Genomic DNA, 109596 nt, shown 5'->3' on the forward strand with positions numbered 1-109596 from the left:
ACCCTGAGACTGCTACGTGAAGATGCTTACGCTAACCTACAGTAGGCTAACCTACTGTAGGATAAACCAAATGGAGCAAAGATGAGCCATCCCAACTGAGACCCCCTAGACCAACCAGACATGTAGACCTGGCCTAGACCATCCAGCTCCAGTTTCCCAGCTGACCCATAGAATCAGGAGCTACATTAGGTAATTGTTGTCTTAAGCCACTAAATTTGAAGTAGTTTGTTATGCAGCAAGAGGTAACAGATACATACAACGTAGAAACTTGTTTTCTTTCTGTTATAAATGAAAGATATGAAGCCCAGGGGTGGCATAGCACTCCACTGTGTCAAGGACTAAAGCTTCTTCCATTTTCAGTCCAAGGCTTGCACATGATGATCCAAGATGATTGCCCAAGCTCCAGCTGGTGCAGCATAATTTCTACCGAGGAGGAAGCAGGGCAGGGGGAGTGGTGGAAGAAAAGTATGCTCCTTCTCTTTGCAAACACTGCCCAGAAGTTACACATAGCATTTATTCTTACATCTCATTGACCAGAACTTAGTCACTTTGCGGGAGCCAGATGCTAGAGAGATTAGAAGTGTAGTCTTATTTCTGGGACCTATTAGCTCAGCTAAAAATCTGAGTTTTTTTTTTTAATTTTTTTTTTATGGTACGCGGGCCTCTCACTGTTGTGGCCTCTCCCATCGTGGAGCACAGGCTCCGGATGCGCAGGCTCAGCGGCCATGGCTCATGGGCCCAGCCGCTCTGCAGCATGTGGGATCTTCCCGGACCGGGGCACGAACGTGTGTCCCCTGCATCGGCAGGCAAACTCTCAACCACTGCACCACCAGGGAAGCCCTAAATCTGAGGTTTTTTTACTGGAGAAGAAGGGAAACAAAATCTGGGGGGAAATGAACAGCTTCTGCGTAACCTCACTGTGCTGTGAACTACCGCAGCACTCATCTTTGAATCTCCCGCACTTAACAGTATTCAGTAACATGCAGAATGTGCTGAGGGAACGAAGGGCGGTCTATTCCCCAGACCACTGAAGGGGCACTCACAAGTTTAGAAATTGCACCCCACCTCCAGGAGATGGTTGGTATCACCCTACTATGAGTGATAAGATAACAAAGAGGCTTCAGAATGTAGTAAGAAAATCATGATACCTAAAGTCAGAAATCCTGTCTCTGTTAACTTAGTTCATGGGTGACTCTGGGCACAGGGCTTAACCTAAGTATCCTTGTCTTTAAAGTGAAAATAGGGAGTTCCCTGGTTGCCTAGTGGTTAGGATTCCGGGCTTTCACTGCCATGGCCCGGTTTCAATCCCTGGTCAGGGAACTGAGATACTGCAAGCCTCAAAGTGCGGCCAAAAAAAAAAAAAAGTGAAAATAAAAATTTCCACCATAGTGGAAACTTATTGCTTAATGGGTACAGAATTTTTATTTGGGGTGATGCAAAGTTTTGGAAATAGATAGTGATGATGATTGCACAACACTGAATGGAATTACTGCCCCTGAAATGCACACTTTAAAATGGTTCCGAAAATTTCCTACCTTGCAAGCTTACAATATTTCTGTGTGTGCCTCATGTGAGTTCATGGAAGAACATGACAAGGGAAACTATTAGAGGGGAAAAGTAAAAACCAATCGCAAAAGGGTGTTATGGAATGGAGCAAGGGGTTGAATGGCAGTGGTTGGAAGACAGTAATTACATTTTCCAGGAATCTTTGAGTCTTGTAACCAGAACTCTCTGTGGTCTCCTGGCAACATGTGGACTGCATAGAGAAATGCCTGACATGCAGAATTAGTGATGCAGTGGTTCTCTGGTGGCCTTCTGTGCAGAACTGATAGTGCGTATGTTTGCAAACTCTCAAAAACTTTATAAATTGAGCTTAGTGAGACAGAGTTCACTAATATGGTCAGAACTGGTCATTTAACTTCAATTCAACCAACACTAAAGGAGCACCTATGTGCAGTCATTATGGCTGTTGATAAATATTAAGGCTCTTGTCTCAGAACATGAGGTCAAATTTTATTTCCCCACTGCCTTAGCTTTGGCAAATGAAAGAAGAGCAGAAGTAAAGTGTGTCATGTTGGGCAAAAGTATTCCCCTTCCCTTTTCCTGCCTCAGTGATTGCAGAAGCACAGGACAAGATGAAGCCTCCATCACCTGTGTCTATGAGTGATTACAATGAACCATACTTGCTGCCCTGCACTAGACATGTAGCGTGAGGGAGGAATACTCTTTTTTGTTATGCCACTGAGATTTGGCATTATTTGTTACTGCAGCAGTACCTAGCCTAATTTGACCAATGCTATGTGTCTCTCCCTGGGCTAAGTGAGGATTTTAACACAGAGCTTAAACTCTAGAGTTAGGGAGCCAGTTTCAGTCCCAGTTGGTACTTTCTCATTGTGTGATCTTGAACAAATCAGTGACTCCTCTGTGCCTATTTCCCACATTTAGAAAACGGGGATAATAATGGAAACCACCTTATATGGTTTTTATGGGGATTATATTACGTGAGCTACATAGCCCAGCACATAGGAAGTCCTCAAAAGCGCTGGATGATGATGATGTTGATGATGACCTCATTTAATTCTCAAAAGAACTCTATGTAAGATTTGTTGCGTCAAGCCATTGAGATGTCAGCACTGCTACTGCAGCATAACCTGGCCCTAGACACACAAGTAATAAGAGAGAGTTTTGAGATTAGAATCCAGCCTTGACCCATCAACCCACCTTTGGGGGCACACTTCTATGTCCCTGGAAGCCGTCCAGCTCTGCTGTGCAGTCTCTTCTCATTCTGTCCTCATCTGTTCTCTAGAGGACTTATTCACTTACTCAACTTCCCCAGGGACTAAATCCATGTAAAAGAGCCCCTTGGGGCAGAGACTCAGAGCTACAGCCAGTCCTAGTCCTTCAGAGACTATCCTGCACTCCTGCCTAAAAGGCAGACGAAGAATCAACCCCTAAGACATAGGATCCATTGGATTCCCTTCTGCACCAGACTCATCTCTTACTCTGCCAAAGCCAAATGATTTATTTACACCACTGAAAAAAATAATAAAAGTAATTGGTGAGCAAGGTAAAAATATCCCAAAGGATATAAAGAGGTGTCTCTCTCCCACCCTTCTCTCTAGACTCCCAGTTCCCCTCCCCAGAGGCAACCTTGGTGACCAGCTTCCTCAAAGTGGTTTTGCAATGGTTCCTTGTTTCTTTCTCTGGCTACCCCATCATGGGGAATGCACTTCTGAGGCTAACCTCCTTCCTGCCCTATAGCTGCGCCCACTGTTCTCTCCCACCAGCAATGCCCTCCTTCTGGCCCCCTAATCCTGCATATCCTGATGTCTGTTCAAGCCACCTTCTCCAGGAAGAAATTTTTTTTAGCAATTCCAGCTGTTATCTCTTCTTCCTGACATTACTATTTCTGTCACTTATTTGAACATTTTTCTGTATCTAGTTTATCAGATGCTAGTTTCTAATTGCTTGGTGTGGGTCACCCTCACTTCCTCAATCAGCCTGAAGGTTGATTTCCGTCCACATGGCTTCCACTACTGCCTACATCCTGATGACTCTCATACCCACTATCCTGAGCATCAGACATATTTGCAGCTGAAGTTGGGCAACTTCCCAGTTGTCCCCTGGGAATGTCCAAACCATCTTTTTGCCCTTAACTTACTCTGCTTCCCACATCTCCTCTCTCATCAACATCTATTTAGTCATCCAAACTTGAAACTTCAGTCACCTAAACTCCCAGCCCTCCCCTGTAGCCCCCTTCCAGGAAGATAATGTGTACGGGAAGGTGGGAGAAAGTGCATCATAAGTCCTGTCAACTGTATATCAAAAATGGCTCTCGGGCTTCCCTGGTGGCGCAGTGGTTGGGAGTCTGCCTGCCGATGCAGGGGACGCGGGTTCGTGCCCCGGTCCAGGAGGATCCCACATGCCGCGGAGCGGCTGCGCCCGTGGGCCATGGCCGCTGGGCCTGCGCGTTCGGAGCCTGTGCTCCGCAGCGGGAGGGGCCGCAGTGGTGAGAGGCCCGCGTACCGCAAAAACAAACAAACAAACAAAAAAATGGAAAATAAACGGCTCTCAAATCAATCCCTTTCTATACACTTCCACTATCTCTGCCTTCTTGTTTCATCTCATACTGTAAACAGGTATCTTTTTGTCACAGTATATTTAGTGCCACTTTTTCTGTATTTTTGTGCTTTTTTTGGTGATTCTGTTTAAAATGGCCCCCAAAGTGCTGTCTAGTTTCCTAAGTGCCAGAAGGCTGTCATGTGCCTTACAGAGAAAATCCCTGTGTTAGATAAGCTCCATTCACGTTGATAGAGTACTGTTGGCCATGAGTGCAATGTTAATGAATCAACAATATACATGAAATAAGATGTCTTTAAACAGAAATATACATAAACAAGGTTGATCCATTGATGACAATATTGTGACCAGAGGCTAGCAGGAACCTAACCCTTTATTTCTACTAAGAGCAATGATTCCATATTCAGTAATTCAATGTTCATGGTGACTTTATACAACATAACTACTACAAATAATGCGAATCAACTATATTATTTGTTTGTTATCAGGCTCACAACAAGAATGAAAACTCAGTGAGGGCAGAAACTTTGCCTATGATGGAATAATGCATGGCACATAGTAATTTCTCAATAAACATTTGTTGAATTAATTAATGAATGAGTTAGGAGACACCTTGTCCAGATCTTAGATGATGGGAAAAATTGCATCTGTTTTTGTTGTTGTTGTTATCCTGAGATTTTAAATTTTTATTTATTTTATAAATTTATTTATTTTTGGCTGCACTGGGTCTTCATTGCTGTGCCCGGGCTTTCTCTAGTTGCGGCGAGCAGGGGCTGCTCTTCATTGTGGTGCACAGGCTTCTCATTGCAGTGGCTTCTCTTGTTGTGGAGCACAGGCTCTAGGTGCATGGGCTTCAGTAGTTGTGGCACATGGGCTCAGCAGTTGTGGCTCACAGGCTCCAGCATGCAGACTCAGCAGTTGTGGCATGTGGGCTTAGTTGCTCTGCGGCACGTGGGATATTCCCAGACCAGGGCCTGAACCCGTGTCCCCTGCAATGGCAGGCAGACTCCCAACCACTGCACCACCAGGGAAGCCTTATTTTTATTTTTTTAAATTAATTTTTATTGGAGTATAGTTGCTTTACAGTGTTGTGTTTGCATCCTTATTTTCATTATTCTCAAAATGAAATTGAACAGTTCCTTCAGTCGAATATAGGCAACAAATCAAGGGAGAAATAGCAGTATCTGTGATGGTCACAATAGAAATCACTGGTATTTTCAAATCACAGTACAGTTGTGTAGATAACTTGAAATATAGTTTTACACTCATCAATACATCGAATTAGAGTAGGTATTTTGCTTACAAGCAGATATCATTATTTTTTTAAATTGAGGTACAGTTGATGTATAATTTATATAATTTTCAGGTGTACAACGTAGTGATTCACAATTTTTAAAGACTATATTCCACTTACAATATTATAAAATATTGGATATATTCTCTGTGTTGTACTATATATCCTTGTAGTGTATTTATTTTATACATAGTAGTTTGTACCTCTTAATCCCCTACCTCTATCCTGCCCCTCCCCTCTTCCCTCTCTCCACTGGTATCTACTAGGTTGTTCTTTATATCTGAAAGTCTGTTTCTTTTTTGTTATATTCACTAGTTTCTTTTAATTTTTAGATTCCACATATAAATGATATTATACAGTATTTGTCTTTCTCTGTTTGACTTATTTCACTTACTATCCCTTCAAGTCCATCCATATAGTTGCAAATGGCAAATTTTCATGGCTGAGTAGTATTCCAGTGTGTGTGTGTGTGTGTGTGTGTGTGTGTGTGTGTGTGTGTGTGTGTGTATTACATTTTCTTTATCCATTCATCTATTGATGAACACTTAGGTTGATTCCATACCTTGGAAATTGTAAATAGTGCTGCTACAATCATTGCGGTGTATGTATCTTTTTGAATTAATGCTTTTATTTTTTTCTGATAAATACCCAGGAGTGAAATTGCTGGGTCACATGGTAGTTCTATTTTTAGTTTTTTGAGAAAATTCCATAATGTTTGCCTTAGTGGCTGTACCAATTTACATTCCCACCTACAGTGTACAAAGTGTTCTCTTTTCTCCACATCCTCACCTTTGTTATTTGTGATATTTTTGATATAGCCATTCTGACAGGTGATATCTCATTGTGGTTTTAATTTGCATTTCTCTGATGATTGGTGATCTTTTCGTGTGCCTGTTGTCTTCTTTGGAAAAATGTCTATTCAGGTCTCCTGCCCATTTTTTATTTGGGTTGTTTTTGTTGAGTTGCATGAGCTATTTATATATTTTGGATATAATGCTTACCAGTCATATCATTTGCAAATGTTTTCTCTCATTCAGTAGGTTGTCTTTTTGTTTTGTTGAAAACAAATTTTGTTTTGTTGATGGTTTCCTTTGCTGTGCAGAAGCTTTTAAGTTTAATTAGGTCCCATTTGTTTATTTTTGCATTTGTTTCCTTTGCTTTAGGAGACAGATCCAAAAAAATAATTGCTATGATTTATGTAAAAGAATATTCCACCTATATTTTTTCTAGGAGCTTTCCAGTCTTATATTTAGGTCTTTAATCCATTTTGAGTTTATTTTTGTGTATGGTGTTAGAGAATGTTCAAATTGCATTCTTTTACCTGTAGCTGTCTAGTTTTCCCAGCACTGCTTATCAAAGAGACTGTCTTTTCTCCATTGTATATTTTTGCCTCTTTTGTTGTAGATTAATTGACCATAAGTTTATGGCTTTATTTCTGGGATTTCTATCCTGTTCCGCTGATCTATGTGTCTGTTTTTGTACTAGTACCATAGTGTTTTGATTACTGTAGCTTTGTAGTATAGCCTGAAATCAGAGCACATGATTCCTCCAGCCCTGTTCTTCTTTCTCAAGATTGCTTTGGCTATTCGGGGTCTTTAGTGTTTCCATACAAATTTTAGAATTATTTGCTCTAGTTCTGTGAAAAATGCCCTTGGCATTTTGATGGGGATTTTATTGAATCTGTAGACTGTCTTGGGTAGTATGGTCATTTTAACAATATTAATTCTTCCAACCCATGAGCCTGGTGTATCTTTCCATCTGTTTGTGGTGTTGTCTTCAATGTCTTAAAGCTTTCTGAGTACAGGTCTTTTACCTCCTTAGGTAGGTTTATTCCTAGGTATTTTATTCTTTTTTCTGTAATTGTAAATGGGATTGTTTCCTTAATTTCTCTTTTTGATAGTTCATTGTTAGTGTACAGAAATGCAACAGATTTCTGTATATTAATTTTGCATCCTGCATCTTTACCAAATTCAGTAATGAGCTCTAGTAGTTTTTTGATGGTGTCTTTAGGATTTTCTATATATAGTATCATATCACCTGCAAACAGTAACAGTTTTACTTCTTCCTTTCTAATTTAGATTCCTTTTTATTTTTTTCCTTGTCTGATTGCTGTGGCTAGGACTTCCAATGCTATATTAAATAAAAGTGGTGAGAGTGGACATCCTTGTCTTGTTCCTGATCTTAGAGGAAATGCTTTCAACTTTTCACTGTTGAGTATGATGTTAGCTTTGCCCTTGTCATATATGACCATTTTTATGTTGAGATGTGTTCCCTCCATGCCTACTTTCTGAAGAGTTTTTGATGGATGTTGAATTTTGTCAAAAGCTTTTTCTGAATCTATTATCATATGGTTTTTATTCTTTAATTTGTTAATGTGGTGTATCACATTGAATGACTTGCAGATATTGAAAAATTCTTGCATTTCTGTCATAAAGCCCCTTGATCATCATGTCTGATCCTTTTGATGTATTGTCAGATTCAGTTTGCTAATATTTTGTTGAGTACTTTTGCATCTATGCATATCAGTGATATTGGGCCTGTAATTTTGTATGTATGTGTGATATCTTTTTCTGGTTTCGTTATCAGGGTAATGCTGGTCTCATAGAATGAGTTCAGAAGTGTTTCCTCTGCAATTTCTTGGAATAGTTTGAGAAGGAGAGGTGTTAACTCTTCTTTAAATGTTTGGTAGAATTCACTTGTGAAGCCACATGGTCCTGGACCTTTGTTTGTTGGGAGCTTTTTAATTACAAATTCAATCTCATTACTGGTAATTGGTCTGTTCATATTTTTTGTTTCTTCCTAGGTTAGTATGGGGAGATTGTATGTTTCTAGGAATTTGTCCATTTCTCCTTGGTTGTCAATTTTATTGGCACATAGTTGTTCATAGTAGTCTCTTATGATCATTTGTATTTCTGTGGTGTTGGTTGTAACATCTTTTTCATTTCTAATTTTATTGATTTAGTCTCTCTCTCTCTTTTTCTCTTGATGAGTCTGGGTAAATGCTTATCAATTTTGTGCATCTTGTCAAAGAACCAACTGTTAGTTTCATTGATCTTTTCTATTGTTTTTAAGTCTCTATTTCATTTATTTCTGCTCTGATCTTTATGATTTCTTTCCTTCTACTAACTTTGGGTTTTCTTCTTTTTCTAGTTCCTTTATGTGTAAGTGTAGGTTGTTTATTTTAGATTTTTTTTTGTTTCCTGAGAGAGGCTTGTATCACTATAAACTTCCCTCCTAGAACAGCTTTTGCTGCATCCCATAGATTTCGGATTGCTGTGTTTTTATTTTCATTTGTCTCCAGGTATTTTTTTTTTTTTTTTTTTTTTTTTTTTTTTTTGTGGTACACGGGCCTCTCACTGTTGTGGCCTCTCCCATTGCAGAGCACAGGCTCCGGACGCGCAGGCTCAGCAGCCATGGCTCATGGGCCCAGCCGCTCCGTGGCATGTGGGATCTTCCCGGACCGGGGCACGAACACGTGTCCCCCGCATTGGCAGGTGGACTCTCAACCACTGCGCCACCAGGGAGGCCCTCCAGGTAGTTTCTGATTCCCTCTTTGATTTCTTCAGTGATCCATTGGTTATTTAGCAGCATGTTGTTTAGCCTCCACGTGGAGGCTCCATGCTACTAAGCAATCAAATACAAACAGATATCATTATTTTAATGTGTTGACAAACACTTGTGCAACATACATTTTAATCATTGTATTTGAGAATAATTGATTTTCTTTGAAATCCTGTGGTTTTTTATTTTCTGCATTTAAAATATCGAACATTAAAACATTCTGAGAAGAGATCCATAGGCCTCCCTAGACTATCAACTAGGGCCATGGCCAAAAGGAGTTTAAGAACCTTGGTCTAGCTTCAGGTCAAGACCACATTCAGGTAAGAAGTTCAGGGTCATGAAGCTACTTAGACAGTAGAACTGGTGTCCTCACCCAAATCTGCCCGCAGCCACAGAGGGGCCTATTCATTCTGATGGCATCTCCACAAAGACACTCCTCTGCATCCCTCAGACATCTGGAGGAACACTGACAGAAAACTTCCAATGGATTCCATAAAGCATATCAAGCGATGACCACATGCAGAGACTTCAAGCAGGTGCTGGAGGGCACGGCTTTTCCAAGGGTGGCTGGAAAACTGTTACTGGCTAAAGATGAGAAAAATATAGAAATTGAGAGTAAAAGTTTAGAAACCTTTATAGCAATTTGAATCTAACAATACAATAACTAAGGTCCATATTTTATATATCTGTTGTTTAAAATTTCATTTTGTTTTACAAAATCACCCACCTGCAATAGATTGGATAGTTACAGAAACAAAAACTAAACAAAAAAGTGCTGGTCTTTCCTCCATGCATTTTGAGAATCACCATTGTGGAGGAGATACAGTGAAGAGACATGGATACGACTGGGCAAATCCTCTGAAGAACATGAATAAAATGCTGGACACAGAAGCACATCAGACCAGCAGAACTAGGGAAGGCAGAAGGTACCCGCTAGCTACATGTGGTTGCTGAGCCCTTGAAATATGGCTACTAGGGCTGAGGAACTGAATTTTAAATTTTATTTAACTTTAATTAATTTAAATTTAAATAGCCACATGTGACTATTGGCTACCATATTGGACCATGCAGTGACTTTTACTACAACAAAAACAGAGAAGGAAAATATAGATGTCAAGAAATCTTCAGACAGGCTGTCATGGCATATACTGTTAATGAGAGTAGTCAGAATAGAGTGAAGATGGAAATGAGTCCTTCTGCTTTTAACCCAGAAATGAATGCTTCAGCCTACTCGTGTCCAGTGGGCCTCTTGGAAAGAGACCTGGGAGCCAAGGAGCTTAGGGTTCTCAGCTGATTTTGACGGATTACCTTAGACAGGTCACTGCCAGGGGATGGACAGAACTAATGTCCACTGAGCATTAGCCAAGTATCAGGCATGGGATGTTAAACTTCTTTACAGATTACCACGTTTGCAAACCTGTGAAGCAGCGTTTTTATTCCTATGTTACAGATGAGGAAAAGGAAAATTAGAGAGGTAAGCAGTTTGCACCTCTGAGAATCCGTTTCCTCCCCAAGGAGATAGGACTAGTAGTTCTCATGCTGTCTGCGCTCCAAAAAAGGTGAAGAGGACCAGGTGAAGATTAAGAGGATCCTGAAATGTTGACAAGGCAACGGTGCCAAGTGTGCTCAGGGGAGGGAGATGATATTTTCTTTCCTTTTTTTTGGCCACGCTGCATGGCATGTGGCATCTTACTTCCCCAACCAGGGATCAAACCTGTGTCCCGTGCAGTGGAAGTGCAGAATCTTAACCTCTGGACCACTGAGGAAGTCCCAAGGTGATATTTTCTGAGGATACAGACTGGGCACAGTGTTCTGAGATGGTTCTGCCCTCTCTATTGGAAATACTTTCAATTTTCCATTTAAGAAATGCCTGAAGCCAGGCCTATTTCAATCATGTAAAAACCAATATCAGTCTTTCCAATTCTAGTCAACATTAAAAATGCAAATGTTTGCTATTTAAATATAGCCTTTGGCCACCAGTGTTCAGGACATAAGGTAAACCACAGCAGGCTGGCTGCCATCTCCCACTGAGGGTTCGTCAGGAAGAAAGCAGAGAAGGCGCTGGAAAGTCCATGTCATACCAGGCTGATGGAACCACTTTCAGCCTCATGAAGGTCTGGGTCCTCAGAGGTTGTCCAGTTTCAGTCACTGAATCAGACATCCATTCACTGGGGGCTGGGATGCTCTTGGTTTCTTTGTCCTTGTCTTCCCAGTACCTAGTCCAATGCTTGCTTCATAGTAAGAGCTCAAGGGATATTTGCTGACTAGATGAATTAATTCACTTATCATCTTTTTTTTGGATATCCTATCATGGCCCAGGCATTGTACTAGGCCTATAAAATGATACAGAACCAAGCCATTTGGGGAAACCAATCTCAAGTAATTTACCATCTAAGGATGGTAAGATATGCAAATAAATAATAAGATAGTATCAAATTAACCTTACCATAAGTATTAATTCTGGTGGTCTGTCAAAAACAGGTGTTTGAAAATGTGCCAGATGAAGAATGCTTGTGTGGTTGGACATGAGGATTCTGGGTGGTCTGGGAGATAGAGTAGCTGGGCAGTGAGATCAGCAATGGGGGAGTCCTGGAGGAGCTGCCAAGAATGATTCCTGGGCTGGGCTCCTGTCCTTGGTGGTCTCCTCCACTCAGACTGTATGCTCCCTGAGGGGAGGACTGTAGCTTCTTCAGTTCTGCACCCCAATACTTCACATGGGGCCTGACACATAGTAGGAAACAACATATGCTGAATAAATGAATGAATGAATAAATGAATGTTAGGAACCCATAAGGAATCATAAGAAGAAGCATTTATTGAGAGTTTAGTATGTATCAAACATTTTATATATATATATATACACATACACATATATACACACATACACATATATACACACATACACGTATATACACACACATATATCATTGACAAAGCCTATGAACAATTCCCAAGAAATAAAAATAGAATCTGGGTAATAAAGTCTAACTTTTTTTCCTTTTCCTTTGTGATTAGTCTAGTTTCACCTGCTCATAGGGTATCGTGTGCAGAGAGAGGCCTTACACCCAGCACTTCAGTTCCTAGTACAAAATGACTGCCCCAGCACTTCCGCTCAGCAGGCTGTGTGCAGAAGTGCTGCCCACAACACCACAATTCAGAGATGCTGCACCCAGCACTCCAGTCTGGAGCCATAAGCGGCACAGCTATGCCTGATCCATGAGAACTGCGCCCTCCTCCCTGCCGACAAGAACCCCATAAGGCAGCCCCATTGACAGCCTGTTGGGGAGAGCATGTACTCTAAAGTATGAGACCGCACCTCTCCATTCTTTGATCAAAGAATAAAACTTTCCTTTGCTTCTGAACCAAACTCAGTCTTGTTCTAATGGTTTGAAAAACACTGGGTGGAGGACCCTTGTTGGGGCCCAACTTGAAAGGGTCAATCACAAATTTTGGAAACCATGAAGGGACAGATCATGGCCTTTTTGCCTGCACCTATCCACTAGGCTCCAGGCTAGTCCCAGCTCCAGCAGGAGGATGACGGAGGCTTTGGGAGGTTCAGGTGAGGATGACTGACTCTGGTATTTAAGTTCACTCTGGGGTAGAACAATGGAAGCCTTCAGGCGAATTCAGAGCAACTCTGCCCAACAACCTGATACCCAGGTGTGGTGCACACACAACATAGCCCCCAGAATAATCTCGACCGCACCCCCTTGAGCGGATCATACTGCAACATCTTTGGGAATTGGAGACTGAAACTCACTCAAGCCTGCCCATTGTCTCTGGCTGGTCTACCCACAGTGCCCAGTGGAGGTGGGGGGATGGAGGGGACAGTGGGGTCTTGTGGGTGGGAAGAAGCACGGAAGTCTTGCCCACTGTCTCACCAGTAGTGCTGTCCTCTTGGCCCTCTACAAGGCAGTAATGGCCACACCAGGGCTTTTTGCCCTCCTTGCCAGCCACATTCTCCATAATCACTTTTAGTTTGGTAAAGGAAAGTGGCCAGCCCTGTGAGCCAAGAGGAGAGACCAGGAAAAGGCCCAGGTAATGAGGACCACCTGACAAAACAGGATGAGGACTCTCCATCAGAGTTCAGGAAAAGGCACCAGGAGGCCCGAGTGGGAAAGGCTCCAAAGGTGGGTAACCTCTTTCGGTCAGTGCTCTTTTCTCTGAAGTGGGCTGGGGAGCCTTGTGAGCCACTCATAAGACCAGGAACCCCATTATCAGGAAACCCTGTGAGCTGCTGACAATAATAGGAAACACCACCACCCCGTCTGTCCTCCCCCTCTGCTTCTGAGGGGAACATTGGGTAATTCTTTATTGACTAAGGGTTCATGGGCTCTCCTCCCTGTAACAGCACAGAATATCAGCTGCTCCAGAGATCTGGTGATTACTCTGTGGGAATCCCTCATACTTTTCACTTTCACCTGGCAGGAAGTCCAAAAACTCTTCCTTTTCAGCCAAAAGGTGGAAGGAGACAACCCCTACCTCAGACAGCTGTGCCAGTGCCTGATGGACCAAGTTGGTCAGGAACTAGTATGGCTAAGTTACCGTGACGTGGAGGCAGCCCCTGTACCCTCCTGCGGGGTATCCTGACGAGGAGGGTCTAACTGTCTCAAGCCCGGGCTGTTACAAATTCAAGGGGGACGCCCAGCTCTACCAGAGTTCTTGCCATTTGATGCCTCTTAATGGCGCTGGTTCCAAATTTCTCAAACCAGAAATCAAATCTGTGACATTTGTGTGCCTACAAATTCCTCCAACAGCCCCCTTGGTAGTTGGAAGCAAATCCAAAACAGAACATCTAAGGTATGGGGAAACCAAAGGTCCACCCTACCAAAGGATAGCCGGTTAGGGTGCATCATACAGAACTGGAAGATTTGGGGGTATCACTGCCAACCCCGAAACATTTAATCTCCCAATATAATACAGTCTGGCCCCAATACCAGCTAGGAGACAGGAATCGCTGGTCTGTCGATGGGTCCCTACATTACAACACCACTCTACAATTGGACCTGCTCTGCCAGTGACAAAAGGAAAGGGATGAAATTCCCTATGCCTAGTTTTTTATGGTCTTACATCCAAACAAAGGCCTTTACAAGGGATGTGGGCTCTCCTCCATTGAGGTAATACTCGTCCTTCACCCTCCCTCTGAGGACCTTCTTGATCTCCTCCTCCCCTCTTTCTACTGCTCTCTCCCTACCCCCTTCCTTCGTATGTCCCAATTTGGGCCAAAGGCCTGAGGAGCCCGCTGCATACCAGCCCCCCTTCCCGGAACCCAGTCCCGCAACTACAGGAAGTGGATCTAATTATTAGCCAGGGTCCAACAACCTGCCAGGAAAAGTACTCCCTTTGCGGCAGGAGGGCTCATCCAGGTATACGACCCATTTACCACTTCTGATCTGTGTAACTGGAAAAGTCATAGTACGAGGCTGAGGGAAGATCCAGAGGGGTTCCTGAATATGATTAGGGGAATCTTTCAGACCTAAGACCCCACCTGGACTGACAGCCATAGCCTCCTCGATGTATTCCTAATGGCAGAAAAGCCCATGGTCTTTTCAAAAGCATGAGATGAAGCAGACAAAGAACGGAAACAGTGCTGGTCATGCTATTTTCAAACTGAGAAACCAAGTGGTGCCCCATAATGAACCCAACTGGGACCCCTGAGACAATGGAGAATGGGGTAGGAGACAGAGGCTGAGCCACTATAAAAATATGATCCCAAAGGGAATCCAGGCAGCAGGAAAGAAACCTGTCAATTGGAATAAGATAAAGGAAATCAGTCAGGAGCCAATGGAAAACCCTTCAGCGTTCCTAGAGCACCTCAGGGAATGCCTCTGAATCTATACTACCACTGACCCCGAGTCACTGGAAGGAAATGCAATCCTGAGGTTGTACTGAATTTCCCAAAGTGCCCCCGATACTAGGCATAAACTTCAGAAACTGAAAATAGAACCAGGTATCCTTTCCTCTTACCTGATCATGGCTGCCTACTGGGTAATTACTGAGATATAGAGGAGGAAAAGTCAGAGGATAAAAAGACCTGGAGGCAAGCCCACTTACTGGCTGTCATGCTCCAATGTCAACCAGTTGGCACAGGAATCTGGACCAACCGCCCACAGAGACGCTTGACTCCGTTGAGTGACCTCCCGGCCCCCATCGAGGGATAACACGCCAAGGAAACTAGAACCCAATCAGTGCACCATATGTGAACAAGAGGGACCCTGGAAGAGAGAATGCCCTCACCGCCCTGAAGGGGGACAGAGAAGGCAGATCCCGGCCACTACCCTTGAAGGCAGATGGTCCAAAGAGACGAAGAATAATGGGGCCAGAGGGCTCCAAAGCTGGTACTTCAATTGACTCCTGAAGGGCCCCGGGTGACATTGGACATAGGGGAAAAGCCTGCCAAATTCTTAGTTGATACTGGTGCCACTTACTCGATTCTGAAAGCCAGATAAGACAAACTCAGTCACAAGAGTTGTAAAATTATGGGGGTATCAGGGAAGGTCCAAGAACGGGCATTCATAAAGCCATTAGAATGTAAATTGGATGAACACATACTCACCCATTCTTTCCTGTATGTCCCTGAATGCCCTATACTTCTGCAGGAAAAGATATTAAATAAATTGGGGGCTACTATCCACCTAATGGGAGACAAGCTGGAGATTGGCATTCCCTTAGACAGGGGGCACAAGATGATAATGTTTATGGCTGAGGACAAACCTCCCTGACCAGAGCAAGTTGACCTTCCTGGAGTAAATCCCCAGGTCTGGGCCCAGGGATGGGTAGGACAAGCTGTAGGAACCAGTCCCATGATAGTCTATCTAAAACCCAGACATACATGGACCAATAGAAAATAGTACCCTCTCTGTCGGGAGGCCTTCTTGGGCATTGCCCCTGTTACACAGGGCCTTATTAGACCATGCAGATCAGCCTGTAATACCCCCATTCTCTCCACAAAGAAACCCAATGGGGAATACCAGATGGTAGAGGACCTTGGGGCAGTCAGTCAGTGAAGGCACTGAGGATATACATCCAGTAGTCCCTAAATCCCTACACTCTGCTGGCCACATTGCCATCCACCAGGACCTCTTATTCTGTATTAGATTTAAAAGATGGCTTCTTCTGTAGTCCATTAGCCCCAGAGTCTAAATAAATATTTGCTTTTGAGTGGCAGGACCCAAAGACAACAAAAAACAGCAATACTGTTAGAGAATCCTGCCCCAAGGTTTCAAAAATTCCCCCAGCATCTTTGGGGAAACTTTAGCTAAAGACCGAAAAGATCTGCATCTGGAATCGGGAATCCTCCTCCAGTACCCAGACAACATTCTGATCGCCAGTCCTACTAAGGAAGCCTCTGACAAAAATACCATAACCATTCTGAACCACCTAGTTGATAAAGGATATGTTATCCAAGAAAAAGTCTCAAATATCACAAACCAGGGTGACTTACCTCGTCTTCATTCTCACAGAAGGTCAGAGAATCCCACCCCAGGAAAAGAAAGAAGCCATTTGCAGCCTTGTCCCTCATAAAACTAGAAGACAGCTTAGGGGTTTCCTGGTGATGGCTGGGTTTTGCTGCACCTGGATCCCTAACTCTGATCTAATAGATAGGCCTCTATATGAAAAGTGGAAAGGAAAGGATGATGATCTTTTTGAATGGAATTCAGAATGTGAAGGGACCTTTCAAGAATTTAAAAAGCAATTACTTCAGGCCCCTGTCCTGGTCCTCCCAGATTTAGTTAAACCCTCTGACCTTTACATTCAAGAGAGAAGGGGAATCACCCTTAGGGTATTAGCTAGAAAACTGGGGCCCCTTACTCAGGTGGTTGCTTATTTCTCTAAATAATTAAATTAACCAGTAAAGGATGGCCTCCTTGCCTATGGGTGGTAGCAGCTACAATCTTCCTTTAATTGAAAAGTAACATTTGGCCATTCACTATATGGACTCCATACCAGGTTCAGGCTTTAGTAAGTTCTAAGAGAACAGAATGGCTAAACCCCCTAAGGTCTATTCAAGTTCAGGCTGTGCTTTTAGACAACCCAGTGGCTACCATAAAATCCTGTCACACACTAAATCCTGCCACCCTGCTACCTACAGAAACGGGGTCCCTGGAGCTTGGGTGTATAAAAACCATAGACATAATCTATTCTAGTTGCCCCGACTTAGGAAGTGAGCCTCTGCCAAAGGCAAAAGAGAATTGTTCTCAGAAGGAAGCAGTTTTATGAGAGAGGGAAAGAGCCTGACAGGGTATGCAGTGACTTCCAAGACCTAAGTCATAGAGGCACAAAGCCTGCCCCCAGGGATTTCAGCCCAAAAGGAAGAGCTGATTGCCCTCACCTGAGCCTTAGAGCTCGGGGCAGGGAAGATCCCAAATGTTTACACAAATTCCCGGTATGCATATGCCATCTTACACACACGCACACACACACACACACACACACACACACACACACACACACACACGGGGATATCTGGAAGGAAAGAGGTCTGCTTCCTGCAGAGAACAAACAGGTGAAACATGGCTTAAGAATACTGAAGCTCTTAGAAGCTGTACAGCTTCCAAAAAAGGTGGTAGTGATTCATGGTTGGGGGTCACCAAAAGGGGGATGCAGAGGTAATAAAGGGAAACAAGGTGGATGCAACTGCCTAAAGAGCAGCCCTAGAACCCAATAACTTGGCAGCTACCCCTCATACCTCAAAGGCCAGATCCATCCAATTATCCCCCAATCTACACTAAGGAAGAATTAGACAAAGCCTGAAAATGAGGCTTCAATAGAGATCTAGGAGGCCACGGGGGGCTAGTTAATGAACATGGGCAATACTTCTTTCCCCAAACTGTAGCTTGTCAAGTCATCAAGGAGGCTCAACAAGGAACTCACTGCAGGAGGGAAGCCCTGTATAAAAGGACTCCCCAGAGACCCCTAGATAAGGCCCATTCAGACTAGAAGGACATATCCTGGAGAAGATTGGCAGATTGATTTCAGTGGCATACTGAGAGTACTGGGCAATTTCAGGTCATCTCCTGGTGCTAGTAGACACATTTTCTGAGTGAATAGAAGCATTCTCCACCAGAACTGAAATGGCAGCTGAGAGAAATAATCTTGAGGTTTGGCCTCCCAGGATCCTTACAAAGCAATAATGGTCCAGCATACGTGCTTCACGTTATGAAGGGGATAACGAGTGCCCTGGGCATAAAATGGACCTTGCACTCAGCCTGGAGACCCCAATCATCAGGGAAAGTAGAAAGATCCAATCAGACTTCAAATGGACCTTAGCCAAGCTATGTCAGGAAACCCAAGAAAATCCGATTGTTTCCATTGCCCTGCTCCCCATGTGGTTAGCCCCAAAGGATAAGTTAAAGTTAAGTACCTTTGAACTCAGGTGTGGTAGATCCATTCCCCAAGCCCGAGAGAAAGGACACCTTAACTCTCTGGAAATGGAACAACTCAGTATGCCCTTCAGGTAAGAGAAACCATGAAAGCTCTCACAGAATATGGTAACCAGGTGCCTGCACCCACTTACCCAGCCCTCCACCCCCTCCAACCAGGAGACTGGGTGAACCTAAAACCTGGAAAACCTGCAGCCCGAGGGATCAGGTCACTCCTAAGTGGAACGGGCCCCACTTGGTGGCCCTAACCACCCATCCTGCCCTGAAGTTGCAGGGGATCAATCTGTGGACACATCACACTCAAGTGAAGAGGACCCCAAGCCCCAGCCTCTGGAGAGAAAACCTGGGGCAAAGGGTCCCCTTGACAACTCGTGTGAGCCTCTCTCTTACCTGCAGTTTATCTTCCAAAAAACAACCAAAAGTGTGACTGGGGCTATTCAGGCCCTGGCAGTGATCCTTGATATCAGGGTACACTTCTACCTACAGGCAAAAGACCTTCATTTTTAGGAAAAATTTGACATGTGACCATTATTCTCTTGCTAATACTTGGGCCGCGTAAAAACTGTCTGGTGTCCTTTGTCTCCAAAGGGTTAGACAAATGGTGGTCACTCAGGGATACGATGAGTTAGGGCTATGTCCTGGTGACAATCAAACATAACTAAAGGCAGCTGGGGAGAAGTTCTGCTCCTCTACCTGGGGTTACGACGACACCCAAATCAGCAGGAAGCAGTTGCAAAAGACAGACCCTTGCCCCTCAGTTCCCCTCAAGAATGAGGAGCAGGGCCTTCCCTGGTGGCGCAGTGGTTGGGAGTTCGCCTGCTGATGCAGGGGACACGGGTTTGTGCCCCGGTCTGGGAAGATCCCGCATGCCGCAGAGCGGCTGGGCCCGTGAGCCGTGGCCGCTGGGCCTGTGCGTCCGGAGCCAGTGCTCTGCAACGGGAGAGGCCACAAGAGTGAGAGGCCCGCGTACCGCAAAAAAAAAAAAAAAGAATGAGGAGCAGGACAAACAAGAGAAGAGGGATTTGTCAACAGCAAAGCCCATTAACAATTCTCAGGAAATAAAGATAGAATCTGGGTGATAGAATTAAGTCTGACCTTTTTCTTTTCCTTTGTGCTTGGTCTAGTGTCACTTGCTCATAGGGTGTCACAGGCAGAAGCCTTGGTCTGGCACTTCAGGCCGGGGTTCCTAGAGCAAGATGGTTGCACCCGACACCTCAATTCAAGATGGCGGTGGCGGACTGTGTGCAGAGATGCTGTGTTAGGCGCTGTGATCTGGCACGTGAGCAGGATGGCTCCACCTACCCCATGAGAGCTCTGCCCCCTCCCCATGGGAGATCCCGATAAAGCAGCCCTGCTCACAGCCTGTCCGGAAGAGTGTGTGCTCTAGAGCTCATACCTCTCCTTCTTTGATCAGAGAACAAAGCCTTCCTTTGCTTCTGAACTGAACTCTTGTTCTATAGGGGGGAGCAACACCGGGCAGAAGGACCCTTGTTGGAGACCAACTCAAAAGGGTTGGTAACGTATCTTTTAATTAATTATTAACAGTCAGGGTGCAGCCAGGAGACAGAAACCACATCAGTTACTTGGAAAGAATGAATTCAATATAAAGGATTGTTAACTAGGAATAACATTGTTAACTAGATAACTGAAAGGGTAAATTGAGAACTATAAGGTGTAATGGAGACAGCGACTGCAGAAAGCAGCTATCACCCTAGGTATGAGGGAGTGCAGGGGAAAATGTTAGAATTATTAAAATTTAGAGGCTCAGTGGAAGGAAGCTGTGAGCTGAAATTCAGACCACTGAGGACGGAGCACTGCTGGGCTGGTGCTGATGTCTCTGATTGGATGTGATGAAGCTAATTCTGTGTTGAAAAACTGCAAAATGGCTTCAGCTACTGCTATGGGGAGGCCTTGCTGCTGCCAGGGTAAAATAGCATGGCCGGGGTGATGGTCATAGCCACCCGACAAACTCCTCTCCATCCTTCAAGACCCAGTTCAGATATCACTTCCCCTTAGAAGCCTTCCTGATCTCTTTCTTCAGATAGGAAACCCACAGGAAGCAAACAGTAAGGAGAAAGTCCTGTCTTCCCTCACCAGCCCTCTCTAGCACCCCTAATGTCAGAAATTAAGTAGAAGTCAGCTGGCCAGACAAAAACACAATTTGCAGTGACTCAAATGACAAAAGTGACAAAGAAGAGTACAGAAGGGTTTTGGAGCTGAGACACCATGGTGTCATAACTGGTACAGGAGTCTGCCCATCAATGCTGTGATGCAGGAACTGCTATTATTCCCATTATACAGATGAGGAACCGAGGGTCTAGAGAAGTCAAGGGCACTTGCCTAATAAGTCGATGTGGCAGCGCCCTGATTTGAAGCCAGGTCCATCTGTTCTAATGGCAACACTATACCAAGTTTCCTTCACATTTTTATGTGAAGAAAATGTGAGAAAACAGAACAGTTTTGAAGTCCCAGCGTTGTTGAGTGGGCAGCTGGGGGATGAGGTGGGGTGGAGGATTCAGGCAAGAGCAAGGAAGCAGGTGTGAGGCAGTCCTGACAAATGTCTCCCAAGGAGCTACTTTAATGTCTCACTTTACGGTCCTTTAAGAAAGTTGAGATCTTTATTCTTTGATCAAAACTTAGCCACCCAACAAACTCCTTTCCATCCTTCAAGACCCATCTCAGATGTCACCTCCTCTGAGAAGCCTTCCTGATCTCTACAAAGCCAGCCATGCCCCCCAAGGTACTCCTGTAGGACTTGGTGCAGACACCTAGGTGGAGTTTACATGTCTATATGCCACTAGATTGTGGGCTCCTGAGGGCAGGCCCAGGTCTATATAGGCTCTGCCTGGCTCATGGTGGGCACCCAAAGTCTAGTGATACTAATAAAGGCTTTTTTCTTCCAGAAGCTTGTTTCTGTGGGAGCACTGGCAACTTCAGGACCATATTTTTGACTCATTTTCTGCCTTTCAGTAGTTCTCGGTCTAGTGGTGAAGACATGTTGAAAAAACACCGAAAAACAAAATCCCCCAAGTTTAACTCTTCACCTCCCACCTTTTTCAACCTATTCTTCTCACTTCAGTAGGATGCAATTGTAACCTTCTGAAGCCCCTGCTAAAACCTTCCAAAGGCTTCCATTGCTCTTAGGATGAAGACTAACTCCTGAACGTTGTTGCTTAATCCCCTGACCTCTGTCCTGCACCCCTCAACAGCCTTGCACTTCACCACTCCCCTTCTTCCTCCTTCCCCTCCACCCTCCCAGTTCCTGAACCTCTTCACTTTCCCAAACCCACCAAGCTCTTTGCATCCTGTTCTTTGCAGTGGGGATTCCTCTACCCAGAACCGTTTCCTCTGGCTCCCCCTTTTTTTTTTTTTTAAGAGAACTGGTTTTAATTTAGAAGAGTGTCTTCAACTATCCACTAATATATATATATATATATATATATATATATATTTTTTTTTTTTTTACAAAGTAACTTTCTCTACCTTATTTCTTTTTTTTTACAACTTTATTGGAGTATAATTGCTTTACAATGGTGTGTTAGTTTCTGCTTTATAACAAAGTGAATCAGTTATACATATACATATGTCCCCATATCTCTTCCCTTTTGTGTCTCCCTCCCACCCTCCCTATCCCACCTCTCTAGGTAGTCACAAAGCACCGAGTTGATGTCCCTGTGCTATGTGGCTGCTTCCCACTAGGTATCTATTTCACATTTGGTACTGTATATATGTCCACTCCACTCTCTCACTTTGTCACAGCTTACCCTTCCCCCTCCCCGTATCCTCAAGTCCATTCTCTAGTAGGTCTGAGTCTCTCTGACTTATCTTTTATGTCTGGGATGCTGAGTCACTTCCTCCAAGAGGTTATTGGCAGGGTAACCTGATGCTCCTGGGGCAAACTGTTCCTGACCACGCCCCTCACCTACTGAATTGCAATGGCCTTCGCTTACCCAAGAGGGCAGCTCCCTGCACGAGGCAGGTGCTCTGTAAAATCAATTTGAATGAATGAATTAAAAACTTAAAAGCAACAAAAAACTAACAGCAGTCTCTCCAAGCTGTTTTGGAAGTCACAGCTGCCTAAGACATGGTGAAATAACTTTCCCGTCTAGGGACCTTGTGAAAAGGGGTGCTCTGGAATGGGGTAGGGGGCTCTGACTGGGAGTCAGAAGATAGGGTTGGAGCCTCGGTGATCTGGACCACAGTTGCGGCTATGTTAGTGTCTTCATCTGTAGAATAAGTATTGTAGGGGAGGAAAAAGCCTTTTCCTCTTCTCCTAGGTTCTGCAGCTGGGGCCTGGAAACTGAAGAAAGACAGATTAACAAGAAAAAAAAAAAAAGCACAGTTTATGAATGAGTGCAGCAGGCATACATGTGGGAGAAATGCAGTGATGAGTGCCTCAAATGGGCTTATATAGCATCTTAATGAAAAACAATAAATTTGTAGAGCAGTGATAAGACAAGGAAAGACTGGGTAGGAAAATACATGGGAAACTAATAGAAGATAAGGATTATTTTAGTAAGCTGTGTTATGGAGAGTCCTCGCGGCGCCACCTCTGGGCTGATAAGAGTGTAGAATTGTCTCCCGCAATTAAGAGTCTAAGAGTTGTCCTCCTGGGTCCTCATCTTCCTAGTACAGGAGAAGGAGACACCTCTGCAAATGGAAATTTATGTTCTGCTTTTAGGCAAATAGGGGGTGAGGGTGGTGAGCTCTTTTTGTGTCTACTGTGTCTCAATTGTCTTCAGCTCAAAATAATCCTTCTGCCAAAGTGGCATATTTTGAGGTGGCATATTTTCGATCCCCTACAGTCTAAAAATGCCTGTCCTTCCTGACATACAGGGCTGTGATGTGATGGCACATATGGAAACTGTGCAAACTGTAAAGTACTGTATGGATATCATGCATAAATAGTTCCATGATCATTATCTCCAGGAAACTGTCCAGGCGGCCGGCTTGCCAGCTTTGTTCACTGCCGTCCAAACCCAGACCTTAAGCTTTCCATCTCCTTCTCCCTAAGGGCCAGGCCAGTCTTTTTACAGAGAAGACGCATCAAAGGCCCAACGGAGGATTTTTATAGTTCAATGTTGCACAAACTTCCTTCTTGAGAGATAAGGAGTCTGGAGAAAAGGTGGGAAGCTAATCTAAACTTCCTGATCTCCAGCCCCTCCCCCTACCATTCCTGACTCCTTTAAGATGAAGCCTATACGCTGCTCCTGACTTTTGTTTATATCATTCATGATCCCCCTGCCCACGGTTTTCCTCTGCGGGACTTTCCTACTGCTCTCTGTGGAAGCCAGAGAGACACATCTAATAAAAAGGACCCAATGCATCCCCATAACCCCAGGTCCCCAGAGCCATAAATCAAAGGATAGAGCTCTTTGAACATTATCCAGCTGCAGGAATGGGACATTCCAAAGAAGAATTAAAACCACCCTGAAACTGACTCCTTAACAAGGCAAAGACATCATGGAATAAATATTAATGCACCCACTCTATGTCAAGTATTTAACATGTTTTGTAACACTCAAACTTTACATCAACTATCCCCATTTTATAGATGAATAAATTGTGTTCAGAAAGCTTTTAGTTAGATGGATGGACGGATAGATAGACAGACAAATGGTTGGGCAGATGGATGGAGAGGCTTCTTGCCACAGACAAGAGAAAGTACTTGTATCTTCCCCAAAAGACAGAGCTGCCAAGTCACATTTGGTTTCATATCAAAGCTCATCACAGGAAAAGGCTACGCGTGTCACTAGACCAGTGCAAGACAAGGCCATGTGATGGCAAAGCTGTTCCCTGAACCCAAGATTATAGGGAGGATCTTTCAATTTTTAGTTGCAGCTTTGGAGTCAGAAGAATCTGAGTAGTGGCTCCACCATTTACTTCCTGTGTGACCACGGACAAGTTACTGAACACCTCTGTGCTCAGTTTCTTCATTTGTAAACTGGAGGACTACCCAGCCTAATAGTGCTGTGAGGTTTACATTATATTGCTCGAATAGAGATATTTGTTAAATATTTTAAACAAATATTTGTGTTAAATATAAGTCAGTTTTCTCCTCTCTGTCATGTAGGCAACGTGAAAACCACTGCAGAGATGAGCTGAGAGTGGTTAGAAACTCCCCTGTGGGGGGAAGACTCCAGATACAGCTGAGTCGCTCCAGAGCGTGTAGAGCTGTATGCCTCTGGGATTGAGAAAAGACTCTTTTCTGTTCAGGTAGCCAAAGAGAAAATGAGTTTCCCCTTGTCATGAGGAAATTGAAGGTGATTCTGACTCTGAGTGACCTCTGAACTATGGCTTAATTTCAGTGGCATCTGAGAAACTCAGGTCCAGGCTTCCCAGGGCTCTGTTCTTTCAACTGAGAGAGGAACAGGTAGAGAGAAGCGGAGACGGGGACAGAAAGGGATAAGGGCTGAAGACCTAAAGCAGCCAGGAGGCTCATTTTCTTTTCCTGACTTACCCTAAAGAAGGGTATGGAAGGAAAATATATTCCTTACATTGTGTCAGGATGGGAGTGTGAGAGTGTGTGAGTGTGTGTGTGTGTGTGTGTGTGTGTGTGATTGTGAGGATGGGTGTATGTGGAGAGGGGAGTCTGGGAGGGAAGTGGGTGTGGCTGCTTGTGAGAGGCTGTATGTGTGCTTGTGGGGAGTGTAGAAGGTGGGTGTGGATGTGTGGGAGGCGTGTGGGGAGAAGAGTGGGTATAGGGGTGTGCAGATGTGGGTAGGTATATGGGGATGGGGGAGAGCGTGGGGAGGAGAGTGGGCCTGAGTCATCACACTGAGGGGATAAGCCCAGCAGATGCATAAAATCACACAGGTCTAAGCATTGTTAACAAGATCTTCTTCCCTGGACATTTGTCAATAAGTTTATTTTCCAATCATTCACTCATTTATTTTCCCATTGTCAACACTGATGTACAGGGAGAAAAAGAAAAATATTGAAATCCCTGAAAGACTTACAGTCTTGGAGAAGGCAAGACACAGATGAGTTCAGCAACAATAGTGAACCCAATGCCGAGTGCCAGGCACTGTTCTGAGCACTTTGTGTGTACCATCTGGTTGCCTGCTCACAACGACCCTACATGATATGTCCTATAGTGACTTCCATCTCACAGAGACTTGTAACTGGTCCAAGGTCACACAGCTTGTGAGTGGGGCTGGAATTCTCATGCATGCAGTCTGGCTCCTGAAAATGTGCTCTTAAGTGTCACATCGTCTATACCATCTGTTCCCAGCTGACCTACAGGGCTAGGCTACGTCCCTTGTAAAGGACTGGCTGCCAGGGAGCAATCAGCCCCTGAGAGTCTTGGTGCTCTAGCATGTGTGAATGCTTCACCCGTTGCCCTAGGTCCGCTGCTGTCTGGGCCCAGTCACTTGCCCCCTTCCTCTCCTTACAGCTCTTACCCTTTTCTACTTCTCACCCCAAGATTAGGCAGAGAGAGGTATAGAGAGGAGACCAGTGTAAATTTAAGGGCTCATCTGCCCTCTGCCCATCTGCTTACCCAGCAGATCTGGTATATTTTTCACCCCAAAATCCTCTGTCCTGCTGATCCTGGGAGGCTGTGCCCATTACAGCCACCTCGATTCTAAGCCACCTCCACCATCAGGGTTAGACTCTGGGGTAGGTCTGGCCAAAGTCTACTAGCCTGAGAGACAAGGAATTTCCTGGGGAATAACTAAACCCCAGGGAACCAAATGGAGGCCGTTGCAGGGTCAGCCCTGCTGTCTCTCCTCAACTTTGCCCCAGCCTGTCGGCCACCGCCCCTGCCCCTCCCCCCATGCCCTTGTGCCTGGGTCCTGGGGAAAGAGGCTGGCGAGGACAAACTGCAAGAGCAGATTCATTCAAGCCCCCCCAAGCCATCGGTGGTCAGAGCATGGTGACCCTTAATAACAGGTGACAAAAGCAAGATGAAGAACTCCTCCTGGGGTTGTTCTTTAAATCACCGCAGGGCTTAGGTGTGCTGAGGGGATCAGCAGAGGCTGGGGGACACAGTGACAGCTGCAAAAACGCCAGTGCCGGAGGTGGCAGGGCCAGCGGTGTGTGTGGCAAGAGGACAGCATGCAGATGTCGTCTGGCGACAGACTGGGCCCATTGCTCACACACGAGTCACTATCTGGGAGCGCTCAGAGACAGAGACATTTTGGTAGGGGGAGCAGTTTGAAAGGGAACGGGGTCACACACTAGTGAACGCTGGGGTGAGAGTATGCTTACTGTATGTTATCATTTCTGGCAGTTAAAAGCCCTCATTTATAAATGCTCCAAAAGCCTGTGTTCCTGCCTGAGGGCGGGTGGAGGTTTTAGCAGTACAGTACAAATGTTGGCCATCATCTCTTCTAAAAGGAACAATTCGTGCTCGCTTCGGCAGCACATAGACTAAAATTGGAACGATACAGGGAAGATTAGCACAGCCCTGTGCAAGGATGACACGCAAATTCGTGAAGCGTTCCATATTTTTATATATGTATATGTATAGCTGATTCACTTTGTTATACAACAGAAACTAACACACCATTGTAAAGCAATTATACTCCAATAAAGATGTTAAAATAAAATAAAATAAAATAAAATAAAAGGAACACTTCAACAGAGAGCCCCAGCTGAAAGAGCCAAGGGACATTCCTCAACTGTGTTTGTCCCACCCCTGGTGTCCAGTACAGCCGGGAGGTCATCTGAGCCAACTCAGGCCAGCCAGCAACCTACGACCTATGGTCTAGCCCCAAAACGGAGCCAGGCCGATCATATTCCCACCTCAGGAATCTGAACCAAGAATGCTGAGATGCGCAGGCAGTTAGCAGAGGGGCTGGGGCCCACGGGAATGCGTTGGAAGGTCCCACCCGGCGGAGTTGGAGCCGCCGTGGTGGGGGGAGAGGCCAGGAGGAGGCAGGCAGAGACCTGGGTAGGAGAAGGTGTGCAGCGAGAAGTGAGAAGACGGTGAGAAAGGCAGCGACAGAGGTGGACACCACGACCCACAGAATCCCCAGGGCCCCTCAGTCGCAGCTCCAGCCCTGACTCCCTTTCTCCTGAGGGGCTCTCTGTTCCATGGAACCAGGAATCCCGAGTATCTGATGGCCAGGGTGACCTCCCTGCAGGAGGCTGGGGGCGTCTGGGTTGAAGGAGACCTGATGTTCAGTCCACAGTGGCTTTGCAGATTACAGCCAGAACACTGAAGGATGGTGTGAGCAAGGAGCAGAGTGGACGTGATGATCAGCTGCCTCCCGACCACATCTGAGGTGAAGCAAGAGGAAGTTGACTTTGGAAGCCTTCACACAACTACATCGTGCCTCAGGCAGGCAGGGAAAACGGTGGAGTGGTTATTTCCAGGGATCCGGCAGCTAGACTGCCTCAAATCTCAGCTGCTTTTTCTGTGAGAACCTGGTCGTAAATGTACTCTTCTAAGTCTCAGTTTCCACATCTGTAAAATGGGCATGGAACAGAACCTCCTCCCTCAGGTTGTTGGGGGTCTCATGGGGTTTGCCTGGAAAGCAACATGCTTGGTCTCTCCTTTAGATGCTATAATTATGTGCGTAAACTCCTCCACGAAGGGCAAGAGGTAGATTAGAGGCTGAGGACTCTTTTTCCCTGTAGAATTTTCTACCTGCAGTGACCAGCGTGGGCTTGTCCGATGACAGGAGCACACACCCCTTCTCTTTGTCCCCCCTCAGGGCCTCTGTGGGGAGAGAGGCTTTCAGAGTCACTCTGGCGGCAGACAGGCCTTACTTAGCCAGGCTTATTAATAGGAGCCGTGTCCATTTCTGTCTTAAAATAGCCATAGAAAGTTACTTAATATGAGCTTCCAGGTGGGTGGTCAAATTGCTTTTATTGTCTTCCTCTCAGGAGAGTTCAAGAACAGCCATCTGCCAGGCATAGGGGCCTCCTGGCTCCAATGAGAGGGGCCTGCCCAAGGGAGGGGCACTGGACTTGGAGGGCAAGAACCTTGGCCTAGAACAAGGCCCCACCACCTGCATAGCTCAGGCTCTAAATACTGAAGTTCTAAATACTTTAAGAGGGTCTCTGCCTAGAACAAGGGCCTTGCAACAAAAAGTCCCTTCCGTGACCTCAAATTCCACACCCCGCCACCTGCACCATTACTTGCCCTCTTTGAATTTCTTACTCATCCCACTTCCAAACCCTATTTAGCCATTACACCCTCAGGAACCCTCCATCCACTGTGGACACACACTCCCTTTATCCCCGGATCCTCGTTAGAAGGCTCTCATCATCTTTTGTTTTAACAGAAGTCTTCACTCTCTATGTAGCCCTTCAGGAGAAAGTTGCTCACCCTCTCAGGTCCATATCCTACACCTCTGAAGTAGAAGTGGTGGCTGGATTTTCCTGGCTTCCCTCTGTCACTTCCACAACCGTTGCTTGTCCAGACTCACAGCTTTCTTTGAGCCTCATGCCATCCAACATCTCTCCTCCCCAATACTGAAAACTGTCCAATGCTCATTCACTGAATCATTCATGGCCTGGCTTTCAGTATTCCTCTCCTGCTCAAGTCCTGTGTCACCCTAAGAGATTTCAGTGCCCAGGCAGACAACTGACTGGACTGTTACTTCCTTGATCTCTTTAACTCCAAGGGACCTCACCTCTACTCTGCTTCAGCCACCACTCCCAGACCCCACCCTTGATCTTGTCGTGACCCAGGACTGTGTCATCTGGATTCTAGTAACCTCCTTCATGGTTGCATTGTCCCACTCTTCTGGCTATCTCAAGCCTTCATACCCATGATACCTGCACTCTGACCTCCAAGAGACCCCAGCTCTTTGTTCCTTTCCATTTCCTCCAGTCTATCAGTCCCCCCAGCTGGAAGTCCAGACTTGGTAGGTGATCATGTGAACTGCACTCACACCAGTACCACCAGTTTCCTTGCATGCTAACCAGCTATGCCTTCCTGCCCCAACAAATTCCAGTTATTTTCTTCCAGCCTCCATGGAGACCGTTCAAGTCCTGCTCTTCAACCTGTGCCTGGGACTTCCCCTGCTGATTCCTCTGTTACAACCTCTCCTCTCTGCTTCAACACTCTCACTCCTCCGATATTTTCCTCTTGCCCTATAAATCTGTCCAGTCTATTGCATCTGACAAGAACTCTCCTAAGTTCTTTCTATCAACCTCCAATTTGAGCTCCCCCTGCAATAATCTATTCACGTGTCCCCTCTTTCTCTTACACATTCCCCAACCCACTGCACTCTGGCTTCTGTCCTAACCATGCCATGGAAACTGCTTTCCCTAAAGTCATTGTTCTAGGTACTATTACTGTGTAATAAAGTACAAATTACCCCAAAACGTAGTGGCATAAAACAACCATTTTATTATGCTTGTGCATTTTGAGGGTCTGGAAGTCAGATCGGTCACAAAGTATCGCTTGTCTCTGCTCCATGATGATGACCAGAGAGACCTAGACGCGCCTCTCTATGTGGTTTGGCTTCCTCACAGCATGGTGGCCTCAGGGTAGTCTGGCTTCTTACATGGCATGACCTAGTGTTCCAGGAAATGAGGTGGAAGAAGCATTGCTTTTTATGATTCAGAAATTGTGACTTTTATAGCCTCAGAAGTCCCATAGCACCACTTCCACCATGATCACTAATCAAAGTGGTCACAAGCCCTCCCAGAATCAAAGGGAGATAGTATAGACCCCATCTCTCAATGGGACAGAGGCAAGGTCATATTGTAGAAGAGCATATGGGATGGGAAATATTGTTACAGTCATCTCTGAACGATACAATCTGCAACAGTCTTCAATGATCTTCCAATGACCGATTCCAAAGGATGTTAATATCTTGATCGCTACTGTATTTGTTATTGCCGATCATTCCCTGCTTTGTGAAACTGTCTACATCCATCCATCTGGGTTACCACAGTCTTCCTATTCTAGACAGACCTCTGTCTATATCTTCCCCTTCATGAGAATGTTCCCTAAGCGTCTATTCTCAGCCCACAGCTTATCTCACTCTTTGGCTTCTCTCCCATGGCTTCGGTTACCATCTACATTCCATTAACTCCCAAATCTATCCCACACAGACCTTTTAAGCATTGGACTATATACCCATCAGCCTGGTTGATGTGTTCATAAATACCTCAATTTCAGCGTCTCCAAAGTTGAACTCACCATCTTCCACTTTAAACCGTCTCCTCCTCTGGTATTCTTTCTCTCTCTTAGGAATACCCAGTTGTCCAAACTTTGACTCTTCCTTTTCCCTCACCTTTCACATCTAATTACTTACCAAGTCATGCTCTTTTTGTCTCTTAAATCATTCTACAAATTTTGTTATCATTTTACAGATGAAAAGATTGAGAATCAGAGAGGTTGTTATTTCCCAAGGTTAAACAGCTAGCATCTATTTCGTCTTTCATGTGTTAATCAAACACTTATTGAGTACAACTAAGCTCTAGGAAGTGGAATAAAAAAAAGTTATGACATGGTCCCTGGTCATTTTCATGGAAGAGATTGGCAAGTAAGCAGTAGATTACTATAATGTGTGATAAATGCTGTGATTATGGGAAGCATTGGGTACAACAGGGGCAATGAGTCCAACTGGGGGTGGGAGAAGTGAAGGTGGGGGCTGTATTAGTCATCTATTGCTATGTAACAAATTATACCAAACTTTAGCTGCTTAAAACAGCAAACAGGTATTAGATCACCATTTCTGTGGGTCAGAAATCTGGGTACTGCTTAGTTGGTACCTCTGGCTAAGGTCTCACAAGGCTGCAGTCAAGGTGTCATCTGGGACTGCAGTCATCTCAATGCTTGACTTGGGGAGGATTCATTCTGAATCAATACCCCACTCACCTGGCTGTTGGCAGGCCTCAGGTCCTCAATGGCTCTTGGCCAAACGCATCAGTTTCTTGCTATGTGGGCCTCTCCCTAGGACTACTCACAACAAGGCACCTGACTTCCTTGAGCAAGTGTTATGAGAGAAAAAGAGTGAGAATAAGGCAAGAGGAGAGGGAGCCCAAGATGGAAGCCATGGTCTTTTTGTAACCTAGTCTTATAAGTGATATCCCATCACTTATGTCATATTCTATTTCTTAGAAGTGAATCACTGGGTGTAGCCCACACTCAAGGGAAGGGATTGCACAGGGCATGAAGACCAGGATGAGGCACTCGCTGGGGAACATCTCAGAGACGGTCTATCATAAGGGTCAGGGATATCTGAACTAGACTCAGAAGGAGTTAGATAGGTGAAGAGCTATGTAAGACCATTCTAGGCAGAGAATGCTATATGTGAAATAACTTGGAAGTGAGGGAGGGAGAGCTCCTGGAGTTGGAGGAATTACATGTTCAGGAAGGTTGGAGTGGAGGCTGCCATCCATATGGAGATTAGAATGCAAGCTGATGTTGATGACCAATTCTGTCATCCAATGGATCACCTGTGCCTCCCAACTTAGTGTCAAATCCTTGCTTAATATGCTGTTGTCCACTCTATGATTTAACCAAGTTTTAAATAGTTAATCAACATTGGATATTTCACATACACAACAAAGCTTCATTATATAAAAAGATAAAGAAATTGAACTTGAAATCTCTTTTTTCTTTACAAAACCTCAAAGATGCTCAGAATGATATTCCAGTAGAACACATTTATAAATCATTACAAATGTGAAAAGCATGACTAGTATTTTCAGTTATCAGTGGGTAAAGATGACTTAACACTCTGGAATGTATTTAATTTTTAAATAAAATTTTACATTGAAGTATAACACACAGAAAAGCCCACAAAGTACAATTCAATGAATTTTCACAAAGTAAATATCACCCAGATTGAAAAAAAAAAAAAAAAATCACTCTCCCCTCCAAATCTCCATTGTGCTACCTCATAGTCGCTCACTCCTTTCCAAAGATACCCACTACCCTCATTTTTCTCATCAGAGCAGTTTTTCCTGTGTTTGAACTTTATTAAATGGAATAATATATTCTGTACTCTGTTCTTGGTGCTCATTATTCATTTTTGTGAAATTCATTCATGTTGTTTAAATGTAGCAGGGACTGGTTCATCCTCACTGCTGTATAGTATTACATTGCAGTGCTAAAACACAGTTTATTTCTCCATTCTGCACTGGATATAAATTTAGACTGTTTCTAGTTTGGGGAAATTAAGAATAGTAGTGTTATAACCATTCATGATTATGCCCCATGTTGTACATATGTACACATTTTTATTTGGTCTATGCCTAGGAGTGGAATTACTGGGTCATTAGTAGATTCAGACAGTTTCCCAACGTGGTTTTTACCAATTTACACTCCAGGAGCAATGTTCCCAAGGTGGTTTTTACCAACTTACACTCCAGGAGCAATGTTTATGTGTTCCATTTGCTCCATATCCTTGCCAACACTTTGTTTATTGATATTAATGTTTTTACTATAAGTTATTCTGAAGTGTGTACAGTGAGACCTTATTGAGGACTAATTTACATGTCTCTAATAACTACTGATATTGAGCATTTTTTCATATGGTTGACCTTTGAATGTCTTCTATCATGAAGTGTTTGCTTAAACTTTTGCTCATTTCTCTATTGGATTTTTTTTCATATTGCTTTGCAGACATTCTTTATATATTGTACTAATTTCCTTGGAGAGCCATAACAAAGTACCATCAACTGGGTGGCTTAAACAACAGAAATGTGTTGTCTCACAATTCTGGAGGCTAGAAGTCTGAGATCAAGGTGTTGGCAGAGTTGGCTCCTGCTGAGGGCTAGGAGAAAAAGTCTGTTTCACAATTTTCTCCTAGCTTCTGGTGGTTTGCTGGCCACCTTTGTTATTCCTTGGCTTGAACATCTCTGATTTCATCTTCACATGGTATTCTCCCACTGTACGTGTCTCCATATCCAAATTTCCCCTTTTATAAGGACACCAGTCATATTGGAGTAGGGACTCACCCTACTCCAATATGACCTCATCTTAACTAATTACATCTGCAATGACCCTATTTCCAAACAAAGTCACATTCTAGGGTGCTAGGGCTTAAGACTTCAACATATGAATTTGAGGGAGAGGGACACAATTCAACTGATAACGTTTTTTGAACATTAGTTTCCTAGTCTGTGGTTTGCTGTCACTCTCTCAATAGTATTGCAGTAGATTAAAGGTGACTATAAATTCTTTTTCACTCTCCCATTGAGAATTGGTGTTTATTACTCCCTCCCTCTGAATCTAGGCTTGCCCTGTGACTGCTTAATCAATAAGACATGTTGAAAGCAATGCTGCATCAGTTCTGGTCCTGGCTTTTGAGAGCTTGGGCAGCTTCTACTTCTTCCTTCTCTGGAAGACTTGCTCTTGAGACACCAGTCTGTTAGAAGTCCGAGCCATATGGAGAGGCCGTGTGGAGGTACTCCTAAGTCAGCAGCCCTAGCAGAGCTCCCAATCGATAAGCACCATTGATTAACCAGTCATGTAAAAGAGCCATCTTGGACGTTCCATCTCAGATGAGCTTTAGATGACGCAACCCCAGCCAGCATCTGCCCAGCTAAGCCAGCCGACCCTCACCTTCATAAGAGGGAAAAAAATGACTGCTGTTTGTGTCAATAAGTTTTTTTTTTTGACTGCATCATGAGGCATGTGGGATCTTAGTTCCCCCCCCAGGGGAACTAACCCGTGCCCCCTGCAGTGGAAGCGTGGAGTCCTAACCACTGGACCGCCAGGGAATTCCCATTGTGTCAATAAGTTTTGATGAACAAAAGTTCTTAATTTTAATGCATTCCAAGTTTATCAATACTTTTCTTTAGGTTTAGTGCCTTGTTTAAGACCTATTGGCCTCCTTCTAGGACATGAGTCTTCTCTATGTTATATTCTGGAAGCTTATTGATTATCTTTCACACGTTAATCTACATTAGCTAAATGATTTTTGTGTATGATATAATGTAGTGGGGACATATTCCTTTTGAATTTAATGACAATAGTAACTTTTTTGAATTTAAAATTAAGCGTGGTATAAAACACCAACATAGTAGTAATTTAACCTCACAAGTAAGCAAGAGAAAACTTGACATCTCCATAATTATTTTACCCATCTGCTAACCTATCACTCCCCAAATAGGTCTGAAGACAATGGAGGATTAGTTACTTATTCATTCATAAAACATTTATTGAGAGATTTACATTTATGTGTGCCAGATTCTGAACTAGATGCTGAAAATAGGCCTCTCTTCATGTAATTACAATCTTGTGGGAGAATGGGCAATAACACGTAATTTAGATTATGCTGAGTGTTACGAGAAAAGCAGAGATGCTACTGGAGACCAGGAACTCCTAACTTAGTCCAGGGGGAGGTTGGGGTACATCAGAGAGATTCCTCACAGAAGTGATGCTTGAGACTCATGGGATGAATATTAATTATCTAGACAAAGAATTGGAGGGATGAAAATTCCAGGCAGAAAAAAACACAGCATGTGCAGAGAACTCCAGGTAGGGAATAATCCAGCATGTTAGAGATACTAAAGGAGTCTCATGTGGCTAGAGAAGTGAGGGTGAGGTGGACACAAAATGAAGCTGGAGAGGTAGGAAGGGGCTAGACTTGTAAGCCTTCTTAAAGGAATCCAGGTTTTATCCCAGGAGCAATGGGTTGCCTTTCAGAGGGTTTAAGCAGGGGAGGGGCATGATCACATTTGTGTTTTTTGAAGATCACTAAGGCTGCCTTGTAATACAAGGTAGATGTTAGGCTGCAGGCCTGCAAGGTAGCTGTTAGTCCACAGACCTGCAAACCTTGTAAGAGTCCAGCTGCGAGGCTGAAGAAAGGGCCTGGAGACAACGACAGAGACATTAAGTATATATTGGATAGTGAATCTTACAAGTCCAAAGCGAAGTCCTGGAGTGACACCTCACCATGTACAGCAGACAGTGGCAGGACCCAGTAGCAGTCTTCTAGAGGGGAGAGGGTGGAATCTACCAGTTATAGGGGGTATTGACGTCAGGTTGGCTCATCAATTACCAGGGAAACCAGCAGCTGGAGTGGAGGTCAAGCGCCATAGGCCGTTACTGATTAAGCCCTATGATTAAGAGGATTGAATAGTCGTGTGAGTAGGGTGTAGGTGAAGCAGGGACTGGACAGCAGGGGATGTACAGAGAGCAAGACAACAGCCATCTTGAGGGCCCTGACCATACAGTAGAACATGAGCAGTGTCTGACACAGGCTTCAAAATGCCACAGTGGTCCCAAGGATGGAGAAATCCCATTGTTGGGGCAACAGGAAGGCCTTTATGGAGAAGGTACAGTTGCATGGCAGAATTATTTGGACATGAGAAGACAGTGTGTGTGTGTGTGTGTGTGTGTGCGCGTGTGCGCGTGTGCATGTGCATGTGCGTGTTGGGAGGCAGAGGAGAAAGAGTCCAGGTATAGGCAGTGGCCTGCACTCAGTCATAAGCTAGATAAGTGTGGGACATGTTTGGAGAATGGTTAAGGGTCCAGTCTGGCTGGAGGATAATGGGGGATAAACCTGGAGGGATAGGTAGCGGGTATGAAGGGCCCCAGAAGGCGTACATGGATACCTATATGCACAGCCATTCCTCATAACGTGTGGATTCTGTGTTTGCACATTCACTTACTTTGCTAAAATTTATCTGTAACCCCAAATCAATACTTGCAGCAAGTTTGTAGTCATTTGTGGATATGTGCAAAATTTTTACCAAAATTTTGAGTCAACTTGTGTGCACCTTCCCAGCTGAGGTTGCAAGGTGACCCTCTGCTTTCGTATTTCAGCCTCTTGCTGTAAACAAACGTCCTTTTTGTGGTCTATTTGGTGGCACTCTTTTGCATGTTCACACTTTTTGCAGGTGATTTCACTGTTTAAGGCAGCCCCAAAGCATACTGCTGAACTGCTACCAGGGCTCCTAAGCACAAGAAGGCTGTTTTTTGGAGAAAATACGTGTGTTGGATAACCTTTGTTCAGGTGTGAGTTATGGCACGGTTGGCCATTAGTTCAATGTTTATGAATCAATGATACATATTAAAAATATAATGTATGTATATATATTTTTTTTCTTTAAACAAAAACATAAAACAAAGCTATGTATTGATCAGTTGATGAAAATGTGCCAAAAGGCTTATAGGAACCTAATCCTGTATTTTCCCTGGGAGCAATGGTTCAATATTAGCAATTTCAGTGTTTGCTGCCGCTTTATAAAACTTCCTGGAATAATGAGCATTGACTGTACCTATGCACACAGTTGCCCCCTGGGAGCCAGTTATTAAACACTACCAACACACCATTGACTGGTGTGTCCTTCCTTGAAGCAGGATCTGAGTAACCCATCTCCACATTGGCTGTAATTTCTAGGCCCCCAGTTAGAGAAGATTCAGTCTTTGGAGTCACCAAGACCTGTGTTTGAACCCACCTCCCCAGTTTACTAGCTGTGTGCCCACAGGCAAGTGACACTGTGCCTCCCCATCCTTGAAAGGAGCATAAGAGCCATTTCACAGTTTTTATTGTCCCAATGAGATCATGTATGTAAGATCCTCAACCCAGTGCCTGGCACATACATGGCAGACGGTGAATACCTGTTAATCCTCCTACACTCTACCCCAAATTCCAGGAAAAGGTGGAGGCAAGGAGGCACTGCGCTCTCCGTCTGCTGCTCAGTTCCTTGATTATGCAGCTCCAGGCTCCAGAAGTGTGATGCAGTCATTCTAAATTGGATTATCAGACTCACTCTGTCTGAAAGGCCCAGGCTGAGTCTTGCAGTGGAGATGCCCAAACCTGAGATTCTAGAAGACCAGCTGTCTGCAAAGGGTTCTCTCTTCTCAGGACCGCCCAAGGGTCCACTTTCCAGTCTAATTCTTGTTGCTTTCCTGTCATGACAGGAAAAATAGGCAATGCTCTAGCCCATGTCTCGGCGTCCATGGATTCTGGTTTTGTGAGGGGCTAGGGGGTGGGTGTATTTGCTTAGTCTGTTTTTCATCCTGTTTCTCAATACACTCATCTGGGATTCAGAAGCCCCGGCTGCCCCAATTCAGACCTTGTTTTCTCTGACTCAGCTTTACCCTCAAGACACAGCTTCACCTCTGAGTCATCAGGCTGAGCTTTCGAGGACAGCAGTCTGGCACTCCCACTCCATCCTCCCAGGAAAGGTGCTCTGTCTCCACACCCCAGTGCCAGCCCCATGCCTAACTTGGCTCACAATGCCTGGAAACCAAGAAACACAATCTTAATGAGATCAGAGGATGCAGAGAGAAAAGGCTTCAGGATCAGGAATCAGGCTGCCTAGCTTTCAGTTCCAGCTCTAGCAATTACCTTGTGCAACCTTGAGCTAGTGAGGGAAACCTCCTGAACAGGGGTGTCCTCTTCCATAAAATGGAAATAGTAATCCATGCTGGGTCCATCCTGTAGGGGCAATGGGAGGCCCAAATGAAATAGTGTGAAGTACCCAAAACTCAAGGGCACAAACCCCTGCTCCATGGGCTGGATCTGTTCCATAAACTAATTTCATTTGGCTTGAACAATATTGACTTATATATCAAGTGCTTCGCATTTTAAAAATGAGTTGTCAACAAATTGGGAAACTTCACTTGGAGATCTGGATTTACAGCTTCTCTTGAAAACTGGGTCGATCTGGTCATATTAACTTGTTGCCCTGAATGGCGAAAATTGGCGAGAGCTGGGTAGCAGCAGCCCCTTCACTTGGGCAGGAGCCTGGAGCTGCCCTCAAGTGCACCACAGTCCCCACCGCTCCCTATTATTCCCAATACTGAGGCCAAAACTCTGCGCCATTTATTGTGGCTCTAGGGCCATTGATTTGCTTCTAGTGGTGCCCTAGAGGAAGTAACTCATTATAACAACCATGTTTCCATCAAAATGGGAAAAGGAAAGTCTCCGAAGTGTCCCTTGCCCCAAATTATCTCCCCTCTTCACAGTTTCAGTGTTAAAAATGAAATCCCTTTGGTTAGGTTTTACCTGGCACCAATGGACCCTCTGAAAGGTGCGCATAGTGGGTCAGAGCTGGGGTCTGGAGTCCTGCAGGTTCCATGCATTCTACCCCTCCCATGCCTGTTTGTCCCCATCCGTAAAATGGGGCGGTACCAGCTCTTTGCTCCTAAGTTTATTGTGCACTTTATCGTGCACGGTATGGCACGCAGTGAGCAGGTCGTTCAAGGTTAGTGACTGAAATGCAAATATTGTGAACTGATAAAAGGCGTCGTGGGAGATGAAAGTGTGAAGTGACTTAGTGGGGCTAAAGCAATGGTGGGAAGCAAAAAAGCAAAAGGAAAAGGAAACGACTTAGGAGAGAGGAAAAGGTCGGTTACATCCGTCCCTACCCTGCATCCACCTCCGCAATGAAAAAATCCCCGGGGCGATGTACATCCCCTCACTGCACTCGGACTCCGTTACCCAGACTGGGTTCTAGTCCTGGCTTGGGCAAATCATTACCTTGTGTGATGATGTCTTCCCATCCGTAAGAGGATAGAAATGCCTCAACAGTTAGTTACTGTTGTAGTAAGGATGAACTAAAGTAAATGCATATGAAGGCACTTTGGAAATCTGAAAAGCGCTCTACACAGGTTAGGAGTTTGCTTTCTTCAAAAAGTTTTTCCTCCAAACTCCATCCAAAAGCTTTTTGAGTTTATCAAGTCTAAGACCCTCCCCTCGGTTTCGCAATGCCGCCCCTTCCTACACACCAAAGCCCGCGCCGCGTCAGGAGTCTTTTTTTCCCCTGACGAAGGCGGGGACTCGGGTGGTGTTGGCAGCCGGCGACGCCGGGCGCAGCTTCGGCCGCCCGCGCCTGGCCAGTCCCGCAGCGGCCGCGGTGGGTGTGCCCGGCTGGGTGTGCGCCCCGGGCTCAGGCCGAGCCCGCCGGCGAGAGGGCGCCCGAGGCGGTGCGCGCCCCGGACGACGAGGGTGCGCTAGCTTGGTGGAGCGCGCCCGGGACGGGGACTGTGCTCCCGGAGGCTGCGTGCGCCCTGAAGTCCGAGGCACAGCCGGTTCCCCCCGCCGGCCTCCCGCGGCTCGCCGAGGTAAGGCGCTCCGCCACCCTGGCCCTTCCCGCACCGGCCCGGCGCGACCCGGGTCTTGGCCCCGGCGCTCGGCCCCTTTCCTCTGCCTCCGCCACCCGCCTCGCCCGCTCCCCGCGCCGCATCCCCGGCTCCCCTAAAGCAGAGGCTGCGGCAGCCTGGGCCGACTTGGCGCCCCCTGCCCCCCACCGGGGTCCGAACCCGCGCGGGGAGGGGGCTGCCCAAGGGCGGGCGCCACTCGCCTTCCGCCCCACCCGCTCCCCGCGCCCTAGTGCCGGGGACGGAGGATATTGGGGAGCGGGGAGGCCGCGTTGTCCTTGCGGCTCGGATGGTGCAGCCCCCGCCCAGCGCCTCCGAGCCCAGAGCCTACGAGCCCGGCGCTGCGGTCCGGGATGCAGCTTGCGGGACTGGGGCACCCTGCCGCCGGCTCCCAGGACTACCAGGAATCGAGCTCCTAGTCTCCCTTCTTCCGCAAAAGCCGGCCCCCGATTCCTACTCGGGTACCCCTCGGCCCCTGGCTGAACTTTCCAGCGCTCCTGTTGGACCACGACCTTGGGTGGAGGCAAGGGGGCCTCTAGGGGGGCCGGATGTGCTGGCGGCCGCCCCCGCCGAGGGCGCTTTTGCTGAGCACGCAGGCCACTGGTGAGATTCCCTCCCTGTCATCTCTCCCTTAAGGTCAAACTTTTGACCCCAAGTACTTTGTCCCTGCAGAGTGGCCAGTTACTTAGCATGGGATTTGGAAAGTCGAGCCCCATGGTCCCTACACCAGGTCTGCATTTGCACTTGCCCTGAGCATCTGCCAGGACTGCAGGAACCAGTGGTTTTGGTTCCCAGGCGCCCTAGGGTTTGGGCTTGGAAGGCCGGGAGGAGGTATTTTCCAGGAGAAGGAGATGGAGGCTCCTCCTCCTTTCTGAGGATGACCCCGCGAAGCCTGGGCAAAGTCCTATTGACCAAGTAGGGTCAGGGGAGGACCAGATGCAGCCGGTGACCCGGTTGAGGCTTGGGGAGAAAGCATCCTGAACACGATTCCCAAGGACTTGCCTGGGTAAACCAAATGTGGGTTCCCTTAGAGCCTTTCAAAACAGGACACAGGAGAACACAGAGCTACATTTGGAATAAAGGCAGAGTTCACTCTGATATTGCCTTTTCAAGTCCAACCCTCCTGCGCATGTCCAAACCTCCTCCTCACTGGACCGTAATGTGAGTTGAGTTATGGGGAATGTTAATGGGCAGTGAGAATGGGGAATGGCTCAGGGTCCACACCAGACTTTCATTCAATCAACAAATACTTGCTCTGCGCCAGGCACCAGGCGAGGGAGTGGGATACAGATATGAACAAAACTGGCACTGTCTGGCCTCGTGGAGCTTGCAGTCTAGTGGCCAAGAGTGACTTGAATCAACTCACTCAAATAAATATAGAATTACAAACAGTGCTGAATTGCTTGAAAGGAAAGGATAAGGCGCTATGAGAATCTGTGATACATACAGTAGTCGCTTAGTCGGAAGGCTGATAAGAAGTAACTAGTTCAATGGGGCAGAAAGAGTCTTCTTGGCAGAAGGAACGGCATGTGAGAGGGCCCTGAGGCAAGTAGCAGAGTCCTTTGGAGGGACTGAAAGACTGTTTACCAAGTGATGACCAGGGGCCCAAATGGGCATGTGCCTTACTTCTGCATCCCATCACCTGGGCCAATCAGTACCTTCCTTTCTCATCCATAATCACGGGCAGTTGGAGTGCCCCTGGCTGGGAGAGAAGAAGGAGAGACTAACATGCCGGTGCGGGACTCACCCGCCCCATGCACGCACTTACTACTGGCACCTTTGCAGACAGCCCACGCCCACTCAGGGCGCCAAGAGGCAGCAGTTCTTTCCTCCAGTTGTTCCCTGTTGCCCACTGTGTTCATGACTGACCAAGGCTTTTGCCAGAAATCAGAAAGATTCATGCTGGGCGTGGTGGTTTACCCTAGGCTTTTAAAACTAGAATGAACTCATTGCCTACAACGGAATATTTTTTAGGGCGGCTTGCATGGCATTTCCTAATCTGGGCCCTGCTTGCCTTTCCAGCCTCATTTCTGGCTTCTTCCCCCTGCTGCCCCCAGTGAGCATCTCCTATGTTCTACTCACAATTGCCCTTCAGGAAGTTCCTGGAACACTTGCTGCCTTTGCACATGCTGCCCTTTCTCTAAAATACACTTCCTCCTTGTTCACCCAGTGAATGCGCGCTCAGCTTTCAACATCAACATTTAACGTAAGGTTCCCCCACGACCCCGAAGGCCTTTCCTGACCAGAGAGTCAAATGCTCCCTCTTTGTTTCCGAAGCTCCCCTGACAGGCTTCTATCACAGCGAGCATAAAATGCACCTGAGCTTCGTAAAGGCAGGACTCTCCTATCATGTACCTAACACAGAGAAGGACATAGAAGGTGCTCAGTAAATGCTTACTAGACTAGAAAACCATCTAGTCTACTATTTTTTAACTTTTTTATGGGGGGGGAGTGTTACGTATATCTTTGAGATTCTGATGAAAATTATGGATACTCTCTTCCAAATGCATATAACCTAAAATAGTTTGCATACAATGTCACATGATTCACAGCCCTCCTCTTCCCCCATTGACCCCACTTTCTAGAACTTTGGACTTTAATTTTATAGGAAACAGAGGCCCAGTGAGGTGCAGTAACTGCCCAATAACCCCTGCAACACACAGACACACCCTCTCCCCACCCCAGCTCCTGACTCTCAGGCCAGGGCTCCTTCCAGCTCTCTCTGCTTCTCCTAGTCAAACAGCCTCTTTCTGTCCCTCGCACTTTGTGAAGGCTGCTGCTCGTGGCTGGAAGATGGATATCTTGGTTTTGCTTCAGTTCAGTAGCAGCCTAAGGTGTGACAGGGAGACAAATTTTGTTATGGGCAGAGTTGACAATTAGGAAGACAGATGGGCCATCTCCCTGGTCTGTTCACTGCCCCTTGCCTGCAATGTTATTACATCTGTTTTAGCTGGAGGAGGGTCACGTGTGCCTCACAGTTGTCTTGTGGGCCCTGGATTGAGCCATGTGGGCTAGGTTTGGAAACGCTCTGGATGGGACCCTTGAGGTCAGGGGCCTGGCTCTCGGTCTTGTCAAAGTCTTCCTCCCCGTAGAGCAGGCTATGGGAAGGCATGGAGAGAATGGGGTTCCCGCTCGCCGCTCCTGGAGCTCTTGCGTACCTGCCTCCAGCTTTCTGCAACGAGACGCGTGCTTCAGGCGGCTGGGCCCACGCAGTGCCCAGCTTATCTGCAGATCAGGATCTTCAATGATACAGTAATTCACTCATTCATCAAAACTGCATCGTGTCTCTTCTTTGTGCCAGGCACTGTGCTGATTCCAGTTTATAGGGGTCGTGGAGTGTGAGCCAGAGATAGACGGTTTTGCTCTGTGGAGGGTGGGGAAAGAGGTAACCTTTACTTCTAAGTCAACCCATTCCTCGGATGGTGTGCTAGGGAGGACAGTTAGGGCAGCTAAGAATGTGCTCAGTTTTAAAACTCTGATCTCACGCAAGTTACGTCATCTTTGCGGGGGACTAAATTTTCCTAACTGTAAAATGGGTTTGATAACCATCTTTTCTTGCTTATCTCTGGGCAGCTGTGTGGATACAGTTATCACATTTCACATGTCAGATCCATTCACTTCAGTATGTGAAGCAGGAGCAGTACAATATAATAATAGGGTCCGTGTGTGTCAAACCCTGGCACATTTCATGCGTGCAGTAATCCTAGAGATAGTTACAATCATAATCTCAGATGTACAGATGACAGAAATGAGGCTCAGAGAGGTTAAGTGATTTGCCTGGGGATATGGAACTAAATGATAAAACTGGGATTGACAGAGCTCTCTGTCTCTGGGGGTCAGACAGCTGGCCACTTGGTGCTATTCTGTAGTAGACTATGTGGGAAGAGGCCCGGGCTTGGAAGCCAGGGCATCACGGGATTGGAGCCTAGATCTACTGCTAACTAGCTGTGTGATTAACAGCTGGACTGCTAACCTCTCTGTGCTTCAGAATGCTAATCTTCCAGACCCAGAGTTTAGACTAAGAGGCTTCTAATAGACCTTTCTGTGAAGTTTCCAGTCTACATGGATAATATTTCAAAGTAGGATTAAAGGAAAGAAGAGGGGCCCTTCCAATAAAAATAGGCTTGTCGCAGTTTCCCTGATAAAATAAATGCTGCCCTAAGATCTCAAGTAGATGGTTAATGTGATATGCAGGCAGTTATAGATTGGTGGTGTCTGAAGAAGCTGGCTGAAGTTTCCTTCTCCAAGGGAAAGAAGTCTGTTTTCAAAAGGAACGCTTCACTGTCTTGTCGGGGCTCTGGGGCCTGGGCCTTGCCCCTCACTTAACTTTCTGGGGACACAGGCATTGTGGAAGAAGACACAAACCCTGATTCCCTCCCCCCTTCCGATATTTTCTCCAAAGTAAATAAAATTTATTGGCTGGAGGTGTTTGTTGCCCTGACGTCAAGGGACAGCGGGGAGAGAAATATGGCTTTGGGAAGAATTTGCTCCAGCCTTCGGTGCTGGTTCTCCTCCACAGCCTGGTTTCTGCCCAGAAGCCAGAGATGCTGGCTCTCAGTGAAATCAATTTTGATTTTCATAGCAGGACACCAGACATCAGGGCTGAGTGTTTCCAAGTGCTGTGTTCATCGGCTGGTCCTTACCACCCCACTCCCATCCGCCTTGAAAAATGTAGCCATCCTACAGTTGGGGAAAGGTTTAAAAGACAAGGAACGTCAAGTTGGGTAGCGGCTGAGTAGAGCCTAGTATGATCATGGTCTACACTTCTTAGGTGCGATACCAAGTGTGTAGCAGGGTGCCACTTCATTAGTAATTGGTTAAGTGTTTTAAGAGATCGTTTTCATGTATCATTTGTATGATTTTTTTTTTTTCTTTGCGGTACGCGGGCCTCTCACTGTTGTGGCCTCTCCTGTTGTGGAGCACAGGCTCCGGACGCGCAGGCTCAGCGGCGATGGCTCACGGGCCCAGCCGCTCCGCGGCATGTGGGATCTTCCGGGACCAGGGCACGAACCCGTGTCCCCTGCATCGGCAGGCGGACTCTCAACCACTGCGCCACCAGGGAAGCCCCATTTGTATGATTTTTAAATAAATAAATAATAAAGGCCATCACTCCTCTCTTCCTCAAAGAAGGATTACTAGCCCTGTGGGCCGGAGCAAGTGATTCACGTTGACCGAAGAAGTTCAGGTTCCTCACCTGTACATGCTGTTGGTAATACTGACTCAGGGTTCTTCTGATACAGAAAACAGAGACTCCCTTAAGCTGGCTCTAATGAAGCGAGAGAGGAGCTATAAAATGCAGTATTGATATCTAAGCAGAGGCCTGGAAGGAGGCCAGGCATCCTTGAGGTGGCAGGGAGAGCGTTCTGAGTCCGAGGATATTCCACCGGTGCAAGCGGTCACTGGTCTTCACGCTGAGTATCATTGGCTCAACTCAGCACCTGTGCCCGCCCCCACCCCTTCCCCGCCACCTCACTGTACTATCACACTCTCCTTTGTCTCTGAGTTCAAGTTCCAGAGAGGATCCTATTGTCTGAGCTTGGTTCTCTAGAAGCTGAGGTTTTCTCTCCAGGTCAGTCTCTGGTCAGCTTTGGCTAACCAGATAGGAGGGGAGGCCAGAGGAGGGTCATATGTGCAGAACTTGACCTTCTTAGGCAGGAAGGGCTGAGGGTGGAGATTCCTTGAGAAAGCGATGAAAGTGAGCTGGAATTCAGGAATCTGCTCAGTACAGGTGCTTACTGAGTTATGAAGGATCAAACAGAGATTCTTAACTTGGGGGTTAACAGCCCCAGGGGGCTCATAGGTAGAATTCAGAGGAGTCTGTGAACTTGGGTGGGGAAAATAATAACATCTTTATTTAGCATTTTCTTCGATTATGAATGTAGGCAACAAACCACAGTGTATTTGCAGTTTCTGTGACATTGTCACCAGTAGAAATCACAGATATTTTCATATCAAATTTCAGTTGCTGCATATATCTGGAACATGATTTATGCCCATCACAGCTTTGAAATTACAGCAGTTATTATACCTGCTGCTAGAGCTTATTATTTAATGCATTAATAAGGAACATATACTACTATATTACACACTCATTTGAAAAAGTAATAATTATATTTCAATGTAATTGGTTTTCTTTGTAGTCAAGCTATGTATTTTATTTTATATATTTTAAAACGTTCTGAGAAAGGGTCCATAGACTTAATCAGTCTGCTAAAGAGGTCCATGGCACAAAAAGGGTTAAGACCCCCCCAGAAAGTCAGTGAGCTTTAGTTCCCAATTTCCCACCATCCCTCGCCCTAATCTTTCATATACCCATCTATCTCTGTCCAATTAGTGCAAGACATTCTTGAGCAGTAGTAAATTTCATTTAATAGTTTTGCAAAAGCACATAATTTGTAGTTTGGGTAGAAGGTTTTAATATATATCGAGAAGTAAATTTACAAATCACAGGCACACACGGGCAACTGGTTCGGTAACTCCTATCAGCCTGCAAACCCATCAGCTTCTGTGTTGATTGCCAATCCCATGCAAACCAGTCCATCGAAACAGCCACAGAATAGGCAGTTATGTTTTTGAGAGGTTAAGGAGCTTGTGTAGATTACATGATGAATCACTTGATCAAATGCAAGCTAGAATCCTAGGAGGGAAGAGAACCACAGGGAAAAATAGCTTTGAAGTGGGTTCTGAAATGGCAGGAATGAAAAGGAGGCTGAACGGAGGAGGGAGGGAGTCAGTGAGGATGTGGGGGAACTGGCCAGATGTTGATTTTGAGGAGGATGCCTGGAGAGATGCGAGCCCCCCCCAGAGCAGCACTAGAATAGTGGCTGGTTTTTTGCTATCTTTTATTGAATTCTTACCATGTGCCAGACACTAGGCCAAGCCCTTTAAATGTAGCAGTGATATAATCTTTACCGAGTACCCAATAAGGGATAATTGCTATCATTCCCATTGTACTGGTGAGTAAAGTGAGGCTCCAAGAAGTTAAATACTTGCTCGAGGTCACAGAGGTATTAAATGGTGCAGCCAGGGGCTCAGCCCAGACCTGCCTGATCCCAGAACCCCGTGCTCTTAAAAACCACGATAGGCAACCACAGGAGAGTCTGTCTAGAAAAACTATGGCTGCCAAGTTGTTTTGGTAAGAAAGTGCTTACTATCCATTCCTGTCTTCCCCACCCTTCTCTCCAGCCTTTCTGCCTGTTCTCACACCTCCTTCCTTCCCCTCTCCACCCTGAATCCACTCACAGGCACACAGGCTGCAGGAGTGAGGACAGGATAAAAATCAAGAGCAAAAGCTGTGGGGTCAGGCAGGATGGGGTCCTAACTCCGGCTCTGTCACCTGGCTCTGACCATGCCCATTACCTCCAGAGGTAATGACGCGCCCTTCCTAAATTTGCATGTCCTCTCTCTAGTGCTTTGTTTTGGATAAGTGCCTCCACTCTTTGCTTACAGAGAGTCATCGTCCCCATCTTCTTCACACACACGGGCTGCTCTGGGAGGGCTTCCCTGAACCCCCTGCAAACCTGGCCCGTGGGCAGCAGGCATCACTCCTCTTAGTGGAGGATTCATGAGCGTCACTCGGGAGGCTGTCCTCTCTTGGGTATAAGCTCCCGTCCTTATCCCCCATGCTTAGTGCAGCATCTGGTGTGGAGTGCTTTTCAGTAGAGCCTTGATAAAAGCCAATGAACAGTGTCCTTTCAGGCCCCCATTGCCCATCCTTGGCACCCATTCTGGGTCCCATCACCTAGAGTTTGTCTCTAGGAAACCTCACTGGTTACCTAGACACGGGCGCCTGCTCCAGTCTCACAGATGAGTATACTGAGGATAGGTGGCAGGTCCTGGTGGCCTGGGAGTAGGTAACTGAGCTGGAACGGGAACCCAGGCCTCTTGCACCAGCACGCTGCCTGGTCCTGACACTAATGCTGGGAGTGCCTCTTCCACACTGGTAAGCAGGCTGATACTTTTGCATCAGGGGACATACGTGGAGCACCTGGAATCACGTGCTTCCGCAGTTGCTCGCTTGCTCCACTCTTGTGCCTGCCTCGGGGCTAGCCTTCTGACCCACTCTTCTCTCTCATTCTAACCCCATGCCCTGGGCTTTGCCAGCTGCTGAATGGAGCCCTGTGTTAGCCGGGCCCGTGGGTGGCCACCTTCGGGTGATGCCCGGTGGTGCCAGAGGTTCTTGCCCTAAGAACTCTGCCCACAGGCAGAGCCGAGGCCTGAAATTCCTGGCATTAGAGTCATTTCATTCCTTTGGATTACTTTGTCTTCTCCAGAGAGCTATTGTTAAAATGCAAATATGTTACCCCACACGGTAACCTGTTACCCCAGTACTGTGGCCCCTTGGAAGAGAAGAATGTCTGGGCTTTGGTTAAGTCACACCACCTCCCTGGCCCTCAGTTTCTTATCTGTAAAATGGAGATAATAAGAGACTGCATTATGGGGTTACCCTGAGGACAAAATGAGATCGTGCACATGAAGCGCTGGACACATAATAAGTAGTCAATAAAATTAGCTCTTTTTTTCTTTTTAAAACTGTAGGATTATTTGGTCAGTTCTCTAGCTGAAGTTCTGGGTCTTCTTAGTTTGTTTTTTTAAGTATTTTGTTTTAATGTCGTCTCCTTTTGTTTTAAGATTTTTTTTCCTTTCTAATTATAAGATGGTTTTGACCTTCATCTTCTTACTTTTAAAATAGGGTAAAAGATCCTACCTTATTGGTTTATTGAGGATTTACGGAGCCTGAAGGGCTGACTGTGGATGCCGGGCCTGCCCAAGGCGCTCACAGAGAGCCTGCTCTCCTGAGTTAACCTGGAGGTGGGGATCGAAAGCCCTTGGGGAGTTGGGGGGAGGTTCTGGGTGGGTCCCAGGGAGGAAATAGGGGATGAGGAGGGAGGAGAAAGGGGAAATGAGGGGAACCCTGCTTCCTCTGCCCCAGCTGCTTGGATGTTGAGTCTGGGTGGGAGGGGACCTGGGAATCCTGCCCCACCCCTGGGAGAGGTTGGACCCTGTGACCCTTCCCCAGATCGTTTGCCTTCTAGGTGAGTTCTCTGAGGTTCTGAATTCCCTGTAGGAATGGTGTCCTTGGCCTCCCTCCCTAGCTTGACGTTGGTCGAGTAGTGGTGAGGAGCCTCTGGGGAAGACTCAGCCCCACCATCATCCATCATAACTGAAGTTATCCTTCCCAAGCAGAGCCTGACTAATGCAGAAGATCACATTCCTAGAGCTGGAGGCCTGGAACAAAGAGTGGAGGTGAATGCTGGTTCCTGGCACCCCGCAGCCAAGCAGCCGACTCTGGGGGTGGAGAAGAAGGGGGTGCAGTGGGAGTCTTCCCCCTTCTTCTCCACCCCCGCAGCCGACTCTGGGGGTGGAGAAGAAGGGGGTGCAGTGGGAGTCTTCCCAATCGTCTGCTTTGGGGTGGAGCACAAAAGGGCCAGCGTCATTTTCACCCCAGAAGTGGGGCTTGGAGCCCTGCAGTTCATTATACCTCACGTTCGTTGATTACCTATGGGCTGTTACTATCCTTTTTTCTCTCTTTCCCTCTTTCCTCCTTCCCTGCATCATTCCCTCCCTCCCTTCCCTCCTGCCATCCAATAAATACTGACTGATCACTTGCTCTGGGCCAGGTACCAGGCTAGATAAGGAGCTTTCAGCTCAACAGAGACAAGAATCAGATAGCTAATGACAGGATAGTTTGATGAGTGTGCTGACAGGTGTCCTTACAGGGTGCTGTGGGAACACAGAATGTGGGGGAGGGAGACCCATCCTGATTGGTGTGTAGAGAAGGGGAAGACACTGGTAGGTAAAGCATCTTGTGGGCTGAGCAGGAGTTACCAGTTGGAGAAGGAAGGAGTAGGATCCTGGGTAGCGGGAGCAGAAGGAAGTCCAGAAGATGCACAGCTAGAGGATATACAGAAAACTCAAGAAGATCACTTATTCACTGAGTTTTGGTTATCTCTCCTGTAAAATGAGAATAGGACCAAAGTCATAGCTATCACACACACACATACACAAAATCCTTCCTTCCTTTTTTCCAATGTATTTTATTTTTTACCAGAAAGATTTAACCATGTGGAAATAATGGCAATGAGAGGCAGAACGTGCAAAGTGCTGGAGTCAACGGAAATACGATGGCGGGTTATAGCTTTTTGGAGGATGAGCAATACTAATTGAGATTGATATTAAGAATTAGGAATTGTTGGCACAATTTAAGAAGATCCTGGAAGGGTGGGAAAGACTCTGGTAGAGAAGACAGAAAAGGGCATCTTAAGGGGCTGGTACAGTGAGCAAAGGCAAAGCGAGGTGTGGCTGCATTTGTCAGGGCCAGAGGAGCTGGGGGTGAGGCTGGAAAGGTGGGCTGAGACCACTTTGATGCCTAACTGGTGGGCACATGGGCAACATTTGGTGTGCATGTGGGTTTATTGGACCTGCGCAGTGTTAAAAAAGAAAAAAAGAATTAAGTTGACATTAAAAGATCAGATTTTACATAAATCCACATTCCTGGCTTCTTTTGAAGAAAATCAGGTCTGGCAATACTAACCTTGAATTAATCCCCACATGGCAGCAGCTGGCTGGAAAGTGAGTGGTGGACATTCAGGATGTCACTGTAGCCCACAGTCACAGGTTGCATCTCCCACTGGCGAATTAGCTTGACTTCTCCACTGTTCAAATCACTCTTGAGTTAATACAGTTGTGTTCAGAAAGCTCCTAATAAAATGCTAATACATTACAAGGAAGCAGAAAGAAAATTCTAAGCCATTAACATTGTAGTTCCTTTATTAGATTAGGGGATGAATTTTACTACTCCTTGGGTAAATTTTAACCGGGGAGTAGCAGTTAGGGGGAGAAAATGGGATGCTTGATGCATGATGGTTTGAGATGGAAACTCTAAGAAGTGAAGGGTGGGAGTGGACACCTGGAAAGATGAAGATGGCGGGGCCCTGTGGTGAGTCATTGTGCCCACTCCTCTCAGCCGTGGCGTCTGCCGTCTGCTGGGGAAGGACACCAAAACACCTGTCCTTTTAATTTATTTTATAAATAAAAATACTTATTGCATTGTAAGACATTTGCTACCTATTTTGTTGACTTTTAAGCTTAAAAAATTGGACTCTTGGGCTTCCCTGGTGGCGCAGTGGCTGAGAGTCCGCCTGCCGATGCAGGGGACGCGGGTTCGTGCCCTGGTCCGGGAAGATCCCACATGCTGTGGATCGGCTGGGCCCGTGAGCCATGGCCGCTGAGCCTGCGCGTCCGGAACCTGTGCTCCGCAACGGGAGAGGCCACAACAGTGAGAGGCCTGCGTACCGCAAAAAAAAAAAAAAAAAAAAAAAAAAATTGGACTCTTGAAGGACAAGGTGAAATTTGTGTGGTTTTTTTAATTGATAAGGAAAATAATGGGAAGGAGAAAAGTTCTTATATTTTTTGAATAATTTTTGGAGTGTGTGTGTATGTGTGAGTGGCTGGTCTTTGTAGTTTGAAAGGCTCAATAAACCCGACTGGGAAATTTTAAATTAATTATTTAAAATATTATACCAGTTAGTAGCAAACATTCAGAATAATATAAGAATGTATGAAGGAGTAAACCCCACAAACTGTCAAGAATTGGTGTTTAGGGCATATGGGAGAGTTTGGAGTGTATTGTTCTAGACTTGGCACTATACCTAAATGAGATATAGCTATATCCTTGCATAGACCTAGGTATACGCTCACATATATATCTGGATAGAAATTTTTTAATAAAAATGAGGTTTTGCGTACTGTTCCGCTATGTTTTTCTCCTAATCCTCTATCTTGCACATATTACAGGTCATTACATCACCTCTGGGCCTCTGTAAGGAGAGTACAATGAAAAAGACTGCTGGATAGAAAGGGCTAGTTTTGAGCTCTCCCTGCTCTCTTCCTAGCCTCAAGTACTCCCCTCTGTAAAATGGGGATAATTCTTCCTTCGTTAGAATTAGGGTTAAATAGAATGCAAATGTACTCAGCACAGCTTATTGGATATTGGGTGATCAGAGCCCATTATACCATCGAGAAAATGTCTTTCACTCCTTGGATTCTTCATTCTCCACCCTTCATCCTGTTGGGAGAGGAGTGGTGGGGGGTTGGGGGGTGAGGGTGAATCTGGGGCAAATTACAGCTTTTCTCAATGGAGTTTAAAACCCTCTTTTCAGTGCTGAGTATCATTAAAATCTCGAGCAGTTCATTAACAGATGCATTCGGTTTTGTTTAGGACATTTTCTCCGGACCCACGTTTATTTATTCAGCTGCAGGAAAATTCCTGAAGTCAGGTATGTGAGCAGGAAGGTATGTCTGATAGAAAGGCTGTGACCTGTGCCTGCCCTTCGTAGAGGCGCCCTCTTGCCAGTGGGGAAAGTCTGCCCCTCTTAGTACAAGGGGGGATTCATACCTCATCTTCGCAAATGGCATCCCCTCCTGCTAGGACCTTCCCTTTTCCACTTCTCTCCTTCCCCTTCTGGTGCTAGAGTACCATGTTCTCTTTCATTTGTGTAACACGTCTTTAACAAAGACCTCTTACTCCAATATCTCATTGAACCCTCCAACAAGTCAATAGATTTAGGTCCATTATAATATGACAGATGAAGCAGCTGAGGCCCAGAGGAGCTGTGATAGGAGTCAAGCTCACAGCAAAACTCGGACAGATCGGGATTTCTTGGCTCGCAAGCCATGCTAGTCGTGCTGTATCATGTTGCCTCCTTTTCTGATTGTTGGCAGGAAGCTCCTGAAAGGGAGGGCTACAGGAGGGCCCCTCGTTCTGGCCAGTGGGGAAGACTGTTTGGAATGCGTGAGGTTGTAGGGCTTAGGGTGCTGGGAGAGACTGGTGAGAGCAGACGAAGGGGACGGGTTTGGAGGTCGCCCCAAGGTCAGTGGAGGGGGCAGCTGGGAGCTGGGGAGGTTGAGAATGGCCTGGTGCAGAGCTTGGACACCAAAAGGGAGGCTGGCCTTTGTGGTCACTGGCAGGTTTGTGGGCTTTTCCAACATTTGGTCTCATTTTGAATGTTCGGCCCTTTTTTTGCCTCAATTAGTAGCATGCTGTAAAATCCTCTCCCATACCCCACAGAGGAACCCTTTCCTAATTCAGGTCACATCTCCCTGGCCCTCTATTTCCACATCCAACAAATCAAAACTTATCAGTTCTGTTTCCCATTCTCTCAGAGAACAGCTGAGAGAGCTATTCAGATAACCTTATTTGCTTTAATGAGCTGCTGGCAGGATACATTTATCTAGCACACGTGTAATATCACAGTAGCGTTACAGACCAGCTCTTCTCAATAGAAACGTAACGCGGGTCACATTTAAAACATTCTAGCAGCACATTAAATAAAATAAAAAGGAAACGGGTGACATTAATAATATATTTTTATTTAACCCAATTTATCATTATTTTAACATTTTAACAAAAAAATGAATGAGATATTTTTCCATTGGTTTTCTCATCGTAAGTCTTCGAAATCCATCGCACATTTTACACTCACAGCACATTTTAATTCAGACGAGCCGCATTTCAAATGCTCAGTAGCCACATGTGTTGAATAGTTTGTGGCGATGGTTTTGGCCAGTGTAGTTATGAGGCTTCATTCACTGTTAAACCGAGAAGGCTTGTTTGGGGATGGGTAATGGGGTGCTTCTGGGCCCCTTTGTGATCAGGGTGTCTTTGGGCGGGATGGCCCATCAGCAGACCTTGGTTACAGCACATCGTGGCTACTTGCCCTGTCCTCACCTTTGTGCTTGTTGTCATGGGTGACATGATGCTGAAAATATCCCCCTCGCCCACTGTGCCACCACCCACACTATTTGTGTCCTCCCTTGCCCTCTCCCGTCTTCCCCCTTGACACCTTTGACTTTTGTAAACCCCAATCCTAGATTTAACTCTACTGTGCCCTTTCTCTGATCCTGCCTTGGGACTGCTGGATTCATTTTAAACCCATGCCCTTTGACCTCAGCTGCTACTTGTCACCCTCACGTTTGTCTCAGTTGTCTCTCATCCCCCTCGCGGACTGTTGCAAACCTCACCTGCTCCCTTGAGCTCTCAAATCCATCCACACGTCCTCGTTCTCAGCACGGGGGCAGCTCCTCCCTTACTGAAAAGGTGGAGGTCATGTGGCTTGAGTGCTTTCATCTCCACCTCGCAGTTTCTCTTCATCTGTGCTCTTCTCTCCCTGGCCAGAGCCTTAAAAACCTTCCCTTCCCACCTCCAGAAACGCTCTGCTTCAAACTGGCCATGAAGCTCTGGCTTCAGATCCTTCAAATCTCAGGTCTGCCTACTGCTAACCTGGGTAAGTTGTTTAAGTGCTCTGTGCCTCGTTTCTTCATCACAAAATACGACTAATATGACTCATAAGGTCGCCTAGTGCCTATGGTGGTGGCGAAGGTGAAATTCAGTTTCGTGGCATGTTTTAACACAGAGCCTGGAGTAAATGTTGGCTCTTATGTCCCCTTCTCTTTCTGGTGTCTCAGTCCATCCCTGTCCCCTGGCTTCTCCCCTTGGCCTGCAAACACACTCCCTGTCCTAGCAGTTCACCTTATCCCTCCCTCCCTTGAGCGGCTGCCCATCTCTCTCCTGAATTCCACTGAAGTATCGAAGAGTAGCCCCACCTGTTGCCTCTACCCTCTTGTCAGCCCCAGGCATCTTCCCCCTGCGCTACTGACACTGTGCTCACTGGTTTTCTCCACTCACCCTCCTTTGGATTTCTGGGCTGCGAGCCACACTGGTTCTTCTTCCCCGCCCCCCGCTCCCCGCTGTGACTTTCCCCACACTCCTCTAATGTCGCTCTAGCTTCTCACAACCCCCCTCACCTCTGCATGACTCTAGATGACTCTAGAATCTACACTCCCATCTTCAGGCTTCTCCTCTGCCCCAGGCCCACCTTTTCTACTGTCTGCTGGGCCACCCTCCCAGGATAAACCCCTCTCTGTGGGTGAACCCCTAGGCAGGCACACTCGTGCCCGAGGACACTAACAGTCCAGTCTCCTACTCTCAGATCTCTTCTCCCTCCTGACCTCCCTACCTCGGCTGTGGTTCCCGCCACTCTCTAGATACCCAGGTCTGAAACCCTGCAGTTTTTGACACTTCCTTCTCCTCCCAAATCCAGTGCCTGAACTAAAGTACAGAAAGTCCCCTACACACGAACCTTCAAGTTGTGAACTTTCAAAGGTGCAAACATGCCCCTGGATGCCAGCCGTTGTACTGTACTACTGTACTTTTCAAGGTACTGTACTGTAAAATTAAAAGTGTTTTCTTTTTTGTTTGTTTGTTTGTTTTTTATGTATTTTTTTGTGAAAAGTATCATAAACCTATTACAGTACAGTACTATACAGCCAATTGTGTTAGTTGGGTACCTAGGCTAACTTTGTTGGACTTAACGAACAAATTGGACTTCCAAACGTGCTCTTGGAATGGAACTTGTTCGTATGTAGGGGACTTACCGTAAGTGTTTAGTAACCAAAGGTTATAATCAATGAATCCCATTGGCGGCCAAGTCCTGCCCTTTTCTTACTTTCTCTCTAGTTCATCACTTTTCAATTCCCACTATAGGCCCTATGGTAAGCATTTGCTATACTTCATCCCAATTCATCTGTTCAACCCTGTAAGGAAGAAGTTGTGTTTTTTTCTGTTTTATGTACGTGGACACTGGGGCTGGCAGAGTTTAGGGAATTTGCTAAATATATGCTGGTAAGCGGCAGAGCTGGGATTCGGACTCAAGCCTGCCTTTCTCCAAAGCCCACCTTCCTATTATGCTCTCTTGCCTCTAGCAGTTCCTGTACCAGGCTATGCTCTTTTCAGAATTGAATATGTATTGTGTATGTACATGAACACAACCTTCTGTGCCTGTATTGTTTGCATGTTGGTGTTCTATATACCCTGCTGTTACCCAGGCTCATCGCTGGTTTATTTCAGAGTCTGTGCCTTGACCCTCAGTGTCAGCACTTGAAAGCCTTCACTGAGCCCAGGTCCCCACCATGAAACGCCAGAGCCTAGAAGTAGGAATGTGAACACATCTTCCAACAGGACATACGTTTCCCTTTCTCGGGTCTCAGGCTCCCCATCTGTAAAATGAGAGAGTTGCACAAGTTAATTGCAAGAGCCTGTCCTGCTCTTAGGCTCCATGAATCTGTTTTGTGTTTCTGCTTACCTGGGGCCTACTGTATGCTCAGCACGTGATAGATGCTGTGGGCAATGCAGAGAGAGCACAGGAGGCATTGCCCCAGCTGTCAAGGAGCTGACAAAATTATTCCGGAAAACAAGCCAACATTCAGGAAACTACCAGCAGTATAAGACATTATGTAATTATGCCTGCAATCTCAGATTATTGAACCATTGGTGATGGTTCAATAAAGGAGAAGAAAAACTGCTGTTCTTTTAAAAGAAAAAAAAATACATAAAAGGAGCCGTTAGTGAAAAGCATTGTCTGGCCAGACTTCTCGTCAGATTTGCGACTCTCTCTTCCCTCTCGAAATCAGTCCATAAATACTTACTGTCTACTAATGAGCCAGGCCCTAGGGACACACACACTCCCTCATTGCAGCCAGAGCTGTACCCCAAACCCAGCCTTCATCTGGTTCCTCTCCTGCTGAAGAACCTTTGTGGGTTTCCTACTCTATAGAATAAAATGAGCTGACTTCCAGCTCCTGCCTTCTCCCTCCTGGGCCCCCCACCCTGCATGCTAGGCCTGGTGCACTGGTCATTCCTCAAGCCCACTGTACCTGTTGTCATCTCTCGGCTAGAGGGCTGCTTTACCCAGCCTGCCTAGTGAACTTCTGTGCATCCTTCAAAGCCCAGCTCAGATACCACACTGTGATGCTTTCGTGGTCTTCTATCATGCCTTTGCCCACCCCTATGATACCATGTGTCCTTGTTTAGGTCTCTACCTCCTGTTTTGAACCATGAGTTCCTTAAAGGGGCTTTATCCCCTGTCTTCATCATCCACGAATCCACAGAACCTAGCCCTGAGCATGAACAATAGTTTCTGATGAATGGCTGATCTTTGAACAGGAAGCTCCCTTGCTTTCTCTCAAGCTGCTGGGCTGTTTAACTCCATGCCTCATGGCCTGCGAAGGAGACTGGATGGTTGAGAAAGCATCACTGTTTCCTCTTTCCACACAGTAGTGGGGACACACCGCCACAAGAGCCTCACTGTAGCCCTGGAGGGGGGACTTTCAAAATCAGCGGCCGCTGACACCATACCTAGCAGGGGCTGTGCTGAAGGAGGCCTTTGTGTTGGGCTTGGCAGGCAGGGGGCTCTGTGTTCCAGAGCACAAGTGTGTAAGTATGTCGGGCAGGCTCTGGGCTGCACACACCCGCCGAGGGCCTGGGCCCCTAACGGCTCCTGCCCTGGGAAGAAAAGGAGGCATTGTGTGCACTGGCTGCGCTCCAAGGGAAATATTCCTGTTGTTCTTCTGTTTTGAACTGCTCCCTTTTTAAAGGGGAAAAGTCCAGAAGTGCAAATCTCTCTCCCATTCCAACACATCCTGTCCACCAATTCCAAATCAGCTGCTGCCTTCACAGTATCAATCAATCTGCGAATCCATCAATTCCTTCGTGTGACTGCTATGTCTTCAAGGAGCACTGCTAGGGGTCAGCACTGTACTGGGCACGGGGGAGACAGCCCTTGTCCCTTTGAGGCTCAGTTCGGGATTGCTGGGTGTCCAGATCCTTGTGGACCCTGGCCCTGCTCCTTCTCTGGGGCCCGATGTCCCTCTGCAACTCAAGACTCTGCCTTGAGGCCTCTGCCCCTGCCTGTCCTCCACCTCCACGACCTGGCCCTGCATTGTATCACCTCCCAGAGGCACGTGTTATCAGGCCACCACCCTACCCTCACCCAGGCCTTGCAGGCAGGTGTGGTCAGAACCATGGCCCAGTCTGGATGGTTAGAAACTTAAGCAGGAAGACCTGATTCAACCCTAGCTCTGCCTTTCACTATCTTTGTGACTTGCACCAAGTTACTCAAGCTCTCTGGGCTTCGGCTTCCTAATCTGCAAACCAGAACAAATGATACCTGGCCTCACACACAGAGCCATTGGGAGGAGGAAATGGCACTGTACTGCCTGGCACCAGGCCTCTCCTGCCACACGGCAGCTCCCAATTAATAATAACCAAACAATGAACAACTATTGAGCACTTACTAGTCTCATCCTTCCCTCAGAAACAACAGCAACCACGGCTTCTGTTTGAGTGTTTTCTACATGCCAAGTTTTGTGTTAAGTCCAGGCATAGCGCCATCAGAACAGCCTCTAAAGTGCTTGGTTCTTTCTTATACCCTTTCATAGCTGGGGAAACGGGCTCCGAGATAGAGTGACGTGGCCAAGGTCACACAGCTTGCAAGCACCGGAATGAGGAATTGTGCCTAGGTCTGTTGGACCCCTTCCCATCCCTTCCCAGCCAGACAGATGCCCATCACAGGCCTGGCTTCTTGGTTCTGGGACCTGAAGCATCAGCATCTCCTGATAGCTCATTGGAAATGCAGATTCTCAGGCCCCGCCCCACACCCACTGAATCAGCATCTACATTTTATCAAGCTATTTGGGCGCTGTGCGTGCATAATACAATTTGAGAAGCACTGAACTGAGTTTCTAAAGTGTTTTTAAAAGTAAGTTAGAAAAGGACTTCTCAAACTATAGAGTGCATAAAAATCTCCGGGAGGGCTCGTTAAAACACTGATTCCTGCCCCGGAGATTCTGATTTTTGTATCCATTGCTCCTTCCATTCTTATCTATTGCCTTCACTTCGTGGGTTCCTCGGTGTAGGTGTAGCGGATGTGAGTAGGATCCAGGCAAACTTCTGCCTCAAGTCTTGGCACAAGGCTGCTCATGGGTTATGTATGCAGAGCCATTAAGGGAAATCTGGGCTGGACTTGGGGCCTGCACGGAGTCACTGGCAGCGGCATCCCTCTGCTTTGGGGGAAACTGCCCCACTGGCAGGGAGGTACATCTCTCTCCTGAGTTATACGGGGAAGGAGCCATGGAGGCCTGCAGCAGCCACACCACCCTCCCTGCCCCTTTGAACAACAAAGAAAGGAAATTAACTTGTAACCTAAAAGCCTGAAAAATACATCTTTCTAATGGAAAATTTGACAGAGCGATAGATCTGCAAAGAGCATTTTCTCTAAAATTCACATCTCTGTGACTTGACTGCTGCTATCTGGTTAAATAGCAATTAAACAGCTCAAGCCGCCTTGGAACTTTCAAAGATTATTTGAAAAGTAATTGTGTTGTATTGATTAAATAATTTTAAGTTAATCAGAAAGCCACTGCATTCCTTAGTCTATTCCTTTGCAAATAAATTTATCTTATTTATAGTCCTATTGCATGCCTCCCAAATGTTGTTTATATGTTGACAATCATCTGATATTTAACGAGCACGGCTGGTGATGGAATTTAACGGTAAATTAGTTCCTTTGCTAAATCCTGTCTCGTTCCTTCTCTTTCTGTTCTGACTCCACTGGCAACTTACTTCATAGACAGTTGCAGAACTAGAACCTGAGAGACAGAGAACACCGTAGTTAAGAGGTTGGTCTCTGGAGTGAGACACACCTCAATTTGAATTCCAGTCCTGCAGCTGACTAGCCTGTGCCCTGAGCCTATCATCTGTGAAGAGGGTATAATAGTCCCTACCCAATATGATCATTGTGAAATTAAACGTCATCACTGTACAATACTGGAGAGTGTCTGGCTAACAATGATATCATTATTATAACAATATGAGTAGTCACTGTCATGATGATGCCACCTCAGTTTTCTAATCTGTAAAATGGGTGTGATGGGGAATAAAAGCATAAACACATGAGTATTCAAAACTTCTCTGCCCGTAGAGCCTTCGAGTAATTCCCTTCTAGGAAAATTTCTGGCATAGCTTGCTTGGTTGTTACCCCTCCACTGTTATGCCGACTGGGGTCATCCAGTGATGAGAAAGCTCTGGACAAATGGAGCCAATATTGGGATTGTGACGAGGATAGAGAGAGATGGCAGAGGATGGGTGCGTAGATGCCAGAGGTGAGGGAGTGAAGATCCAGGCAGAAGGGATTGCATAAGGGATGTTGGGGATCAGAGCACGCTGCTTCTGGAGCAGTTACTTTGCTGGAAATAGATATGGAGAGTAGCAGAGATAGGAAAGGAAAAATTTAAGACTTTTGCTTTGTGCTAAGAATGCACTTCCTCTTTTGTGTTTTCTCTAGAGACTGCAGTGAAGCTTTGGATTGCCTCCAATTCATTTTTTTCTACTTAAATGCTGTTTCTTTGAACACAACCCTGAGCTGTGGCTGGGCCATAAGGTGGCCATCTTTACCTCATTTACAGGGAAATCGTGATAGGACCATCCCAGGGCTGAGTGAGGATGGGTAAAGGACTCAGTACAGAAGACGTGCTTAATTGCCATTGGCAACTATTTCCATTGCTGTGCATCAGACTTTGTCTGTTTCCAGAAGCTGCAAGCAAAGGTCACCATTAGGAGAATGAGCAGTTCTCTGGCTCTCTTTACCAACATCAGGCTATTATCCCACATTTAAACTAGGGACACCAGCCACATTGTTTTCAAAGAAGCCATCAGTTTGGTGCTCTCCAATGCCTACTGCAGACCAGGGCCATCAGCATGAAATTTATAAAGGAAAGCAGGAGTCTAGAAAGCAGAATCTGACCTTGGCCCTGCTGTATGGTACGGGCAACTCATTGAGCTGCAGTTTCCCCATTAGTAAGTGAAGATAAGGTCCAAAGTCCTGTGTTATGTTTCCCTGCTCCCAACTGTAGATAATCAGCAGGACTGATTGAACATTCGCCACCTGCAAGGCCATGGGCTGGTGACCTAAAGGATACCCCAAAGCATGAAACAGGGGCCTCAACTTAAAAAAAAAGCCCTAAAATCTGGCTGGAAGAAAAGATGTGAGCAGGGAAAAGAATCTGAAAAAGAATACACACACACACACATAACTGAATCATTTTGCTGTACACGTGAAACTAACACAACATTGTTAATCAACTCTACTTAAATAAAAAAATAAAATAAAATATAAAAAAAGAAAGAAAAGATGTGAGCATCTTTATTTTTTTTGTTGGAGTTACCTAATGAAAGTCTGCCTGTCCTCTGCTACCAATTCACAACCACTATGGGGTGATACAGACATGGGATGTTAGTTTTGGAAACATCTTTTCTTAGTGACTTTACTCACATTAAAACAAAACAAGACAAAACCCAAACCACAATAGCGTATGACCTTCCTTTGTATTGCCATGTGGTACACTGACAGCGAGCCCTATCTCTAAGGGAATTTGAGGTTGATAGAAGTTTCTAGAGACCTTCTTCTCTCACTGCCTCTCTCCAGTTCATCTCTAAAGATGCCCGACCTTCCCTCAGTCGCATGCTGCTGAGGCTGAGTGTTCACCATCTTGTCTGACCCACATCACCTATGCCCGCTCCTCTCTGGACTGTGCTTGCTAGAGGGCCAGGCAGGGCCTTGTGAAATAATAATAAAAAGCTTTCCAACTTGCCTGAAAAATCTGGAAACATCACTGGCTTCACCCAGGTGTCTGGAGATGACTTATCAGGTTCGGTTTGGTTTAACTGACTTCCCTGCGCCAAGAAAAATCTTCCTCCCAACCCAGAAGGCAGATGCCACAGCCCACGCAAGCCCTAAAGTGTCTGCACCTGCAGCCGTGTTCCAAAGCCAGCCTGATGCCTGTGAAGGCTTCCGCTGGACTCTGACCGGGACCATGATGCTGGGACCGGGGGCTGCCCAAAGAGGGTGGGTGCAGGGGTGCCCCACGGCAGAGGGTGTGTATGTGCTTACCCTTAAGATGCTTTCACTGAACTGACCCAGGAGGGAGGAGAGGAGGCTGAATTCCTTGGTTTACTCCAAGTTGTGGTTCCCAAGCTCTTTGGACTGTGGCCCAGTTCAGCCAAGCAAAAGACCTTGTGGCCCGCCGAGCCCACGGATTCCCACTTTCCAGTGAGAAAGAATTTGGTAATAACAAAGGATAAAGGGGAAGAGAAAAATAATCGAAATGGTCATGCAGCAAATCCTCAGGACACAGCAATCAACAGAAACTCCAGAGAGTAATTCTGCAAGTAGTGTAAATTCATGGAATAGAGCAATTAAAAACCAAGCCGACGCTGATGCTGCAGCGTAGCAGTCCAGGGTCACAGTTGAAAACAATAGAACCGATTCTAGCAAGCTACGTAAAAGAGGAATTTGTCAGCGGATGTCAGGTCACTCCAACACCCTCCTCAGAATCACTTGCCTGCAGCCCTTCCTTTTCCAGGGCACTTTCTTCCAATCTGAGGTCTGGCCCGGGTGCCTCTGCCTGCTGAGTGCAGGTCCCACGACTGGGTCCTAGCTGTAAAGGAGTCTGGCACTGTAAATTCTGTTTTCAACCTTGAGGAGGTGGAACTCCTAAGGAAGGAAATAACCCAGACATAGGAAGGGTGTTCACATGGCTCTGGGTAGCCCAAAATAGCAGGACAAATGTCTTCTGCAGTAATAACAAAGCACCCTTCCTGAGAATTGTGGGAATTCCTGCCCTAGTTCTGCAGTGTTGTTTACCAGTGGATGGAGGCCACACATTTTTATAGAACAGAGACTTAATATTCTCAGTAAACTCTAATAAACTAATTTTTGTTTATGAATGCCAAGGTTTATTAATTCTCAATAACTCATTACGTTCCTAATTCCTTATAAAAATGAAATCCCATGTATGAAGTTTCCTTTGAGGGTGATGAAAACGTTCTAAAATCTGATTGTGGACTTTTCAATAACTGGTTCTGGGAATAGCCACATGCAAGAGAATGGAGCTGGCCTTTATCTTAAACCAAATGACCTCAAAATGGTTCAAAGTCCTAGACTTAAAAGCTAAAACTGTAAAGTTCTTAGAAGAAAACATTGAAGAAAATTTTTATGACATTGAATGTGGCAACAATTTCATGGATATGATACCAAAGCACAGGCAACAACAACAAAAATAGATAAATTGGACTTCATCAAATAACCTTTGTGCATCAAAGGACACTGTCAAGAAAGCAAAAAGACATACTACAGAAGGGGAGAAAATATTTGCAAATCACATATCTAATAATGGGTTAATATCCACAATATATAAAGAACTCTGACAACTCAACAACAACAAAAACAAACAACCCTATTCAAAAATGGACAAAGAACCGATTTGCAAGGCAGAAATGGAGACACAGATGTTGAGAACAAATGTGTAGACACCAAGGGGGGAAGCGGGGGCGGGTGTTGCTGGTGGTGGTGGTGGGATGGATTGGGAGATTGGGACTGACATATATACACTAATATGTATAAAATAGATAACTAATAAGAACCTGCTGTATAAAAAAAATGTGACGGTGATTTTAGGGAAATTATTTTGTCTCCATTTTCTCATGTATGAAATTAAAACTAGGATCATTTAGATGATCTCATTAGATGGATGATGTTTACAGACAAATATATGATACTTTTTCATCCTAATAAATAAGAACCAAACAAAATTTTTTTTAAAATGGACAAAGAACTTAGACATTTCTCCAAAGAAGATATATAGATGGTCAATAAGCTCGTGAAAAGATGCTCAATAATCATTAGTCACTAGGGAAATACAAAACAAAACCACAATGAGATAATACTACACACCTACTATACTTACTAGGATGTCTATAATGATTTTTTTTAATGAGAGAATAACAAATGTTGGTGAAGCTATGGAGAAACTGGGATCTTCATGTATTACTGGTGGGAATGTAGAATGGTGCGGCTGTTTTGGAAATAGTTTGGCAGTTCCTCAGAAAGTTAAACATAGGGGACTTCCCTGGTGGTGCAGTGGTTAAGAATCCACCTGCCAATGCATGGGACATGGGTTCGAGCCCTGGTCCGGGAAGATCCCACATCCTGCTGAGCAACTAAGCCTGTGCGCCACAACTACTGAGCCTGTGCTCTAGAGCCCGTGAGCCACAACTACTGAGCCTGCATGCCACAACTACTGAAGCCCATGTGCCTAGAGCCCATGCTCCACAATGAGAGAAGCCACTGCAATGAGAAGCTCACACACCGCAACGAAGAGTAGCTCCCGCTTGCCGCAACTAGAGAAAGCCCATGCGTAGCAACAAAGACCCAATGCAGCCAAATAAACAAATAAATAAGTAAATAATTTTATATATAAAAAAAAGTTGAACATAAAATTACCATATAACCCAGCAATTTCACTCCTAGATATATATCCAAAATAAATGAAAGCAGGAACTCAAACAGGTACTTGCACAGCAATGTTCACAGCAGCATTATTTGCAATGGCCAAAAGATGGAAGCAACCCAAGCGTCAATTGATAGATGAATGAATAAACCAGATGTGATACTTACATATGATGGAATATCACTCAACCATAAAAAGAAATGAAAATTTTGATGTATGCTACAACTTGGATGGACCTTGAAAACATGCTAAGTGAAATAAGCCAGACATAGGAGGACCAATATTGCATAATTCCACTTATAGAAGGTACCTAGAATAGGTAAGTTTATAGAGACAGAAAGTAGAATAGATGTTACCAGGGCTGGGAGCAAAGGGGAATGGGGAGCTATTGTTTTATAGGTTACAGAGTTATGCTGGAGATGATGAAAACGTTTGGGGTATAGATGGTAGTGATGGTTACACAGCATTGTGAATACCACTGAATTCTACACCTACCAATGGTTAAAATGGTAAATTTTATGTTATGTATATTTTACCACAATTTAAAAAATTAGGTTGTGGCAATGTTTGCACAACTCTGAGTATATTACAGCTATTGAATTGTACAATTTGTATGGGTAAATTGTATGGTATATAGATTATATCTAAATAAGGCTGTTAAAAAATCCTTTCCAGCTCTAGCAGTCTCTATGATCTATCTATTAATCCGTTTATTTATTCATTAATTCAACATATTTTTGTTGCATTTCTACCACGCCAACAGTTAGGAATAAGGTGATAAATAAAATAAATGCAATCCCTAGCCTTTCCTTGCTTAAAAAACTGTGGGTTTTAAGAAGTAATCATAGCTAGCATTTACTGAGTGTTCATTACATACTGAGCATTGGCACAAGCACTTACTCTACCTTATCTCATGTGGTTCTCACAACCGTGTCCTGAGCTGGGCTCTTCTTGAATAAGGAAATTTGCTCAAGGTCACACAGCCAGGATTTGAACCTGGTCTATCTTACCTTGAAATCTTTGCTCTTAATCATTCATCGTTATATGTGGTAGCTGGGTTCCAGCACCTGGAATTGGGGTATTCCCTGGAGACCTGCCCAGAGACCTGTCTGTCAGGCTGGCTGATCTAGTAGCATTACAGGGAGAGTCCAACTTGAGATGAAATGACCTCTAGGAGGGATTGGGTTTGGAAAATAAGGCCTAAGTCCATGGAATCTTGCACAGCCACTTATAGTAATCATTATAAAGCAGGTATATTTTCTAAATGTTATGTGATTAGAATTTTAAATACAAAATTGAATTCAAAGTTGAATTTATATCATTATGTTACTAGCTAATGTATCTATTATTTATTGAACACAGACTGTACACCAGCCTCTGTTCTAAGTTGTTGACATGTATTGTCATCTTATGTAATTCTCCTGACAGATCCATGATGTGTAAGGTGTATTACTATTCCTGTTTTACCAGTGAGGCAGCTAAGCCACAGAGAGGTTAAATAATTTGTCCAAGGTTACAGAGTCACTGGCAGAGCTGGGATTCTAGCCCTGGCTTCTTGACTTGGAGTCCAGACTCTCAGCCACTCTAGAACGTGCTCTTCAATTATGTTAAAATATGCAAAATAGATGGACATGACTCTGCTGCGACTTTCTGCGGAGGGTGTGTCCCCTTATCACATTCTTATCAACACTGAGGACCTTTCTTTAAAAAAATCTGTGTTTTCTAACTTGTAAGAGAGTCTGTGTCATACCATGGTTAAGAGCAGCACGTTACCTGGATTCGAATCTTGGCACTGATGGTCTCAGTAACTGGGCAACTGCTCTGAGCCTCGGCTTTGTCCTCAGATAATGGACATAACAATACTCCTTTATAGGGTCATTGTGGGAATTAAATTGGCTGGTTTTGGAATGGACCTATAGTGCCTGGTGCAGTGTAGGGTAAATAACTAGTATGGCATTTCGATGTTTTCTAGCACCTTTTTTATTATTAATTCATGCAGTTAAACTTTTTTTTTAATATTAACCATTGGTATTTCTTCTTTCCTGAATTGCCTGCTTGTGCCCCTTCATCATTTGTCTATTGGCATCTTTATTTAACAGAGTGTTTGAGTCAAAGACTAAGAGCATTCTGGAAGGGTCTAAGTGAAGGGAGGGATGAGGATTAGAGGTCTTTTCCCCCGTGGGCCTGATGCCTTTCTTTTTCTCCAAGGAGCATTTTTCACTGGTTAGTGCAGGCTCCTCTCTCCCTGCAATTGGCCCTGTTTCGTGCCTGAGAAATTTTCATCTGCCTTAAAGGGTCAATCATGTGAATAGCTCATTCCCACTGGACACCTACACCCACAGATCTCCCATGTGTGGTTTCTTTCTCTGTCCAGTGAAGTTGCATTTGGTCAGAATGGCTGTAACCAGTCTGCTCTGAGAGGCTGTTTCAGCAGCACGTGTACCTAAGCAGCGCACTGCTCCCCGGCCCTGCGTAATAGCTGACCTCCCTGAGCAAAGTGCAAAAGCCTCAGGGGCCGCTTAGATAAAGGGCACATTCTTCAGATAGTTCCACCTCTTCTCCCTCTTGCCTGGCGCCATCTTGCCTGAATTAGGTGGTCCACCTTTTTCCCATCATGGGGCAGAAGGGACCTGGGCCATAAAAGTTGGAGGTTTCTAAATTGCGAAAGGAGTCAAACCTCCCCTCGGCTAAATGATTCCTGCCGAAAAAGTTCTGGTGGATAAGTGTGTTTGGTCCAGGAGAATTTTCTGGGTATATAGGTGGTAACATGAAATTGGCTACTAATATTAAGACATATGCATGAGTGAGTTGTAAGGGTAGAGACATGCCAGTATCCCTGCATGGCAAGGGCCAGAGGCTATGGAGGGGATTGCCCCCAAAGAAGCTCAGACTCCCCTAGAGAAAGTTGTTGGTGTTTCTCATGGAGACCTTCCCTAAATGTGAGGTCACCTTCTGCCTGGACAGCACCAGCATTGAAGCTTACGTCCTGGAGTTTGCGTGTCTCCTGCATTCACCTGCATGCCCAGTTCAGGCTGCGTGGTTTAGAGGAAAGGATGTTAGACTGGGAGACAGAACATCTGGGTTTGAGTTGAGCCTTTGCCTTTCCTTAGCTTTATACCCTTGGGAACCAACTTTGTTTTTTCATCTGGAAGATAGTGGGTAACATTCTCGGTTCTGCTCACCTCCCTGCTTGACTATGGAGTTAATTGAGAGTACTGGGTAAGTGCAAAGACAGAAAAGACAGAAGAATCTCTCCTCCTATTAGAGACATAGGCAGTCAGCACAGTGCCTGAACCTTCATCTTACGTGGAGCTCAGAGAACTGAAAATGCTACCCATCTTCAGAAAGAGAGCTGAAGAAGGAGGGTTAGAGGTGTGTGTGTGTGTGTGTGTGTGTGTGTGTGTGTGTGTGTGTGTATCTTCTGTCCTGGCATCTGAGCCAAGCTGATCTATGGCACTGCTAGAGGCTAGTATTTCCTTCCCTCCTTCTGCTTGCTGTCTTTTTCAATCTGATGAGAGGCCTGGCACCTGTTGGAAAGGAGAGGTGCTTTCTTGGTACCTAAGGGAGTATCTGGAGAGGTCACTTGTGTTTGGAGTCGTCGGTATCGTGGATAAGTTCAGTTTCACAAACTTTACTGAACATCTAGCCTGTGATCCTGGTCAGGGAGACACAGTGGCAGCAATTAGAATTTAGGTGACACCTACGGCGGTTGAGGGCTGACAGGAGCAGTGTAAGCAGGAAGGCTGGCCACTGCACTTGGAGGGGATGCTGAGTGGAGCCTGGGGGACAGGCGGGAGCTGGCCAGTGTTCCTGGAAGAACGTTGGGTGTTTCAAGAAAGGCTCAGCTCTGCAAGGAAGCCTCTCACCATTTTGTCTTGGATAAGGAAGAATTTATCCTGGGAGAGGAAATGAGAAGGCTTACCTCTATCATACAGGTAAAGCAGAGAGGAAAAGTGGGTGGCTAGAAGGTCACGGGACCTGGTGAAATGGAGAGTTCTTTTTCACTCAGCTTCCTGGTGGAATGTCTTATGCTTCTAGCCGTTCTCTAGCCAATTCAGAGGGGATGGTCGATGATCATTTAGAATCTAACAGAAAGACAGTTTGCTCCTCAGTATATTTTAAAATATAACCTCAGAGTTCAAGGTACATTTCTGATTTTTTAAAAAAATTCTGGTGGTTTGGTCTGTGTACTAGTAAATACTTTTAGCAGTTGAGAAAAGTGAATGTTGGTGTCCATAGTCTCGTCCATCACATCACCCCATGCCTTTCGGTAAATTTGTTAACCTCCGTCTTGAGCAAGGTGCTCCGGAGTCTTCCAAGGAAAATAAGAAATTTGATCCAGTGTAGTGGGAAGAACACAGAATTCTACCCCCTGAAATCTTCATTTTAATCCAGATTCACTCCTGGGTGAGCCAAGGGAATTCGCTGCGTCTGTCTCATTTTCTTCACCTGGACAATGGGGATGCTCAGCCCTGCCTGGCTGCCTTAAGCTGGTGTGAGGCCCTGGATGTGAAGTGTTTCCAAGTGTCCCGGGCTGGATGCAGTCAGCACTTCAGGGTGACACTCAGCTCTGGCATCAATTTCAGTGTGGGTTAGACAGGAATCTGCCCTCGCCTCTGAGAGCACATCTCGACAGGCAGTGTCTGTAAAGGTCAGAGCTGCTTCGACATGTCTTGCTGATGGGGCTTCATTTCCTAGGACAGCCTCGTTTGGCTAGAGCCACAGAAGGTCAAGGGGATAAGGTCCTCTCATCCTTTTGCTGAGCCTGCATACAGGAGCCCAGATGCTCTCCTGGCCCCGTTTTGATTGCACCCACCCCCTGTATCTCCTTCAGGTCTAGTAGTGCTGCTGGATCTGCAGAGCCTGGAGCCTCTGTGCCTGCACCTCACACCTGCCTCTGTTCCAAAGAGCTGCGGCTGCAGTGGGCTGGCTGAGACACTTCACGGCGCCTGCCTGGGATACTCTGGGACCGTCCTCCTCCACAGCTGCCTTCTCCCCGGCTCCTGCACCCGCCCTTCGGAAGTCACTGGTCTGCTCTGCAGTCAGAAGCCCTGCCTGGAGCTGGATCCTTACAGTAGGTACTTCCTTGCTTTTCTCTTTCTCCCAGAATTGGGTGCATTTTGGTGCTGGGGCATCAGATTCACATAGCGGCAGGAAGCGGGAGCTGCCAGTCTGGCCCCGGGAACTCACTGGTCATTGTTTCTTCTAGCTCTGCCCCGACAGACTTGCAGTCACTGATTGATCAGGGCAGCGAGCAGTCTGGGAATCGCTCACAGAAGCTTTGCTTGGCCGTGGGACCCAGGAGGCAGCCGGGGGGAGGACGTTTCTAAGGCAGAGCCTGGAAGAAGGAGATGCACCACTGGAGGGTTTCAGCTCCTTAGGACGCTGAGTTCTCTTTAGGAGCAAATTTATTAATGAGCCACTCAGCTGCAGGGAAGGAGGGGGAAAAGCATAATTAACTATGACCACCCCCACACCCCAGATAAGCGCCTAGCTTTGGGGGAGTGTGCAGAGGAAGGCGTGCACCGTTTCAGCATCTTTAGATGCGTCCCTCTGAACTGGGAGCAGCTCTGGGAACTAACTTTCCGACTGAATGATTTGAGCTTTCTTCCTCTTTCTGCAAGATCCAGTATCAGGTTATTGAGCACTGAATTCCTTCCTGACCCCAGTCCCCTCTTCCCGGGAGCGAAAGGGAAGTCAGTATTTGCTTTTCCAGCAAGGTCACGGATCACCTGACCAAATCTTTAACAGCTGGGGAGCCAGTGCTGCTGTGCTGGACTCACGAGCCATCAGCTCAGGTCCAGCAGCAGAACCCTGCTTTCCGGGAGGAGGTGACTCCCCCAGCTCCAGGCTATGGCAGGGGGAGGATGCCAAGGGAAGGTAATGTGGTCCCAGCTTTCCTCCCGACGGTTTTCTCTTCTTCACGAAACTCCAGATTCAGCTGCTGCAGTGCAGGCAAAAATGACAGACACTTGCAGAAAAATGTGGGCACGGAGTTAATGAGATTGTGTTAATGTGTCATTTATCGAGCATGAGTTATCTCTTTGTTTCCTGGGTTGGTGGGAAGTGAGCTGGCTGGAGAACTCGGCTGATGGAATCCTTTCCGGGAGTGCATCTCACTTCCCCAGTGCCTGGACTTCAGCCCTCTTAACGTTAAGCAGTGCCGTCAGATGCCTCTTGCTGTTTAGCACAGGGGACGTTCCCACTTGGAGGCATGGGGCCCTGGAGTGGGGAAACGGGAAGCTCTCATCATCTGGGGAGATCAGTATGAGGTATAAGTAATTTTTTTCCTCTCTTTCCGAAAGAGCGTTTTGTCTTTACAAGAGGTCTTGCAGGGATTGACAGCTGGCTGTTTGGTGTGCTACCTGGCTAAATATTTGACTTTGTAAGGTTGAATTCTCCAAGAATTCTCATGGCAATAAGGCTGTGCTTTGAGCCAAGCTTTCTTTTTAAGGAAATCCAAGGTGCTATTTATTTTGGCATGCAGCCTGTTCTGGGATGAAATATGGCATTTTTATTATTGCAGAATAAAGAGAGGTTTGAAGAACTACAGAACTAGGTTTCAGTTTCAGGGCTAAGTAGAGGAAGGTTTCTTTGTATTTGGACTTGAGGTTAAAAGTGAGATTGAAAATGGCATCATAAAAAGAATAACTGGGGAGAGGGAGAGGGTGGGGGTATATATTGCCGGAGTTGGTCTGGCCCAGGGAAATCCACGCTCCTGGGCATGCACCCTGCTGGAACCGTTCCTAACGTGGCCTGGTAGTTACATATGGGCTAACACTGCTGTCTGCCCAGCAACTGCCTCTTTGGTGGATTTGTGCTGGCAGCCTCAGTCCTCACCTCTTCACTGCCCATTGGCTTTGAGAAGCAGTGTGGAGTGATGGAGTCACACAAACTGTCCTGCCCCTAATTAACTGGGCAACTTTAGATTGGCCACATAGCCTCTTTGTGTCTTTGTTCCTCATTTGGAACTTGAAGATGATCTGCCACATGTTAGGATGTAGCTGGGCAGTGGGTGAGGGTGACACGTGGCCACAGAAATGAGTCCTGTAGGAGTTCTGACCTACACAAGCTTAATAGGGGAGAAGAACTAGAGAAAGATCCGGCTATGTATACTCAAAACATCTAGAATATGATGAGCTCACGAGAGAGGTTGGGACCCAATGGGGCATTCTTGATCCTGGGATAGGCCATAAACAAATGAAAAGTTACATAACACCACCAGGTATTACAATTCTGAACACTGGGGATACAGCTTAACAGAACGAGTCATAAATTGCTTCTAAGTCAAAATTTTAAATGCTCCAGGAGGCTGCAAAATTCCATTTTAAAGGGAAATTGTGTCCAACAAAGCTATTGTTCATATTCTGTTGTATTGCAAACAAAGTAGCATGTGTCAATGTAGCATTTCGTCTTTGATTCCACTCCCCTAAACACATCAAACGTCCACCCACTCGCGCGAAGGACCCCGGGCCAAGGTGGAGAAGGCTGGGGTGCGTGGAGCTGGAAGTGGCATAACTTGGGCATGATAGTCCCCCCTTTCCTGCAGAGCCCTTTACAGTGAAATCTTGCTTGGCCCTCTTCAGAGAGTTGGCATATCAACTCATTAATTTCTGTAGCCTTGGAAAAATTCATTTTAGAAAAATTCAAGTCTAAGAGAACGATTAGAGGTCTCTATAGAGTTCTTTTTAATGAACTTTGACCCCAAGGGTGCTGCAGAATTATTTGAAGCTCTATGATCTGATATACGAAGGGCTGAACGGTAACTCTAACCAAGGGCAGTGGGTGTGATTGAACTCCCTGAGGTGATGGTGAGTTCGTGCAGCCAGAGGTCCATCTGCGCCCAGGGGGCCGCCTCCTCCTTTGGAGGAGCTTTCTTGCTTGGTGTCCAGCCTCGGAGAAGCAGATCGCACTTTGGTCAGGAGGACTTACTTACAAAAGGAGCGGTTCTCCTTCTGCACGCCCGGAAGATGCATCACATGTACTGGGGGGAAAAGCAGAGAAGCATCGGAGTCAGAAACGTTTCCCCTCACAAAGAGAGCTGGGGATCAGTCACAGCACCAGTCTTGTTTACAGGGGTGGAAAAATGTTCACAAATCAGTTCTGTTCCCAGCACAGTCTTGGAGTCAACTAGACTTGAGAGCAAATCCTGCTCTAATACTTGCTTGTTATATGATTTGGTGCAGGCCTTCAAACTCTCTCAGCCTCAGTCTCCCTACCTGGAAAATGGGGACAATAATAATCCTCTTGGGGTTATGGTGAGGCTTGCGCGTGGTAATTCGAGTGTGTCAAGTGCTCCGAGCTCTGCCTGTTATTCAGTAGTGTTTTGAGGGGGGCGGAGGAAGGGAGCAGAGGGAGAGGAGAGGCCGTGATGATGGAGGGGCCATGTGTGGGATTTGCACCCTCACCTTCTTCTTCCCCAGTGTTCACCTTGAAGCTGCCGGGCCTCTCCTGCCTGCCAGCACCTGGGAGGCCCCACACCTGGCTGCAGACTGCAGACCTGGGGCACTGAGATCGGCAGCTGTGTCCTCTGCCCAGGAACCTTCTCTTTCTTTTCTTTTTTTTTCCCAATTGAGTTATAATTGACATATAACATCGTGTTAGTTTCAGGTGTCCAACGTAATGATTTGATATTTGTGTATGTTGTGAAATGACTGCACAACATCCACTGTGTCACATAGTTACAGGTTTCTTTCTTGTGATGAGAACTTTTAAGATCTATTCTCTTAGCAACTTTCAAAAATATAATACGGGGCTTCCCTGGTGGCACAGTGGTTGAGAGTCCGCCTGCCGATGCAGGGGACACAGGTTCGTGCTCTGGTCCGGGAAGATCCCACATGTCGCGGAGCGGCTGGGCCCGTGAGCCATGGCCGCTGAGCCTGCGCGTCCGGAGCCTGTGCTCCGCAACGGGAGAGGCCACAACAGTGAGAGGCCCGCATACCGCAAAAAAAAAAAAAAAAAAAAAAAAAAAATATATATATATATATATATATATATATATATATAAAATACAGTATTGTTAACTATAGTCACCAGGCTGTACATTACATCCCCAGGACTTTTTATTTTAAAACGGGCAGTTTGTACCTTTTGATGCCCTTCACCCATTTTGCCCAGCCGTCACCCCCCAACCCCTGCCTCTGACAGCCACTAATCTGTTCTCTATATCTATGAGTTCTCTTTTGTTTAATAAAGATTTCACATACAGTGTTTGTCTTTGACTTACTTCACTTAGCATAATGCCCTTAGGGTCTGTGCGTGTTATCACGAATGGCAAGATTTCCTTCTTTTTTATGACTGAGTAATATTCCATTATGTATATATACTATGTACCACATCTTCTTTATCCGTTCTTCTGTCAATGGACACTTAGGTTGTTTCAGAACCTCCTCTTTCTAACAAGGGCGACCCACCCTCACCCCTGATTAGAAGCTTCCATGCCTCTCCGCTGTCGGCCTCCTCAGTGGCCGCTTTTAGCCTCCGGGACCATCCACATTCACCCTCCTTCTCCCCTAACTTCTTCTCTGCTCCAGCTCCAAACTCAAGTACTTGTTGCCACAAAGGTAAGTGAGGTATTTAGCGTCTGTGATCTTTCTGCAAGGAGTGTCTCTGCCTATAGAAACCCTGCCTGCCCTTCCAGGCTCTGCCACTCCTGCATAGGCAAAGGCCGCTGCGTGGAACGTGGTTATGGGGGAACCGAGACAGGAGCAGGGTGCTAGCTTTGGAGGCGGCAGCAACGCTCCCAGAAGGAGGGAACACCAAACTTTCTGTCGGGCAGACTTCAGACTTCCTCTTATTTGGCAGGCCTGATATTTCCCAGGCCTCTTCCCTAGTTTGCTTGTTTTTTCCCCATTTTCCCTCCCAGGTTGCTGGGGGCCACCCCTTGTCCTTCTCTCACTCCCACGTCCTCCCAACCTTTCCCTCATCCCTGGTACGCTTCTCTGATCTGGAGTGCGTGGTCGAGCACATTGGAATTCCTAAAACGACTCCGCTTCCACTGCTGCGGTGTCACAGATGATTTATTATTCTGATGTGTGTGGAGTTAAATCATAAAAACCAATTTCCTGGGTGATTTACTGGACTGGGGGCAGGGTCCAGGGTGTTTACCATTTGAAGAAATAGTGCTGGAAAAGGATTGAAACTTTGGGGAGAATTTATGAGCAAACCTCAAGGCACCCTAATTCAGAGTCAGGAGAGTACGCTGCTTGCATAGTTACTGACGTCTTCTGGCTCCCAGGTTTGAGCTCCCCCTTGTTCTGCCCCTGGTTAGAAATCACCCCAAACTATGAGCTCCTAGTCAGTCCTTCCAATTAGCTCATCTTTTTCTTGAATCTGATTGGGATGTCACAGATCACTTATAAGTACTCTGATTCCAGCTTTTCCAAAAACATGAATTATAATTCTTTTACCATGACGGGAAGTGAGTAGATTTCAGCTCTTGATATTTTGGAAAGAGCACCATGCTGCTTGTCGGAGCCCTGGGTCCAGTTCCTTCACGAATGTGCTGAGAGGCCTTGCACAGAACAATTAACTTCTAAGCCTTAGTTTTCTCATCTGTCTAGTTGGACCAGAGGCTTCCTTTGGTGTCAACCACTGCTAACATTCCATGAAGACACACCCAAGATTATACCCTAGGAGTGTGTATAGGCTTTTAATTTCCCTCCTTGGAGAGCTACGAGCACATGGGCACCCTGGGAGAAAGGCAAGGAGGGGGTGTTACTTTTTTTTTTTTTCTTGGTGCTATGTTCCCTCCGTACTTATTCTAATTGTAATGAGACTCTCCACTTTTCCATCCTCTTTCTTTCAGAACACTCCAACAAATTTTACAGGCTTATCGGAAGAAGAGTGCCCAAGAGACTGGCGGTCAGCATTCGCTAAGATGGAGAAGACAGACGGTAGGCAGGATCCCTTGTATTCCCTGTTCTACAGTGAGCACTTGGGTTGGAAAGAAATTATTACCATAAATCCTGAAAATAGCTCAGGGGAGGCCTACGGGAGACCATCCCCAAATAGGCGGTGCTGGGAAACCCAAACTGTGTGTTTCAGACATGAACAAGAGAAGGTAGTAGGGAATGAAAATGAAGGCTTATGTTTATATTGGAGTTGTGTAATTTTTGTAGTGTTTCTCATCCCTTCCAAGCACCAAGAAGGGAGCAGGATGATCTCACTCATTAAGCTCTTTTTAGAGATGAGGAGCTAGAGGTCTAAAAAAGAAGCACACGGGGCTTCCCTGGTGGCGCAGTGGTTGAGAGTCCGCCTGCTGATGCAGGGGACGCGGGTTCATGCCCCGGTCCGGGAAGATCCCACATGCCACGGAGCGGCTGGGCCTGTAAGCCATGGCTGCTGAGCCTGCACGTCCGGAGCCTGTGCCCCACAACAGGAGAGGCCACAACAGTGAGAGGCCCGCGTACCGCAAAAAAAAAAAAAAAAAAAGAGGCACAATTTGGTAAAAGAGCCTACATTCATACCTGTGTGATTTTCCAGGCATTTCACTTCTTTGAGCTTCACTTCCCTCCTATATCAGTTAGCTTTGCTGTGTAACAAATCACTCAAAAATGTATTGACTTAAAGATATTTATTATTTCTTAAAAGATTCTGTGGGTTGGCTAAGCCATTATCCTGGGCTGGGCCAGCTTGACTGATCTCTGCTGGACTTGTTCACATGTCTGTGGTCTTCTGGGTGACTTGTCCTGATGGTTTAGAATGGTTACACTCACACGTCTGGTGGTTGACTCCATGTCACCTAGGGCATCGGTGATGATTTGGCCATGTGTCTTTTGTTGCCCAGCAGGCTAGTTGGGGTTTGTTCACATGATGACAGAAGGGTTCCAAGCACAGCAGGAACAGACAAACTCCAATATGCAAGCAACTTTCAAATCTCTGCATATGTCACATTTGCTGTTGACCAAGTCACAAGGCCAAGCCTAGGGTCAGTGTGGGAGGGAAGTACATAAGGGTGGGTTATAATGGTGGCTATTTTTGCAAACAGTCTGCCACACCTCGTCTATAAGCAGGCATTAATACCTACTTCGCAGGATTGGTAAAGGATTAAATGAGATAATGCATGTAAGGTTGTCGAGTAATAACTATCTAGCCCAACGAATGTCTCGATGAATGTCCCCCTTTCCCTCCCCAGGAAGTTTGCCAAGCATCATAGACTAGACCCCGATCCCCTGACTTCTAATGAAATGCTTTTTCCAGATTTACCAAATGTCAGGAAACAGTAGAGCCTATATGGCCCTTCACTGGGACAGGACTCAAGGACTGGACAGCAGCTCCAGCCCTGCCTTATCCTTCTTTCCAAATGCAGTTACCATATATTTCAAAAGTCTGCCCCTCTCCCCAGGGAGCTGCCTTTTCAGCGCTTCCCTGAAAGTGGTCCCGCAGAATACCAGCTAATTCCCTTAATGCCCCGGGGGCCTGTCATTCCTGCTTGCCTCATTTGTCCCCGCTCAACATCCTTGACACGGCTGCTTTCCACGTGATCACCCACAACTAGCTAAGAAAGGCACCCCTCCCTTCAAGCACACACATCTCACAAAATAAAGGCAGAGGAGGGAAAAGACAGCTTCCACTGTCTTGGCCTTTTGAAGAGATTCATTTAATTCCCCTTCTTTCTGGTTGTATTTTTGGCCACTTTCTCTCTAGTTTCTGTTTTTCCCATTTCCTTCAGAAATTGAGTATAGGCTTTTGGACTTTTTTCCTCATTTTAAATGCCTCTGATGGGTTCCCTTACCTGCCCCCCACTTCACTTTTTCACTCAGGGTAATGACTGTGGCCCCTTCCTCCTTCCCTTGTCTCCTTCGAATCCCTTTTCTCATGCCTACCTGTAAGTCTTAGGCTCATGACTGTGTTTGCAGGTCCTTTCCAAGGGTCTAGTGATCTGGGGTGCTTTCAGACCGAGACTCTGTAGGGAATTCTAGGTAGCTCTGAGCCTCATATATCCTACTTTTTTCTTCTCCCCTGACTCGTTTTTCCCAGTTTCTCCAGAATTATTTTCTTGGACTCTCACTCCCCCTTGATGCTGTAGTCCTAACACAGAGTTAAATATTCAAGAAAGAGCACATTCTCCGTGAATCCCCCCTTGCCCCGTTCAGAGCTAGCCCATCCTCATCTTTCGGCCCCTTTGTTCAGTACCTATGCCATGTTCTCTACTGCATCGGTGCTAATAATCACAACTCTGTGAGTTAGGTATTCTTATCACCACGTTACAAATGAAGAGACTGCGGCATAGGGAATTTAAATAATTCGCCCAGAATCACAGAGGCAGGAGGTAACAGAGGCAGGATTCAACTCCAGCCAGTTATGTGTTGGTTTGTCAGATCTGAAGTTCATTTTGAGCAGAGACAGTCCTCCTAATTAATTCTCACCCTGGCCCAATGCCTGGAATTCTGAGCTCCTGCATACCTATCACCAGGTAGAATTAAAAGGAGCAGAACTTAATGTGAGCATAGATCTCCCAGCATATCAGATCAAGCTCCCTCATTCAAGGTCCAGCATTCCTCTTGCACTGGGAGAAAGAGAAGGAATGCAGAACGGTGGGTGGCAGGCACAGCAGCACAATGTGTGTGTGTGTGTGTGTGTGTGTGTGTGTGTGTGTGTGTGTGTGTGTGTGAGAGAGAGAGAGAGAGAGAGAGAGAGAGAGAGAGAGGGGGCGTGTGAGAGAGAGAGAGACCCCATAGTGTAGCTTAGGAAAGCACCTATTAAACCCATCATCCTGGATAACTGCTCAGTTTCACAGACTTCTTTGATTCACCTCAGTCTCCCTTGTGGAATATTTTCCCTTGGAACCTGCTGTTCCTCATTTGATGCTATTATTGTATTTGTGCTCTGGACCTGCTCTCAGAGGCTGATGGGCAAATCAGTTCATTTCTACCGAATTGAGGCAATAGGCAGATAAATAATGCAGTCTCTCCTTTGCAGTGTTCTTTGCCTTCTGGCAAAGAACATAAATCTGCTCCCTATTTAACTTTAGACAAATACCTCCTCTCTGATTTGGCTTGTTCCTATAATCCAGGAGGCTGCTGAACCGGCCAGTAGGCCTAAGAGTATAGCCAAGTGCAGCTGGGAAACTAACAGAGAACAATTGCTGTCATTGAGACTACCAGTGTGCCTCTTTGGGAGAAAGCAGGTTTGTAAAAAATCACGTGGGTGAATGGGAACTTATTGGAGTTTTTTGGGTGCTGGAGGAGTGTTTACGCCTTATCTGCCTGGAGTCCAGGTATCTGCACAGAAGCTCTGGAACCCAACTTGGACCAACCCTGTGGATCTGCACCAATGTCTTGCTGTGTTCCCTGCTGAGGCTGTGACTTAACTCACCCACAGGCCCTGCAACTTTACTTAGCACTGAGGCTGGTAGGGTCGATTGTGTCAGTGTTCAAGGGTTCAGCCTTTATGTGTCTACTTGGCTTCTTTAGTTCTTTGGAGATAACTGTACTTCCCTAAGCACAGTTCCTGTGCCCCAGGCATGTAGCACTGGCCAGAAGGATAGATCAGACAGGCAAGTGGGAAGAGCTCAGTCCAAATATGTCATCACTCTTAGGGAAAAAGCAGCCCTATATGTGCCCCAGGTAACGCCATCATTTGCATCTCTTCTTGAACCTGCCCCTTCCTTCCATTCCCTTAGTTTCTTTCACCTTGACCATGTCAGCAATCTCCCAACTGGTCTTCAGGCCTCTGGTTTGTTCTTCTTCTAATCCTCTGTAAGAATGCTCACTGTGAAATCACATTTGACCAAGTCACTCCCTTGTGTAAAACCCTTTGATGACTCCCACTGCCTAGAGAGTAAAGTCAAAGCTTGTTGGCATGCATACAAGTGGCTCCCTGATCTGGCTCTTGCTGACCTTTCCAATTTTGTCTTTTTCTACCCCTCACCCTTCTCTTCCACACTTTAAGTTCCAACCGTATCAACTGTGTTTGTAGAACCCTGAATTACTGTGGATGGTCACACCTTAATGCATCTGCCCATCCTCTGACATATATCTGATCTGTCCTGGCTGTCTACTGCTGCATAACAAACCACCCCAAAACCTAGTGGCTTAAAACAATCATGCCTTATTAACACAAGTTCAGCTGAGTGGTCCTCATTTGGAGTCCCTCCTGTCATTGAAATCAGATGATGGCTGAGGCTGGAGTCATCTGAAGTTCTTTTATTTATGCCTGGCACCTGGGCTAGGATGTCTGGAACAGCTCAGGCTGGCGAGGCATCTCTCACCGTCTCTTCACATGACCTCTCTCTGGAGCTACTTGGGCTTCCTCACAGTATGGCAGTCTCGGGGAAGTTGGACTCCTTATATGGCATCTGGCTTCCCCCTGAGTGTGCACTCTAAGAGACGCAGGTAGAACTTAGAGGCTTCTTATGACCTAGTCTTGGCATTCTCTCAGTGTCATTTCTGCCATTTTCTTTTGGTCAAAGCAGTCACAGGCCAGCTGAAATTCAAAAGCATAGAGAAATGGACCCCACCTCTCAATACAAGATTCCCTTGCCTGTCTAGAGAAGGTGGGAATTGATAATGGCCACCTTGGAGATAAACAGCTACAATGTCTTTCACCCTCTTGTGTTCTCCTGGCAAACTGCTATTTATTCATTTAACACCCAGTTATATGTCGCTCTTATGAAGTCATCCCTCTCCAACCAAGGCAGAATTAGCCTCTAAGTCCAAGAAAGTTTTTCTGAGAAACTAGGAAAATAAGTCAAGAAGCAACACTGGTCCTTGAGCATGTATCTGTTACCATCCTTGTCACACTGCATTGTACCTGTTGGTGTTTCTCCTACTTGACCATACTTTTTTTTTGAGGGCAGAGCTATACCTGATTCATCTCTGTGTCCTTAAGATCTATCTTAGCAACCAACAGAGGTGCTCAATAAATAGTGGTTGAGGTAAGTGAACTCAATTACTGCTATATTGTCATTTTTCCCCCAGGGCCTATTACTCTTGGAGTCAAGCAATCAGTCAGACACAAAGAATTTGAGGATCCCCTCCTACGTACCCAGCAAGTCAGCTTCCATCAGGGGGCTTCAGTTCTCTGTAATTTGGACTTCCACAAAGATAATAACTATAATATTGAGTGTGTATTGAATGTTCATCCTGTGCTAGGCACTGTTCTAAGCACTTCATATGTATTAACCAGTCCTCACCATCTCATCTTACCTGTTATTATTGCTATCTTATGGATGATGAGACACAGGGAGGCTAAGTAACTTTCCCAAGGTCACAGAGCTGAAATATAGACCGGGCTCCAGGCTCTGTATTCTTGGCCTCTGTGCTCTCCACTAATGTCCTCTCCTGAACTCAACATTTTCAGAGCATGTTTGGCAGAATGTCACAGAGATCATAAAGGGTGTCACCTTAGGAACATGAAAACAACAAAGATGATTTAACCTGAGGAAGGTGCTAATTGGAGACAAATCCCTATGGATTTAAATAATCAAAGGACTGACTTGTTCTCAGCATCCTCTGCTGGGGTCAAGATCAGTGGTGCCTTGGTGTGATGGAGAACGTTCTCATCGTGACATTCTCCTGATACTTTGGGCTGCTCTGAAAAATCATGAGTCCCACACCTCTTGGAGGAATGTTTGCCAATGTCCCTTTTGACATTGATTGTCCCATTTTCCTCCACCACCTTTTTTTCCAGTTTGTGAAGAAAGTGGTATTTCCTTACCTGGCATGAGTTTTTGAGAGCGAAACTTGTTTGTTAAGCACTACGCAGTTTTCCAGTGGAAAAGAGCATAGGCTGTGCACGATTATGGCTGCCCGTTCTGAGCTTCACGTACCTAGAGGCTCAGCCGTCAGAGGAAGCTTAAATGATGCAGGAGGCACGGCTCCTTGATATCTCTGGATTTAGCAAGATTTACTAGGACCTATTTCAGTAATGCAAGGTCCTTGTTTAATATTGAGACAATCGTGTATCTCATCCTTTGGAAACGTCCATATTCATAATTACCAATTAGTACCCTGATTTGGCAAATTCCTGGCCACAGTGGTAACTGAAATGCCATACTGCAAATTGGAAACTATTCCCTCTACCTATTTCCTTGGAGACATTGGCTAAGTCCACATTGATTTAATAACAGGATTTCTCAGCCCAGCCAAAAGACGGTGAGCATCTCAGCATAATTCAGAGGCTGGAACATTTAGGAGAATGCTTGTGCGAGAGATATTAGGTCTCACCGCCTGTCTTTCTCATTAACGTTGTGCTTCTTTTTCACATGTCTTATGTCTCCCAGCCAAAGACCAGTCCTCTCAGGGGGATGAAGAGAAAGACCCTCCAAAGAGCCACCCCTACTCCGTGGAGACCCCATATGGCTTCCATTTAGACCTGGACTTCCTCAAGTATGTGGATGACATCGAGAAGGGAAACACCATCAAAAGGATTCCTATCCACAGACGGGCCAAGCAGGCCAAGTTTAGCACTTTGCCCCGAAACTTCAGCCTTCCCGATAGCGGCGCTCGCCCCCACGCTGCTCTTTCCCACCCGAACTGGCCCCCAGTGGTGCCAAGTAAGGTGTCGCTCGGGACAGAGGCGCGAGCCCAGCCACTGCCGCTCGGTGATCACCCCCAAGCCGCTGGCGGGAGCGAGGCGAGCTACCACCGGAAGGCCCTGCTGACGGAGACCGCCAGACAGCTGGAGGCTGAGGTCGCCTCCGGGAGTGGACGGCCCCAGCTCTTGAGAGCATCCAGCATGCCGGCCACGCTGCTGCAGAACAGGGCCTCAGAGGACCCAAGCCTAGACTCAGGGCCCCCTACCCCGCCCGCCCTCCCCCCACTTCAGGGCGAAGGCGGTGTCTGTGATGGCGCCTTTGGGCCTGCGGAAGGATTTGCAGGTTTTTCCAACTCCACCCAGGGAGCAGCGGCCCAACTAGAAGTCAGAGAGTCTGGAGACCTGGTGCCAGGAATACCGGAGCTGATCCTGAAGGGGCCTGAGCCTCCAGAGGGTGAAGAAGCAGCTGCAAATCACCTCCCTTTCTCAAGTCCTCCTTTCTCATCACTTGTAGTTCTAGAGGATGCAGAAGACCAACAGGAAAGCAGACAAGCCGAGGTGGCGGTCACGACCCCCGGCTCCCCAACACCAAGCCCCCCACCTCTGCCATCACCCGTCCCTGAGAATGAGCTCCCCCTAGAAGAAATCGAGCTCAACATCATCGAGATCCCACCGCCGCCACCTGTAGAAGTAGACGTGAGAAGCATCGGTATCCGGGTCACGGAGGAAAGCCTGGGCCTTACCTCCGTGGATCCTGGCAGCATCTCCAGCCTGAAGCAGCAGCTCTCGGGCCTCGAGGGCGAGTTGTCTGGAAGAACTGAGGAACTAGCCCAAGTCAGAGCTGCCCTCCAGCGGCAGGAGGAGGAAATCAAGGCTAGGGGGCAGAGGATTCGAGAGCTAGAGTGCACTGTAGCTCAACTGACAGAAAAGCTTAGCCACGAGAACACCAAAGATGCTCAGGGCCAGACTGATGCCATGGTCAACACTGACCCTCTGCACGGACTCTTGACCAGGGAGTCGTGTGACAAGAGCATTGGGGTCAACCTTATGGGCAGCACAAGATCTGAAAGCTGGGGGGCCTGGGGAAAGGGGAATGGCGTCCTGTGGAGGCAGGAGAGTCACAAATGGGGGGATCGGAGCCCAGCAGAATTTGTGTCACCATCCCAGCTGTCACTGCCACAGGGATCCAAGATGGTCCTCACCCCCTCTTTACATAGCTGCCTCTCCACTGAGCTCAGGATCGAAGAAGGACGCTCTGACCAGGAGGGAGGCCATCAGGTGGGAGCCGAGGGTCCAGTCAGGGGAGCAAGAGGCTCTCCAAGGAGCAGCGAGAGAAAGGCTCCCCCAGCAGGGAGGAAGGAGGCCGGTTCAGAGCTCCCGGGGAAGGAGCGCCCAGGAAGGCCACCGAGCTCGCCCACCACTGATGCCACTATCGGGCAGTACGTTAAGAAGATCCAGGAGCTCCTGCAGGAGCAGTGGAGCTGCCTGGAGCATGGGTACCCGGAGCTGGCCCATGCCATCAAGCAGCCCGCCTCCAAGCTCAGCAGCATTCAGAGCCAGCTGCAGAGCTCCCTCAACCTGCTGCTGTCCGCCTACTCGGCCCACGCTGCACCCCAGAGGGAGCCCCCGGGCCCCTCTTCCTCCCCGCCGACGGGTAAATCCTGGTGCCTGCGACGGGAAACCATTGCTCCTTGACGAGTCAAAGGGGAAAAGGGTTTTAATTGCATGCATATGTTTTTTTAAAAGGTTTAAGCACATCCAGGAACCCGGTGGAATAAAAACTGATCTCTGCGACAGTGGAGGCTTGGAACCTCTGCTCTTGTCCTTGCTCTAACGTTGGGACCGACTGCAGGGCTACCACATACAGCCGTTCACATAGCACAGGGCACAAAGATGCCAGAGGGTGAACGGGAGCTGAAACCCAGCCCACACTTGCCAAGCTTGCAGCACTGTGTGTCTGCCCAGAGAGGTGCCTCTTTCTCATTTGCATTGTGCAAAGGCGATGTCTAGGGTGGCTGGCTGTGAGTGCTTTAAACCTCTGCCTCCCTTAATTGTTTCTTGGGCTCTTGCATTCCTGTGGTCCTGCCCAGTTCTTGCACATTAAGAGGTTTTTTTGTAGCCTTGTTTTGGAGGATCATTATATTGAGAGCTGAGATATTTTACTGAATTATTTTCTCTCTCCCTCTCTCTCCCTCTGTGTCTGTGTGTGTGAGAGAGAGAGAGAGAGAGAAATTGGGCGATACATGTGGAAGTCGACCCTTTGGCGGAGCGGCTCTTCCTCCTATAACAGATCACACACTCTGGAGTTAAGTGGAACCATATTTTGCTTTGCTCAACGGGCAGCAGCGTGTGAGTCTGCTTCCTGCCGCAGCTCACAAATTGGCTGTTTTCTCGTTATTTCGGTGCTAGTTTTAGTCGTACTCATTGTGAATTGCCTCCTGTAACTTTGAGCCCAGCAAAGCCCAGCAAAAGAAGACTCGTGCTCTCGCTCGTGTGTTTTCCGCGGCTACCCCACATCACAAGTGTCATCTGACTTGTGAGTCAGGAAGGACCGCTGGGGTGCCCTCGAGCAGAAGTGGGTGCCAGACCAGGGGTCGGGAGGCCCAAGTTCTACTCCTGCTCTGCCATTCCCTGAGCACACCTGAGCCTCAGATTTCCCCAGACTGAGATAGGGACAACAGTGGCACTCACACCACATGGTTCAAGAATGCTCCAATAACTCTACTCTGTAATCCACACGTAGAGGGTTTGTGAACCGGAACAATTTGGCTGGCATTGACCAGAAGGTTGGGGCACCTCAAAGACCCTCAGTATATTTGAGTTAAATTATCTAGTTCCCTTTCTGCCCCTTCACACACCTTCAGCCCGTGTGCCCTCAAAGCAAGAGTCCCAGTTCTGCTGCATTCTGGGGCATCCCCAAGATCATGCTAACCTGTGATGTTGTGTCTGCCTAGAGATCTCCCCGTCGACCAGCCTTAAATCCATAATGAAAAAGAAAGACTATGGCTTCCGTGCAGGAGGTAATGGGACCAAAAAGAACCTTCAGTTTGTTGGGGTTAACGGTGGGTAAGCATCGCTCATGAAGCCCAGCCTACCCTCCACACTACCTCTCCTGCTGTTGTCCCGAGCACTCTCTTTTCCTAGGGGAAGCATCTGGTTTTCATTCTTCTTCAAGGGAATTAATCTCAACGGCCCTTTAAAACTCCCTCTCGGGTTTGCATGTGTTTGGCTTCTTGCCAGCTGTGGTAGTCTGTTGGATCCTGTGCTTTTAATATGTCTTGGCTTTGGTGTTCCCTGGGGCCAGGATTCTGGTGCCTTCTGCTAGTTTGGGGACACATGAGCCCTTTAAGGAAGGCGTTTAATCTGAACCATAACACTGAACCTAGGACAAATTCTTAATTTGTAGAACTTCAGATTTCATCCTTTTAATTTTTTCCTTCCTTTAACTAACTTTCGGCAAACCAGACCAACTTTTTTAGGATGAAGGAAAACGATCAATGTCTATTGACTCAGAACGTGAACCAGACCTTATATAGTGTAGAGAGTAAATCACTGGATTTAGAATATTTTCTAAGTCAGTCATTCAACAAACATTTATTAAGTACCGATGATGTGTTTGGTGGTAGGGATAAAAAAGTCAAATAAATCATTGTCCCTGCCTTTAACTCACAGTTTGGACATGGGCAGAGATAAGACAGAAGTAAAGGGAGAATGCTGACAGGGTGAGATGAACTCTAGTAGAGAAAGAAGTGGAGGATGGTGGGAAAGCCCAAAGCAGGGGCACCAGGCCCAGCCAGGGGTGGGCCCAGGAGGCTGCCCGGAACAGGTCAGAACCCCTGCTAATTTGGGTGAGACCAGAAGGAAGACACCCAGTTCAGACAAGGGTGACGTCACTACTGTGGCAGGTTCTGTGAGGGAAACGTCAGACAGATTGAAATGCGATGTTATAGGAGGGTTGCTGTTCTTACGCCTGCTGACGCCAGACACTGTGGCCAGAGGAGAAACCATTTTTTTCTGAGCTTTCCCCAGTTTGTGGACAGAAAGCAGAATCAGACTAACCTCAAAGTCTAAAGCAGGTCCCGTCTCTCCCCTGCTTAAATACTTGCAAAAGTTCCAGGTTTGTTTTTTGTTTTTTTAATATTTATTTATTGGCTGCGTCGGGTCTTAGTTGCGGCACGGGCTCTTCCTTGCGCTATGCAGGCTCCAGGGCGCCTGGGCTGTGTAGTTGCGGCACACGGGCTCAGTTGCCCCATGGCACGTGGATTCTTAGTTCCCCAATGAGGGATCGAACTGGCGTCCCCTGGATTGCAAGATGGATTCTTAACCACTGGACCACCAGAGAAGTCCCCCAAAGTGCCAGCTTTGTACCAAAACCTGGAGGTCCATCTCGTGACTCCAGCCGGCCTCATCCGCCATCACTGGCTCCGGGCTTTCTTCCCTTAAACATGCTCAGTCAGGCTTTCTTGGGGCCTTTGCATTTGCTGTTTCCTCCACTTAAAGTTCTCTCCCAGATATCCCTCAGTATCTGTCAGTCTGGTGCAGTGGTTCTCAACCTCGACTGCACCTTGGAAACCCTGGGGGAGCCTTAAAAATACTGACACCTGGCTCCCCCTCCTGGGGGACTCCGGTTTAATTAGTCTCGGGTGCAGTACAGGTATCGGGAACTTTAAACACCCTCAGGTGATGCTAACATGCAGCCAACGTTAAAAACTTCTGCTCTAATGAAAGTAGCCCCTCCTCCCATCACGCTATCCCATGGCCCGTTATTAGTTTACTCATTGCTCTTATCATTATCTGAATATATTGTTTACGTGTTTATTTTCTGCCTTTCCCTACTTAGAGTTTAAGCTCAGTTACGATAGGGACTTTGGTTATAACATTTAGAACAGTGCCTGGCACATAGTAGGTATTCAATAAATGTCTGTTGAATGAATGAATGAACTTCCAGGTGGAGCTTTTATGAAGCAATTCTAAGATAAGAACTGTTTGGTAAACTTAATATGTCCCGTTTTCTTAATCACAAAAGCAAAATGTTGTGCCAAGCACAGTAGAGGAAGAAATATCTGGGATTTGAACAAGACAGAATGTGAGCATACCAGGGAGCAGTCTGGGTTTGCAAATCCAGTGAGCACAGGGCCTTTACATAGGGACCACCATTCAGATAAAGGGCAGGAGGGGGTTCAGTAGAAGCTGTGGCCACTGGTCTCCCCTGGTCTCTGTGGCAGTGCCAGTAGGCCAAGAACCCGAAATCTTCATCTTAATTGGAGCATCCTCCATCGGAGGTCTCCTGTTGACCATCAGCAGAGGGATCAATACATCTTCCAGAACTTTCCTCTCTGGTCTCTGGTCTGCCACCTCAATAGAGTTGCATATGACTGAACACAAGGATTATTGCTGGGGAGGGAAGGCCATTCAAATGGCCCACGCCCTCACTTTTGCTGTTTTAAGCCGTGGTTGAAATAGCAACTGAGAAAGGCAGGTGCTAGGTTCAAGTATCCCAACTGTTCACGTGTCCCATGGAACCCTGCCAGGAGTGAACACAGATGGTTCCTCCCTTGTCAGCTGTAAGCTGGGATAGAACAGGGTGGCCAAAGGGAGGTTTCACAGTCACCCAGAGATGTGATGATTTGTTAGGCAATTCAGAGAACTCAGGGTGGGGGACGTTTGCCTAGATCTGGGTCTCTCTCAGGACAGGACATTAGGGTTCCAGAATCAAACTCTTCCATGAGAGCCTTGGATACCTGGATCATCTGAATGCATCGACCAGTTAGGCCATGGGCTGTTTGTGTGTTTGTTGCAAAGAGCTTAGTTAATTACCCTTTTCCCCAAATGGCCTCCAGCGTTAAAGGTACAGAGCTCTTAAAAGCATGTTCCTCTGACAGTAGGTTTCCTGGGAGTCCCCTTGCCCAGCACTGCAAGTGTAGAGAATGGAGGACGAGGTTAGCAAGCACGGAAGTGTCGTTTAAAGCCCACTGAGTTCTCATTAGTGTTGACACGAGCATCAGGCAGGAAGCACGGAACGAGTGACCTTGTCTCCTTTCCCAGCTATGAGACCACCTCGAGTGAGGAGACCAGCAGTGAGGACACCTCCCCAGAAGATTTGTCTGACAGCGAGGCCGAGAAGAAATGTGATGGCCCAGAATCTAGGCGGGGCAAGGATGCCCACCTCAGCTACAAGGCGGGGCAGGGCATTCCCGAGGGCACTCGTGACACAGACCAGCAAAGCGGGCCTGGGGAAGAGCTTCCCCATCCCAAGGCTGAGAGGTGAGTCAGATGGGGACAGATGGGGCACTTGATCCTCTGAGAAAGAGCAAGGGCCTTTATTCACCCTTTCATCTGGTTGTTTGTTAATTCATTTATCTATCCATTCACCAATATGTATTGAGTTTCCAATCTATGCCAGGTACAGTGCATTGGTTAAACTAAACAGATCTAACTTCTGCCTTCATGGGATATACTGTCATAGACAGAGCTCTGCATATGAAGCTAACATGGCCTTAGCACTGAAAATGTGAAGGACTCTACAGGTATTCTCTTGATGTAATCCTTCTAACAATCTGTAAGGTAGAAATTATTATAAGCCCCACTTTACAGATGTGGAAACAGAGGCTTTGAGAAGTTAGTGACGCAGCTAGCAGAGATGGTGTTTCAACGCACGTCTTTTGTGATTCTCCCACCTGTTTTTCTGCCTCTCCCTTTGGCCATACTGACATAACCCTGTTTTTGAAAGTGATGACAGGTCACGTGGCATGATGAAGAGAGTACTGACTTTGGGGTTGGACACACTTGGATTCAAATCCTACGTCTGCCACGGTGTGTTTTAGCTGCGTTTGCCTCAGTTTCCTCATCTGTAAAATGTGGATAGTAGCAACCCGATAGATTTGATCTGAGGACTGGATGAGAAAAAGTAGGTAAAAAAGTATGCAAAATGCCTCCTGCAGTGCCTGCCACATAGTAGGCTCTTGATAAATGGGAGAAATGAGAATAACAAGTACCATTCATTATCGTTACCATCATCCCCAGCCTGGTTGCTGAAGGAATGATGAGCAGTGAATGGCAGCTCATTGTCCAGCAGTGCCGCAGGGCTGCTCCGAAATAGCAGCGCTGTAAGGACGCGATGAGAGCGGAGCTTCTCGGTGACCAATGCGATTGACTCCCAACCTAGGCCTCTCAGTGCTGAGTCCGCCCTTATACTAGCACAGGAGGAGTGCGTATCATTGAGAGCGCCCCCAGCTTAATCGATTTTCATTTTATTGACTCAATTAGCACTTACTGTATCCTTCATGGAAGAGTAACCGGAAGAAATTTGCTGCTGTGCATTGAGTCCTTTGGATTTGTCAAGTCACTCAGGCAGAAAATGTTGGCTCCAAAGTCGGAAAGATAACTCTCCCTTTCCCAGCGTGTCAGGAATGGCATTTGGGCCTGTGGCCCCCCAAATGCTTTGGTGGTCTGCTCCTGCCCCCCGAAAACAGCAGGATCCAAGGGGCAATGCGCTTAACTCACTCTTCAGAAGAGCTCAGAAGCCAAGCCTCCTTGTCAGGAGGCTGTGTTCACCCAGTATTTCTGAGGAATGCCCCTGACCCTGGGAAGTTGCCCAGTTTGGGTGTTTGAGCCGCTGAGAGGTAAAAGATGAGAGTGAAAGTCAAGGTAGGGGACTTTTTTTTTTATCCACATGGAGACTGATTATATATATATATACACATACATACATATATATTTTTTTCTTTAGATATAAACCCTCAGAGGAATTCCTTAATGCATGCCGGGCATTGAGCCAACATCTGCCAGAAACCGGGACGACCACTGACCAGCTCTTGGTACTCTGATTTTTTATCATCATATAAAGATTTCTATACTGTTTAAGTTTCACCTGGGTGACTTGGGTGCCGTGCCTGAGGCAGCGGTGTGGGTGTGCACGGGTCCCTGTCCGCCGGCTGTTCTCTCATTTGCCCAAACTCTGCTACCCAAGGTGATGGATTTTGCTGAGAAAGCGGAACCCATGCATATGCACAGGAACCAGGCCTGCGGCTCAGAGGCACTTACCAAGTGTTATTAGGCGTCCCAACCTGAATGTGTCATAGAACTTTTGTGGCTTAGGCTCAAAATTGCCTTGCAGTTTGAGAGAACCGTGAGTAGAGCGGAAAAGAGCGGGTGGAATGGGAACCGTGGTTCTGTTCCCAGGACCGCTAGATAGCGGTGAGATATTGGGTGAGTCAGTTCAACGCTCAGGGCTGTGTTTTCCTCATTAATAAAAGGAAGGTGGTGGACCGCATGTCTCCACTACCCTCAAGCCCTGGCATTTCATTCTGTAGTCTTTACTGTTTTTCTTGAAGTGCATCTATGGGTCAAGAGACCAAAAGCAAGAAAATACATCTGTTTGTTCCTTAACACCATCATGGACCATGGAGATTTAAACATGTAAGGATTAGTTTCTGCTGGAATCAAGAGGTACTGGCACAGACACATTTTCCCAAGTCGTGAGAGCAACTGATAAGACCCAACGTGTAACAGCTTGTAAGCATTTTTAAAGCCCATTTTGTTCTCCTTTGCGGAAGAGCCTTAGGAGTAAAAACGATTGATTAGCCCATTTTCATGAGTATTTTATCTTCGCTGATTTGGCAAATAACTTGTTCCCAGATTCTGAAAGAACCAAGACGTGAGGTGGATGTTGATTAAAGCTCCTGCTTCTCATTCTTAAATGAATTACAGAGCTAAGTTGTTTCTAGGCTCTTCATTTAAAATCTACCACTATGTTCCTTAATATTAGGAACTTTCTCCAGATTCTCCTGAAGACTCCATGGGTAAAGGAGATATTCTGATATATAAGAAGTGTTTCAGCCACAAAAGGTTCCGCTGTTTCTGCCTAGAAGATCAATCAGAGGACATACAGACCTGACATCACACCCACTTTAGGATCAAAGCACAGGACACCCCCTCTCCACCTTAGAGACAAAGCTTGTTGTGCAAGGACCTCACTCTGTAGAGCATGGGAAGTTAGGGACCCAGCCGTTTTTTCACTGCCATTTTATAGACCAGACAGGAAAGATTCAGAAAGGTTATAGGACTTCCAAGGTCGCACAGCTGAGCCAGGACTTATGCCTGGCCCCTAGGGTGTAGTGACTCCTAATTCAGTGCCCTTTCCAGAATGAATATGGAATCATCTCTAATAGTCACAGCCTCATCGTTTCTCCTCCCTTTAGAAAAATAATCTAGTCAGGTTCCATTTTAAACACTTAGGTCATGTCACATGCAGAGTTGGTGTCATTTGCGTTCATGGTTATAAAGGAGCTGAATACTGCAGATGGTGCGGTCCTGCCATGGGTTGTTACACCATCTTCTCTGAAGGTCCTCGCAAAACTTAAAAGCCAAAAATAATTCAAGCACATCTGTTTGGGTTTTACTTCAAGCATAAATTGGGCATGTTGTTTGTCTTAGCTTTCAGTGTGCATTTTTCCCAGTAGTAAAATGTTGTGACTTTCCAGCTATGCCTGTTAAAAACATGCACATGCCCTGGTGGAGTCTGGGCTAGGGTCACATAGGCTGGTGTAGATGCGTGAAAGAGGGGGTCATGGTTATCCTGTGCATATGGGGGATGTGATCGAAACGTACAGTAGACTCAAACTGTCCCCGAGTAATGTGCTGTGTTACTGGCTACTGTGTTGCTCTCCCAATCCTCCTGTCTACCTCATATGGGGGACCGATCCCACGGGTTCAAAGTGTGCTGCTGCATGGGGACCCCACTAGCTCTGAGCCCTCTAGGAGTTAATCACGCGGAGATTTGGAGGGAGCTGAAGGGATAGAAGTGGAAGCATCCTAAGCTGACCTTTCCTAGTGGAAATTAACACCCCAGCCGGAGCACCCAGGTAGGTAACCTCCTGGAACTGGAATCTGTTGATCTTTCAGAAGCAGAGCTTAAATACCATCAGTCAAGAGTGGTTCCGGGTCTCCAGCCGGAAGTCATCCAGCCCTGCTGTGGTGGCCACCTACCTCCGCGGGGTCCAGCCTCACTCCCCACACTTGCTAAAGCTGCTTGTCAACCTGGCTGATGGCAATGGCAACACAGCTCTTCACTACAGCGTATCCCACTCCAGCTTCTCCATCGTGAGGCTGCTGCTGGAAACAGGTCAGAAATGGCTGCATCTGTGCCGCCTGGGTCCCTCTGTGACAGGCACTTCTTGTTCCCACTTCTTTCCAGGAGGGGATTCTTCACTGTTCTGAGTTCATCCTGTGTTCTAGGAGCTGGGCTAGACCATTTTTTCCTTTATTATGTCATTTATTCTTCACAACACTCTTGTGATGTAGGTATTATTGTTCTCATGTTACAGTTGAGGAAACTGAGGCTGAGAGAGTTATAAAACTTGCTCAGGTCACAATGCTGGGAAGTGGTAGAGTCACACTTCATGTTCAGTTTGTCCAGCTCCAGGTCTATACCACACTGCCTCTAGGAAAGGCCCCATTTTCCGTCTTCATAAGTACTTTGTAACAAGAGTCACGGCTCCATTTGATCAGTTTGACTCAATTTGATTCATTCACCCTTCATCAGATATTTGTGAACTACGTATGAGGTCCGTACTGACTACCACCAGAGATGCAAAGGTGAGCTAGGCGTGAGTCCTCTTCTCCCCAGGAGCTTACAGCCTGACAGTCAGGATGGACGGCATGATGGCTCACCAGAGAGAGGTGCAGAATGGGATTTCAGGGCTCAGAAGAAGTGAGATAATACCCTGTTTAGAGAGCAGGAAATGTGCACTGCGGCGTGTAGGTTCTGGCAGACAGAGAAAAGTCCCAGGCCATTGAATAAGAAAATGTCAGGAAGAAAGAAGATTGTCCACTGGGTCAAATACTGTACTGTAGTGTCCCTGAAGGAGGATGCCTGGGGTTGGTTGGCAGATTTGGGAAGGGGTCACTGATGACTTTGGAAACAATTGTTTCAGGGGCCTGTTGGGAGGAAACCAGATTTCAGAAGTGAAAGGAGTGACGTTCATGGGCTAGGGAAGGCAGTGATGTAGCACGATAGCTGGAGGAAGCAGGAGAGGATGGGGAGAGTTATTTTTGAGTGAATGGGGATGGAGGAGACCTGAATATGTCTGTTGGCTGAGAAGAAGAATCCAAGAGAGAGAGAGAGAGAGAGAGAGAGAGAGAGACAGAGAGAGACAGAGAGAGACAGAGAGAGAGAAAGGGGCAGACAGAGAGAGACAAAGAGAGAGAGAGAGAGATTAAAGATACAAAGGAGAGAAGATGCTTGATGGAGCAAGGTTTTCGAGGAGCTGGAAAAACCTGGAATCCACAGCAGAGGCAGACGAGGTCAGCATAGGCAAGCTGCTGGGATATTTATTCCTCCGAGATGGAAGCAAAAGGAAGGGAGAGTGGGTGAAGGTCCAGAGGGATTTGAGGAGGAGAGAAGGGAAGTGAGCATTAGGTTCTTAGTTGTTGGAAGTCTGGAGGAAGGGAAGACTCTTCCCTCTGGTGGAGAATCATTGCAAATGGCCTTGCTCGTCTTAGGGGCTGGAAAGGGTGGTTAATAGTCAAACAAAGAACTCTACGTCTGCTGAGACCACCTCACAGGGCTTAGAGTGGCGTTTCTGCAGAGCGTGTGACAGCACCAAGCAGCCTAGGAGTGCCTGTGTGGACAGGCGGGGGATGGGACCGACTGAAGGTGTGTGGGTCCCAGTCGAATGTCATCAGTGAGCTTAAGAGGGCTGTATGAGGGATATCTAGGAGGGTACCTACAAGAGGTATAAAACCGCAAATGATCTACACGGATTAGGCCCTCTGCGAAGCACCTGGCACCTGAGATGTCATTTAATCGTCATAACGATCCTGTTATTAGGAAGATTATTCCTGTTTTATAGGTGATGAAAGTGACACTCCGAAAAGTCAACATACTTGCTCTAGATCATGCAACGACTAAGTGTGTTGCTGGGATTTGAAGTCGATACCGTGACCACCAGGAATTAGGGCACATGCTAGATCAGTACACCCTTACTTAGGAAGCTGGAGGGGGAGTTTAAACAGGCATCAGGAAGTCTGAAGTTTGGATCCAACAGCTTCCCCCCAACTTGTATCTTGTCCTCCCCCCCACCCCCCGCTTAAATCCCTCCCATGGCTTCCCCTTGCTCTTGGCCTTCAGGAATCCCAGATGGCCTGGGCCTGCCTGCCTTTGCTCTCTCTGCCACCACCATGCACCCTCCTTCCCTCCACTCCAGCCACGTGTGGGCCTCAAACTCACCACGCTTATTCCCTCCTTAGGACGTTTGCATTTTCTTTCCATCTGGATCCTTTTCCCTGAAACTATTCTCATAACTGGCTTCTTCTCATCATTCAAGTCACAGCTCAAACGGCACCGCGGAAGGCTTCTTGGTGATCCGTCTGAAGTGGCTGTCGCATCTCTCTCTAGCAGTACACCAAGTTCTTCTTCAGGTGACCTTTGCTTGTCACTTCTCTCTGAGTCTAACAGAACGCAGTTAACCCGAGGGAGGCTCTTGTCTGTCCCCTTCCTTTCAGTATCCCCAGCACCTATACAAGTTCCTGGCTCATGGTGGGTGTCGAGTGAAAATATCTGTTAGGTGAACGAGTGGACGGATGATTCCTGGGAGCTAGGTTAAATTCCATTAAACTTTCATTCTCCAAAATTCCATTAAGCAGCCTTGAGGCTCCTTACCTGCATGGAAAGGTGATGTACATAATGACAGCCTGAAGTTCTTTCTGCATCATCAGAGGAAGACGAAGTTACAATTCTAACATTCTTCAGGGATTCATGGATACCCTAAAAATGGTAGCTCTGTTGAGAAAGGCACATCATTAAAGGAGCATGCCTCTGGGTTGCATTTACTGTGTTCAATGTTAGGGCCTTTCATTATAGAAGGTGAATAACAACACCACCTACTGTTTGTTGAGTGCCTTCCCCAGCCCAGACACAGTGAAATACTGCCATATGCAGTCCTTGCGGGGATTGTGAAGCAGATATTTAATGCATTTTCCAAGTGAGACAACTGAGGCTCAGAGAGGTCAAGCTCTGTGGTCAAGGTCACAGAGCCAGCAGGTAACTAAGCCAGAATTCTAACCATGATCTGTCATCCTCCCAACCTGGGCATTTTTCTACTACCCGAAGCTAGGTTCCAGGGACACTGTGAGACCTTAGGTGCACCTATTATGTGCACAAAAACTCTAAAGATCCGTAATGTAGCACCTTCATCTCTAAGTAGCTCACAGGCTTGCAGCCTGTTAGAAGTCCTCTGGTTGGGCCAGGCCAGGCTGGAGAACAGACAGCCTTTGATTTGTTTGTTATAAATTTCTGCTGATGTTGTCTGAGGTCCAGTCAATACTCATCAACCCTAAAGTGGTTTGGAAGCTTTCCCCTTTAACATGCTGAAATAGCACAACAGCCGCAAGCATAAAGAATGAAGGGGGCTGGGGAGACGGTCTGAAAGCGCCATTCCTTTCCCTCACTGTAGTCAGGGTGTTGAGGAGGGCAGATCTGTCCCACTCCAAACTGGGCTCCCTTCCCAGCCATTTGTGAAGCATCTGGAAAGCACATTACAAACTGTAAAGGGCTGCACAGAAGTGACTCATCATTATTGAGAAGAGAGCCATGGGTGCACCTCCACCCCTTTAGTCCGTTGTGATCCGTCCTCTATTTCGCCAGGACGCCTCTGCAGAAGAGGAAGCTGGCCGAGTTGGAGGATGTTCAGTCGAGAGCCTTCTCCTCGCCTCCGGGGAGGTTGGTTTCCTCCCTGGAGCTGCTCAGAAACATCTGCTGTGAAAAACAGGGGTCCTCAGCCCCTTTTCAGAGCCCCTGGGTAGGAGTTAGTTCTCACTCTACTGAGTTATAGGTCATGTTTCTGAAGAGAGTATAGAGAATCGTAACCTGAGGCTCATTTATGCATCTTAAAAGCAAACATAAAAGAGTCGCGGGGTAAAAATTTTAAAGTCATTAACGTGGCAACGCAGATATTCCCGTCTTTATCAGAACAGAGTTGTGAGGCGATGCATGGAGTTATTATTCAGCTTTCATAGCCCAGCTTGTCATGACAGTGGTCAGAGAGGCTTCAGGCGAGGAAATTGCTGATACCTGAGCCCAACTGTACCCATTGGCATTCTGGTTCACTATGACACATTTCTGAAAAATTGTTTGGGGTGGAGTGGAGGGAATGTCAAACAAATATTGTTGGGTTTTTTTTCCCTTGCACAGAACTTTTTTTTTTTTTTACATCTTTATTGGAGTATAATTGCTTTACAATGGTGTGTTAGTTTCTGCTTTATAACAAAGTGAATCAGTTATACATATACATATGTTCCCATATCTCTTCCCTCTTGCGTCTCCCTCCCTCTCACCCTCCCTATCCCATCCCTCTAGGTGGTCACAAAGCACCGAGCTGATCTCCCTGTGCTATGCAGCTGCTTCCCACTAGCTATCTATTTTACGTTTGGTAGTGTATATATGTCCATGCCACTCTCTCACTTTGTCACCATTTACCCTTCCCCCTCCCCATATCCTCAAGTCCATTCTCTGGTAGGTCTGTGTCTTTATTCCTGTCTTACCCCTAGGTTCTTCATGACATTTTTCTTTTTTCTTAAATTCCATATATATATGTGTTAGCATATGGTATTTGTCTTTCTCTTTCTGACTTACTTCACTCTGTATGACAGACTCTAGGTCCATCCACCTCATTACAAATAGCTCAATTTCGTTTCTTTTTATGGCTGAGTAATACTCCATTGTATATATGTGCCACATCTTCTTTATCCATTCATCCGATGATGGACACTTAGGTTGTTTCCATCTCCTGGCTATTGTAAATAGAGCTGCAATGAACATTTTGGTACATGACTCTTTTTGAATTATGGTTTTCTCAGGGTATATGCCCAGTAGTGGGATTGCTGGGTCATATGGTAGTTCTATTTGTAGTTTTTTAAGGAACCTCCATACTGTTCTCCATAGTAGCTGAACCAATTCACATTCCCACCAGCAGTGCAACAGTGTTCCCTTTTCTCCACACCCTCTCCAGCATTTATTGTTTCTAGATTTTTTGATGATGGCCATTCTGACTGGTGTGAGATGATATCTCATTGTAGTTTTGATTTGCATTTCTCTAATGATTAGTGATGTTGAGTATCCTTTCATATGTTTGTTGGCAATCTGTATATCTTCTTTGGAGAAATGTCTGTTTAGGTCTTCTGCCCATTTTTGGATTGGGTTGTTCGTTTTTTTGTTATTGAGCTGCATGAGCTGCTTATAAATTTTGGAGATTAATCCTTTGTCAGTTGCTTCATTTGCAAATATTTTCTCCATTCTGAGGATTGTGTTTTGGTCTTGTTTATGGTTTCCTTTGCTGTGCAAAAGCTTTGCAGTTTCATTAGGTCCCATTTGTTTATTTTTGTTTTTATTTCCATTACTCTAGGAGGTGGGTCAGAAAGGATCTTGCTGTGATTTATATCATAGAGTGCTCTGCCTATGTTTTCCTCTAAGAGTTTGATAGTTTCTGGCCTTACATTTAGGTCTTTAATCCATTTTGAGCTTATTTTTGTGTATGGTGTTAGGGAGTGATCTAATCTCATACTTTTACATGTACCTGTCCAGTTTTCCAGCACCACTTATTGAAGAGGCTGTCCTTTCTCCACTGTACATTCCTGCCTTCTTTATCAAAGATAAGGCCTTGCACAGAACTTATAAGTAACCCTGACATTTTGCCATAAACCAGATTTGTTACAATGAAGCTCTAAGTCTTCAAGAGCAAGTAGCAAGGATGTAAAGACAAGAATAACCTTCTGGACAATAATAGTAATAACAGCTAACACTTATTGAGTGTTTATTATGTGCTAGGCACTGTTCTAAGTGCTTTTAATACATTAACGCATTAACTTTCACAGTAACCTTATAGGTCCTGTTATTATCCCCATTTTACAGAAGAAATGCTAAGAAAATCTCAGACTTGCCTTACTGAGATAGTTTTATTATTGTCCCAAAGAGACACGTAGATTTTTTGCATGAGCAACAGTACTGGGAAGATTTGGTTTTCCACACTGTACCGCCCTTATGAAGTGGGAGCCTTCAGACAACAGATAACAGGCTGAAGATCTCCTATGTCTCCTTTGGTGGGAAGGGATATGAATGCATATCCCCAGGGTTACAAAGCAGAAATTTCTTTTGAGTTCTCATTTAATACTTCATCTTAAAAATATGCCAGTTTTTCATTCTATTATGAAATGTATATTCTTAATTGCTTTAATATAAAAATTTGTGGAGTGTTTTATTTTCCACTCTGCTTTTCAAATGAAAATGGTTATTCCCGGAAGACTTCCCATGTTTATCCTGGGGTGTTTTTCATGTTCCCTGGTCCATTGCACAAGATATCACTAGCCTTTGAAAAGACCTATAACCATAGACAGCTGCTTAAGAGTTACACATAGACATAGAACCAGACCTGAAATACACACCTGTGGGTGACGTGAGGCCATGTGAGTGATGGGCTCTAGCGCCGGATAGACCTGAGTCCTGGTCTCACTTCTCCTTCACTTGGGCAGTTGATATAGCTTCACTGACTTTCAGGGTCCTCATCTGTAAAATAGGAATAATGTTTGTCCTCTACTTTAGGAAATAAAGTCAAGGTCATTGGCCCCCTTGGCCACCTCTGACTCTCCGGTGGACCTTTCTTGCTGGGTATCCTCAGAAAACTTGTAAAGAAAAGTGGCCACTGTTAAAGGCTGTTAAAAAATGTAGAACATAGATTCCACCACTGGGAAAGGATTGCTCTATCCTGTGGCCCTTTAACCAGCTGGCAGCATCCTGTTGAACAGGCTAAAGCCTGGCTTCCAGCCTCTCGGGAACTGTTCCAGCTTCGGTGTTTCTCTTGCAGGCGTCTGCAACGTGGACCATCAGAACAAAGCTGGCTACACCGCCGTGATGATCACTCCCCTGGCTTCTGCAGAGACCGATGAAGACATGGCTGTTGTCTGGAAACTCTTACGAGAAGGAGATGTGAACATCCAAGCTACTCAGGTAGGAGGTGTGAACATGATCTCCTCTTTAATGAACATGGGCACCTCCCAGTTTTATTCTGCCACTGGGGTGAGAAACTCCATGCAGATCCATGTAGAGTTTTTAACCCGAGAAGTCTGGGCCCTCCAAATGGCATCTGTCCGAAGACTGGACATTCAGTTTCCTCAGAGCCTCCTGAGACCCAGACAGGCTGGGACAGAGGTCATGAGCTTGTAATCTATGTCCCCGTCTGAAACTGGGCAAATTCCATCTGGGTCTGACTCCTCAAACCAAATGTTCCACAGTTAGCACCTTGAGAAGGCGTTTGCTAGCTGTGCTCTAGAAAGCCCCTGCAGGAGATCCACCTTGATCATAAATTACAAAGCAGTCCAGAGGGTTGGGATGTCTCTGTTCAGCTTCTGGGCCCTTCTACTTGAGAACACAGAGTAGGGGTGTGACCCTTAGCCAGTAGACAAAGCTCCATATGGAACAGCGGGCATTCCTCGAAAGGCCACTTATCCATCTTTGACCAATAGAAGAACAAGCAGAGTGCATTCCACTCTCCATTTCCCCCCAGAGTGATCATCAGTGTAGCCTAACTCTCAAGAAGTGTAAAGGGGGCTTCCCTGGTGGCGCAGTGGTTGAGAGTTCGCCTGCCAATGCAGGGGACACGGGTTCGTGCCCCGATCCGGGAGGATCCCACATGCCGTGGAGCGGCTGGGCCCGTGAGCCATGGCTGCCGCTGAGCGGCACGTCCGGAGTCTGTGATCTGCAACGGGAGAGGCCACAACAGTGAGAGGCCCGCGTACGGCAAAAAAAAAAAAAAAAAAAAAAAGAAGTGTAAAGGGTCTGAGATTTTTAAGCTAACATGTGTCGTGGATGCTGGCAGATGACCCAGGACTCTTGTGCAAGAGACAAAGGACGGTGTGTTACTGACAGCAGTAACAGTAGTCAGAGCATTGGTATTTATACCAGTTCCCCAAGTCCCAATTCCCACTTCGCACAGGGCGGTGTGAAGAGGGCCAAATCCCTGCACACAGAGTAGATTGTGTTACTGGGGAAGAACCCTGAGCTTAGGGAACCTGAATCTTTCATACTGGATAGTAAGCGTGTCTGCCCTCTGTTCTGGAGGGGACACTGTCTCTAAGTTCCAACGCTGTTCATTGTACATTCGTCCTTAAAAAGATAGTCTAGAACAAAAGGTCACATATTGCCTGACTCACTAAATATGCAGAAAGCCAAGAGACCCATAGAAAATAGAAAATTGTCTCCCAACCACCTATTTAACTCTGCTCACCACCCCGACCCCAAAGTGATTGCAGACAGTAGCCTAACCTGATGGCAAAGTCTCTTTGCACATGTCACATACTAGCAATTCTATTGGTGGCAAGAAACAGACATTTGTAGCTTACTCTCTAGTTTTCAAAGTATCTTCACCCACCTACTCCATAGGACTCAGTAAAGCTGTTTTCATTTTAAATAATATGTTTTCCAGAAACATATCAAATCTTTTTTTTCTAAATTGGTCCTCTTGAAGGGGGAATGCTCACTAATGATCAAAATCAATGCCCTTCTTATACAGGAGAAACCAATGCTCTAGGAGAGTAAGGGACCCATCCCAGGTCACCAAGGGAGGGATGGGAATTCATAGTGCAGCTGCACCCTTCAGCATCCGCTGGGGCTTTACGTATGAGGGGAGCTGCAGGTACCAGGTTAAATAGGAGTGAGCTGGGAGGCCAGGAGTCTCCCGGGCTAAACTACTTATTTCTTTCTGTATCTCCAGGGTCAGCCTGCACCGGGCCATAGCAGTGATCTGTAAATGGTTGTTGAATTAAATTGTATGGAGCCAGACCAGGAGGGAGGGGGCCCCAAGTCAGGCAGGAGGCAGACAGGAAGACATCTGCATATGTCATCTGGCTTTAATACCACTCAAAGAGAGGGGTCTGGAGGGAAACCTATGGTCTGGTTAGTGCAGTAAACAAGCATTACCTCAGGGCTGAGCATAAGCAAACCAAAGAGCAAACAAGCTTCTCTGGAAAGATCTGTCTGGGTTCCAGAGAAATGGGGAACCAGGACACCTAACGATGCATTCACATGTCCCAGGCGATGGTCAGACCTCATCTCTAATGCTCCTAAATGCAATAATAGCTGACGTGTACACAGCATCTGTGCCGCGCTCAGGCCTCACACCAGCCCCAGAAGGGAGGTAATGTCGTTAAGCATTCCTGCTTTACCAGATCAGGAAGAGTCACCGAGAGGTTAACTCGTCCAGATTCACATAAGTACAGAATGCGGCAAAGCCAGGATTTTTCTGATTGCAACCCCCTTTCTTTTCTCTAAGCCCCAGCCTTCCGGGCAGGGAAGCATAATCCATCAGTGACTGCAGATCGGAGCTTTAATCAGTGAACTCATCAGCCAACATATTTTACGTGTAAGACACTGTGTTCAGAGCCACAGGGGATCTGAGAGGAAAGAAACCAGTCCTTACCTCTTCTCACATCCCTACAAAGCCTGACAGTCAGAGAGACATGCCTGAGCTGCCTGGAACCCAGGAGAGAACCACGAGGGCAAAATATATAATCGAGTCGCATAAGAGGACTACGTATATACAGGAAAATCCAGGAAAAATGATGATCAATTTGTAATCAGAAAAGTTACTGCCACACATTTTTATATTTATACCCTTTATCTCATTTGATTTTCACAAAAGCCCTGTGAGGTATACAGGATGGATCATAATTATATTAATTTTTAAGAAAGAAAGACCAAGGTTCAGGGACACGAAGGGACGTGGCCAGGGTCACGCAGTAGGAAACAGCAGAACCAGAGCTTGGTCTTACTTTCTGACTCTAATCCATTGCCATGTGCATTGATGATTACAGGGTTGTGAAAGATTGTTGTCAATGGCTGTGGATTAGAAATGACCACAGGACCACGTAAACAGAGAGCTTCTTGAGAAAAGAGGGTTCTGGGTATCATTCAACTGAAAATACCAGAGGTGTTCAGAGCAGCCCAAGACTTCCTGTAGGAAGTTAGGCTGGGGCGGGGAGTCAGAAACCATGGTCCTGAAGTATTCAACCCTTCGTTTATTCCATCATTCAGCTCTTATCAGCATGTACTTGGTGCTAGGCACTGGAGAGACAGAGATGAAAAAGATTTAGTTCCTGCCATCAAAGATGTCACAGTCTATGAGAAAGAGACAGGTTGACAGGTTGAAATGCCAAGTGGTGAATGCTGTGTTATGAACCCTGTGCCTGGGGTGTTAGTAGAGGGCTTTAGAGAGGATGCAGCATTTGACTCGTGTCTTGGAAGAGGAGTAGAAGTTTACCAGGCCAAGGACGACGTGTCCCTTACCACAGAGATTCAGGTCAACTGTCATTTTCCAGAGAAGTCTCTCCTGACTACACCCAGGCTGCGGAGGGGGTCCTTCCCGTCAGCCCCAGCCTCACCACGCCCCTGCTCTCTGTGTGCAGGGAGGCCAGACTGCGCTGATGCTGGGAGTCAGCCACGACCGGGAGGACATGGTCCAAGCGCTACTGAGCTGCCAGGCAGATGTCAACCTCCAGGACCATGATGGATCGTCAGCCCTTATGCTGGCCTGTCGCCATGGCAACGTCGACATGGTCCGGCTGCTCCTGGCACACCCGGCCTGTGACAGCAGCCTGACTGACAAGGTGAGACTTATAGGCAATTAACAAGTGGGTGTTCCACTTCCCTTCCTGAAAAGTACCTTGCCAGCCGGCAAAATTCAAGGGACCATATGGCACTAGGAACAGAATTGACTTCATAAGGCTGTTGTTGGATTTAAATGAGATGACCCATGTAAATGCTGGGAGACTTGGAGCTGAGAAACCCCAAACCCTAGCCTTTCACACCATGCTGAGAGATTGCGCTCAGGCCTGGTCTTGACCCTGAACCGCATCTGGTCATGGCAGCCTGTGGGCTTTTGAGGCGGCAGCTTGAGTAGGGAGGCTATGCTGTCCATGGGGCTCCCAGAGGCTGGATGAAGGAACCAAGTACAAATTGTGTCCACTCTTGGACAGTGACCTACCTTACAGAGTGGCCCATTTCATCAAGCCACCCTGCTTGAAGTTGCATTGCCAGATACATGCTTCTTGTGAGGCGACGGCGTTGATGATGATGATGGTGATGATGGTGGTCGTCGTGGTGGTGACACAATAGTAATAAAAGCTAACCTGTATCATATGCTGGCTTGGTGCCAGGTACTGTACCAAGCAGTTACCACGGGCTCTCTAGTTGAAATCCCGCAACAATCCTATTAGATTGACTCTGTTGCTCATGGGGGAACGGAGGCCCTGAGTGGTTAAGTAACATACCCAAGATCACACAGCAAGTGGAACCAGCTCCATCAAACTCCTAAGAACACTCACAGGAACTAACTCTTTCCATGCATTACCTCACGAATCCTCTCAGTAATCCAGGGAGGTAGATACTGCCGTCCCCGTTTTGTATTGATAAGGAAGCAGAGGCCTAGAGCGTTTATATAGCCGTCATAAGGTCACAAGCTGCTGATTCTTGAAGCAAGAATTCGAGCCCAGATCTGACTTAATGCTGACACTGTAATTTAATGCTTTAAACAGACTTCTCTGTACTTTCTTAACATCCACATTTCAAAAGGAACAAAGGCCTGAGGGGGGAAAGAGGGCCCCTCCCCGCCCAGGGACAGCCCTTCTTACCAAGCCACATCTGAAAACGCCCTGCCACTGTCCCATCACTGATTCAAGCTGCTGGGTCCCTTGTACCGCACCCAGGCAGCAGGCGCCCAGGCCCAGTATCTTCAGGTCCCATGAACTCCAGCTCTGCCCAAAGCCATTTCTGTGATCATTAGAGAGCACAGACCCTCTTGAAATGCTTGTGGGAACAGTGGTGGGCTCCGGAAGTAAGAGCCTCCTTTTCCAAATGTGATACAGTCAGATAAAGGCTCTATGTTAATGCGCTCCCTGCAGGGTCACCCTGGGGCAGAAGGAGGTGGCCCCTTAATCTGGGACAGACCCAGGGCCCTCTTAGGAGTGAGCAGTGCAATTGGCCAGGGGAGGCCTGAGAGGCAGGCCTGTGGGACGGGGGCGGGAGCTTTGGAAGTCCCTGGTTAGCGGGGGTCATCAGGCAGTGAGACTGAGTCTCCCGCCACAGATTAGAGAGCTCAGTAGCTGCTTTCAGTAGGTGGAGGTAGGGCTCTGTTGAACTTTGGACAGATCAAGTGATTGTTAGAAGCATGGACTTTTTTTTTTTTTTTAATTTTTTATTTTATTTTATTTTTTTAATCATCTTTATTGGGGTATAATTGCTTTACAATGGTGTGTTAGTTTCTGCTTTATAACAAAGTGAATCAGTTATACATATACGTATGTTCCCATATCTCTTCTCTCTTGCGTCTAGAAGCATGGACGTTAGAATGAAACACTCATGAGTTTGAAACAGCGTTCTGTGACTGTGTGCCTTTGGGCAGGTCACTTAACCATTCGGAGCCTCTGCATGCTCGTCTGTAAATGAGGATAGTAATAGACCAGACCTAAATACGGTACATTTGTAAAGCCCCTGTTTGACATCTAGGAGATACTCAGTTGATGGCAACTGTTATTGTTGGGAATAGGTGAACCACGACAGCAAATACGAGGCAGCCACCACACGACTGAGTAGGGACCTGGGCATTTGCAGGAAGTGCCTGGAGGGAGTAGGGAGGATGAAGGTCTGGAGTTAGAGGAGCCATTCAGAGGAGGCTGGAGCCCAAAGGGAGAAGTACTCCCATCTGGGAGTGATTGTGCCCTCTAGGGGAGGTTCAGCAGTGTCTGGAGACATCTTTATCTGTCATAAGAATGTGTGTGGGGCAGTCCTGGCATCTAGTGGGTAGAGGCCGGGGTAGCTGCTAAACATACAAAGTACAGGAACAGTGAAGAATTACAGATTATCTGGCCCAACATGGCAGTAGTGCCTCCGCTGAGAAACCCTGGTATAGGTGAGTGCTGAAATCCAGGTGGGATGAAATGCTGTCCCAGTGAAGTGCTGGAGGTTGAGGACAGGCTGGTTGCAGTTTGGGGCAGCCTGAGAAGAAGGTACTAGGCAGCTAAACCGGAGATGGTAGCGGAAGCCTGTCTTAGGGGAAGGTGGAGAGCGTTAGGGGATGCCCAGTGAGCACAGGGGTGCCCAAGCGATACAGGTGGCAGGCCCACAGAAGTTTCTAGACCTTGCTCACGGCCCAATCACCTGCTGCCTGCTGGGGGCAGGGTTGACTCAGGAGTCACACCCAAATTTCCCAAGGTGACCTGGGTGAAAAGTTTCAGTGGGAGATGGGGACCGATGACTGGGTCTTGGCAAGCACCCAGCCCTGTGCCTCCAGCTTTGCATTGAAGGGTGGAGTCCAGCCCTTATCATGATCACCGTCTCGTTTCAGCGTTCACTTTCCTCTGGAGACTTAGGTGCTCCCTTGGAAAACCGAAAGAGAAGTCATGTCTGAAATTGGTTTCTCTCATCCTACCAACATGTAAAGGTTGCTATAAATGCAGAACCCCCAGAGCAGCCAGCAAGGCACCTTCCCCATGTTTAGAAGGTAATTCGGGAAATTGGTCACCCAGCCTATTGGGACCCCCAGAGTGACGAGAACGAGGAGGTGGTGGTGAGGCCTGATCCCTGGCCCCCAAGGCTTACCCTCTGAAGGACTTGTTTGGGCAGTGACTCCAAAGCATGCGTCAAAGCGAAAGCTTCTTGAAGGCGTAGACTATGCCTTGCTCATCTTTCCCTGATATGTAGTGGCTTCTTGGTGAGTTTTTGTCATATTGAGAGATAACCCCCTACCACACACACACACACACCCTCACACACACCCTCGCACACAAGGTGCGCTGGCTGCCTGACCCCTTCGGGCTCTCTGGGCCTGCAGTGCTGCCGAGCAGGAACTTGCCGTGCTTGGCTTCCACTGGAGCCGCGGGCCGAGGGCTTGTTCCCAGGGCTCGGGCAGAGGCATCTCGGGGGCACACCCTCCCTAGGTGGTCTCTCTGGCCACACTTTCTGAAATGAATGGGGCCCCCCGCTTTCCACGTGTGTAGTTGAAGAGCCCACAGATGCAGGCTGTCATCTCCAGGTGGGCCCTGTTCAAGGGTGCACATGTCCCCTGGGACTGGCCCTGTGGCTCTTTCCCATAATAACGTTAATCACGCTGTCTCCTTGTTTACGTGGAGCGTCAGGGTTGACAGAGTGCAGCAGGGGACAGGCCTAAATAAACCCAGGCCCCTCCGGTGGGGCTTTCACAAGAATCTTCTGTGGAAAATCTTTGCTTTCTTCCAGACTTGGCCAATCTAAGAACATACTCATTAAGATTTAGGGGCTCAGGTTCTTCATCAACTTGAAATGAATACTCTGTTATCATCCAGCATTCCCTCTTTCAACAGTGCTTATTGAGGGCTGACCAGACTACAGGCACGGAGCCAGGGGCTAGGCCAGCAGAACAGCCCAGATCCAGTGTCTGACCTTGTGGACACTGAGATTTATCAAATAACCCCACAAATACCAACTTACAAAGACGGGTAAAAGGCGGGTACAGGGAATCATGAGGCCTTTTCAGGGCAAGAACTTCATCTGTTTTGTGAAGCCTGTCTGCTGAAATGCCACTTCCTTCCTCTCCCCACCCCCTGCCCTCCCCCCATATACACAGGGTGGTCATCCCGTCCCTTGAGCTCACTCTGTTCCTTTGCTGACTTGTTTGGCCTTTGGCCATACATTATAGTTATTTACATGTGTGTGGAGCCCCGATGGCAGCTGGACTCCATCCTGGAGCACAGAGAAGAGACTGAAGGGTTTTTAGCTGAGCGTGAACACTTCCCACCTGCTTCTTTGGAGTTTCCACATTTTAGAAAGTAATTTCCCCCATCTGCAGTAGAGTGGAGAACACTCTAGCGGGGTCTTGGGTGGCCCCCATGTGTCAAACCCATTCATATTTATACAGCAAAATGTAAAAGTATTGATACTTAAATGGGCTAAGTAAGGACCAGAGATAACCTCACGTTTTGCCTCAAAATGAGTTGCCAAAAAAGTGGTTTTCAGAGCTGTTTAGATGTCAGAATTCTGGGTTCGGGATTGAGTCCTCGGAGCTCAGCGTCCACTGCATCATAGCGGTCCTTCCCCTCATCTCTGGGTAGAGAATGGTTGGTGCTTCCTGCTGAGAGCTGCTCTGTTTGCAGCTTCTTTAGACAGCAGAATGGGAAGCTTCTTGCACGGCAGCCATGGTGAGAAAAGCAGCATGGCATCACGCATCGGGAAGTAAAAATGAGTGTGTCCTTCTGGGCTGCAAGCCCACTTCAAAGAATTTGTCCTTAGGAAATAGTTAGGAATGGGAGGATGCTTTCTGCACTAAGTTTATCATGGTGAAGACTTGGAAACAACCTAAATCTCCAATAAAAGGAAAATAGTTCAGTAAATAATGGAATATTATACAGCCAGTAAGGAAAACCTTTATGTCCTGATGACTATGTAAGAGCAGGGAAAGTCTTAGAGCATGTCATGGTGAGTTAAAAATAAAAGTACATTCAGAATTGATATACATTATCATTCCTCTATTTAAAAACCAACAACAGGGCTTCCCTGGTGGCACAGTGGTTGAGAGTCTGCCTGCCGATACTGGGGACACGGGTTCATGCCCCGGTCCGGGAAGATCCCACGTGCTGCGGAGCGGCTGGGCCCGTGAGCCATGGCCGCTAAGCCTGCGCGTCCGGAGCCTGTGCTCCACAACGGGAGAGGCCACAGCAGTGAGAGGCCTGCGTACCACACACAAAAAAAAACCAACAACACATTTGCACAGGAGAAAAGACTGGAGGGAAACTTACCGAAATCCTAACTCTCATTTAGGGCTGTGTAATGGAATAATGGAAGAGTTGTTTTCATTCCTCTGTTTTCCAATTTTTTAAAAAATGTATTAAAAACCAAGCAACACTTCTTTATTTTCATTGGCACAGATTTCCCAGGAGTGAATGATGTTTCCGTGGAAGGGGGCCCATTTCTCTGATCCTCATGCCATTTGAGTTTCCTCCTCTCCTCTGTGAATGCTTGGAATAGACTTCTATGTCCCATGCGTAACCCTTTCTCCCAACTCACCCTTCCTTTCTGCGGTGGGAGGCAAATGGGATAAAAATTTGTTTTTCCTTTTCTTTCTCCCCTGTAGGCTGGCCGAACGGCTTTGTCCATCGTTCTGAAATCGCCCGCCCATGTGGAAATTGCAGGGCTGCTACGGGCCCACGCGAAGCAGGGCAGGTCCCTGGGACCGTAGGGGCTGCAGAAGAGCTGGCAGCAAGGAACAGAAGGGGCCTTCTCTGGACTCCTCCCTCGCCCTCGGAGAGGGCACGGGTCATAGCCAGGGGGCCGCCCCGCAAGAGAAGAAACTATGTCAAATACGCACATACATTCCTCTTGTATAATTCTGCTCGTTAGGATGCTTTGTAGTTTTTGCCTTAGGCCAAGCCCCAAAACTGCGGGCTGCAGAGGGGTGCAAGGTACAAAGTGCATTGGTGTTGGCTAAAAAATCCCGGCTATCTTCAGCCTCGAGTTCCTTGTGACTCCACCCTTTGTAGCACCGTGCAGAGACCAGGCAGGCAGGAGCACAGTAGCAAAGCTACTTTTCACGTGGAATTTTAAAGTGCGCCATCTTTCTGTTTTATAATCAATTATATATGAAGCTATCCCATTGAATATGCATGTCTAGAGAGGAGGGGGTGGGGAAGGGGTGGGATTTAAGCAGCTTCCCTGGCAGTCATTCTCTGTAGGACCCTAGGAGAATCACCACGCAGGCAGGTGAAACTGGACAAACCCCTCTGGGGCCTTTGTTTAGTTGGCGTTGACAGAGAAATCTGAAACTCAGACGAGGTAGGAAGAAGCACATTGGCATCAATGACAGATATACAGTCTTGACCATTTCCGAGTTACCAAGTGGCTCAGCTTTGCTCTAGGAAATTGGAATTAATCAGGAAGTTATCCAATCCAGTGAAGCACACCACATATATGTAGGCAGAGTTCAGCTACGTCAGCTCTTCTGAATCTGTGAAAGAAACAAATGAATCAGAGTGAGCAGACTTCTTGGGATGGGTTTTTATCATCCAGAAGCCACCACTGTTCCTTTGTAGCAGTACCCGTGGACTCACGGTAATCCTGGCTCCTTTCCCCTCCACCCTTATGAGCAGACTATGAGCCCTCATGTGGCTCTGCGGTTTCTGAGGCTCCTAGCTGCCGAACTTGTCAGCCTGCAGCAGGAATGTGGAAGCTGGGCTGGGCAGGGCCCGCTCTGCACTGACATATCTGTCTACTGGAAAGTTAGTTCTTAAACTTCCACAATCCCGGGGGCCCACATGTGCATGGCTTTGTCTATGAATTTGTTCTTTCTTAAAAATCTCTTATGCAAAAAAAATCTCTCTTGTATAAAAAGGAAAGACATCAAAGCTGGGTGAGCCGCACCCTGGTAACTCAAAAGCTCAAGTTCTCATTTGACTCAGGTATCAATTTGCTTGGTGCCCCTTGGGTGAGTCATGGAACCTCTCTGGGCCCCATTTCATCATCTCTAAAAATGGAGATCATCATCCAACCTTTGTCCTGGGGGTGCTGGGCAAGGAACAGCTGATGGAAGTTTTGGAATCCAATTTGTAATCCATAAAGACTGTCTGCCGAAATGGCACAGCAAACTTCAGTACAACTTTGTGATTCATGAGAGAGGCTGCAAGTCCCAGAGCAGGACAGTGATGTGTGATGGTGTTGCTCAGAGAGAACGCAGCAAATAATGATCTAAAATGCTTTAAGTGGGTTTATTTTGACCTCACAGCACATTTTAAGAGCAGAACCCCGCATTAATAAATGTCCTAGCCGGGTGCTTCTCAAACTTTGATGTGCATACAAACCACCTGGAGAGCTTGTTGGGACGCAGTCAGTCTGCGAGGGAAGGGGCTGGAGAGTCTACATTTCTAACCAGTTCCCAGGGGATGCTGACGCTGCAGGGCCACACCACACGTGCAGTAGCAAGACTCTGGCCCATCCTGATCATTTATATATTAAAATGCTGCCTCTCGATATTCTGTCTCAAAGTTTCTTTGCATTTCTCTGCTCTCAGCTCTGGTGAATTTGCAATCATTGCAAATTATTTTCTATTATGGTTCTGCAGAGAGCAGTAAGGGGGTCCGTGTTCTGTGTTGCCAATTTAGGGTCTGTTTCTGCATCTCATATTGGGGTGGCAACTTTTATTTGGTCGTATTTCTTATAATTATCTCATTCGAGTCCAGCTATTAAAAACTTGCTTATTGACCAGAGAAGGCAAACTGGTTTTCCTAGAGTTTGAAGCCATTGAGTCATTATGAGAAAGACTTTTCCACCCTTTCTGAGATTTTAAATAAGTTTCTTTTCATGTTGAGTTTGGAACGTGAATACATGATCTCATCACTTAACCATTCCATTCCATTGGAATGTCTGAGCCCAGAGCATGGTGAGATGAACAAGCACAGCCTGCCTCCCTGTCATTGTCACTGCTCTAGAATTCATTCCACAAAAATCTGCTGAAACCGGCCCGGTGCCTGACACTGTTCCCAGCACTGGCTTTTGGAAAGCAGCTGTGGTCCCCTCTAGAAAACCAGTGTCTAAGGTTACCATGATCCCAATCCCAGGCTTTCCAGGACTTTAA

The 109596-nt window shown here is 46.6% G+C and overlaps 1 protein-coding gene and 1 non-coding gene across 2 annotated transcripts; both read left to right on the plus strand.

Annotated features, from left to right (window-relative positions):
• Positions 1 to 26667: 26667 nt before the first annotated feature.
• On the plus strand, positions 26668 to 26773 carry LOC117197358 (U6 spliceosomal RNA). The gene has a single exon (XR_004477933.1). It is a non-coding gene; the product is annotated as a U6 spliceosomal RNA (small nuclear RNA).
• Positions 26774 to 39045: 12272 nt separating this feature from the next.
• Positions 39046 to 109221, plus strand: KANK4 (KN motif and ankyrin repeat domains 4). The gene is made up of 11 exons (XM_004281598.3): positions 39046 to 39256; positions 68310 to 68549; positions 74283 to 74370; positions 80703 to 82610; positions 83911 to 84022; positions 87002 to 87220; positions 88686 to 88773; positions 90860 to 91079; positions 97813 to 97955; positions 101408 to 101608; positions 107104 to 109221. Exons 3-11 carry the CDS (start codon positions 74355 to 74357, stop codon positions 107206 to 107208), a joined length of 3012 nt encoding a protein of 1003 aa, XP_004281646.1. The 5' UTR covers positions 39046 to 39256; positions 68310 to 68549; positions 74283 to 74354; the 3' UTR covers positions 107209 to 109221.
• Positions 109222 to 109596: the final 375 nt, after the last annotated feature.

Source organism: Orcinus orca, chromosome 1 (genome assembly GCF_937001465.1).
Source record: "Orcinus orca chromosome 1, mOrcOrc1.1, whole genome shotgun sequence".
In the NCBI taxonomy this organism is placed as follows: Eukaryota; Metazoa; Chordata; class Mammalia; order Artiodactyla; family Delphinidae; genus Orcinus; species Orcinus orca.

What these genes read in the sequence shown, in the direction of transcription:
- KANK4 (XM_004281598.3), top strand. An exon ending in CGACCACTGACCAGCTCTTG is followed by an intron (nt 88,774 to 90,859) that starts GTACTCTGATTT and finishes TTGATCTTTCAG; the next exon opens with AAGCAGAGCTTAAATACCAT. An exon ending in GAGGCTGCTGCTGGAAACAG is followed by an intron (nt 91,080 to 97,812) that starts GTCAGAAATGGC and finishes TTTCTCTTGCAG; the next exon opens with GCGTCTGCAACGTGGACCAT.